Source organism: Nothobranchius furzeri, chromosome 5 (assembly GCF_043380555.1).
Source record: "Nothobranchius furzeri strain GRZ-AD chromosome 5, NfurGRZ-RIMD1, whole genome shotgun sequence".
Classification (NCBI taxonomy): domain Eukaryota; kingdom Metazoa; phylum Chordata; class Actinopteri; order Cyprinodontiformes; family Nothobranchiidae; genus Nothobranchius; species Nothobranchius furzeri.
In genome coordinates this window covers 12038076-12146223 of record NC_091745.1, presented here as the reverse complement: position 1 = coordinate 12146223, position 108148 = coordinate 12038076, and the positions used below count along the sequence as shown (strand labels likewise).

The window sequence follows — 108148 nt, the reverse complement described above, 5'->3', positions numbered from 1 at the left end:
CCCCTGCTACTTGGGCCTCAATATGTACTGCATGAACCTCCACTTTGGCCACATGGACCCTCACTTCTATTTCCCAGGCCTCCACCCCTGCTGCCTGGATCTCTACCAGGGCCTTCACCTCGGCCAGATGGACCTCCACTTCTGCCACATAGACTTCCACCTCTGCTTACTGGACCCCTACCTCTGTTACCTGGGCCTTCACCTCCGCTGCTCGGGCCTCTTTCTCGGTCAGCTTGGTCTTCGCCTCTGCTCCCCAGGCCTCCACCTTTGCAACCTGGGCCCCTGACTTGGCTGGGCGGGCCTCAACCTCTGCCACCCGGGCCTCCACCTCCGCCGCCCGGACCTCTACCTTTGCCGCCTGGGCCTCTGATTCGGTCAGCTGGGCATCCACCTCGGCTGCCCGGGCCTCCATCTGCATCGACAGGGCCAATGCTCCACCGGCTGAAATTTCGCGGCATTCACCCAACGCGATATGTGCTATGTCATCAGAGCACGATAACAACAAAGCCTAATAAAGGAGCACACAAGGAAGTAAAATATCAGTGTCTTGGAAAACGTGGAGTAGATTTCAGCCTTCTCCGCTCTCTTCCAAAATATAACATAATAAGCGAATTAAAAATAGAGCTCTTCAACACCCAGTCATTGGCAAATAAGAGTAGTCTAATCCTGGATCATATTAGTGACAAAAAATTAGATCTGATGTGCCTCATTGAGACCTGGCACAAACCAGATTCATATCTGTCACTAAATGAAGCCTGCCCACCAGGGTATACATATCTGGAAAAGGCTAGGACCAGCTGCCGTGGTGGGGGGCTAGCTGTTATCCATCGAAGATACTTAATTGTAATCCCCCTCCCAATACAAGAGCCCAGGGCCGGAGTGGGACACATTTTCAGCCCTGGAGTTTCAGACCCCAGACCGGCCCACTTAACGAATTATTATTAAAATCATGTTAGAACTTTATATGTATAGTCTATAAAAGCACACTACTCGGTAAAGCCTTGTAATTCAGTGCAAGAAAGAGTTGCTTTACAATGTAGGTTTATTTGAACATCAGTGCACATCTCCAACATTGTTCTTTACAACACATTCTCTAACAATATAACAATCTACATTCTGTTCAAACAGCTGTTCTGAGATTTTCAAATCTTTAAAATGAAATGACTCAGCACTCCCTTTCACACTTTTTCCAGTTTCCCTAGACTCACCTGCACACAATTAAAATAATCATCTGTAAAGCTTTAACACATTTGATATGGAAAACACATTTTTTGTAACCAATTAAAATATTTTCTATGGCAAAATATGCAGGCTTATTTCAATTTACTTTCATTCTAATAGCGATCTGTTGTGGGCTTTGTGCATTTACTAATAAAAATACATCAGGTCACTACTATTATTTGGACATTAAAATTATTATAATGAAACTGATGTTTGCACATGAGTTGGCTCACCTTCTATCCCAACAGGAGCAATACCCTCACTGCTGGCTCCTGGCTCTTCTTCTGACACTACATTGTGTGAAAATGGTCACAATTCAGCATTCATTTTCCTTTTTTACACGCATTCTGATCAATGCTGAATCATCTAGCATTTTAGAACACTTTCATATAGAGCCAGGATACTTTTCATCATATAAATTTTAATAATATTCAGTTCACTGACTCAATAAGTAATCCTACCTGTACATGCCCGCTCTGGAATGGTGGGTTTCTGCCTGGTGCTTATTAGGCCTACTGGATCTTGTGTTTGACTCTGAGGGGCTACAAGACAGTTTGGTGGCATCAGTCACACCATACTGTTAACTATATTACATAACGTTATGTCATGACGCCATATAATTCATTATTGATGCTTAATTAACTTGAATGGTGATTTGCAGCCGGTAAAGTTTAACATCTTGACTTGCCTTACCCGTTTTATCTTCATTTGAAGTTAAAGACCGCGAGCTTGTTTGAGAAAAAAAGGTGCTCATTTTTGCACATTTAGCTGCATCTGTTTCCAGCGCTTTCCTCTTTTTAATTCTTGCCTTCTCCGCGCCACCCTTGCTCTTTCTACTTTCCATCTTTCCGTCAACTGCGTGGTCACGTGGTGCGCACAGGCGCATACGGGGAAAAAAAAAAAAAAAAGAGCTGCAGCCTGCAGGTAGAGACAGCCGGGAGGAGCGTATGTGATCAGCCCGGCGGCCTCAGTGCCATGACTGAACACCGGCACCAAAAAATAAAAATAAAATGATAAAAAACAAAAACGAGAGCACCGGCCCAAACATCGCGCGGCCCACCGGGAATTCTCCAGACCCTCCCGATTAGCCACTCCGGGCCTGCAAGAGCCTAAAACTTTTGAATGTCTGCTCTTTAAATGCAGACCACAAAAAGAAGCAATTACCATGCTTCTAATCTATCGTCCTCCAAAACCACAACCTGGATTCATCTCTGAAATGCAAGATTTTCTTACATCACTCTGTGCAATGTCACATAACACACTTATCATGGGTGATTTTAATCTGCATGTAGATTGTCCTACAAACCGTTCTGCAGTTGAGTTTCTGGATGTACTAGATTGCTTACATCTTACTCAACATGTCACAGTTCCTACACACACAAAAGGTCATACCCTAGATTTGGTCATTACAGATACTCCCGCCATTACAAACTTACAGGTTTATGATTTGGGTGTGTCTGACCATAGTGTTGTCTCCATGGAACTGCCACTAAAAGACACATACAGTAAGCCAAAACGTCAGATCCATTTCAGAAATTTAAAAGCTATAGACCCTATCCGCTTTAATAAGGACATTCAGAATATTCTATCGGTAAAACATCACACGTCAGTAAACGAATCTGTTCACAGTTACAACCTAAACCTCCACAATATTCTTGAATCACATGCACCAATAAAAACAAGGTCAGTTACATTCTCCAGGTCAGCCCCATGGTATACAATAGAACTACGCAAAATGAAAACAAATGGCCGTGCCCTGGAGCGTCTGTTTACCTCCAAGGAGTTGCTTGTTCATAAACTGGCCTACCGGGACCATCAAAGAACATATTCTAGAGCCCTCACTGCTACCAGGTCAAAATATTTTTCACAGAAATTCGTAAACAGTGCTGGAAATTCAAAGCAGCTATTCTACACCATAAATTCACTGCTAAACCCTCCTACAAATCCACATACTGACACTAGCATAGATAAATGCAATAGGTTCATGGACTTTTTTACCAACAAGGTGGCATCAATCCGATCCTCCATCAGTCGTACAGTTCGGCATCCGTTTGACACCACCTTTCCACATACAATAAATACCTTTTCTGATTTCTCAGCAGCCACTCAGACAGAAGTGGAGCAAACAATAAAAAGCTTGAATACCTCAACCTGCCCCCTTGACCCTCTCCCGACACAACTTTCAAAATCAAATATTACAGTCGTCAGTCCATTCATCACTACAATTATAAACCAGTCATTACACTCAGGTCAGGTTCCCTCAGCCCTCAAAACTGCAATAATTCGTCCATATCTGAAAAAGCCCTCTCTAAACGCTGCTATCTTGACCAATTACAGACCCATTTCTAACATACCGTTCTTAGCTAAAATACTGGAAAAAACTGTAGCACACCAACTCCACAATCATCTCATTACTCATAATCTGTATGAAAAATTCCAGTCCGGTTTTCGTTCAGCCCACAGCACAGAAACTGCCCTGGTCCGTGTTATGAATGATTTACTTCTAACTGCGGATCAGGGCTCACCATCTCTTCTCCTCCTACTGGATCTGTCAGCGGCGTTTGACACTGTGGACCATACCATCTTACTAAATCGACTCCAGACTGTGGTTGGCCTTTCGGGAACCACACTACATTGGTTCCAGGAGTACCTTACGGGCAGAACGGAATTTGTAGCTTTAGGACAAAGTCAGTCATCCCCCCACACTGTAAATTGTGGAGTACCACAGGGGTCGGTTCTTGGGCCAACCCTTTTCTCCATCTACATGCTTCCACTTGGACAAATTTTCCATAAATACAAAATATCGTTTCACTGTTATGCAGACGACACTCAGTTATACATGAAAATGGACTCCACTACACCTAAAACTCTTCCATCTGTACTTCAGGTCTGCCTGGAGGAGATGAGGGCATGGATGGCCGCAAATTTTCTTCAACTAAATAGTAATAAAACTGAAGCTATCATTATCGGCACTCCACATCAAACACAGTCTCTCTCCCTTAGCAGTATTTCCATTTTCGGTCATGACATTCCCCTTTCCTCTACTGTAACAAATCTTGGTATCAGACTAGATTCAAATCTTACATTTGACACCCACATCCGTCATCTCTGCAAGGTCTCTTTTCTCCACCTCAAAAACATTGCTAAACTCCGTCCCTCTCTTTCCCTGCCAGATGCAGAGAAGTTGGTCCATGCATTTATCTCCTCCAGGTTGGACTATTGCAATGCCCTCCTCGTTGGGGCCCCCGGCAAGAGCATACAAAAACTCCAGCACATCCAGAACTCAGCTGCCCGGGTCCTGATGAGGAGACGCAAATACAAACATATCACTCCAGTTCTGAGATCACTTCATTGGCTGCCCATCCAATATCGAGTTCAGTACAAAATTGGCCTTCTTACTCACCAGTGCATCCATGGGACTGCTCCTGCCTATCTCAGTGAACTTCTCATCCCACACACTGCCACAAGAACCCTCCGATCTACCACCTCTTCACACCGCTTGCACCAACCACTGACTAAACTCTCCACTACGGGAGACAGGTCATTCAAGGCAGTGGCCCCTCAATTTTGGAATTCTCTCCCAGAATTTCTAAGGGCCACACAATCTGTGGAGCTTTTCAAAAAAGGCCTCAAGACCTTTTTGTTTAAACAGGCTTTCTAGTGCACAATGACTTATTGAGTGTTTTACTTTATTTTGTTGTTTTTACTTATTGTTTGTATCCACTGTAATGACTTTTTAGATGGGTTTTATCTATTTCTGGGGACTGTTTTTATTTTCCATGCTTGATAGTATCCTGAAATTTTAACTGTTTTTAACTAGCTGTGTACCTTATACCTGTCCCCTATACTCTGTAGCACTTTGAGATTACTTCTGTAATGTAAAGTGCATTATAAATAAAATTTATTATTATTATTATTAAATAAAATATTTTACTTTCTTTGCTTGCTCCCAAGGCCTCTCTCACCTGCAAATGGATCTGTTGTACAACCACAACAAACCAACCAGAGAGAATCTAGCGGTGAGTTCCTGACTCCCTGGCAGTTCCTTGTGCTCCTGGCAAAAGAGGATAAGAGGTTTCATGCTGGAGTACCGATTTTGCTCCACGGGTGGCCGGTCTGACCCATCACCCTCGCACCAAAGACAGAACTGCAGCAAAGAGAGCGCACCAAGCTAAAGACCAAAGGTGACGGATCATTTGCTCCTGTGGCCCCCAGCCTCTGGAACTCTCTCCCCACCTGAGATCAGTGGACTCTGTGGTCTCCTTTAAAACGCAGCTGAAACTCACCTGTTCAAGCTGGTTTATGAGTGACCTTCTCCACCTTTCCCGGGATCCACTGATACACTGAACTGACCTGTATTGGAGTGTTCACCATGTGAAGTGCCTTGAGACGACTCGTCGTGATTTGGTGCTATATAAATGTAGCAAAGGTGGATAAACGAGGGCCCGGGCGGGATTCGATCCCCAGACTCCCAGGTGAGAGTCATACGCTCTAACCAGTCAGCCAAAGGGACATCCCCTTGGCCAAGTAGCCAGGGCGCATGATCAATCGGGACACTGTGACAGGATGCTCTCACTGTCACATAAATAAACTCGAACTGAATAGATTTCCTTTCTTCCCATTTCTCTCTCCCTTTAGTTACATTTTGTTTAATCACAATTTATTTCTCTCATTTTAAACATATTCTTAATCATTTTTTAAAATCTTTTTCATACTTTAAATTTTTTTTGTTGTTTTGTGAAGCGCCTTGTGATTTTTATCATCAGAAGCGTTATATACAAGATCGTTTTCTTTCTCCGGCCACCTAGATCAGAGGCCCAAGCTGGTCCCAGCTGCGCTGCCTATTCCACTCCAGAGGTCTACTCCAGAGGTCCATCATCGGCTCCCTGAGGTTCTGTTGCCTCTTCTGGTCCCTGGGCTCCTTTGGGACTGTGTAGCCTTTGGACAAAGTGGTCTTTAGTTTTCTCTGTAGCTTTGTGTCCTGCCTTCCAGTCTGTTTGGGTTGTTTTTACTTCTTTCCCCCCTTTTTATTACTTCCTGTGTTGGGCATCTGGTGCTGCCCTTAAGAGAGGGGTACAGTCAGGTTCTGCAGCCCAGCCTCTGTTGTCTTGTCTCGCCTTATTAGTGTTGATAAGTAAGTCTCACCTGCCCCTTACCAGCTCACCTGTGTTGCCTGGTCCTCATTTAAACCCTGGTTGTCCTGTAAGGTGGGCTCGTCTGTGTTCTAATCTGTTGTTTGACCCACTCATTGCCAGTCCGTGCTTTAGAAATAGGATTTAACTTTCTTTGCTGCCTTCCATAGCCTCTCTCACCTGTGTATGGATACGCTGTACAACCGCAGCATAACCGCTAGTGTCTTCAGATGTTAAAGTGCCTATAAATTGGGGATTTTGCCCACCAAAGTTCTCTTAAGTGTTTCTTGCATCTTGACAACAGGCAATTTTGTTTGTTTTCTTGCCACCAACCACTCACGCATGCGCACAAAGACTTGCAGATTGTTTTAACCCGCTGTGAGGTACGGGCTGCAATCATGAGTGTTTGATTCCTGTCAGTTTTTCTTGTTTTCCTGCCTGAAACTCTGCAGGTTTCAATGAAATGAATGATTATCAGCTTTGAAGGCAGAGGAGATCATTCCGCAGTTAGAATAACGTGTGCTGGAGCAGGAACAAATCAAAACCATTACTTGTTAGTTAGCACAACACTATTTGTGTGTGTGCGCGCTAGGAGGCATGGCTTTCAGGACAGCCCTGAAAGCCAAAAGCATTTCATCTGCAAAAGTCACAGGAAATTACAATTTTCAATGTATCAATGAGCAACCTTTAATCGTATTTGTAATTTTTGGCTATGAAAAATTCGACCATTTTATCATTTAGTTGGTTTTCTCATACCAGTGTCAGCCACTAGGAGACAAGCTTTTAAAATGGTGCAGATTTACATTCAGGACAGCTGGCGAGAAGATTCAATGCAGGAAATCTAAACCTCAACGGTTTTAAGTTGGTTTTTCATCAAATTGTTTAATAACTGGTTATAAATGAGTCATTCACTCACGTTTATTTTTTATTCACAGAATGTCGCCCGTGATGTTTAGAGCCTTTTTTCAGCTGAGTTGTCAAGCCAGTGCACTGAAAAATGTCACATCTGTGCACTGACAAGTTAAGGAAAGTTGAATCCATAAATCTTTCAAATGCTGAAGCAGAGAAAACATCTAGAGAATGCAGGAACTACTAAAATTGGGTTAAGAACTGTCCAACACATTAAAAACTGGGAGGATAGTGGGGACCCGTATCTTCGAGGAAGAAAAGGGCAAGAACGAAATCCTGAAGGATCTTGATCAGCGATCAATTGAACATTCGGTGAAATCAGATAGAAGAAAAACAGCATCTCAGATATATGTTTAGCAGTTAAAAATGAGAGCATTTCCCCACGTACAACACAAATGGTAAATGGCTTGTATTTGATATAGCGCCTTCTAGTCCTGGAACCCCCCAAGGCGCTTTACAACACAATCATTCACCCATTCACACACTGGTGGGGATGAACTACTATGTAGCCACAGCTGCCCTGGGGCGCACTGACAGAGGCGAGGCTGCCGAGCACTGGCGCCACCGGTCCCTCCGACCACCACCAGCAGGCAATGTGTGTTAAGTGTCTTGCCCAAGGACACGACAGTGACAGACTGAGTGGGGCTCGAATCTGCAACCTTCCGATTACAGGGCGAGCGCTTAACTCCTGTGCCACTGTCGCCCCTAACAAAGGGAACTGGAGGGGCTGGGACTGGACAGCTGTGCAGCCATGAGAAAACCACTCATCAGTGAGGATAGCCAGAAAAAAAAGGCTTAAGTTTGTTAGGGAGTGTAAAGATTGGACTCTGGAGCAACAGAAGGACATGTGGTCTGAATCCAGATGGACCCTGTTCCAGAGTGATAGCGCATCAGGGTAAGAAGAGAGGCAGATGAAGTGATGTATCCATCATGCCTAGTGCCTACTGCTCAAGCCTTTGGAGGCAGTGCTATGATCTGGGGTTGCTGCAGTTGGTCAGGTCTAGGTTCAGCAACAGGATGTGCTCCAGGAATGAGGTCAGCTGACTAGCTTCATACATAAAATAATTGTCTTCCTTTACATTAATATCCTTACTTTTCATTCAGTAGAACTGTCAGTGTGGTTTTAAAGATCTTTTTTCCCACCTGCTGAGTTTCGACTGTAGGCTTCAGTCTTCCTCAGAGCTTCATCCAACTTTCTGCTGTCGTGTAAAATTACCTGATCTAAACCCGTGGATCGCTGCTGATGAGGGAAAAAAACAAAAGACTATGTGTCTTTATATACACTTTTATTGTCGGCACTTGACAGGTGGCACAGTCAGGCTGGACTAAAAGAAGCAGATTACTTCTTGGTCTCCTCCTCTTTGGACAGATTCTTGATAATCTCCTCCTTCTTGGCCTGGAGACGCTCTTCTCTGCGCTTACGAGCCTCCTTCGTCTTGGAGCGACGAGCTTCAGCCTGATCACTGCAGACAGGGCGAGACGATCAGTTTCATACAGCGTTGTGTCGCTTCTTCAATGTGATCAGACTTTAGAAACTTCAACAGCTGTTTTATCTTAAAGTTGTAGAATAAAATATAACGTAGCCCAAAAGGTTTCCAGTCGACAAGCATGAATATGATTAGAAACAAACAAAAATGTCTGACAATTACACGTCAAAGAGCCAGAAACAAACACTTCAGAGTGAGCACTTACGCCAGGAGCTTCTTGCGGGCCTTGTCTGCCTTCAGCTTGTGAATGTGCTCCATAAGGATACGCTTGTTCTTGAAGACGTTACCTTTGGCCTTCAGGTAGAGGCTGTGGTACCTGAGTAGGTGGAAAAAAAGAGAAATACGCTCCTAAATTACAAGGATACTCAAATGTTGTATTACTACATAACAGGAATATCACTAAACTAATTTTATAAGTTATAAAATGTACATTTAAAAAGACTAAAATGCAAATAAACTACTATCTAATATTCTTGGTTTTTACAATTACTAACAAATGGTCAAACCTACATGTGCCTGTCGATTTTCTTGGCCTCCCTGTAGCGACGCAGCAGACGACGCAGGATCCTCATGCGCCGCATCCAGCACAGCTTCTCTGGCATACGGGCATTAGCGGTACCCTTCCTCTTACCTGGAAACACAAGATGCACCATCAAACAAACGGACTGCATCCACTACCTCTCCCGCAAACAAAAGCTTTTACGCACCTGTTCCCATGTGCCTTCCCTTGCGGCGTGCCAGTGTGTTCTTGCGGCAGCGGGCCCTGGAGTGGACTGTAACTGGTTTACGAATGATCAGACCATCCTTCACCAGTTTACGGATCTGCTGACCTGAAATCAAAAGAAAACTAAGAGCAGATGGACTAAATGCACTCAGTTTCACAGATCAGTTGGGCAAACAATGTTCTAGCACGAGGACAAGCTCTTCAGCAACAGAAAAACATTGACAAGTTAACTTTAACTTGTTTAAAATAATTTGATTCCCAGGGTTTCTATGCAATTTGTTCTTCTGCAGCATGAGTTTAGAGTGCCTCCTATGATGCTAAATTTACAAAATGCAACTAGACTCCTTCAATCACTTTAAAAAGCACGTAAACATACAGAATAACAACTCCTGCCAAAGCTATTAGGCGTCCAGGCTGACTTCAGGTCACGGCATCAGTTAACTTATCTTTCACATGTATAATTATTTCTAATTAAACTCCACGTTTGATCAGACCAGTTAACAGAATCTAAACTTTCACAATAACACTGAACCGCCACAAAATCAACCCATGTTTCTAACACATTTTCCAAATTCAAGCATTGCGATGAGTTTAAGAGTTTGGGGACATTTTACACGTGTATGAACAGAACATATGTGCAAAACTACCATTTCTCTCCCTTGGCTTTTGAAAGTGTTGATCAATTTAAATCTGTTGTTTACGCCCCTTCAAAGCTTTGAAACCATGAGCTTCTATAGTTTAAAAAATATTATTCAAATGTATTAAATGTGTTTACTAGACTTTTGTCCTTCCCATCTGGGATATCCTGGTGTGATCAGAGACAGAAATCTGCTAACACGCCACCCGGGCACTTCCCTGCATCCCATGAAGTACAGGCGTTTGTAAAGACACTGGTGGTTTCAACATTACAGGCCATTATGGCGAGCAGCAAAGCTGTGACTCTCCTGTTAAATATTTAGTTTGAACACGTTTTCAAACAAACTCTTGGACAGAGACGACTACTGTGGACCACCCTATCGGTAACTGGTAGTCATCCACTGGTTACCAAACCACAGGACTAGTGAATGATCAGCTTACGGGAGTTGGCGTTAGCGATCTCGTTAGTCTCGTTGGGGTCCAGCCAGACCTTCTTCTTGCCGCAGCGCAGGACGCTGGAGGCCAGCCTCTTCTGGAGCCTGAGCATGCTGCCGAACGAAAAGAAACTCACTTATTATTATTCAAGGCTAGAACCCTGCTTATGAAATACAACAACAATAAACAGTGTGCGGTATTCGGAGATATTAAACCACTATAACAGTAACAATGGCTAGTAGATGTTAGCCGAGGAGCTAACATGGCCTCTCCGTCTGCTACATCGTGGTGCCGACAAACAATAATGCGAAGGATTTGGCTTTAAAATCGTGTTCAGTTTAGAAGATACTGATACATTTTAAACTCTAGTTTTTTAAACACAATTCTAAGTGATTATCTCTGTGTTTCCACTGTTAAATTGTGACTTTTATTTCGCCATCGTCAGTGATCCTACCTCATGGCTGCTACTTCAATAGGAAAAGGAAGGCTAGAGAGACTGTGCGGAAGCTACCATTTTCACAGGAGAATCCACCTTCAAGCAACACAAGTACTCAGATGAAATCATGAAAACCTCCACTATTGTTGCTTTCATAATTTAGCAGTACAAATAAATACTGAATTTTAACGAGTTGAGGGGTTTCATGTTCGCTAAAAAGAAAGCTTTTAGGAAGATTTTCAACATTTCGCTTGCCCCACCCCTAAAATAATGGTACCAACCAGTTATTTCGTGCTGCATTGTGGGTGAAGTGGTACGAGAAAAGTATTTTTATGTTTGAACACGAGAGGGCGGTGTTGAAACAATTTCAAAAAGATGGCTATTCTGTGACGATTGCTGTTTATTTATTTATTTTATTGGGGGGGGGGGGGACTTTTTCATTTACAAACAACATGAAATAAATTCCTTTGTTTGACATTTCCAAGGATCAGGTGCGAAGAATAACAAGAGACTTTGCATAGAAAGCAAAGAATATTTGTGAAAGAAATGACTAAACAAACAAAAAAAAAGAGACAAAGAGCTGTGTTTTCAAATCATACTTTTCAAAAAGATTAAGGAGTTTCATTGCGTGTTTACTTTTCATAAAGTTAAGGGCTTTGGAGAAAGAAATGCACTCGTTATGAAATGTATAGAATCTAGGCTTCAATTTTCCAAATCTTCATGAATTAGATTTAATGTAGGAATAGGGATGGCTCGTATTATAGAAGCTAATGAATTCTGATCAACTGTAATATTATATTTGTAACAGAAATTCTCATGGGTCATCACATGCCCATCTTTATCAGTCAAATGAATTAGGGCCCAAATATGTCCATCCAGTCCTTCTTATATAATGACTTATTTTTAATTGTAATATATCTATTGTTCCAAATCGGCGTGTTGTGTGGAGTGAAATTATGGTTGTATAAAAGTTTCCAATATAAAAGGACTTGCTGATGGAACCGGGATAATTTGATCGGAAGTTTTTTAATATTGAAATCGCATTTTAACAAAAGGTCAATGCCTCCAAACTTTTTGAAGATTTCCCCGGGATATGATACCAGAAGCTTTTATTGTTAAAGATGGATTTTAACCAGTTAATTTTCAGTGTTCCATCAATGATCTCAAAGTCAATAGCTTGTAGTCCACCATCTTTATATTCTTTGGTCATTTCTGCTCTCTTGATATAGTGCATTATTTTCTCCATATATAATCAAAGTTGATTTGGTTGATCTTTTTAATGGCTCTGTTAGGAATGGTCAGTGAATATGCTGGGTAGATACATCTAGATATGCTCTCCATTTTAGTGAGAAAAACACTCCCAAGTAAACTAATGTCTCTCAACAACCAGGAGTTCAGTTTAGTTTGACACTCTGCTATTGATCTCCATATATTCAAGTTTTCCCTTTCAGTTGGGTCTTTGGATATATGCATTCCTAAGTATTTTACCGTTGACTTAATAGGAATGTTATATGCTTCTATTAAATCAATTTGATGAACTGGCATTAACTCGCATTTTTTAAAATTAACCCTTTGATGTATAATGGTCACTACAGTGGACAGGTACTCAAAATTTTTATTTCTTCATTTTTGCTATTAAGCACAGCTGTTGAAGACTTTATTGCATGTGAGCCCCTCCATTTGGACTTCAGTAAGTCAAGCCACCATATTTCATGTTCAGAATGCACGTTGTCCACTGAGATGGACATGTAATAAGTTATTTGTAAATTAACAAAATGGTACAAAAAATATTTGCTAACATTTGTTTCATTCACACCTAAAGATGAATGTTACGTCCCAGGCTGTCTAGGGAGCCTGGGGTAACAATGAGGACGCATGTTCTCGTGGTAAACGTAACAAAACAACATTTATTTACATAAATATAAACTCAAAACACAGATTAACAAGACACATCAGCAGCGACGCAAAACGAGTAACAACTAAACTCTCATATTAACCAAATTAATACAAAAACACCACGAAAGACCATCACGATTTCCCTTTTACTGAGTGATGTCTTAATAAAAGCAAGCGAAGGGGTAAAGTATCCTTTACCCCTAAAAGGCGAACGGTTAAACACAGAGAGTTAAGCTCTCAAAGTTGTTACATAAAACTTAAAACCAAAAGCTGCTGAGGAGACAACAGACCAGAGAGAACCTCCCTGGCCTGCCGCTCCCTGAACTGAGGGCTGGCTGACTTTTATGCTGCTGGTCATCAGGATCAGCTGGGAGGATCTAACCGGGAGGCAATCTAGTGAGATTGGAGCCAGGTGCTGCATCTCCTCTCTCACACACACACAGGGAAAAACACAAATGGCTCTGAGCCATAACACTTCCCCTCTAAAAAGGATAATTAAGGTTTACACTTAATTATACTATATCACAATATCCCCCCCTACATACGGTGCCAGCCCACGCAACCCCTGGTTCTGAAATTCCCTTGGTGGAACAACAGCGGGAAGGTGACAAATCGGCGCTGGGTTGATGGTGCGGACTCGACCATGCCAAAAGTCCCACATCCACTGATCACGCAGGGTCCAGCCGAACTCTCGATGGTGATTCACTGTCTGCTCGCTCAGTTCCCCCAGACAGGATTCCATCAAAGTCTTTAACACAAAGAATAAGTCCACAGTGAGAAGATAACAATTCTGACCTCCTTGTTCCAGAGTTGTTAGGCAGGCTTCCACAGCAGGAGTGTTCCATCTGTGAAAGCGGGGGGGGGGGGGGGGGGGGGGGGAAGACAACGGAGCGACCACCTGGCCACTGGAGTAGCGTCCCAGTCAGACGTGCCATACCAAGTGGGTTCCTCTCACCCACTGAAGAGCGATTCCTCTGATGATCCATCCTTTAGATCCATCGTCCAGGGCACAACTGAAGAGTCACCTCCCCCCTTGCACACCATGCACCACCAAGGTGTTCAGAACAGAGCTGCTGTGAACTATTCCAAAAGCCAAATGTAAGTAATAACAGTAAGCCCGAGAACATGCGTCCAAGTAAGGTTTGGGATCAAAAATCCCGGACGAGCCCCCCGTTTGTTACGTCCCAGGCTGTCTAGGGAGCCTGGGGTAACAATGAGGACGCATGTTCTCGTGGTAAACGTAACAAAACAACATTTATTTACATAAATATAAACTCAAAACACAGATTAACAAGACACATCAGCAGCGACGCAAAACGAGTAACAACTAAACTCTCATATTAACCAAATTAATACAAAAACACCACGAAAGACCATCACGATTTCCCTTTTACTGAGTGATGTCTTAATAAAAGCAAGCGAAGGGGTAAAGTATCCTTTACCCCTAAAAGGCGAACGGTTAAACACAAAGAGTTAAGCTCTCAAAGTTGTTACATAAAACTTAAAACCAAAAGCTGCTGAGGAGACAACAGACCAGAGAGAACCTCCCTGGCCTGCCGCTCCCTGAACTGAGGGCTGGCTGACTTTTATGCTGCTGGTCATCAGGATCAGCTGGGAGGATCTAACCGGGAGGCAATCTAGTGAGATTGGAGCCAGGTGCTGCATCTCCTCTCTCACACACACACAGGGAAAAACACAAATGGCTCTGAGCCATAACAATGAATGAAAAAAATTGTTTAAAAAATCATGGTTGAAGATTTCATAATTCATGCATCAGAGGGTTAAGATTGAGTCCGGAGGCCTGGGAGAACACGTTAGTCTCTGTAAGATGTTTCATAAAAATAGTTGTGTCGTCTGCAAGTTGGCTAATGATTACAGGTAATCCCACAACATTCAAGGAAGTAATAGCTGAATTTTTAATAAAGATAGAAAGCATTTCTGTAGCAATTATAAAGAGAAAGGTAGAGATAGGGCACCCTTGTTTAACCCCTCTTTTAATATCAAATCGTGGTGACGTTCCATTTGTTAATGAAATAGAGCTATTTGCATTATCATACAGAGACTCAATGGTGGCACAGAATTTGTTTCTAAAGCCTAACTGTTTTAAACATTGAAAGATAAAGGGATGTTCAATAGAATCAAAGGCTTTATGAAAGTCGAGAAATAAAATAAAACCGTCATCATCAATTAAGTGACTATAGTCTAGGACAGACCTGGGCATTTTACGGCCCGCGGGCCACATCCGGCCCTTTGGTTGACTTTGACCGGCCCGCGTAAGGTTAATTGGAAATTACAAAATAAATGTATTTTCTCATTTTACCTCATGCATGGGCTAAGGCTGCATTGCTTTTATTTTGAAGTTGTATTTTACGTGCACAATGACGCAATACGTATAGCAACAAGTACCCGCGGTTGACATGGTGATTGTAGCCTGAGAAATGTCCGCTCATGCAAAAAAAAAAAAAAAAAAAGAAAGATGCCGAATGCAGGATTTTCAACAAAAATTGGACTGCTAAGTATTTTTTTTTACTGAAGTCGGAGGTAAAACCGTGTGTTTGGTTTGCGGGGAGGAGATTGCCGTGTTTAAGGACTACAATTTGAGTCGGCATTACGACAAGAAACACTCGGAAAAATACAAGAACTTGTCTGATGCTGAGAGGGCACGGACATCCGAAGCTTTGCTAGCAAAGTTGCAAAAGCAGCAAGGCTTTTTTACTAAGCTTCACACATCCAGGGATGCAGCAACCAGGACCAGCTTTGTGATATCCCACAAAATAGCTAAAAACAGCGAACCGTGACCAGGAGGATCGAGGACATTGCGGGGAACCTGGAGCTTCAGCTGCAACGTGAAGTGGCAAGTTTTGACTTTTTCTCATTAGACGGGAGCTGTGATGTCCGGGACACAGCCCAGCTGCTCGTATTTGTCCGGGGGATAACGGACTTCAAGCTCACAGAGGAGCGGGCAGCAATGCGGTCGATGAGAGGGACAACGACAGAGAGTGATCTTTTTAAGCCGGGCGTACACTGTGCGACTTTTTCACTTTTTTGAGCCGATTTTCCAGTCGTGCGAGAAGCCACGACATCGGGGCGAGTTTTGCGCCGAGCGGTCGTGTAGTGTACAGGGGGTTACGAGAGGCGATTAACACCACGTGACCAGCCGCTGATCAGCAGTCGTGAGGTCGCACTCTGGTGTGTTTAATATTTCGCTCGTCCCTCGTGAGGGTATCGCACTGTTGAAGCGGCGCTGCGAGCAGCTACGATCCAAAAAGTATCAGAACCACTCACGGCGCATGCGCGCGCAATCCTGCATCAACGCTTGTCGCTCGCTATTTCCCTAATAACACACGCTGTTCGTTTTTGTTTCTACACGTTTTTTTTACTCACAAAGATTGTCAAGAAAGTGTGTTTGTCGTGTTCATGTCAAATTAAACTGATCACAAAACACAGATTTACTTTCTTTATTTCGTTTTCCTCATCCAACCCCCATAAATCCCTGTGTGTCCTCCAGCAGCACTCCCGAAGGACAACAGGCAAAACAAGACAAAAAAGTCTAACGTGTTGAGTAAAAACTGCTATTTTTAGCACATTTTTAGGGCCGACATGTTGCTACCAGACGTACAGTGTGAGCAGTCAGGTCGCATGCGAGAACTGGGTCGTACAGTGTGAGCGCATGACTCGTGAGATCTGCTCTGCGGGGAAGTCGTACAGTTTGAGCTGAAGCTGAGTGCTGCGAGTGAAAAAGTCGCACAGTGTACGTCCGGCTTTACAGGGAAAAATGTCGGACTTTTGAAACGCATGCAAGATAAAGTGACAGAAATCGATGCAGATCAAAAATAGGTGTTTTTGCATTGTATTATACACCAACATGTGTTGTGCAAGTCAGTGCTAAAAATCAACCATGTTACTGATGTTGTTACTAAAATAATAAACTTCATCAGGGCGCGGGCGATGAATCACAGACAGTTTGTGGCTCTTGTGGAGGACTCCACACAGCTGTCAGATGGCTCAGCCTGGGGAAAGTGCTGAAGAGGGTTTGGGACTCGAAAGCAGAGATTCAGGATCTCTGCTGGATTTCTACTCTTCTCTTAAGGAGGATTTTCCAAACCTGAAGAGACATGCTCAGAAGATGTTGGTTCTCTTCAGCTCTACCTACATTTGTGAACAAACATTTTCAATGATGAAGTTTACAAAATCCAGGTAAAGATCCTCTCTCACTGATGATCATTTGTCAGCTGTGCTTCGCTTCTCCACCTCAGACATCCAACCTGACTTTGATGCACTCGTTAAAGCCCAGCAGAGACTAGATTTCTCTCACTGAATAAGAAAAAAATTGCTTAAAAACACAAAATAAGGTGTTTGGACCACAAATGTAGGCAACTAGCAGTGAACTGGGACACTTTTTTTAAACCTCTTTCTCAAGATCACAGTTCAGTGATTTTATTTTACAGACAATACTGTGTGTCTGTAGAATGCTAAGAACCTCTTTCCAACAATATTTGAAACTCAGAATGTGTTTTGGAGTGAATGTGACTGAAACTGTTAACTAATATAAGTCACAAATGTTTAACAAAAACCAAATGTGCACACTTTGTTTACCATTGCCTTGGGAAATTTGAATAAATCACATTTTTGTAAGCCAACCTCACTTTTTCCTTTTTGCTCATTTATAACATATAGTCTACTCTTACCAGCTTGAAGAAACAATGGTATTTACTGCTTTTTATAAGGAAATACCATTAATATTATGCATAATTGACTTCAGCCTTTTGGCCTGCGGCCCTCCACAATATTTTCTATTTCTCATGTGGTCCCATGGAAAAAATAATTGCCCACCCCTGGTCTAGGAGATCCATCACCAAACAAATGTTATTGTGAATAGATCTACCTTTCATAAAGCCAGATTGGGAGTCACTTATAATTGAGTTTAATTTGCTTTTTAATCTATTGGCATAGGCTAAGTTCACAATTTTATAATCAGTATTCAATAATGTTATGGGTCTAAGGTTATCTATAATTTTAGAGTCTTTACAGGGTTTTGGTATCAAAGTAATTAAGCCTTGTTTCATAGTGGGAGGAAAATATAAAGTATCAGTTGCTTCATTTAACGTAAGAATAAACGGATTTAACAGATCCCAAAAGTGTCGATAGAAATGAGATGTTAGGCCGTCACAACCGGGGGATTTATTTCAGGCTAAGTTTTTTACCACGCTGTCTGGTTCAAGCGTAGTGATATCAGCATCGCATAACTCTGCAAAATCATCATCTATACTTGGGATAAAGTTCTTAATATGGTCGAAGAAAAAGTTTGAATCAGTCACAGAGAAGGCAGCCGAGTATAATTTGCTGTAGAAAGAGGTCAATACTTTTGTAATTAAGGTTGGATCTGTACATATTTGGTTTTGAATTATCAAAGTTTCAATTGAATTTCTTTCTTGCCTTCTTTCTAATTGACAAAAATAAGCTGTGCTTTTTTCACCATCTTCGATCCAGTTAGCTCTGGATCTTATGTAAGCTCCTTCTGCTTTTTTTTTTAAACATACATTTCATCAAGCTTACCTTGTAGAGTGAATAATTTTTGTTTGTCACTTTCATTTGGTGATGCCTTATTACAATACATGTTAATTTCTTTAAATTAGATTAAGTTCTGTTAGTTTATTATTTTGTGAAATGATTTCCCAAAATTCAATTCAATTCAAAGATACTTTATTAATTCCAGAGGGAAATTAGAGTTTCAGTACACACAATTCTGAGATCAGACATACATAGGCAAAGACACATGACAAGAATTGATGACTGTGGTAATTTGCAACCCGAGTCACGCTGCCTTAATAGAGAACAGAGGGTTTACATGAGGACTGGTTCAGGTGGAGGGGAAAAAAGGCACTTCAGAGTTACCCTCCAGAGGGAGGGCAGCTTTGCTATGCAAAAAACACCTCAGACAGAAATGCAAAAAACTTCAGACACTACACAACATAAGTGTCCACTAGGTGCAGTGGTAGGGTTTGGGACTCTACACGTCAGCAGCAGCAGCCACGATAAGCAGCGCTCCTCACCTCAGTCTGGAAAGGGGTGGGAGGTCGTTGGGTTTAGAGGGCACAGTGACTGCTGGAATGATTCAGCGGCCTTCACAGCTCGCAGTCCCGCCCAGGCCGGGATAAAGAGACAGAGTTGCCATGGCGACGGCAGCATTCCACATTTCTTCTGAGGGGGAGTATTCGTTTCAGCCTCACAGGCTCAAGGGCACCAGATTCAGATAAGAAATTGTTTTTGGGCCAGACAGAGATTATTTCCTCTCTGTCTTAGAGTTCCGCTGGTCCTCAACCCCTCTAAATCCAGACAGAGATTATTTCCTCTCTGTCTTAGAGTTCCGCTGGTCCTCAACCCCTCTAAATCCAGACAGAGATTATTTCCTCTCTGTCTTAGAGTTCCGCTGGTCCTCAACCCCTCTAAATCCAATAATGGTGTAATTAATCTATCCCAATCCGTGCTGATTCGTCCACTCTCTCCTTGATCAAATCCACCTTCTGTGCCAGAGCCTGAATCTCAGCCAAAGTTCCAAGCTTACGACTCATCTCGACAATTATATGAGTTTGTGAGTTCACAGTGCAGTGTAATCCATCTCTGAGCTCCAGGAGTGAGCCAATATTCCTCGACAGCTCATTAATTTTTTGGTGTCTGGTAACCTCCTAGGCCAAAGAGCATGAAACCTGACACCAACACAATGAATATCCTGACGTCTTCAGAATCCTCTACAGAGAGCTGAAATAGGCAGATCAGGTTCCACTGTTTCCAGGACTCCATTATATGCCCAACTGGCTCTGTCCCAGAGGGGCACCCGGGAGCCCTTTCTCCCATTCTCATTGTTGAGAAAAATTTGTCCATCGCGTTGAGTGACCAGCTGACCAGGTCCATTTTTAATAATTTCCAGTTTCCAGAAATAATGTAGAAGTGCTGTGCTCCCAAAGATAGACAAAGAGCCTTGGAGATAAGATAGGGAGGAAAGGAGGAAAAAAGTGTCTCCACTCTCCAAGAGCCGGAAGAAGTAATGGATGGAGAATTCTCGAAATTTGAATTTGAGAAATTCCCACTTAAACACATAAGACCCTATAGTGTTATCAGCCATCACTTCAGTGATTAGAGATTTAATACCATCGCAGTATGCCTGAGAAATTTGTAATGCAGAATTGAATTTCCAGTAGCCTTTATTTCTGTGCCCACCACCAGGAGGCGTACATTTCAGCTTTATAACTGAGTGATCAGAGGAGCTGCTGACATGCAGCAGTCTGAGAAATGAGATATAACTGAAGCAGAAATTAACCAGAAGTCAATTCTAGATTTTAGGGTATTATTCGGTTTGAACCAGGAGTATTGTTTGAAATCAGGATTTGCCAGGCACCACGGATCTACTAAGTTATGATTGCTACAGAATTGAGATAAGGTGGAATTATGAGAACTATGTTGACACCTAGAAGGGTATCTATCCAAATGCTCATCATAAACCATGTTAAAATCTCCTCCAACGATAATATTTGCACTTGGGTAGGTTAGTTTTAGATTAGTGATATAATTACAAAGTTCTGTAAGTAAGTTTATTTTGAGCTGGATTGTTAAAGCCATAGATATTAGCAACAATACAATACTGGTGATCACTATCTAAAACACAGATTAGCCAGTGACCATTGATACTAGATTTAGAAGCCACTAATTTCCCAGGAGAGTTACAAAATAGAATGGCCACCCCAGTTGATTTGGTGGAGCCGTGATCAAAAAGGATTTTATCCCCCATTGATTAACCCAGAATTTTTCGTCCTCCTGTTGTGTGTTTCTTGTAATAAAATAATGTTAGCTTTCTCGCCCTTGCAAAATAAAAAAGAATAGATTTTCTCATAATGTCTCTTAAGCCCGTAGCATTCAAAGAAATTCAAAATAGATTAACATTCATTTTGAACTAGCAACTGCTAGAGAACAATAACTTCAAACGACTTTTAGAAAAGTCAGCAATGAAAAAAAAGGACATAAGGCTCAAAAAGGCACAAAAGGATATGTGAGGGTCATGTCCCTTCAATTTCTTGTATTATTTGACCATCCAAACCTTATTTAAATCTTTGTAGTCTTTAGACCGTGATTTTGTGACCATCAATGTAACCGTCTCCTCCTCTGTAGTACGCCGTTGTCCAGCCGCCCATGCTTGTTGTATCTTAGGCCACAGCGCCATCCGAGCCTCCCTGTCAGCTTTGCAGAGGTCTTCAATAAATCCAATTCTTTGCAAATGGAGGAATCCTTGGTCATCTTCCACAGCGCGTCACGGTGTATCCTTTGTGAGAACTGGACGATGACATGCCTGGTCCTGTTCTCCTCTCTTCTCCCTAGCTAATGAGCAGAATCCACAATGTGGTTGATGCTCGGAGCCCATTCAGGGGAGATCTTTTTCAGCAAGTTTGCAATCATTTCTTGTGTGTCTTTTCCTTCACCCCTTTGACTCTGAGGTTCCATCGGCGTTTGTACCTCTCTAACTCCAGGACTCCTTCCATTAGCATGGCGTTATCTTTTTTATTGACTGTTACCTCTCGCTCCATGGTTTGTAGCTGCGTTTTACAGTCTTTGATCTCTGTTGCGTTAAACTCCACCGCTTTAGCCATGCTAGCTAGCATATTTGAGTTGTGACTTATTTGCGTGCCGAGGTTCTACACTGAGCTTTTTTATCGCTTCAAGGATGGCCTTCGTACCTTCATCCAGTGGCGGCTTGTTACATCCCTGACAGGAGATGTTAAAATGTGAAGGAGGGGGTAACATAAGAAATACGACAGTGGTGTTTAAAATGGGTTTAATTGCGATAAAAGGTTCTAAAAACAAGAGCAAACAGATGGCGAGCATTATTAAAATAATGCAAAACGAAAAATTCACTATAAGGTTAACAGTTAAAAGACAAATTATCAACTATAGAGCTCCGGGAGTTGACGTCACTTTTCCCGGCATGCAACAGTTCAAATCGAAACGGCGCCATATTGGCATGCAGAAGCCGGCAGCTGGACTATTTGTTATTGTCAGAAAACTCAAACGGGAAATATGGTAGATTCCTGTTGTGCCCCAGGATGCAGAACAGACGCAGACGACATAAGGAATGAGCCATCTACAGGATTCCCCAAGATCCGGAGCGCCGCAAACGTTGGATCATTGTAATAAAACGCGCTAGTGACCGGGCTTAAATGAAGCTGTGGGATCCCGAGAGTAAAGGTTTTTACTTATGCAGCGACAGCTTCATATCAGGTACTTAACCCAACGTTTCCTCAACTGTGTGTGGTATTTATTTTAAATGCTTTTATTATGATTCTTAGTGGATTTCCTAAACTTATTTTGGCGTGGCTTTTTCTGTCTTATTACTCATAACAACAAGTAAACATCACGTAAAACGTTGCCTCGTGAGTTCTGCGTGCTGCCGTTTCCATGTTTTATGATCACAGCAATTAACCGGCTAAGCTGTATTTAATTTTTAAGCAATGGTTGATCAATTGTCAGATCACACACCGAGACTACTTACGTGTAAATCTGTTATTTGTCCGTCCATCCATCCATTTTCATCCGCGTATCCGGAGTCGGGTTGCGGGGGCAGTAGCGTGACTTCCCTCTCCCCAGCCGCCGGAGCCAGCTCCTCCGGGTAAATCCCAAGGGGTTCCCCGGTCAGGTCCAGTGTTGTGCCGGTAAGAAGCCCGCTCCGACAGCTTCTGGCGTCGGAGCGGGCAGTAGAGTCGAGAGTCCCAGACCTTCTCCCCAGCTCCTCCGGCCGGGGGAATCCCAAGGGGTTCCCCCGGCCAGGTCCGGTGTTGTGCCGGTAAGAAGTCTGCTCCGACATCTTCTGGCGTTTTTAAAAAGTATCCCAGGGGCACGGTAAGGGTTGGAGATGTTTAGTCTATTTAATTTCTGACTATATAAAACGATTTCTTCTGTTTTAAAGTGTGAAGTAAACTCCGACGAAGTAAAATCCAAGCGGATCCCGTTCATGTTCATGGTTACATCCGTGTTTGTTTACCTTTTTTGCATGCCAAAATGGCGTCCACTAACTGAGAGTCACGTGGGGTCCGGAGCTCTATATAAAACACCTGGTTAAAACTTTATTAAAAGTTTTACCTAAACTGAAGGTGTTTTAAAAAACACAACGACGTTGATAAAAGTCTAAAAACTAAATCCGAGTTAACCTTAAAACACAGTCAATACTAGGTGACATGCACAAAAGATCCATGTGGATCACTCAGAGTTAAAACTATAAGTTAAAACTCATCACAACGACAGGGTTAAACCAAACAAGACCTGGAGGACAGCAGAACCCCTGCACTGCTGCCTCCCAGACTGCTGAAGGCACAGCCTTTTTATCCTAGGTGTGGCTCATCAGGAGGATTCAGTTCAGCTGTGCTCCTCAGCAGCCTGGAAGAGAGGAGGAGGGGCGGTGTCCAGTCAATCACCAGAGCTGGGTGATCCTGGCTGCTTTTTCCCTCTTCAGGCTGGCAGCCGTGACACGGCTCCAGAAATTTTTTTCTGCAGGTGCTATGAAGGAGCTAGTCTTTTTATTGAGGGTGCTATGAAGGAAGTGGTCATGCTTACCTATTGTTCTCTAAAATACCTTCAACACTAGCAGATACACATGCGTGCACAAAACCTCCACAACACCTGAACATATGAACAATCGCTGAATTTTCCATGAAATCATAAACACATACAGCCACACAGAAAACCATCTATAGTGTTGCAAGGTTAGCTAACGTTAGCGTTAGCATTTCCAGTGGAAAAACCCTCGACCGCTGCGGCGGTTGAGGGTTGACTCTCTTCATCCAGATCCGTAGGTTTTTGTGGGTCTGAGATCACTTCCAAACATTCATTCATTTCTGACTGAACCCGTGGAAATTTGGGCAACAAAAACCGATCCATTTTACCACTAGCTCTACCTTTCACTCGTTCACAGGTGGAAAATGAGGTCAAAGGTTAACATCAATTTCCTGTTTTGGTTTAAGTCTTTACTATCTGTATGATTATTTACTGATTATTTTTGTTTTGTATGTTAACTATTATCACATCCACACGTTAAATTAAAATTTAATTGTAAAAAAGAAAAATTAATATTTACTTGGGGGTGCTATGACTAATCCAGGGGTAGCTATAGGGTTAGGGTTAGGGTTAACCCTAACCCTAACCCTAACCCTTCAACAAAAAGATAGAAGTAAATAAATAAAATAAAGGTCTTTTATGAGATCTTCAAGAATAATACTAACAGTTGAGAGTAATTATTATAGCTTAATTAGTGTGCTTGCTTGTTTTTTTTCTGTTACAGGTATTAATAGATTGTAATTTCTAATATGCAGTGTGCCCAGCAGAGGATGTACTTTCTGCGGCAGTTGAAAAAGGCCAAGCTGCCGACCCAGATGATGTTGCAGTTTTACACGGCCATCATTGAGTCCATCCTCACTTCCTCCATCGCTGTGTGGTACGCTGGAGCCACAGTGAGGGACAAACATAGACTGCAGCGCATTGTGCGCTCTGCTGAGAAGGTTATTGGCTGCAGCCTTCCATCTCTCCAGGACCTGTATGTCTCCAGAACTCGGGGGCGTGCAGGTCAGATAGCAGCTGACCCTTCTCACCCGGGTCACAGACTTTTTGAGCCGCTTCCCTCAGGCAGGAGGTTACGGTCCATCTGGACCAGAACCTCCCGCCATAAGAACAGCTTCTTTCCAACTGCCGTTAGACTTTTGAATAGATTATAAACACACAACCATGCTCGTCTTCTGTACTCGACACAAAGTCACGTTATCTGCCATGTTACCATTACCTGCCTTTTTTAAAGCTGAAAGTTTTATTCTAGTTTTTTTAATTATATTTTATTCTATTTCATTCTATTTTTAATCTTATTATTCATGTCATATGTAGCACATTAGTACCGAAGCAAGTTCCTAGTTTGTGAATTGTTTGTTCACTGACAATGGCAATAAACCTGATTCTGATTCTAAATGTAAAATTTTCAGAAATACCTCACTGTATCTCCAGCAGCACATGCATTTAACATTTGTATGTAATTTATACTTTGTGTGGAATAGAAGTGTTTGTTTATCAAATATGTCACCATTTTCAAAATGCCTTTTTTTCCCTATGTGTTATTATCCATCTATCTATTCTGGGTGCGTTTTCTGTAAAACACATAGTTGTGTGGAAAAAGAAGGGGAAAACAGAAAATCAGTGACAGATTGCTGAAACAGTGAGAAAAGCAGAAACGTCTTCACACAATCTCAATCCAGAGTGATTCAGTGTTAATTTCAGCCATTACAATGTGTGAAAGTCAGCTAACAAAAAACATTACATTAAAGGTATTGCGTCCAGCTCAACAACAGTGTCCGAAACGTGCAGCTCTGCAGAGTCAGAAATCAAAGAACTTCAACAACTATTTAAAACGTTAAAAGAGAGTAAAAATAAAACCTGGTTTCATGTCTTTGAGTGTCCTCTATTAAGAGGTGGAAGGGGAAGCAGTGTGTTGGTGTAGCAGGAGGGTACTTATGAAGACTCTTGCAAAAATAACCACCTGATACATTGCCATTTGACCAGCTACCAATTATGGATGCTATTGCTGAATCCTCGACCCCCAGAGCAGCATCCGGTCACCATGGCGATGCTGCACAGTTACAGTGTGGGTGCGTAAGGACCTCTTGTGTGACTTTTTTTTTACCTCATATAATCCAGAATTGAATCATTCTTGCCTGACAAAGCGTTCAACAGTGATGTCTCATCCATCAAGAGAAATGAACAGATTTCAAGAGACTGCTGGTTTAATGCTGACATAACGTAGGCCCAGGAGGACAGTTCCTTATGAACATCACTGATATGGTTTCGTTCTGTTAGAAGTTTAAGCTACAAATTACTGTACTAACACACGGACAAAAGATTTAAAACATCCAACAGATTCTTCCACATGAAATTCAGTACTGTTCAAGGATCCATATGTCTTCAATAAAACTGAAAGCAATTCATTGGCTGACATTCCTTCATGAATGTATATTTGATCAAAAGCATTACTTTAAATAAGTACTGAACTATTACTTCATGAAAGGCACCACAGATTCAGCCTAAAAGTTAAATATCAGCCTTCTAATTGTTTAAGCCTAGATAAAATGTTTATTTTGATGAATGAAGTAAAAAAGATCAAAGTCTTGGGCTGCGTGGTGGCGCAGTTGTTAGCACTGTTACCTCACAGCATGGAGGTTGCCAGTTCAAAACCCAGCTGTGGTCTTGCTGCGTGGAGTTGCATGTTCTCCCCATGCGAGGGTTTCCTCTTGGAGGTCAGGTTAACAAGTGTATGTCACTTTGGATGAAAACATCTGCCAAATAAATAAACATAAAATGAATGTGAATGTTACTGCTACTGCCAGTGGCTCATTAAGGTCACCATGGTAACTAAAGCCTCAGCTGGGTTCGGGATGGCGCAGAGTGGGTTATTGAGGACCAGCGTATATACTGGTATTGGTCTGCAAGTTCAGGCGATGGTCTCCATTGCAGTTTGGGCTCTCACGTCGGCAGGCGGGATTAAACTACTCATCCACAGTTTTATAAATGAATTTTGTGCAACTATCAGTATTTTTATGCTGCAGTAAATAGTCTTCAGAGCTAAAGACAAAAAAGAAATGCTTACCATTAGGCTCCACAAGCCACTAACCCTAACCCTATGGAGAGGGTGCTCGCTGCAGAACCACAAAGGCGGAGCTGCACCAGAAGGTGGAGCTGCACCAGAGTCAGCCCCGCCCATTCATGTAAACTCAGCCTAGCCCACTGACTTCCGTTTTTGTTTTTCAACTTTATCGCAAACTAACCTGACCCACATGAATTAAGGCTGTTACTAGTTTACAGTCGTTAATGCTGTGTTCTATGCTCCAATTAAACAAGATAAATATAACTTGCTACATGACAAAGCCTGAATATATCTCGAAATAAAAAGGTTTCTTTCAGCGAATATCTGCCCACAGCCGCTCTAACAAAACTGTGATACAACAGCATGTAATACTGATGATTGGGTTCTGGTAGTCCAGTGGCAAGATCATAAGAACTGAATTTAGCTTTCCTCTCCCCTGATGCTGGTTCGATTCTCAGTGGGGTCGTCAGCAATCCATTTATCCAGCTGAAACATTTAATTTGTTTATATTTTAGTTGTAATGTTTATTTTCAGCAAAATATTTATGTCTCTAAAAGTTCTTTGAATTTGGTCGTTCTTAAACAGCATTTTAGTTGAAACTCTGCTCACAAATGGACTCACACTGGCTAAATAAACCAATAAATAAATAAATAAACACATTAGTCATTATATGTTAAACGGTATACCAGTAAATTGTGGTAAACATGGTACTGGCAAGTGCAGCTAGAAATGAAGAAAAGGGGTTGTAAATTACCTACTACTTCCGCTACTGGGAGGCAAACCTGCGCAAAACTGCGTGTCAACCTGACTCCATAACCACTTCACCACTACATCTGATGAAAAGTAGGTGGCGTTACATTTGATTGTGCTACCCAGTGTGTCTTTGGAGCTGGAATGTATGGTTTTTTGGCAGTGTCTCAATAGAAGTCATTTCAGAAATAATTTGTCAGAAAATTCACAGAATATCCAGATTTGAGAACCAAGACCAGACCCGCTTCGGGGGAGGAGACCAAATTGAAGCTGAGATGGGAGGAAAATGCATGAATGAGGCCAAAAATGGCTTTGGCGCGTTTCTTATGAGGAAATGACAATATAACATGGTAAAAAGTTCCAAAAGTTAGATTTTTAATTATATGGAACCTTTACAAAAACTGTTCAATTAACTCCGTCCTCAATCTTGCATTTTTTAGCTATAACACCCTCTTTGGTTCCAGAATGTTATCAAGTCTGACAACTGGAAGGAATTGGACTGACTCTGATGGAATGGGCGGGGCTGACTCTGGTGCAGCTCCGCCTTTGTGGTTCTGCAGCGAGCACCCACTTGACCCTATGGCCATACTGCTCCACACATTTGTGGGCCTACAACAAATGGGTACCAAAAATTCCCGTGATTGGTCCAGGTCAGTTGTCTGGACCAGTTTTGCAATGAGGAAAGAAAGTTTAGCGAGCCAACCCTCCCCGTTCCAGGCCAAAAAGATCGGTGAAAATAAGACACAGATAAATATGACATCTGTGTTTCTCACTCAGTCACAGCAATCGTAATGAGAGTCAGATGGAAAGTCAGTAAAACTTGCTGTCATGTTGAACGGATTATTAAACCGTGAGCAGCAGAAGGCCCTTTGGATCAGACAGCAGAATATTTATGTTTCTACAATGTTTTTATACAGTCTTGACCAAAAGTTTATGACCACTTGTAAAACGTCCAAAAAATCCTATTTTGGTGGTTGGATCCGAAAGGTAGAACTTCAACGAGAAGAAGAAATAGGAGCGAGACTAAGCAATTTCTGAGCCGCAGTTTATTGAAAACAACGTGTAACCTGAAGCGGGCTGTTTTACAGCGTCATTTTCTATAAATCGCTGCTGAGAAAGTGTTTTGTTTGCATTTATGAACTAGCAAAAATCATTAACGGAATGCTCCAAGAAAGAAACCACATTTGGAAAAGGAATGAAATTACACAAGAAGGAGAGGGTACAACATGGATTTAGTCCAAAACCACTAGAAAATATATGTTAAAGGTGATGCTGTAAACCAGAGATGGTCAGCACTGACTCACACCACTCACCTACTTTAGGCTACAACAGAGAGAGATGAGACGGTGAGCAAACAAGCGGAGAACCGCCTGAAAGGCCATTTTTCTTCTAGAATATTACGTTTTCTGCAGGAAAGTCATAGGGACTCGTATTACACCCAGAAGATGATTTGCTGTTTCCCTTTCAAAGAGTAAAAACTTGGTGCAAAAGCTTCCTCCCACTGGTTTACTGGAAAAATGCTCTGGAGCAGCAGAGGGTGATGTGGTGGGTGTTCGGGCCAAACCAGCAACTCTGAGATCGACATCATGGACAAACATCTCGATGACAAGCGTCAGAGTTATTGAAAAATAGCTCCTCTGGGTTTAACTGGTCAATCTCACCTTGTTGGTGTTGGGAGTTAATGAATGACCCGAATCAGACTCAGTGGAGTCAGTTTAACACATTAGACACATGTAGAAAATGTTTTTAAATTGAAATAACATTCAGATAAAGATTTACTGGAATTAATAATGAAAATTTTTGTGTGAAGTTAAAATCAACACATTTTCTGTTACAGGAACTAAACAGTGAAAGTTGCCATTTAAAAAAATTGATACAAATAAAAAAGTACAGAAGAGGACTAGGCCGAGGATACCCTCGTCGGCTGAGTGAGCTGCGGTCAGAGCGTTGGCCGTTGAAATGATGAAACAGTGCTCCCATATGTAAAATCCTTCCTAGTTATAACTCTAGTTCAGCTCAGCATGATTTAGAAGACATCTTCAGGGTCACGGCTCCCAGAGCTGAATTAAATAAATGGACTACACTAGGCAGGCTGCATTTTTTGAGTGTGAACTTATTGTTTGTTATGCTATTTGAACATTAATAAAATTATTTGAAAAATAATTAATAAAACCAGCAACACTTACCAAGGAAACCATTTAGCATGCTCCACTCCGGGATAATCTTCAACCTTCCAGCATCACAGGGCCTCAGTCACAGCAGAAACACGTCTAAAGAAATGTTCCTTGGTTGAGCTTCGGTTTATGTCTCCAGATTTCCTCTGTGATGCAGAGAAATATCCAATATTTTGAGAGGGATGGTTTAGTGCAAAGTACTCACGCATCCTGTCATCAGTTTGGTACCACTGCAGGATCAGATGAAGCTTGTTAACACCCTTTCTGGGTCTAGAGGCTCCTGCTGCAAAACTACATTGGGCTCACTTCTGGCTGGCTGCTGTTCTTCCAGTTCGTCCTTCTGTGACGGCGTTAGCGCAACAGCGTCTTACGCCGCATTTCCCGCCACATCTTCGGGTCGTGTCTCCTCCGGGTCTGGCTCGGGCCCGGCCTTTGGCTCTGCTGACCTATCGCAGGTTCACAGCTGTCGGCCGGCTGCCCGAGCAGCTCGACAGAAACTTCTGTAAAGCTCCCCGCTGTCTCGTCTTTTGTTCCTCTTCATTTTTTTTCTTTTTACATTTTGACGCACCTGAAAGCATCGTGAAAGTTAGCCTACTCAAAAACTCCTGCTAGCTTTGTTGTGTCCCGCTCTGACTCTGACCGCTTCACCGACGCCCTTAATTAGGTGGCGCCCAAGTTGTAAGCTACAGTCATGGGCTGGCGTTAATGTGACGTAGCTAATGTAACGGTCTATGTTCAAGATAAACATTGTCACTATTTTTAGTTAATTAAAAAATATTGAAATAAACTGTAGATATGAGTCCTATCTACAAATTCTATCATAGGACATTTGTACATTTTATTTTTGATTTATTTATTTTTAATTTTGTCCCTCTGTCTGGGCCCCATCCAGCCAATCAGGCCCTAGGCACGTGCCTACTTTGCCTTTGCGTTAATCCGGCTCTGACGGCTCCACCATTATTTATGACTGTTCTTTGTGGCCAAACGGCAGGAAATGCCTTTTATGCTTATGTATGTATGTATATATACATATATATATATATATATATATATATATATATATATATATATATATATATATATATATATATATATTCTAGCTATTATTAGGAAAAGTGAATATACAGATTAGTACAGTTCTGCTCAGTTTAATGTGAAAGGAAACTAAATTAAAGTTCAGCATGAATTCTGTTACCTTAAAATATTTTACGCAATTATTGTTCTCAAACTGAATCATTTTTAAAAATTAAAAATGGGAAAACACAAAATTCATGAAAGGTAAAGCTGAAATGAATCTTTACACGTGTTTGTCTCTGGTGTGACGTCAACACTCCTACTCTGGGGTCAACCTTAGGTCACAAATGGAGCAGGGTCTCTGGGTAGTCTCACTCAGCCTCTTCAGACTCTGATCCAGGAGAAAACTAAGGACAGGCTGAGATGGTTCCTTCTGTTTTACAGGCAGCCCCGCGGGACTCTGGGGAGGTCTGAACACCTCCAGCCTGTCATGGAGCTCTGCTGCGGTCTCATCACTCATCACCGTAAAGGTGGGGTCTCTTCACTGGGGCGTGGACCTCGGCTTCCAGCTGGAGGCTGATGAGCGCACACAGGAACAGAGAGGGCGTCAAGAGGGATGAAAAACACAAGCACGGCAGTAGTTGGAGGATGTTGCCTTCAAAATAAAAGCACACTCTGCTTCTCAAGGTGCTTGTTTGGATCTGGATTTTCAGTCTCAAATGTCTCTTTGGGTAGCTCGTTATTAACATTCATTCACCCTCATTGTAATTCTGTCCATGATGCTGTGTAATAAGTTTTATTCGATTTCCACGTATTAAAGATTGATAAACATGGCAAAAAACAAACAAAAAAAACATGCAGGGCAACTGGGAACACTGTGGTTTGAATTTTGGTGTAGAATTTTCATCATTGTAATAATAATAATAATAATAATAATAATAATAATAATAATAATAATAATAATAATAATAATAATAATAATAATAATTATTATTATTATTATTATTATTATTATTATATTAAAAACTCTTATTCTGTAACCGGAAACGCTCTTGCGTCGGTGCGGAGCCCTCCCAGCCTGTCGGTACTTGGTGACAGTAGCTGAAGGCTGGAGGAAGGCAGCTGTTGCCATTATTTAACCAACCAGCTCAGAAACATCAGCGGCTTTTCCTCCTTCCCTAGACGAGAAATAAAAAGATAAAGTAAGTAAAATAAAAAAGATGCGACTATCAGCACCGTCATAAATTAACAAGACTGAAAGAGATTCCTCGAAACTGAAATCAAATGGTACAGAAAAGTAATAGTATGTCCAGGACGCCTTCGACCCCCAACCAGGAGATCCCCATGGGCATGATCGACCACCATCCACAGGTAAGAACCACAGAGACATGTCACCTATCGCCTCTTTTCACTGTTTACACGTTGATGATGCTCCATTCCGGAGATTAACAGGTTGTTCTTCGGTCTGCTGCTTGTGCGCGCGCGTTACAGCTGCGCTTTTATTTTCTAATAGAGAAATGGGGTTTGTTGTTTTATAGTCGATCATTTTGTACGTAGGAAACAGCAAGTCTGTTGGCGCTTTAAGCACAAATGAAACGCCTGTTGTCTAACACAAATTAACCGGAATGTACCACGTAGACGTCCAACGAGTTGTTGATCTGAGTAAATGATTAAAATCCTTTAGGCTACACATCTGATCGGCATGGTAAGCATTTAGGGAATTACTGTAATCTGCAACTGTTTAAAGATAATTAATGAGGATTCTTGTCTGTATGTTTTACTGAAGCATGCACTAAACTTAACTAGCCAAAATAAATAATAAACAGGAGGTGTATTAATAAAAATGTGAGTAATAATAATAATGATGAAGATAGTAAAAGAAACACTTAACTGAGAAAGTAAAACTGCTGAAAAAGTGGGCAAAATTTATATTAAAACTAATTTGGATATATATATATATATATATATATATATATATATATACACACACATATGTATATATATATGTATATATGTATATATATGTTATGTATATATACATATATATATATATATATATATATATATATATATATATATATATATATATATATATATATATATACACACATATATATATGTGTATATGTGGGCGACGGTGGCACAGGAGTTAAGTGCTCGCCCCGCAATCGGAAGGTTGCAGGTTTGAGCCCCGCTCAGTCTGTCGCTGTCATTGTGTCCTTGGGCAAGACACTTAACCCACCTTGCCTGCTGGTGGTGGTCGGAGAGACCGGTGGCGCCAGTGCTCGGCAGCCTCGCCTCTGTCAGTGCGCCCCAGGGCAGCTGTGGCTACATTGTAGCTCATCCCCACCAGTGTGTGAATGTGTGTGTGAATGGGTGAATGACTGATTGCGTTGGAAAGCGCCTTGGGGGGTTCCAGGACTCTAGAAGGCGCTATATCAAATACAGGCCATTTACCATTTACCATATATATATATATATATATATATATACGTGTGTATATATACATATATATATGTATATATATGTATATATATGTATATGTATATATATATATATATATGTATATATATGTATGTATATATATATATATACATATATATATATATATATATATATATATATATATATGTATATGTATATATACACACGTATATATATATATATATATATATATATATATATATATATATATATATATATATATATATATGTATGTATGTATGTATGTATATATTATAGCCCAGTTTGCCCATTAAAGTATACACCAAATCATCCTGTTTTTTCTATTTTTATTTGCCATGCTTTAATGACACTGGTCTGTTGAAAGGTTCATTGAAGCGCTGATGGTTTGGTTGTTAAACAGTGGGCATGTTTAGTCATGACTCTTTAAAGTGATGTTTTTTAAATTAAGATGAAAATATCTAGAACAAACACACCCACACTGAGATCAGTCATTGTGTCTCTAGAGAAGAAAAACCAGCTCATCACAGACAACCAGCGTTTTAAACCATGCCAAGTCCTGCTCTCTCCTCTTTACTCCCACTCTTCCCAGCTCCCTCTCATCCCTCAGCTTCTTCCACATCTTCTGTGAGTGTCCCGCTCACTCTCGCCATCTCACCTCTTCATGTCTGCTTTTAGAAATCAGATCTTTTATCAGCTGAGAGGGAGCAGTGAGAAACAGATGGACGACCTCCTGGTGCAGGCAGCGTGGCTTTCTGAGTGTTTTTATGTGTGTATGACACCTCCCATCAGTCACACAGCTCTCATGTTGACGTGCAAAAAGTTACACTGTTTTTATGCATTTATAACTACGACAAACAGAGAAAATAAAACTAGAACATCTGGAAAGAGATGATGTGAGAAATAGAAATGACTTGTGGGTGGAGAACTTGCTTGAATTCAGAACTGGGCGTGTCTCAGATTAAAGATCCTGTCTGCTGACCGCAATCAGATTGCAGGTGAATCTCTGAGCAGAATGACAGAGGATTCTCCTGTAAAAGCAGAAAAATTCCTTGTCAGTGTTTTACCACCTCATCATGCAGCCTCTTTAATTATGCACTTATCTGAGAGGATGTTTACCAACAGGAAGCCTCCACACCCTTTCTCCGCCCTTTCCTGACAGGAATCAGAGATCCTTCCTTAAGGCTGATTCATACTGACATTGCTCCAGCATGTCGGATCTGTTGGATCGCCATGATGTGGCGTCGTATGGGCGATCCAACAGTGTTGGGTCGTGTTGGAATGTCGGTTGGAGTCGAGCTCTATTTTCTAAACATCGGACAGCGGCGTTGTATGCATGGGCGTCTGTTATTGGTCAGCCAAACAACCCAACGTCATTTCCGGCACGACGTAGCTTACCTTAAAAAATGTAAACAGCACGAGTGTTTACACAGTCCTGAAGACTCGTTCTCGCTGTGCTCTTTCTAATAATAGTTGTTGTGTCACGCTGTGAGTTGGGGGAGGTTAGGACCCAAGATGCAGACACAGGATGACACAAGGCAGGAGTAGTGAAAACGTAAAAAATCCTTTATTTAGGGGTAAATTCAAAGGGCTGGAAGCCAAAAACCAAAAATCCAAAAAAACCAAGAGTCAAAACCCTGGGAACATCCAAAAACACAAGAGACCTAGAGAACGTCAAAATACCTAGAGAGGGGATGAGCAAACGCTGACACAAACAATGGACCAACAACCACACTGAAGGTTATATCAAGGGCTAGGTGAGTAGGGAATTGTGCACAGGTGAGACCAATAAACAAAGGAAGAGCACAACGAAGCAGGGGAGGAAACCAGACCTAAAAATGGGGAAGGGCGCAAAATGAACTAGAGGGAGAAAACAGACTAGATAAAACACTTAACAGAAGACTAATGATAAAAGGTGTCTAAGGAAAAACGTAAGGGAAACCTAGAGAGCCTGGAGGGGGTTGGGGAGACACCGGGACGCTGAAACCTGGGGGGAACACCTAAGGGGAAAAAACCTGGAGTGGTCTGGGGAACACAAGGAGGCACATGAGGAGGGATGCAGACAAGGAGACACATGAGGGAGACGCAGGACGCAGACCATAACATGTTGTTCTTCTAGCTCAAGCAGCTCCTGCTTCGCTCTGTGTCGCCCATCTTTTCGCGTCGCAAATAGTAAATACCGTAAATCCTCTAATATTAGCCTGTATTTAATTAACTGCTGGGTATCATATTTTGGTCGGAGTCGGCGGAGGTGAATAATGGCCGTGTTTTTATTGTGGCCGGGTGGAATGTGGAAACAAGCAAGTACGGGGGCGGCTGTGTTATCCGTTTCACTTTTGATTTGCCAGTGATAGACCGCGAGGGTAACTTTAACCGTGCGGAGACGAAGAGGAGGCGAAAATTTAATATCAAGTTCAAAGAGAACGTGCTGATTATGCTGCAGAACACTCTGGGGAGCAGTAGCAGGGGTTGTATGAACTAGTCACTAGTCGACTTCACCGCTCTATAGTGACTTTTTATGCCTGTCATCGACTAGTCGCTGTCACGTGATAATGACCGGCAAGATGCAGTCCACGGAAAAGACAGCAGCCTGCTGTCAGCAGGTGACAAGCTCCTGCGCGTCGGGAGGCAACGCGCTGTACCAGAGCGTCGGTACTGAGACCCGCCGTAAAACGGACATTTAACCAAATTGTGACGTTTACCCTCTTGCAATTTAACCTTCCCCTCACCCCCATCCTAACCTTAACCAGCTTGCGCATGCAATGCTCTGATTGTTGACGCGCTCCACACATCTGCGTCCTGAGCACGGCCACAGTAACATTATCAAATCAGGTGTCACCACCTCAAAAACTAATTTAACACGCGATCATTCATGTCGGCTCATTTCCTTTGATGTTTTCTGTCTTTTATTCTTTTACTTGTGTCTGATGCGTTTCGCTGCTGCGGACCGGGGCGCATCACCTGTTTTGTCCTCGGTGACGCACCGATCACTGATGTGGCCGGGAGCACTCCGCTGCTTTTGCGGTCGGTAGATCTTTTAGAACTGCAGTTCAAAGGTAACTCATGAGGTGAATATATATGAACCCAGGTAGCAGTTTTTCTTTAGGATTGAGAGGAGATGCAGGAAGATAATAAACAGATACAGGACAGAAAAATAGTCAAATAAAAACAAGTTAGTTTTTGTACCTGCTGGTTGCAACAAACAGACACCATTGAAGGTCATCAGAAGTGAGGAACAGAAAATGAAATAATTATTTTAATGTTTAGAGCAGCAGGAACTCCGAGAGGCTGCAGGTGCATCAGTGAGTTTGCGGCCGCTGCGCAGGGGGAGGGGGGAGAGGGCTGAAGCAGAAACTACCGTTGTTAAAAGAAATGTGTTTAACTTTGAAAATGTGGGCACAATTTTAATTGTCAAAAACTCCAGCGAACCATTAGTTCATTTTGCTCAAATAGAAATTGAGGCCTGCCTCTGGTCCTCCTTCCAATAAAGGCCTGGAGCTTGATGAGCTTGAGTCAAATACAGGCCCGGGCCTGTATTAGAGGATTTACGGTAGTAGTAGGGCAGACACGTCACTTCAAGAGTATGCACACCTGCATAGGACAGCGCCCTCTGTTGTTTTGGTGGAGAATTTCTTCAAAACTCAGGCCAATAAGTTAGGAATGCGCCTCCTGCTGTCCTGGTGGATAATTTCTTTGCAACAGTCGGGCCAGTCTGAATACAGAGTTGATTCTACGCTGCAGCAGTGGCGGAGGTGGGGGGGGGGGGGGGGGGGGTGAGGGGGCAAATGTGCCTTTGCTTAAGCATGAATCAGGCTTTACTCGTCCGTTCACTCTCCATATATTGTCTTATTTGTTTGTTTATTCTAGATTGAGTCCTTAAAGGTTTGTTTAGCTGTGACATCTCATCTAACATCCATCTATCCATCCATTCATTTTCTTTCGCTTATCTGAAGTCGGGTCGCGGAGGCAGCAGCCTAAGCAGAGAGGCCCAGACTTCCCTCTCTCCAGCCACTTGGACCAGCTCCTCCAGGGAATCCTAAGGCGTTCCCTGGCCAGCCGAGAGACCTAGTCCCTCCAGCGTGTCCTTGGTCTTCCTTTAGGTCTCCTCCCGGTTGGACGTGCCCGGAAAACCTCACCAAGGAGGCGTCCAGATGTCCAAACCGCCTCAACTGGCTTCTCTTGATATGGAGGAACAACTGGTCTACCCGAGCCCCTCCCGGATGACTGAACGTCTCACCCTTTCTCTAAGGGAGAGTCCAGATATCCTGCAGAGAAAATTAAAACTGGAGATCACAGTCTGATGAAGCCAGTAGGACCACATCGGTCGGTACAGTTTTCCTAACAGCCCGTATTAAGGGGCCTGGTACCCCATACTCCCAGAGTACCCCCCACAGGGCTCCCCCGAGGGACGCGGTTGAACACTTTCTCCAAATCTACAAACACACGTAGATTGGTTGGGAGAAGTCCAACGCACCCTCCAGGACCCCCCCCCCAACCTGGTCCAGTGTTCCACGGCTAGGACGAAAACCACATTGCTCCTCCTGAATCCAAGATTTGACAATCCGACAGGCCCTTCTCTCCAGAACCCCTGAATGGACCTTACCAGGGAGGCTCAGAAGTGAGATCCCCCTGTATTTGGAACACACCCTGCGGTCTACCTTTTGGACCACCACCCTGGTCTGCCAGTCCAGTGGAACATCTAACATTGCCATTGTCAATATATTTGGTGACAATGCATCATCTCCAGCTGGATTATCTGTTTATAAATATAATTTATCTGTGTGATCTAAATCTTTTCTTATTGGCTCATTTGTTTAGTTTGAACCTTAATTATTCAGCTTTTGGTTGTTAAAGTTTCTGTTGTTTCTAAAGTAGCTGCAGCATATCAGCTGATTTGGAGATTTGTGAACAAAAACAATGGCTGAATGTTTATGTATTGGGTTTCTTATGATACTTTTACTTTGTTGGTTTCATAGTAGACCTGTGTCTGATTTCTAGAGTATGTCATTGCTAATTGAAATGACCAGTGAAGTTCTTCATTTTTTCAAATGATCCTACCATTATGCACTTTTACCTTAGGACAAGGGGAACTATATCTGCTTTTATTTATGCAAAAATATTTTGGAGAATGATTTTCAACCAGATTTAATGTTAACCAGATAAAAACTAATGAGATGTTTTTCAAAAGTGACCTAGCTAAGAAGGCTTCAGCATGTGTTATTTTACTAACAACACCGTCAGGACAACAAAGCTGAAAACCTGCAATATAATGAAACAACTAATAATTATTTTACATATAGATAACAACCCTAGAGCAAGACTGAAGATGTTAAATTATCAGTGACAAAACATATGATCAACAAAACATTCATTAATGAAAGAATAAAAGCATTACAAATGTATGATTTAGTGCAAACGCTGAGGTAAATAAGGCTTTTCAGTGGGCCTAACGCTGGTGTGGGGACTCTGCTGTAGGTCAAAAACGGTTCTTAACATTTTGAGATGGTGTTGAGATGATCTCCAAAAATCCTAATTCCTAAAAATTGATGAAAAAGCTAATACATTTCTTTAAGAAGTCCCAAATGAGCAGAAGCTGCTTTATTTAGCTTTTTATCATTGCCAGTGTAACGTTGTGGGTCAGACGCGTTGACAACTGTTGGATTAGAGAACAAGTGGAGCTGAGAAATCTAATAATAATAAAACAGTTGCATGCACTGGTGAAAAGCAACAATTCACAAAACAAAGTGGTGGTGGAAAATGACCTGGATGTCTGCTGCCGTTATTTAAACAGGAGTCCCCCCCCCCCCCCCCCCCCCCACCCCGTTGTTTGTGCTGGAAATCTGACACTTTTTTCCATTTTCACTGGCAAACAAAACAACAGCTAAAATGAAGGATTCATATTTTTGTTCTCTTGACTACAAACTCCAGCATCAGTCAATGTGGATGAAGTCAAATATCAGCAAAATGCTGTTTGTTAAAGTTTAATCAGACAGCTTAAAACCTCTGCAAATAGACGTGTTTTGCAGTCTAACTGAAACAGACACTGTTTCAGTATTCTATGCTTTACATGTTTTCATCTTGTGTTTCTTTAAAAATGTTTAAAAATCCCTGTGTTCTACAGTATTTCTGTCTGTCTGTCTGTTGCTCGTCTTCGTCCTGCTGCAGGAGGCTTGAGCCAGATTAAGAATTACAGAAAACTGCACAACAGATGTGCTTGTCTTTCATCTGTCCACGCTGGAAACCCCTTGGCCGAGCGTGTCTTTGAGTTTGCACCAGTTGGTGTAGCAGGTCGTGTTTGTTTTAAGGACAGCGTGACTGCCTCATTCATGTGCTCGTTCAACATCATGTGTCAGTGATAAACTCCTGAGCAGGGGATCATTTTTATGGCTGTGGCTGTTAATCTGTCACTATCTAATCTGCTATTCTGAGAGCAGCATCAAAGAGACGTTAGTTAGGGGAGTTTCTAGGCTGATTGTTGACATCTTCATGCACGCAAGTAGGAGTTGACCGCTTTGCTGTTAGAAAGCACATGCAACAAGTTGTGTAATAAAATGAGTTCTCGGGGTGAGTAATAATCCAAACAGGGTTTAGGAATGCGCCTGTGAGGAGGAGAAGATAGGAAGGATGCATTACGAATGCTAAAAGCGTTGCTCACTGTTTAGCTTCCTGGGTTTTTAATGTGTCAGATCTGTGCATGAGTCGCAGTAGGTGCAGGGGACTTTTGTAAACATGATAAAATATACATTAGTCGGGCGTTGTGACATGTAACGCAGCAGCTGTTTTGTTCACAGTGTTGTTGGAAAATAAGGGGGCATCTGGATTTGAACCAGAGACCTCTTGATCTGCAGTCAAATGCTCTACCACTGAGCTATACCCCCACATGAAAAAAGGAATGTCTTTGGTCGTTGTGTTTATTCTTCACCAGCTATTTTCTCTTCGTGTTTAAACAGCCAATCTCCTGATTATCAACAAATTTCATTAGTCTGCGTGCGTAACCATGACGATGTGGACCCAGCCCCGATAGGCCATTCGCCTGAGGTCTGCCAATCCGATTACAGCATCAGAGTTTGCATCAAACCATAAAAAATGAGGAGTAAAGGAGGATCCTAATGAACGCTCTGGGCACACTGTCTTTGGCGGACTTCCTCTGTGGTCTGGGACTCTTGCCTCCTTATTTCCAACTCATTCTGACTCCCTGATCATCTTCAGAAGCATTTACAAACACTTCCAAATGTTATTGACTGTCAAGATCACCAGAAAAGCAAGTTTTTAAATAAAATATCACTCAATATTTTCTCTGTTTCACTCCCTGTTTTTCCAAACCCTCCCACCCCGCTCACCTCCAACTTTCCAGGGAAAGTACGCCAAGAGGAAGAGCCGATTTAAGCGCTCCGATGGAAGCACCTCCTCCGATACCACCTCCAACAGCTTCGTCCGACAGGTAATCTTCTTCCCTGACTGTTATTCCGGGCACCAGACTTCACTTGATTCAATGAAGAGCAGTGTAGTTTAATTGAAGTGAGCGTGCTCAGTGCCACGATGTCAGTGGGTTTTTGTCATTTTTAGACATAACAGGTTACTTTTATGTCATTTTTTACAGTATTTTAAGACCCATCAGTCATTAATTTTCAGAACTTCTTTCAGTTTTTACTCATGAAGTCCAAATATGGTCAAGGGCCTGTATTTATATAGCTCCTTACCCCTCTGTCCCCAAGCCACTTTACAAAACATCGGTCATCCACCCATGCACACACACATTTACACACTAATGGTGATGAGCCGTGTAGCTACAGCTGCTCTGGGGTGCACTGACAGATACAGGTAAGGCTGCCGTAAACAGGCACCACCGGTCCCTTTGACCTCCACCAGCAGGCAAGGCAGGTTAAGTGTCTTGCCCAAGGACACAATGATTGTGACAGAATGAATGGGTCATGAACCTGCAACCCTCCAGTTACAGGGCAAACTCTTAACTCTTCTGCCTTCACCTGAAAAAGATTTTATTTTATTAATTTTGTGACCTCGATGGACATCACCTGCAGTTTTCATCTGGAGTCTTTCAACACATTCAGACTTAGAGAGTTTCTATACAATGTATATTTTAAGATTTTAGATAAAACCTTTTATATTTTTAATTCAGATATTTAAGTGACCTAAAACTGCATTATTTGGTTCTTTTTTTTAACACAGAAAAGGGTTGTTTTACCATCTTTTTTTCTGAAGTTACGACTACTCCTGCAGTCTTCTTCAGAGCTCGCCTCCATTTATTCGTGGGCAGCAGAGGACGGTGTCACCCTCTGCTGCCCGCGCTCTCCTCGCCGATGAAGTCTGGTGAAACTATGGAACCCCAAAAATACACAAACAGAACACTCCACTTAGACCTACAGTAGACTGCATAGGTACACCGACATACTATATGGCAAAAGAAATCAACTAAATCATCAGGGGTCTCATTTATCATACATTGCGTAGAATCCTTACTAAAACCGTACTTAAGCTCAGCAAAAAAAAAAAAGTACTTACGCCAAGTAGGTTTGTGATCTATCAAACATGGAGTACGCACAGCTGCACGCAATCTCCGCTTCATAAATCTGAGACTATTTCAGCTGCTTTTTAGTCACATCCCGCCCTCACCACGCCCACTTAATGCCATAAATAGTCAATGCAAAGTGCCTTGTGGATCACATGCACATACATAAGCCGGCTGTTGCAGCATTTCGATCACGACCGCAGATCAAGGAAACGCTATTTCACAAGCAGAAGTTGAGGTACCTGTGGGTGAGGTGGAGAAATGAAAGGAAGTGCTTTTGCAAAACAAATAAGAGAAAATCCACAGAGTGGCACAGCGTTGCTGAAGCCGTCAATGCTGAGTTTTTTAGAGAGATCTGTGGCGGATATAAAAAAATGATCCAATCAGGATTCGATCCCCAGCAGTGGCGGCTGGCCACTAGGGGGTGATAGGGCGCCGCCTCCCCCAGTTTTCCCCAGTGTTTTTAATTTTTATTTTAAAAATTAAATAAATAAATTTAACAAAAGTCACATATTCTAAGTTAATTGCGTGTTTTGTAACAAAAACAAATCATATATATCTATATCTAGATCATTGGTGAGAAGCTCCCTTTTCATGAAGGACTTAGAACAAAAAGCCATAGCCACTGCCCCCCCCCCCCCCCCCCCACACACACACACACTGTGTGTGTGTGGGGGGCAATTGCTGAATAATATTACGAAAGCCCTGCGTAGCTGACGTACTAGAAATCTTATCAAAAGGACAAGCAGAGACACTAACAGGACACCTGAACAACATAGGCGACACAGACGACATAAAATGTACAAATGATGAAGAAATAAAAGGCAGCATAACATTTATAGACCTGAAAATAAGCAGACTAAAAGACGGGCTACTGAATATAAACACACACAGACCAATATTTATTATGGACATCGGAACATCCTACTATACATAAAATGCCAGTGATCAGAACATTGTATCACCGAGCGAACATAACAGAAGAATGAGACCGTAAACAAGAAAACCAACATATACAAAATGATTTAAAGACCTGCGGATACCCGACATGAGCAATAAACAACAACAAACAACAACAGAAAGAAAAGAACAACCCAAACAAATAAACTGAAATCCTGAAAAACAAGAGACCAGTGATGACTCTTCCTTGCATTAAATGCATTACAGAAAAAATAAGAGCAACAATGAGAAAACACAACATAAACACACCAACAAAACACACACAACAGTTAGAAACAGAACAGTACACCAAAAGGTGAAGATATCAGCAGGACATAAGTGTGTAGTCATATACGAAACCCCATGCAGACTCTACAATAAAACATATGTAGGAGAAACCGGACGCCAACTCAACACACGAACAATAGAACATAGAAAGGTGTGTGAGAACGAAACAAGTGGAAGACACACAAGAGCAGCGAAACAAGAAGCAGAAAGTACAATAAAGAAATCAGCCGTAACAGACCACTGAGGAAAACCATACAATGGACTGGGACAACACAAGGATCATAAACACCAAACAACAAAAATACAAAAGATGGACAAAGGAAGCTATAGAGATACGGAGACGTGGACACACAACCATGAACAGAGACGATGGAGTCTACACATTGGATGGGAATGTGTCATCGGGGAAGAGAGAGCGAATAAACTAGTGACGTGTCAGTAGCGAACTAACCGGCTCTAAGTGAACTCTAAGTGAAGCGGCTCTATGAAGTGAACGAAGGGAGCCGGCTCGTCACTGGGAGCCCCCTCCCCCCCCCCACCGCTCGGGTACAGGATTGGCTCGGGGTCCTTCGACTGCCGATGACGTCACATCACTGCAAATCTACTCGGCTTTCACACACACGTTTTGGAAAGACATCAGCAGTTTTATCAATAAATTCTTGTTTGTTAACACCTGAATGTTTTCTTTATAATTGTAATTTGTTAATAAAACACCATATTATCTTTGTTTTGTAAAGAATGTGAAACTGCATAAAACCAACATCATACTGACAAAAACTAGAACAATTCTTATATGTGAAGCCATATCTGTTTGTATTAATGTGGAGTTTGTCTGTATATTTCCTTAGTTGTTATCTAAATACATTCTTTGGTTCAAAATATTGCTTGGTGTCTTTCAATAAAGTTCTTATATTTTATTTTGCCCCATTTCATCAACATCAAGAGCTTTTGAGGGTCACCGTTTATCATTTGCTTATATTTTACATTTCCTTTGGAAATTCACACATATTTTCTCCAAAAAGTGTTGATTTTTGGACTACAGGACTACAACAGCTAAGACTACGACCGCAAATTTGTCCTGACCAATCAAAATCATAACGTGATAACGTCACTTCCGTAAGCTTCATGTTCAGCCAATCGACTACTTTGACGTCATCGGTAGTCGAAGGACCTCGAGCCGATAATGCACCGAGACCAGAATTCCCATCACAAGAATAAACGGAAAAGGAAGTGATGCCGCCAACAGCGGCGAGCTCTGAAGATGACTGCAGAAGTGATCAAAACATCAGCAAAAAAGATGGTAAAACAGCTCGTTTTCTGCGTTAAAAAATACCCAAGTAATGAAGTTAAAAGAAACCCACAGTGTACATAGAAAAGAAACCTAAAACGGATTTTTATTTTTTAGAAATTCTACCTTTTATATCAGTTATTACATTTTATAATGTTCATATTTTAGTATTATATTTTGTTTTTATGTATTTCAGTAAAACCAACTTTTGGTTGAACTTCACACTTAGTACATCTGTAATAACTTATCTCTATAACTTATAAGACATGTCTATACACTCCCCAGTATTTAGACTTTAAATTTATACATTAATACTGAATATTAATAAGTTCAATTGAACATGAGTTCATATTTTTAAATATATTAAAGAACTAATATTTATTTTAAAATTTGGCTACTTGCCAAAAATATTGAAAATGTGGTTGATTTGGCATCTTGTTTTGCTCAATAATCCACCATGTCAATAATTAATACCAGCAGGAAACAAGGAAACTTTAATCTGATGCTTCTGCAGTTTCCATAGTTACCATAAGTAGTCTTCTGCATATAGAAGGGGCTGTGGGCCCAGAGCTGAAGCACAGCAGAGAGGGAGGGGAGGGGCTACCAGTATTTTTATTTCATTCTTCAGGTAAAGTTTACTTATTGTATTAAGATAATTTGATTTCTGATAAAACATCTCAAAACCAATTCTGTAAGCATGCTCAAGTCTGGTCCATTTATTATTATTATTATTATTATTATTATTATTATTATTATTGTTGTTGTTGTTATTATAATAATAATACATTTTATTTGAAGCACCTTTGTAAAAACTCAAGGCACAGTAAAAGGAAATAAAAACACACTTAAAAACATTTAAGTGTAATTATAACAAACATAAAAACAAACTAGACTATAATATTGGATCATGATTTGTTTTTCATACTCATGTTTGCTGATAATTGAGTATTTTATTGTTAGATTGAGTTCAAGACCTCCCAGTCTCCCTGTACTTACAATATTTATCTCTCTGGTCGAGTTTCTAGGTTGCTTTTTCATCTGCAATGATGGCATTCTCTTTTTTCACTGTTATTATCAAGTCATTCACTGTCTACAATTTAGATAATCTGAGTGCCAAAAACCCCTTTATTTTCTTGTCTATAAACTAGACACATCTTCCTCTCTGCCCACTGTCTGGACGCAGTGAGATGGCATCACCAGTAACAGCAGTGAAGCAGCTGTGATACAGATTCCATCGATGCTAGACATCATTCCTCAGTCATTAGCCCACTGTAATCCCCTCTGACCTTGCTCCTTCTTGGCATGTGCATGTATTGTCTCCTTTAATCGGAAATTCTGAAAATAGTTTGTCCTTTAGATGGTAGGCTTCAAACATCACATTGCATTCCTTGTATTCAACATTTCCTAAAGCCAAGTTGTGTCACAGCTGAACGATCGTCACCACCCCACATGTTCGGCCTGACCTCTTCATTTGAGGAAACGACGTGCTCAAATATGACATTTATCCGTGTGGTTCTGGCGTTGCTTTAGAAAAAAAAAATTAAATCTTATCTCTGTTGGTGAACACAGGGAGCTGAAGTCTCCCATGGTTTCTAAAGGTTAGCTGCGTTCTCGCCTGCACATATTGCCCTTCTCACCGCCTTGTCCTTCATTAACCCACAGTGGAGATGAGCCACGTGCACTTTCAGCAAACAGGATTTATAACTCTCACTCGGTGCGAGGACCACTAGCTATGTTCTTTTGTCAATGCACAACATTTTGCAAATTAATACCTGCAGAGTGAAACCCCAGGATCAGTGTTCTTCTACTAAAAACACAAAGAAGCCCTGTATAGATTTTTGTAAATATAGCCTATACTAGCGGAGCGATGACTGAAAGCACAGCCCTGTATAGGCTTAGCAGTCTCACACACACCCACGCAAGCACACGCTCATTATTTTTGCACACACACACACACTCGGACACACAAATGCACAAGACTCATAATCAACCAACGGCAGAGCCGGCTGGTACACTCGGCCTGGTTTCCATAGCAACCAGGCTACTGAATCTTCCCCTGTGTGCAAGCATGGTGGGATGGATAGACGAAGCAGAGGATGTTTCGATGGGCTTGTGTTTGCTCATGTGCTCGTGTGTCGGCGTGAGTGGGTGTGGCTTACGTCTTTGTGCCTCATTAGTTTGTGTGTCAAGTTCAACAAAAACACGCTCCGTCTATTGGTGTGCAAAAAAATAAATAAAACGTCCGAGGCCGTCTGCTGCTGCTGTTTGACCAAATCAGAATGTTTCCTGGTGCTCAGACTAGACGTTAGGAAGCTGTTAATGAAAAAAACAACCAGTAATGAAGAGTTCAGATTTGATCTCACAGAAGACAGACAACAGGCAGAATGTAAAGGAAATTGACCGATTCAATTCATTAATACAGATTCCAGCAAGACAACCCAACATTTTAAATAGTTTTAAGCATGATGCTGCAGGTAAATCAAGACGGATTAAGATGATACACTTAGTTATTCTACAAAAATGATCCTAATAACAACTTAAAGACAGTTTCTCTTTGCAAGTCACCCAGCCTTTCCACTGGCTGCTTAAGCGGCGGGTAACAAGGTGTGCTTTTCCCGAAAACTCCCTTTCTACCAGAAGCGTTTCAGATGTCAAACGGCAGCAAAAGTATTCCACACAGCTGCAACCCCGAAATCTCGAAATCACCAGAACGTTTCTAGACCATGCGTGATTTTGAAAGTTCACGATAACAAGCAAAGAGAATGGCGGCATTTATCCAAACACCGTAAATCCTCTAATATTAGCCTGTATTCAATTAACTGCCGGGTATCATATTTTGGCCGGTGTCGGAGTCGGCGGAGGTGAATAATGGCTGGTATTTTATTGTGGCCGGGTGGAATGTGGTAACAAGCAAGTACTACGGGGGAGGGGGGGGGGGGGGGTTGTGTCATCGTCTCACTTTTGATTTGCCAGTGATGGACCGCGAGGGTAACTTTAACCGTGCGGAGACGAAGAGGCGTCGAAAATTTGAAATCAAGTTCAAAGAGAACGTGCTGATTATGCTGCAGAACACTCTGGGGAGCAGTAGCAGGGGTTGTATGAACTAGTCACTAGTCGACTTCACCGCTCTATAGTGACTTTTTATGCCTGTCATCGACTAGTCGCTGTCACGTGATAATGACCGGCAAGATGCAGTCCTCGGAAAAGACAGCAGCCTGCTGTCAGCAGGTGACAAGCTCCTGCGCGTCGGGAGGCAACGCGCTGTGCCAGAGCGTCGGTACTGACACGCGATCGTTCATGTCGGCTCATTTCCTTTAATGTTTTCTGTCTTTTATTTGCGCCTGATGTGTTTCTCTGCTGTGGAGCAGGGCACACCTTGTCCTCCGGTGACGCACCGATCACTGATGCAGCCACCAAGCATGGAGCACTCCACTGTTTTTGCGGTCGGTAGATCTTTTAGAACTGCAGTCCAAAGGTAACTCATGAGGTGAATATATATGAACCCAGGTAGCAGTTTCTCTTTAGGATTGAGAGGAGATGCAGGAAGATAATAAACAGGCAGGACAGAAAAATAGTCAAATAAAAACAAGTTAGTTTTTGTACCTGGTGATTGCAACAAGCAGACACCATTGAAGGTAATCAGAAGTAAGGAACAGAAAATTAAATAATTATTTTAATGTTTAGAGCAGCAGGAACTCCGAGAGGCTGCAGGCGCATCAGTGAGTTTGCGGCCGCTGAGCAGGGGGAGGGGGGAGAGGGCTGAAGCAGAAACTACCGTTGTTAAAAGAAATGTGTTTAACTTTGAAAATGTGAGCGCTATTTTAATTGTCAAAAACTCCAGCGAACCATCAGTTCATTTTGCTCAAATAGAAATAGAGCCCTGCCTCTACTTCTGGTCCTCCTTCCAATAAAGGCCTGGAGCTCGATGAGCTTGAGTCAAATACAGACCCGGGCCTGTATTAGAGGATTTACAGGATTTAGGTTTGTGGTCTATTTTCTATTCTATTCTATTTTCTGTTCTGTTTACCTCGGCTGCAGAGATTTCACAGGAAACGGCATACTTTATTTACTAGTTAAGCAAATGAAATCTGCACTTTTATTGGAAAGTTTCCAAATGTTTTACACTGCTTTCTGTTTGAATTCCTGTCTGGTTCGATCGGAACTGTTGAGGCTGACACGTTCGGGCAGCGTAGCTCATAAAATCTGGACTCAGCGTAAGCAACGTGTACCTATGTTTTTGGGACACTTCCTAAACATAACATTTTGCGGTCGGTGGAAACGCACCTGTTCACTATACAGCTGCTAATTGTTGTTTACTATGTTATGTGATGCTTTTGCGTCTAGTGGAAAGGCCCGATCTCAATGAAATTTCCATCACATGGATCTAGTTTCTTAAATTACCTCTGATCAGTTATTAGCTACCAGGTCCTAGGACTCATGTTTGCATTCAAAACTGCTTTACTTCAAAGCATAAATTCAACACACATGGAAACATTCCACAGAGGTTCTGGTCCATATTGATATGACATCATCACACAGTATCTACGATGTGAATCTCCCGTTCTAATCGAGATCTGGAGACTGTGGAGGCTGTTGGAGTCCCAGTAGATCAGCAGTTCATGAAATATCAACAATCATGTCACATTCAAAGTCTACACCCTCTTTCTCCTCAATTTTGATCCTCAGTTTAAACTTCAGCAAGTCATTTTCACTCTAGATGTCTTAAGTGCAGTGCGTTTTGCCATGTGATTGGTGTTAACAAGTAACGGCTTGTGCCAGCAATGGGCTATTGTACGTTTCATCGTAATATATATATATATATATATATATATATATATATATATATATATATATATATATATATATATATATATAAAAGGCGCACTTAGGCTGCATAGTGAAGTGTTCACAAGGCATTGAAGGAGTTTTCCTTTTTCCTTACATGAAATTACCAATTAATTAAAACATATTATTGTTTTTTTTTTTGTAGATTATAATGCAACCAGTAACAGTTTTCATATGTCTGTTTTGCAGCTCTGGACAAAGTTTATTTAGTTTTTCATTGTCCAACAGCATGCAGAGACAGTCTGAAAGACGACAGTAGATCCTACCTCATGACTGAGCTCGGTCTACATATTAACTAGGGATGTGAATCTTAGAGCAACTCACGATTTGATTCAATTCCGATTCTTGGGGTGCCGATTCTATTCAGAATCGATTCTCGATTCTCAATTTGAATCGATTCACAATCAGTATTAACAAAGAGTGTCAGCTCCAGGATGAACTACTTTGTTGTACAAGTTAGTTAAAGCTATGGGACATTTTTATTTGACTTTAAACTGGTCATGCTCCAAAAATGCAAATTTACAATGTAAAATAAAGTGATTCTAAAACCGTAAACAGAACCAATCTTTTAACCAAAAGGCCACATTTATTTTTGCTTACCTTGTAAAATATAACAAATCTGTAGTTACCTAACAGTAGCTTTGAAAGTAATACGGTCAAATACTTTTTAAGTATGCGTAGAAACAAGTTACATGAGTAATCCTGAGTACTCATTTATCAACTTGGAAAATAAATATGAGAATATCTCAAATTTCTGAGTATGGAAAAAATGACATTCAAGTGCCCTCTTATCAGCAGATTCAAACATAAATCATCTCAATTTATGGGACCACAAAAGTAAACGGAGTACTGACTCTCCTAACAAAGATCAAAAAAGTGCATCTCAAACTTGTAACATGCCAAATATTTGAGTTCTTGGAATCGATTCTGAACCTTTGTGAATCGATTCTGAATTTTTATAAATAAGAATCTCGATTCAGGCTTGAATCGATTTTTTCAGCACCTCTAATATTCACATGTATAGGATTACTTACCAGGCTAACAAAGTCCATGACTTTTCTGAAAAATATTTCTGGACCCACATTTAAAGATTACTATCAGAAACCATGATTGGTTTAAGGCCCTGGACATTTATGGACAAATGCTGGCTTATTTTTTATCGATGAAATTTGATTTGATCCAAGATTCAGTCTGAGCTTCTCATTCTGCTGTACTAGTTGGCCTGTTGAATCTGAAGCTCCTTTTCCAACTAACTGTGTTGTCACCAGCTGCTAACACATTGAAGGAAATGGTGGGCAATCAGAATCTCCTGTCCCTATTTGAGAGGTCGCCCTCTAGTGGACAGAGTAGTTTTAAAGCAGCTATTGCTCCTGTGGCCAAAACTCTGCTTGTATAAAATACTCTTTTTGGCTACTTAGTGTCCTATTCCCATTTGGTGATCTACTTTTTAGCTTGCATTCTACTGCATTTCTGTGCATATTAGAGTTTGACCAGTTATTTTGGTTTATTTGGAACAGAAACATCAAAATAGCCGTTCAAAGGCACCAGTCATCTACTAGTTGCTTCAAACTGCTACACTCAGTTCGCTGAGCCGCACGTCCTTGTTTTGCCCCTTTTGCACTGAAACACAGACTCGTCCCTTTTCATCTGGAGGATAGACAAAGAGATGTTAGGATGAATGAGATCAGAGGCCATGGAGGAATGGAACAGAAAGAAAGAGGTGAGGGGGCTTTCCTGGGTACTGCCCAGTTCTCTCTCTCACGTCAGCTGAGGCATTGAATGGCTGACGTCTGCATACCAAACCTCCTTCTGGGTCTCAGTGCCTTCACGTCCATGTTTCTGCCCAGCCAGGGCTAAATATATTTACCCAGATTGCAAATGTAGCACAAGTCCTGCAACCTGACCCCCAGCCAGCTTCAGCTCCCTTCCTTTACACAAGGTTCACGTTCCTCTGGGTTGTGGAGGTGGGTGTGTGAACGGATTGGAGGTTAAGAGAGCGGTCCCCTAGAGGACTCTTTTTCTGGCTTCCTTTCTTATCACACACAAACACACACTCATGCACTTGTTAAACTAACATCGGAGATCTCAGGCACACACACACTCCGTCGGTGGAGCCTGGCATTGCCCCCTTGGTTTGCCGTGGTGAGACGAGCGAGGCAAACGAGGCATGGAGAGGACCGAGAGGATTCAGAGGCCTGTGATGGTAAGAAGGATCTGAACTGGAATCACCTGCTGGATATCTGTCTTTGCTTTTTCTTTTTTTTTTCCATGGAAAGATTTTAAAAGTTCAGTAGACAATTGTCCTTTGAAATTTGAAGTAGGAATTTTCCGTCATGTCCTGGTAGTGTTTTTCCTCCCGTCTTCTGTGCCTTTCCATTTTGGGCCGGGCCACAGCTGCTGGAAAGGCGCTGTGTTTTTAATTAGAACTTCCAGTCCCAGTAGCTGCTCGGTGTGCACTGTCCAGTAACCATTTCAGGGGGATAGTTTCACTGCTGTTGGGATTTAGAAACACTAGAAAACTGTAGCTTCTCGTCGAACTTTAGGATTATCTTTATTCTGATCATTATTATTATTCCACACACATCGATGTTATTGCTGCTTATTAACTAAATTAGTCATTTAAACAGAACTGAATAATAAATCATTGGTAACACTTTACAGTAAGGGTCCCAATATTAGCGTTACTGTATAAGCATTAATTAACAAAGATCCCTTTATTAACATTCCCAGTATTGTTAAACATTAACCCTCCCAGGCTCAAAATAAGTTTTGATAAAAGGACGAACAACTAAGTCCTTCAGGTGTACTTCTGAGTTTAAAAATGCTAATAAAATACGTGTGTGGAGTAAACAGGTAGGCGTGTAGTTTCTCTGGAGATAGGGGCGGTACATTCCTGAATCACTGGAAACAAGAGGTAACTTTGTGTTAAAGTAAGACCTTACCAACAGATGGCCATTAGGGTCAAAAATCTCTGAGAGCTCAATTTTCGAATAAGTATTTCATCAGATCGTTCAACCTCCAGCAAAATAACAAGCACACCAGACTCCCGGTCATCAGTGGCAACGAGCAGAAAGAAAAATGTATAAGACAACATTAGTTATGAATGGCAAACATTTTGTAAACGTTTGTTACAAATCAGTAAATGCGTTTTGTCCTCACGGGCTCCCGTAGAAGCACACATCACGGCCACATCAGAGATTTAGACCCGCTCCCATGTATTTTACACCTGATTTTTATGGTTATGTGTTACAAAAACGACAATATTCTTCAACAACACTTTGATGGATTGATTGGGGGTGGGGGTGGGGTGTGTGCTTAGTAATTCTTTTTCTAATGGTAACATTAATGCTAAGCAGTTGGCGGCACAGTGGTTAGAGTTGTTGCCTTGCAGCAAGAAGGTCCTGGGTTCGCTTCCCAGCCTGGGATCTTTCTGCATGGAGTTTGCATGTTCTCCCTGTGCATGCGTGGGTTCTCTCCGGGTCCGGCTTCCTCCCACAGTCCAAAAACATGACTGTTAGGTTGATTGGTCTGTCTAAATTCTCCTTAGGTGTGTGTGTGTGTGTGTGTGTGTGTGTGTGTGTGTGTGTGTGTGTGTGTGTGTGTGTGTGTGTGTGTGTGTGTGTGATTGTTTGTCCTGTGTGTCTCTGTGTTGCCCTGCGATGGACTGGCTCTCTGTCCAGGGTGTACCCCGCCTGATTGCCCATTAACTGCTGGAGATAGGCACCAGCACAATGGATGGATGGAAGTTAAGCAGTTGTTAATACTTTACTTAATAGTGTATTAATGCTTAATAATGCACCAATTAACGTTAATAAAGGGACCCTTATTTACAAGTTTTACCAAATAATTTTATGCATCACCATTTATTTAGAGCAGAGAGTTGCACACACCGATGTGTGTCGTCACATTTGATGAGTGAGAACGCATACGCGTTTCCACAATTTCATCATTTGTTTGATAAATACTTTAAACAGTCAAAGATTTATTTTGTTGGATCTCCAAAAAGTTTCTTAAAATATGGCTCTTGGACAAGAGATGAAAGAATTTCAAGAAAAAGTGTTGGTAGGTGTAAAATAATATGTAAAAATATTTCTGTTGTTCTTTGTAGTGATTCCGTTTATTAAGTCAAATAGTGATTTGATGGATTTTGTTTTAAACCAATCTTTTTAGCCGAGGGAAGGTTCTGTTCAGCTTTGTTTGTAATTTTCTAATTTTATGTGTTTTATGATCTTTAAAGCACTTTGTGATCATTTGTATGAAGTGTTCCGCAGTCAAAGCCTGATAAACGCCGATTGATGCCAGTTAAATCTGACATGATCAGATTTCAGCACAATTGAAAACATATTCACTTCTGTCATTAAAAAACCTTTTCAATAAATAAAACCAACATTTTTTATGAATGAAAACATTTTACTTGACAACAGAAGCAGGCTTTTATGGACCCTAACACTATGACCACCCAGCTGATAATTGAGCAGACCTTTCTGTATACTCCCGTTGTGTTTTTGTTGATTTGTAGTTTCCACGTTATCAGAAGAAGGTTACTTAAGACCTACAGGATGGTCCTAAACTCGCTGAAACTCATCTTGCTTGATTAGTTTGAGATTTAAAGGGGCATTATAGAAGTTTGAAAGTCAAAACATGTATAGAAATAGTACATTTCTTCTTCATACATTCTCCTGCAATGCCCTGGTCATGTAGAATGAGCCCTGGCATTTTTACTGTGATTGCCTGTTTTTCTGTAAAATCACAGAAAAAGAGAGATGCTCGGGTCGAGCAGGCTGCTTCATGCGCGTTCACGCTCAGGCATCGCCCGTAGCATTTGCTATCAGTAGCTTTAGCAGCAGAGAGAGAGGTAGTGCCAACTCAGCGACTTTGTCGCTGTTCCTAACGCCTAGTGATGAACCTAGCTACATTTCTGAGGACCCTTAGCTACTTTCTTCTAGATATTTCCTGCAAATTGGCAACAAAATAGCCATTTTCGCTCCGAACCGTTCTTTGAACGTTGTTTTAGCTGTCATCGTGGATATAAAAGTTACAGATAAAATTACACCATTGGTGCTATAGCTCATCTGGTAAGACGTTGGACTCTTGTGCAGAGGGACTCAAGTTCAAATCTTGATGTGAAAATGGTTCTTTTAGACTTTCTTTTTTACATTGGTGGTATATTTTTTTACAGTAAGACACCCAAATTTTTATTTGAGACTTGCCGAACGGCATTGAATTCACAGATAAAAAAGATGTGGGTTCAACTTTCATTTTGGAACAATTTTTCAAGCAAGGGAAGGGAATGATCTGAGCATGCAGGAGGACTGACCCAAGAGAAAGGTACAGAACCAAATTAATTAATTAGCTGCGTGTTCTCCTGTCCTCTGTCCTCCGGGCCACACACACACACACACGGGACTGTCTCAGCTGTTATTTTCGTTAAGGAGTGTGCACGTACAGCATGCGCGCCTCGTGCACGAGCCTACTATTGAAGCTGCCGTTACGCTTTTGGCCTGAGGGGGCAATCGTGAGCATAAAAATTCAAAACTCCGTAAAGTCCCTTTAAAGAATTTAAAAGGTCACATCAATACCTTGAAGTTTGCTGAACCATTTTGTGAAATGAGGTATTTTTTGCCAACTCCGGGTCGGGAGAGAGGTCCTACCTCAAGTGGAGGAGTATCAAGTATCTCGGGGTCTTGTTCACGAGTGAGGGTAGGAGGGATCGGGAGATCGACAGACGGATTGGTTCAGCATCTGCAGTGATGCGGACGCTGAGCCGATCCGTCATGGTGAAGAGGGAGCTGAGCCAGAAAGCCAGGCTCTCGATTTACCGGTCAATCTACGTCCCAATCCTCACCTATGGTCATGAGCTTTGGGTAATGACCGAAAGAACGAGATCGTGGATACAAGCGGCCAAAATGAGTTTCCTCCGTAGGGTGGCCGGGCTCTGCCTTAGAGATAGGGTGTGGAGCTCGGACATTCGGGAGGGACTCGGAGTAGAACCGCTGCTCCTCCGGATCGAAAGGAGTCAGTTAAGGTGGTTTGGGCATCTGGTCAGGATGCCTCCTGGACGCCTCCCTGGGGAGGTGTTTCGGGCATGTCCTGCCGGCAGGAGGCCCCCGGGTCGACCCAGGACACGCTGGAGAGGTTACATCTCCAATCTGGTCCGGGAACGCCTTGGGGTCCTGCCAGAGGAGCTGGTGGAGGTGGCTGGGGAGAAGACGGTCTGGAGCTCCATAGTTGGTATGCTGTTCCCACGACCCGGACCCGGATAAACGGAGGAAGATGGCGACGACAAAGTATTTCTTGCTGAAAAATGAGCTCCTAAAGTTCATTCTACTGTTTTCCCCTAAAAGCTCACTGATTTATGCCACAACACGATAAATACAACTTGTGATTTAACAGACTAAACCATCTTCTTACATTGGTCTGTTGTCCAGTTTTGGTGCTGTGACAGCGCTGCTGTCCCTGGTTTTGTTTGTAGACATGAGCTCTGGGACTGATTGTGACACCTTTTCTGAATCAACATGAGCTACTGACTCTTGTGGCTGAATGCCTCCCCTTCATGAAGCCAGTTTGGCCGGGGTGTATTATGAAATGGTTAAGCTTCTCTATTTTTTAGTGAAAGCTTTACATTTTGAGATCAACATTAATAAGGGATATGGGACGATAGATAGTAGGAACTACAGGGTCGTTGCCTGGTCTTAACAGGAGACTAATGTTGGCTGAATTTGGCTGTAGCCAGCCATTTTCTTCAATTTCTCTCATCAATCTGAAGAACGTTAAAGCCAGAATGATCCAGATTTCTTTGTACAATTGTACTGGAAACCCATCCGGACCTGGAGCCCTCTCATTGGGCATGGTTTTAAAGGTTTTAAGTGGAGAGTCCAGGGCCGTTGCTTGGCTATGCGTACAGAAAATACACTTATCTGTAATTTAAAGCTGTTATAGCAAATCTACAGAACAAGCTAGGTTTTGAATGCAAACATGGTCACAAACACTCACCCCTCCCCTTGGGTATCTTCCCTTAGACGCTGCAGCTGGAAACGGAAACACCTGCGATGCAGGAGGAAACGAGTTCACGCTAAACACCAGTCGCAGTTTTCTAGGTTCAAACATCTTTTGTTGTCCGTGACTTCAAATGGTGTTTTTCTTTCTGGGACTCTGGTAGTTTGTTATAAAGATGAAGGGGTAGCAGCCAGCTGTTTCTCCTTCTCTGATGTTACTGAACGGAGAACCTTTCACACCAGTGGTGTTCTGTTGTTCTGCTTGTGCATTATGAGTGGAGAAGTGCAGCAGTTCAACAAGGCCGACAACCGGATGGTACAATAGTTGCTTTCTATCCGAAACGTGTTATTGGTAGATGTTTTTAGAAAAATGTGAGAACCACTTTATAAATTATTTTTGTAATTTTTTTTATCTCCACAATAGCTACCTATTGTTAGAACGTGTTAAGAGGCATGAAAAAATGTTTTAAGCTAATTTGGTTTCTAAATTTGCAATAACAGCTTTAAGTTACAGATAACTGTATTTTCAATTTTTAACCCTAAATTGCCTTTAATAAAAAAAGTTATTGACGTACGCTTCTCTGTAACCGAATTCAAGCCAATAAATTCTGCATGTCTCTGAAAATATAATTCGTCTAACAAATTCATAAGTATTTTGTCATTTGAAATATTCAGGTCTGATTGAATTGTAGTTGTTAATGTGTGTCCTCTGATTTATAAAATCAGGGGTTTCTGTTCAGTCTGGTCATTTCCACACTATCCAGCTGGTTACCATGACACTGTGATGGATAAAAAGCGAAAAGGCCATTTATGGCCACCAGCCAAGAGGCTCAGATGAAAAATGTGTCCCCTGTACACATGGCTATCCTGTCAGACCCACATCTCCTGTTTCCACATTTATTGCAGCTTTTATTTTGCTCCTTTTGCCTCAAACTGCATTGACCTCACTCTGTATTTGCTGTAAACGTTCACCCGTCTGATTGATTGTCTTAGCATTCTGAGAAGCCGTGTCCCTCGTCCTTGCTAAAGTGTGTTGACTACCCGTGAAAAATCTCCAGATGTAGAAAAAAGGAAATTTAATCTTCACACATTTCCTTCTTTTTTTAAAATTTCACATCATGAGATGTCATAAGTGTGAAGATATTTTTATCTGTTATAATTATCAAGGTGGAGGGCTGCGGTATGTGTTAGCTCTCTGATGATAATCGCTTCTTACTCAGACGTTGTGATTTCTTACACCTGCTGCGATGTTCTGGTTGACTTTGGCAGAAGCAGATTAAAATCTTTAAACTCTGCCCCGTTGTCTGTTCCAAATACGAGAAGACACCGTAGTAATGATGCTTCTAAAGATAATCAAATAGATAATTGATCACTGAAACACCATCGTAATAAGTACTTTTTTAGTCCTGTAGAAACAAGTGAGCTTCTCTTATATCAGCTCCTCCTTTCTTTTTTATTTTTATTTTTTCTTGCTACAGTTTTAAAGCTGTTATAGCAAATCTACAGAACAAGCTAGGTTTTGAACACAAACACGGTCACGGAACACTCACCCCTCTCCTCCAGTATCTTCTCTGGATCTGCTTCCACTAGAACCTGAAACCCACAGAGCCAGAGGAAACGACATGGTACTAAACATCAGTCACTGTTTTTTTTAGGTCTAAACATTTTTTGTTGACCGTGGCTTCAAATGGTGTTTTACTTTTTGGGACTCTAGTTGTTAAAGTTGAAGTGGTGGCAGCCAGTATCATTGAGTGGAGAACCTCTCACACCAGTGGGAAGTGTGGCGGTTTGGCGAGACCGCCAACCGGATGGTCAGATGCTTTCGGTCTGAAACATGTGATTGGCGGAATTTTTCAGACAAATTCGTGAGAAGCATTTTTTACATTTTTTCTTTTTACATTAAAGGTTGAATATGGAACACGGCAGCCACAATCTGGTGAACTCTGTTGTTCACAAGTGGTATTGCAACAACAGGACTAATTTTCAAGCTCTTGGGATGTTGGTTCACAGCTGACATGTTCCAGCACCATGTTAAGAGACAAATTGTACAGGATAAGGATTAATTTCTACTAATAAGTTTATTTTACAACAGTATTTACCATTAGAACATCTTCTGGGCCAAGAATTAGCTGCTTGACTTGTCTAGTCAGAACGTTGTAATGCAATGGTTCCCTCTAGTGGCCGGTAGATGTAAACATAAACCCAGTGTTGTTCCCGACTAAATAAAGTTTAGATTTTTGTTGTAAAATATAGCTTTTAATAGAGAAACTGTTCATTCATTATGCACACCTCTAAATGCCCCGTGGAGGTTCTTTTGTTTTTTTAGATAACATTTTATTAAAATGTTCCATATTCTAATTGTTCTCATTTCTAAGTCATCCCGTGTAAGGTCAGCGTTGGTCTCCAGAATCTGACTTTGGCTCTTCTCACCATGCTTCACTTCTGTTTATCAGAGGTATTTCTTCTGCCACTTAGAGCCTTAACTTGTACTGTTCCTGTGGTCTTCCATTTCCTCATTAAGTTCCTAACTGTGGAAACAGACAGCTGAAATCTCGGAGACAGCTTTCTGTATCCTTCCCCTCAACCATGATGGTGAACCGTCTTTGTTTTCATCTCATGTGAGAGTGGTTTTCAGACCCCATGTTGCTTCCCTTCAGAGAATATTCAAAGAGGAGGCAAACTTACAAGCGGCCCTCTTAAATACTCTTTCTCATAATTGGATTCACCTGTGTATGGAGGTCAAGGGTCACTGAGCTTAACAAACCAATTTTGAGTTCATCCCAGGCAGCACACATAGGTGGGCCCTATTGAATATATATGGGCAAGCAGTATGGGTCCCACAAGGGTTTGCCCAGAAGATCTTTGCCCACATAGATTTAAACAGGCCCTGCTTAGGTTTTCAGAGGGTTTTGAATCTTTGTGGGCAAAGCCATGTGGGGCCACCGAGGAAACTGCAGACAAATCCTGGTGGGACCCATACAGCTTGCCCACATATGTTCCATGGGGTCGCAGCTATGTGTGCTGGCTGGGCAGTAATTAGTTCTAAAGGTTTTGGAATCAATAAAATGACAACAGCGCCCAGATGTATGCACCTGGCTAATTTTGTTTAAAGAATTATTACACTTTCTGCAAATCCTATAACTTTGCTTCACTCCTCAAATATCACTGTGTGTGTCTCCTATATGATATATTTAACTGATGTTTGTTATCATAGGAACCAACGATTTTTTCAGGAGAATGATGAAGACCAACAAGGCTGCACAAACTTTGGCATCCCACTGTGCCAGTTAAGAGCTAGGGATGCATGTTAAGCCTAATTTATACTTCTCCATCATCTCCACCAAGGAGAGACACGCACGTACGGACGGAGACAATTTGCCCTCATACTTCTCCATCTTCTGGGGAGTGTTGCTAAGCAATTCCCCAGCAGGACAACAAAGGGTGTAGCGCTGTTCAGTGGTATCCTGTCATGTATTAGGTCCAAGGTAGTACATTTACGGGGAACAAAATGTTCATATTTTTAGAGTTTTTCCACGAAGTATTCTTCAAGCTTCTCCGTGCTTGCCGCTAGGTACCCTCACATCTCTTAATGTTTTTGAGGGCACAATGGCGGCGCTGTAGATGACAGCAGTGTCCTGACCAATCACAAGCTTGCGTTCTCCGTCTTGACGGATGGATGTTTAGAAAAGAGAGCTCGACTCTGTTCGTCCTTGCGAGTCTTAATGCAAGAATTTAAATTATTTATCTAGATGTGGCTCATATCTTATCATTCACAATATTACCAGTAATTATTTCTTGTTCAGAGAAAAAATGCATCAGGTTAAGCTAAATTCATGATGTATTTGCATCCACTACACAAAGGATTACACTCCAGGTTTATTTGCCCTGCTGCTCTCTGTTTCTGTTTCCTGATTACACGGGGGAGGGGTTTGGTCTGTCTCTACACAAACCAGATTAGCAGAACTCCAGTCGGCAGTCATCGTGAAAAGGCTTGCTGAAACATGAACAAATGTCCCCAAATGTCTGATGTCAATGTCTGATAAAAAAGCCACAACAACGGCTATGTTTCCTGGGGGCTCTCAGGAAGGTCATCCTGCCATAAAAACCGCTGGTGTGGTTTCATCACTGCTCCATAGAGAGTGTCCTGACCAACAGCATCATGGTGTGGTACAGCAGCAGCTCTGCAGCTGACAGGAAGGCCTTGCAGAGGGTAATCAAAACTGCAGAGAAGATAACAAACACACACCTGCCTGCCCTGGACGACATCTTCACCACTCGCTGCCTTCGAAAAACCACAAACATCCTGAAGGACTCAACCCACCCTGCTAATCATCTCTTCCAACTTCTGTCTGGCAAACAAAACAAGACAATAAAAGCACGCGCCACCAGGCTGTTAAACAGCTTTTATGCTGGAGCCATCACTGAACTGAATGTTGCTGCTAGGAGGTCACACTAACAGTGAACCTGCTGGACAATTAGTGCACGACAGCACCTTTACATTTATCTAGTTCATCCTGATACCTCAACATGTTTATATTTAGATTATGTTTACTTTATATTTCCCTTCATAGTTTAGACTTGTCATATATTACCATGGTAATGACTGTGTGTGTGACTGAGCACGCGTGTGTGTTCGTGTGTGCGTGAGGCAGAAAGAGCGTGTGTTTGACATCTGTTTTAGCCTTTATTGTTTTATTTTACTCATATTTTACTACCTTGTTACGTGAGCTGTCTTTAATGAGCACAAAGTCAATTTTGTTGTCCACCCATAAAATGAGAATGAAAATGATCTTGTAAAGGGTTTTCTGGAGACCCGGAATTCAGCCACATAAAGAAGTTAAATATATAAAAAGATACTTTATTAAAGGAGTAAGGGTTTGGGCATGAGCTGGGTCTCTGCAGCTAAGTACTGTTGGAGGGGTCAGTGTAGAGGGAAAAATGTGGCAGAGGCAGAGACAGGGGGAAACGTTGGTTTGGATTGGAGAGTTCCCAGGATGTTCCTTAGACAGAAAACTCTCCCTCCTCTTCTGTCTGTGAATATGTCTCTTCTTCTGTGACACAGACAAATGTTATTATCCACAAATACTCAGTCCATAGGCAGGGTTCAGAAACAGGCAAAGGTCATCAACAGAGAGGCAGAAGCAGGCATACTTAACAGGAGGAGCAGACTAGGATCAGAAGCCGTGGTTCAAAACGGGGTCGGAGTCCAGAGGTCAGAAAAGCAGTCAAATCCTTTAAGGGCTAGGCAGAGACAATCCAGGAATGTGAATGTGGTGCAGGGCTTGGTAGATCAGAACGATGAATTGCTGGAATGCTGAGACAAAAGGCTACAGACAATCTGGCAGAGAAGCAGAGATCACTGAGGGTTTAAATAGAGGAAAGAACAGGTGTGCTCCATGAAGTAATCAGGCAGAACTCAGGTGAACTAGATGATGCTGATTAGTGCAGGAAGGGCAACCAACATGACAGGCAGAATATGAGGAACATGAATCATTACAGTACCCCGTCCTCGAGGTCCGGCACCCGACGGACCACCCGGCTGGTCAGGATGAGCAGAATGGAACTCCCAGAGGAGAGACTTATCCAGCATGTGGCGGGTAGGGACCCAAGAGCGTTCCTCTGGACCATAACCCTCCCAGTCCACAAGGTAGTGCAACACCCAGCCCCATCGCCGGGACCGCAGAATGCGACGAACAGCGTAGACAGGGCCCCCAGAAACAAACCGGGCGGGTGGAGGGGGCCTGGAGGAGGGCACCAGATGGGATGTAGACACAGGCTTGATATGAGACACATGAAAGGTGGGACAGACCCGCAGGGTGCTGGGGAGACAGAGGCGAACTGCAACAGGATTAACCACCTTGGAGACAGAAAAAAGGCCAACAAAGCGGGGAGCCAGTTTACGATTGTCGACCCTCAGAGGAAGGTCCTTGGTGGACAACCAGACCTTCTGTCCCACCCGGTACACAGGCGCAGGGGTCCTCCTCCTGTTAGCGGATCTGGAATAGACAGCAGAGGTCTCAAGTATGACCCGCACTTGTATATGACCCGTACTTGTATAGCGCCTGATGGTGATGAGCTACGATGTAGCCACAGCTGCCCTGGGGCGCACTGACAGAGGCGAGGCTGCCGAGCACAGGTGCCACCGGTCCCTCCGACCACCAACAGCAGGGAAGGTGGGTTAAGTGTCTTGCCCAAGGACACAACAGCAGAATTCTCTGTCCGGAGCCGGGATCGAACCTGCAACCTTCCGATTACTGGACAACCCGCTCAACCTGTTGAGCTACTGCTGCCCCATAGCGCCTGGCTGGCGAGTCATCAAACCCGCTAACATCTGAGGGCTGCAGCATGAGCAGACGGGACCTTGGCAGGAAGTTCTTAGAGCATAAACACAGAGGGTTGGTTACCATATACTGTATAAAAGGGAGACAAACCAGTGGCACTTGAGGGGAGGTAGTTGAGATCATACTCCACCCAAGGAAGGTTATGAGACCACTTGGAGGGGTCCTGTTCACAGAGCATACAGAGCTTTGTCTCCACCTCCTGGTTGATGCGTTCAGTTAGGCCATCAGACGGGATGAAAACCAGAGGAAAGACTGACCTGAATGCCGAGCTGGTTGCAGAATGCCTTCCAGAAACGAGAAACGAATTGAGGACCTCTGTCGGACACTGTATCAGTTGGGAGTCCATGCAGACGGAAGACCTCCCGAGCCAAGACCTCCCCAAGGTCCTCGGAAGACGGCAACTTGACTAGAGGGACCAAATGGGTCATCTTGGAAAAACGATCAACAATGGTTAGAAGTACAGTATAAGTGTTAGAAACAGGCAGACCCGTGATGAAGTCCATGGAAATGTGAGACCAAGGGTGATGTGGGAAAGGCAATGGGCACAGGTAGCCAGCGGGGTTTTGACAGGAGGACTTAGCCTGACAGCAAGTCCTGCATGCTGAGATGAACTCCTAGACGTCCCGGGACAAGGTCCCCCACAGAAGTGACTCCAAACCACTGACAAAGTCTTACTGATCTCTGGTTGGCAACAAAGGAGAGAGGAGTGACACCTCGGAAACCAGGTGGTCCGGGACAAAGAGGAGGCCCTTAGGGCAGTCTGTGGGGACCGGATGCTGTTGATGGGTAGCCCTTATCCTCTCCTCAATATCTAGGTGAGTGACCACCAATCGCACACTGTCAAGTAGGATGTAGTCTCCCCTTTCAGCAACTTGCTCCTCCGCCGAGTCCTCGTAGAGCTGGGAAAGGGCATCTGGCTTGACGTTCTTGGTCCCTGGTCTGTTGGACAAGGTGAAATTAAATCTTGAAAAGAACAAAGCCCAACTGGCTTTCCTGGGGTTTATGCTCTTGGAAATGGTGATGTACTGGAGATTCTTGTGGTCAGTCCAAACAAGGAATGGCTCCTTGGCACCCTCTAACCAGTGTCTCCATTCCTCTAGCGCCTGCTTGAGTGCCAGTAGTTCCCAATCCCCTACATCATAGTAGCGTTCAGCAGCACACAAGCTTCTGGAAAAGAAAGCACAGGGGTGAATCAACCCATCAACACATCTTTGGGTGAGGACGGCATCTACACCCCCATCCACTTCAACAATGAACTGACGGGAAGGGTCAGGAGAGCACAGAATGGGTGCAGAGACAAACGGGTCCTTTAGGTGTGAGAAAGCCTGGTTTGCTGGTTGATTCCAGACAAAATTGATCCTTGATGATGTGAGGGCATGGAGGGGGGCAGCTATAGAACTGTAACCCCTGATAAAACGTCGAAAAAAATTGGCAAAACTGAGGAACCTTTGAAGCTGATTCCGGTTCTGAGGAATTGGCCATTCCTTGACTGATGCCACCTTGGAAGGGTCCATGGATACTTGATTGGGGGCAATGACAAAACCGAGAAAGGAAGTGGAGGGCTGATGAAACTCACTTTTCTCTGCTTTAACATACAGATGGTTTTGTAGGAGACGGAGCAGAACCAAGCGGACATGATCACGATGGGATGAGAGGTCCTTGGAGAAAATGAGGATATCATCCAAGTATACGAACACGTAATGACCATTCATGTCCCTCAGAACGTCATTGACAAATCCCTGGAACACGGTGGGGGCATTTGTGAGACCAAAGGGCATAACAAGGTACTCATAGTGTCCAGTGGGGGTATTGAAGGCCGTCTTCCATTCGTCAACCTCTTAGATCCGGATTAGGTGATAAGCATTTCTGAGGTCGAGTTTGGTGAACACACTGGAACCCTGTAGTTGTTCAAAAGCAGTGTTGATGAGTGGAAGGGGATAACGGTTCTTTACTGTGATTTCATTGATTTGATTTCATTTCATTTATTTATTTAAGGACCGTGCGCATTAATAAACATTTCTGTAAATGTGGCAGTGTTAGCCAGCAGGCTAATTTTCAACTGTAGTCCAGTGGCAAGATGTTATACTAAGCACGATGGCTAAGGAGAAGAAAGAAAGAACGAAAAAAAAAGAAAAAATAGATTAAATGAGCACAGTAACTAATTAATATACAACAATAAATCATAATGCCATTAAACTTTCATTAAAACATTCCACACAAAAAATAAAGATAAAATAGAAAAAATAAATAATTCCTATACCCATACAATTCATTAGAGGATCAAAAGTAAGCATATATCAATTTGCAGTATCTATCATACATACTATAGATTACAAAATAATTAGTCTAAAAACAAACATGCAATGATTATGAAAGGTGTTCACATTTTTGTGTGCTTAAAAGCCAGTTATTAAAACTGAGTTGAAATGTACGATGTGAAGTGGAGTTTCTAATGTCTAATGGTATGTGATTCCACATTTTAGAGGCTCTCACAGAAAAGCATAACTGTCCAACAGAACTAGACCTATGAGGAACTACACAGTCCCCTCTTAGTGCAAGCCTTATGGTTCTGCTGCAAAGTGGTGGGGTAGCCTTCCCATTGATAATCTGAAAGATTAAACATGCATCACTGTGTTTTAAAATATTTTCCCAACTAAGTAGATTATATTTGGTAAGGACACTACAGTGATGATAGAGGTTGGATTTTTTTGTCTAAGACTTTAAGTGCCTGTTTGTGAAGTGATAGGATAGGTCTTAATGTTGTACCACACACCTGGGTCCAGCTTGTAATACAATATGTTAGATGAGGGAATATCATAGTGTTCATGTATAGCATAGCTACAGGTGTTCTCAAGCAGATTCTTATATACCTAAAGTTTGCTGGATTATATTTGGTAATTTGCACTAATGTTCTCACTTGATGTTTAAATGATAACATATTGTCAATAATAATGCCTAGATATTTAAATCGTGTAACTGTTTGAATGACCTCCCCAGACACACACACAGTGGGTTCACAGTTGGATGAAATGTTCCTTTTGCTAAAAAACATGCAAACTGTCTTTTTTACATTGAGATACAGCTGTGAGCAAGTGAGCCATATCTGTACATGTACAATAGTATCACTGAGCTTAGCAGCAGCTTGGGCTTTAGTTTTTGCGTGAACATATATGACTGTCATCAGCATACATCTGCACCTCACACCCAGTGCACACTGATGGCAGGTCATTTATGTAGATACTGAACAGAATAGGGCCCAAGACAGATCCCTGGGGTACACCCAGCTCGTTCCTTAATGGTGTTGATGTCTCACCAAAAAACTCTCACACACTGAGCTCTGTTTGCTACGTAAGATCTCATCCAGTCTATAACACTGGTTGAGAAGTTAAAACAAGACAACTTCTGGATGAGTATGTCATGATTGACAATGTCAAAAGATCTTTTCAAGTCAAAAAAGATGGCTCCAACTATGCTTCCTTTGTACAATTTAGACTTTATGTTTTCCACAAAGAAAATCTCCTATAGTCTATACAAGGCCTCAGGGACCCATCCTTTTTCCCCACAAAGAAAAAGCCTGCACCAGCGGGGGATGAAGAGGGAGGGATTCCTCAATGTACTTGGTCATGGCTTGAGTTTCACAGCCTGAAAGGGAGTGCAAATGTCCCCTCGGGGGAAAAGAGCCAGGCAGTAAGTCAATGGCACAGTCAAGGGTCTGTGGGGGGGAAGGGGGGAGGCTCTACGTTAATTAAATACCCCCTTGAGGTCATGGTACTCTGTGGGAACCTTGGGTCAGAGAATGCTTCTTGAATCTCTGCTGTAATGTGTTCATGGTTTCAGCAGAAAAAAGGCAGGAGGAATGACAGCCTGTAGACCAACCGAGGACCTCCCCTTTGTTCCAGTCAATATTAGGGTTGTGCATCCTTAACCAGGAAGCCCCCAGTATGATGGGAATGTTAAGGGAATTGATTATTAGGAAGGAAATATAGTCATGATGATTACCTCCAGCGGTGACTTTGACAGGAACTGTTTCTTGGGTCACTCTGTGTAGGACATGACCATCTATAGCTAGCACATCCTGAGTCCTAGAAGTGGGTAACATCTCAATGTTCAAAGCTTTAGCAAGTTCAATGTCCATGAATTCTGTGTCAGCCCCCGAGTCAACGAAGGCGGACCCCTGCTTTACATGACCGTTAATATGGATCTGAATAGAGACCATTGGAGGGGTTTTGCTCCCTCCTTAAATCTCCTTTCGCTCTCTTGGGGGCTCAGGCGGGCTTGGCCGATCTGCATGGGTTCCGAAACATTGGTACTCACAGTAGGGGTCATCGACGATTGAGATGGGAGTTCAGAGCTGGGCCGCAAGCGAGGCGTCTGATGTGAACGACCGCTCTCCAGCTGTCGGTCGTGAAGCCTTAAATCAATCCTGGTAGCTAGGAGTTCCAGTTCTGCCAGGTCCCTGGGTGTGTCACGAGTAGCGAGCTCATCCTTGATTTCCTCAGTCAATCCTTGATAGAAGGCGTCACAGAGAGCCTCATCTTTCCAGTTACTGTCAACAGACAAGGTGTGAAAATCGATTATATACTCTGCCACACGCTTCTTGCCTTGCTTCAAAGACAACAGGCCTCGGGCCGCCTCCCTCCCGGGTAGAACAGGATCAAAAACTCTGATGAGTTCTGCGGCAAAATCCTTGAAACAATTACAGATCAGTGAGTTCCTCTGCCACTCTGCCATCCCCCATTTCTTGGCTTTGTCAGACAGTAAAGAAATAACAAAGGCAACCTTGGCACATTCAGTTGGAAAACAGGAGGGTTGCAATTCAAAATGTATTTCACATTGGGTGATAAATGATCTGCACTGGCCTTGCTCACCCTTAAACACTTCAGGAAGGGTCAGGCGTGGCTCCCTGAGGGGTGAGATGTGGCGTTGGGGGGCTGCAGTAGAAGTTGAAGTCTTAGGTGTGGTAACAGATGAAGAATCGCCCAACATGGTCAACATTTGCTGCATGTTGGCCTCGAGTTTAGTTATTGCCGCTTCAACCTTTGTTTGCCATTCCTGAGGGGGTGACGTGTCCATACCGGCCAGATTGTTCGGTAAAGGGTTTTCTGGAGACCCGGAATTCAGCCACACATAGAAGTTAAATATATAAAAAGATACTTTATTAAAAGAGTAAGGGTTTGGGCATGAGCTGGGTCTCTGCAGCTAAGTACTGTTGGAGGGGTTAGTGTAGAGGGAAAATGTGGCAGAGGCAGAGACGGGGGAAACGTTGGTTTGGATTGGAGAGTTCCCAGGATGTTTCTTAGACAGAAAACTCTCCCTCCTCTTCTTTCTGTGAATATGTCTCTTCTTCTGTGACACAGACAAATGTTATTATCCACAAATACTCAGTCCATAGGCAGGGTTCAGAAACAGGCAAAGATAATCAACAGAGAGGCAGAAGCAGGCATACTTAACAGGAGGAGCAGACTAGGATCAGAAGCCATGGTTCAAAACGGGGTCGGAGTCCAGAGGTCAGAGAAGCAGTCAAACCCTTTCAGGGCTAGGCAGAGACAATCCAGGAACGTGAACGTGGTGCAGGGCTTGGTAGATCAGAACGATGAATTGCTGGAATGCTGAGACAAAAGGCTACAGACAATCTGGCAGAGAAGCAGAGATCACTGAGGGTTTAAATAGAGGAAAGAACAGGTGTGCTCCAAGTAATCAGGCAGAACTCAGGTGAACTAGATGATGCTGATTTGTGCAGGAAGGGCAACCAACATGACAGGCAGAATATGAGGAACATGAATCATTATAGATCTTGAATCGTGAATCAAAGTTCAACGCAAAGCATTAACCCACAGGTTTCCTGATCGAGCAGATGTGTGAGAACACATGTAATGACAGGGCAAGCTAGCTGTTAGCACTAGCGGCTTGACCAGTTATATCGATATAAAGTCATTTTGTTTCTTGTTAGAAATTATATCGACATTTAAAAAAATATCAATATATTGCCCAGCCCTAATCTGACTCCTAGTTCTCATACATCTGCTGTTTGTTTTAGGTGTACTGTTAATTCTCTATCCTGTCTGACTCGTAGTTTACGGTCAGGGCATGAGATACACAGGTGTGTGGTCACCATCGTGAGCCACTTCAGGTTTCCATGGTGACCCCAATGACCCAGAGGCAGCTGGTTTAACGTTGTCTTCATTCTAATTTCCTTTAAACTTCTTTTAACAATTTAATTAGGGATTTGGGGTTCACCCATCATTATTTCTTCAGAAATGTTTCAGCTGACTTTTGATTCTAACAAGGTGCAAATATTCATTACAGTGGTTACAAAAAGGAGAAAATGTCCTTGATTAGCCTTCTAATTCTGAGTGAATGTTATACAGAAAAAATTCTGCTTTACAGTATTAATTGTATAAGTTTTAACATTCCCCATTAAAATCACCATGATGCCATAATGTCTTGTTGGATGCAACTGTTGCCACTCAGATCTGTGTTGCCTCACAGCTGTAGCTCACACAGTGTGAGGAAAATGTTTTATCGATCACCTGTTGAAATGCTTTCATGCAGCTTCCCCGTGGATTATTTCCTTTTGTGTATTTACAATCGATTCTTGTATCCCTGCTCCCCTCGCAGCCCTCACTGGCTGCCTGGCTGTAACCAGCTGCAGCGACGGTTACTATGACACTGCTGGGGTCTCTGCTGTAGCTCGGCCAATTGGAGTGCAGCTCAGCCATCAGCTGACCTGTAGCTATTTTGATCTGGAACTGTATGTGAAGTGAAGCAAGCAGCTAAATTAGAGACACAACTTAATGACATCAGAGAAGAACTGAAAAGGGGTTGATCATTATTCACTCTAAGAGGTTCTCCTGATGTGTTTCATGGGAAACGACCTTTCAGACTACTACTACTGTCTTTTTTCTCCTCATTCACCAAGTATTGACTTTTTTATCACCCTTGGTTACTTTTTCCTGGTTGTGTGTGATTTTAATCAAATAAATGAACGACTCAAGAGGGCAGAAACCCAGATCTGGCCCTCTTTCTTCCTCCTCATTGGTTATTTCTGCATCACTGACATGAACTGATTCTGATGTTGTTTCAGGTTATATTCATTTCCTTCTCTAAAAGTGTCCCGGTGGGTTTCCTATCATCCTTTTCTCAGTCTGAGCTCCCTACTGGGATGCACCTGTGGTCTTTACAGGGTGACTCAGAGCCTCTTAGTGGAGGCTGCGGTTATCGTCCTCATTACATGCTGCGTGACACTCACAGCGCCGTTCCTCCTACTTAAGTCAGAAGCTGGCGCGCCGCTTTGACTGTTTGAGTAAATGAAACAGGAAGTGGGGATAGATTGTGGATGCCCGAGGATGCGATGAGTAGACCGCGGTCACCTCGGTAACAGGGAGTGTCTCTACATTCATTTTGCCGTTGCCAAGTCACAGCGAGCCTCGGTGCAACAGGTGCCAGAGCCAGAATCAACATCAGTGTTGTTTCATTTCAAATCAAGCACAGACACATGAGTAAAACACGGGTACAGACAAAGATGCTTCATCCATGACAGCTTTTCATCTGATTTCTTATGAGCTCTGGACTTGAGTCCTGAATATTATTTGTGTTAAAATAATTTCCCCATTAATAGGTTTTTGATTGTGACGACTTGGACAGTGAATGTTCAGCTACGAAACAATATTCTAAAGGACAATTACGGGTATTTAGACTCTATTCTACTGTATTAGGGAGAAGGGACACCTGTGATGCTGCTGTGGTCATTTTTATTTATATAGCACTTTCAACACCGCATTACAACTGACCTCAGTGCTAAACATTAGCAAAGAGATAGATAAAAGTAAGAAAACAGACACAGGTTAAAACAGTTAGATAAAATACCACCAATGACATATGGTATTCAAAATAGGCACAAGGGCATAAAGTAAGTAAATGAAAAAGGCATTCTACTAGAAAAAAGGAAGGAATAAAATAAAAGAGGGTGTTCCAAAACACAGTTATGGATTAAAAGCCTGAGAAAAATAATGTGTTTAAAAATGCCAAGGGAGGACGTCCTATCTAACCTAGAGGGGAAGTGGTTTCCAGAGCTTCGGGGCATACGAGGGTTGATATTGGTGATGGAGCTCAGCCAGACATGTCTGGGCAAGGCCCTTTAGAGATTTAAAAACAAAACAGGATCATCTTAAAATAGATCCTAAAAGGAATAGGCAAGCAATAAATAAAGTGTAAGAAAAGGTGATAGGGTAATATGTTCCTGTCTATTGGTTCTAGTCCAGAACTAGTCGAGAATCATGCCGCCATGTTCTAAACAAGCTGAAGGCGTGAGAGAGATGCTTTACTGATCCTGTAAAGACATGAGTTTGAGTAATCCAGCTGGCATTTAATAAAGGCATTGACGACTGATTCAAGCTGGCGTGCACAGACTTAAGTTTAGAAATCTATCAAAGCTGGAAAAAGCAGGATTTCACTGCAGAGTTTACCTGAGATGTGACTTGAGGTAAGTAAGTAAATTTTATTTTTATAGCACTTATCACAGACATAGAATCACAAAGTGCTTCACATAGATCAAAACAAAATAAAACATAAAGTCATAAAATCATTGAGGAGAGGGAGAATATCACTCAGTTTGATATCCACAAACACTTAGCGATCTGAAGAGTAAGATGAAGAATGACTAGTCGCTGTCACGTGATAATGACCGACAAGATGCAGTCCTCAGAAAAGACAGCAGGTGATGAGCCCCTGCGCATCAGGAGGCAACGCGCTGTGCCAGAGCGTTGGTACTGACACCCACCGTAAAACGGACATTTAACCAATTTGTGACCTTTACCCTCTTGCAATTTAACCTTCCCCTCACCCCCATCCTAACCTTAACCAGCTTGCGCATTCACTGATGCGGCCGGCGAGCAGCGCGCACTCCGCTGCTTTTGCGGTCGGTAGATCTCTTAGAACTGCAGTTCAAAGGTAACTCATGAGGTGAATATATATTAACCCAGGTAGCAGTTTTTCTTTAGGATGGAGAGGAGATGCAGGAAGATAATAAACAGGAAATAAAAATAGTCAAATAAAAACAAGTTAGTTTTTGTACCTGGTGGTTGCAACAAACAGACACCATTGAAGGTAATCAGAAGTGAGGAACAGAAAATGAAATAATTATTTTAATGTTTAGAGCAGCAGGAACTCTGAGGGCAGGGGCGGCGTTAGGCCCGGCTACTTGGGCTGAAGCCCCGGATCTTTCATGGAAAGCCCCGGATCTAAATCGCGGAAGTAACATGCAGTACCAAAGTCCACCAGAGAGGGAGCAGCTGGCAGTAGTTTGTACACAGCCTGCCTGAGCCTCCACCACTGAAGAAGAAGCCCTTCAGCAGCCGGCTTCTTCTACACTCTCTGCCTGAAACGCATGAGTGAAGATGGACATAAGGATGTTTTTTTAGACAAAAAGTACCGCGACAGAACCCCAGCTTTGATGAGACTGGTGTTGACTCGGGTTTGTGAGTCTTATTTGAAAATATTTGTTGTGCTGCTGGTTTGCCTAAAGTTAGCTCATCAGGTAAAGTTGTTGGGGAAAGAAAGGGAATATTTACTATCATCTCACACTAAACACTAACAGGAACAATACTCTGACCTGAAAATGCTTAATATGTAGCTTCAGATTAAAAATTATGTGGTACAAGACATATATATATGATGTTGACTAGTGCGTGTCACGTGTGTGCACGTGCGTGTGTTAAGCCCCGGATCTTCTTCAGTCCTAAATCCGCCCCTGTCTGAGAGGCTGCAGGCGCATCAGTGAGTTTGCGGCCATCGGGCAGGGGGAGGGGGGAAGAGGGCTGAAGCGGAGCAGTATAAATGCAGAAACTACCGTTGTTAAAAGAGATGTGTTTAACTTTGAAAATGTGGGCGCAATTTTAATTGTCAAAAACTCCAGCGAAAACCCCCCCCCCCCCCCCCCCCCCCGGTGCTGATTCAGGTGTATGACGTCATCAATGACTAGTCAAAGTCGACTCGATTTTCATTACTTGACTGTCGACTTTAAAAGATTTACTTCATGCAGCCCCTAGTACTTTCTAAAGATATCGCCCAAAGGCAGGATATAAATAAATGGAAGACAGTAACGGCCCGAAGATGGAACCTTGAGGGACTCCCCAAGGAAGGGGAACTGATGGAGATGAACAGTCGTTCAGCATAACACCAAGAATCCTGTGGTGAAAGCAGGACTGGATCAAGTTTAGGGCTGATCCTGTAATTCCGGTCTTTTGCTCTAATCAGGATGTGATGATCAGCTGTATCGAAAGGTGGCAGATAAGTAGAGAAATACAACTCTGTAGCCAGCAGAGTGTCATTACAACCCTTCCGGTCTCCAATGCATATGTGAAAGCCAGGTTCAGAGAAACAGTTTTTACTTGTTCTTTTTGAAATTTGAGAGGTCATATGAATGTGAGTATTACATGCAAACTGAACTTGAAAATAGACTTCTACCCACAAGTCTTGATTGTCTGCTGATTGAAACACTAGGATTTGAAACGCCTGACAGATCTACATCACACTGTAAATTTGCATACATGGAGTCATCCATCTCTGCTTGTGGCGAGGAAGGTGGGCGGGATGCATGTGATTTAGCATTCAGGAGCCAGAAGAGCACGACTCGGCTAACAAAAGCTAACCATTAGCATTAGCAACTCCACCACACATCAAAGCTCCTTCAGGCTTGTGTTATTTGTGGAGATAAAACATCAGCTCTGCAAAGCAAACAGAGTCAGTGGTAGAGTCATGTTGCTAAGACTCCAAATCGTGCCGCTGCTGCTCATCTCTGTTCCAGCTAACTTTTACTTCCTAAAATAGGAGCACTAGAGCATTTTACCATAGTGAACGACTCACAAGGCATTCATTTATACCAGAGACCACTGCAGATTCCTAAAAAAAAAAGTGCACGAAGGCATTAACGTGTGCATCAAATAAACACAATGTTGAGATTGAAACCGGTATTAAATGTGTCAACCTAAAAGGAAAGTTTTAGCATTTTATAAATATTATCCCAAACATTATCAGAAATCACAGCAGACTACCTGACGTCGTGTCAAATTCAATTTTACTCCATTTTTTTCTTCTAAATCTCGACTGCTTTTGTCACGACAGAGTTTAGTGTGCACATTTGTGCACGTATCATTTACAGTCATATTTTGACGTAGAGTTTCTTTTCTGTGTTTGTGTTGCTGCGAGATCGTTTCTAGTGATGCAAATCATTTACTTCAGAAAATAACAGCAATTCTAAAGCTTTAATGCATTAACCCCTTCAGATGGCGGCAATGGGCCAGAACCTTTTCAGAAACAAATCTTCATCATTTCGTTTCATGCTCGGCTATGATTCATAGAGGATGTGGGTGCACTTTTTAAATTTTGAAAACAGATTGTAATATTTTCATGTTCCTGTTACTGATGCGTCAGATCTGACACAAATGCCGGAGTGTTTGTTATCCTTGTGCCTGCGTGCGATGTCTGACTGCACACGGAGTGGGGAACTTTCAGTCAGCATTGCATATGGTTGATGCCATCTTTGTGCATTCTCACAACTATTTAACAGCCTACACCGAGTGACTCACTTCTTCGGCCTGGCACATTCAGCTGTCCGCATTCTTGTCAGTGCCTCCTACAGAGCGCCGTGCTGGCAGCCCATCAACTAAAAGTAAAACAGAAAAATAACTAGAACAGGAGAAAAAGTGGGATTATTATATAAATTGAGCACTTGAACGCTGGGCTGACTGGTGCCGCAGGCTCGCAGGACGTGCAGCTTTTTTATTGTGGCATGGGTGTCTGAATCAGGGTCAGCAGGAGAGAGTCGAGTTACTGTGCATGAGTGGGGAATGTACTGGAAACTTTAGCCACTTCATGAGAATTTTATATCCTCGCTGATATAATAAACAGTTCTCCGTCCGTGTCCGTACTTGACACGCCCACACATCAACTCCATTGTGCTTTTGCATGAGGATTTAAAAGCTCATTTACGCTGCCGCTGCAGCAAATGTCAGTTACTTGTTATGCATCATTTCCACCTCAGGTTACATGGAGTCAGCTTGCATGCAACAGAAAGGGCCCCTTTATGTTTTCTGTAGGTTACCTTTCCAGAGGTAGAACTGTACGCTCAGGTCCAGGATTCATGTTTGAAGCACAGGAGGGAGGATTAAGGACCAAAGATGAACAAACGGGTGATTTGGTGGAACCTGAATGCATGCTTGTGAGTTATTTTAGTCAGACTGCTCAAGTTTTTTTTTTTTGTTTGCAGAGACTTTGCTCTTTTGAATTCACTAATCTTTTTGAATTAAATGCACATTTCAGGGCTCTGCAGACTCGTACACGAGCCGGCCGTCGGACTCAGACGTGTCCCTGGAGGAGGATCCTGAGGCTCTGAGGAAGGAGGCCGACAGACAGGCTCTCGCCACCCTCGAGAAGGCAAAGGTCAGACATAAACAACCAGCACTGTGCATAAGTTTTAAACCATTCACAGTGTCCTTTGTAGTCGTTTGAACTCACGTTAATAAGCTTATTCTGTTTTCTTTGGGTGCTTTTTCATGAAACATGAATAAATGCTCTAATTGATCTGAAATGTGTTTCTGGGCACACCAGATTCAGCACACTAATATCTGCTTCCGCCATCATGCCTTCAGACCAAACCAGTGGCATTTGCTGTGCGCACAAACGTGGGTTACAACCCGGGGCCCAGTGATGATGTTCCTGTGCAGGGCATGGCCATCTCCTTTGAAGCCAAAGACTTTCTGCACATTAAAGAGGTTTGAACATCTCCCATGTTTCCACCCGAGCACAGAGTTGTGTTTGTATCAGAGAGCCATATCTGTGACTGTCAGAGCAGCCTGGATGGCGTTTAGAGGAGGATGTCAGGAGCTTCAGCTTGCAACGATGGTGGGTGGAAGGCCAATGAGGTTTTTAGGTTTTGCCGCATTTTTCCTGCACAGCCGTCTTCATCTGAACCATATCCGGCCCTGAGTGGGCGTCGGAGCAACAAACGCTGCAGTGCAGTCTGAAAACGTTGATCCAAGTTTTTGGGAAAAGAGGACATAGCAGTAGGTAAATGAAGGCCTAACCACAAATCTTCTGCAGGTCTTCTAGAGAGTGTACCTACCTCATGCTGCTCTGCTTCTTCTGGCTTCCATGGCTTTGCAAGAACCTTTTGGGGTTAGCGCCTGCACATCATTGCCAGACAAGACTGCTGTGTTTTTTTAAACAACACATATATCAGAAAAAAGACGCTCAGCCCTGCTTCGTTAAACATGTATGTTTAACAAAGTCATTCATCATGAAGATTAAATTCTTCTTCTTTCCCTATCTTGTTGTTTTAAACAGAGGTTATGTTTACGAGTGCAGACAGCAGCTTCTCTCCCAAACGTTAAAGCTGCAGTTTAGGAAACTATATTCAACCCATATATTCAGTGAATTTATAAATAACTAAATTCTGAGCTTCATTAAAAACTGCAGCACAACCGTCGCTGATGTGCTGGTGTTAACAATAGAAAGAGAAAAGGTAGCTAAGCGTAGTTATTAACAGGAATGTTTGATGATTTGGTCATAAATAAAGAAGTATGGTGATTTTGTTGATACTGATACATCTTTATCTTTAATATGTATAATAAAAAAATTGAAGGTTTACAAGTAAACACACAACTTAAACAGTTCAAAAATGGGTACAGGCAGAAGCATCACCCCAACCCCCCAAACCAATTGAAACGTAAACAATGTTTTAGAATAGCATACCAATACCATCATTTATACGCCATTATTGAAATTTATGAGGATAAATACATTTGTTTACCTCTATGAATTAAATGTTACTTATTTGGTTTTGGTCAAACATCATATAATTGTATAGATTTTAATTGGCTATGAAAGTGATCTGTAGTCACATCATTTCTTGATTTCTACCTAAACATTGATTTCAATCCAGTTATTGAAAAAAAGAGTTTCTTGATATTATGAAACATAAAATCTTTGTAAAAACCCGTTCCTGGAGGGATAGACGTGTCAGCCAACATCGCTTGGTTCACATCTGGAAAACCATAGATGTACGTTTGCACTTCCAACAAGTTAGCATTTATGTTGTTGCTATGGTTACGTAGCACCTCCACACAAAGTAGCCAGATGTGAGTGTTGATCAGTACTACTGTGTCCTGGTTTAAGTGAAGACTGAGACTGATGTGTAACAATGGAAATGGTAAAACACATGTTGGTGTTTTGGCCGTTTGCTGAGTGCAGAAGTACAACAACGACTGGTGGATCGGGCGTCTGGTGAAGGAGGGATGTGAGGTGGGCTTCATCCCCAGCCCGGTCAAATTGGAGAACACCCGTCAGATGCAGGAGCAGAGAATGAGACAGAACCGGCTTAGCTCCAGGTGAGGATCTGGATCTGTAGTATCAACAGCACAAGCAGGTCACGTATGAATCACTATGACTCCACCAGGCATCGATACACAACCTCAAATAGACAGAATCAAATCTGTGAGTCACATCATTCCTCTGAGCAGCTTCAGAACCCTGCTGTCCTTTATCTGAAACTCTGTTTGTTGGTTTGGATTAATTTTTATATATATTTTTTTTAATTAAAGAATTTCACTCAACATGACGTGTTACTTTTAGCATCATTAGTTCCTGATTTTGTCGTTAACAGTAAATCTGGAGGAAGTTCTAGTCTGGACGTTGCCACGGGAACCCGCAGGCCTACTCCACCTGGAACAGGTGAGGTCTCAGAGCATCCATTGAGCTTCTGAGTGTGCAGACATTAAGAGAGAGGAGTTGGATGTCGGATGTTTAATCGAATGTATCTCAGTGGGTTTCTGTGTGAAGGGAAGGAAGTCTTAGGAGGTCTGCCGTTAGCGCTCAGAACGGGACTAAAATAGAGATGAGAATGGACCGTGCTCATTAAAGTTGCTAAGTATGTCTGGCTTGTGTGAGTGTGCATCACTGGAATGACAAAGAGCCACACACCGGAAATAAAAATAAGAATCATAAACAACTGGGGCAAAAATACAATAATAAAGCTACTGAACCAGGAGTCTGCAACCTTTGTGGCTGAACAATGTCATTTTCACCATAAATCCTACAAAACAGCATTTAATACAGAGCCACAAAGTCAACTTGAGCTGAGATCACAGTTATCTATTCATATGAACTACAGTTTATATTGTGTTGTGACATTTTTGTTCTTTTTATTCATGCAGAAAAGAAACAAAAATACACGTGTACACAAGAAAGACACTTTCTTGTGTCAAACTCATTGTTTTAGTTCTTCACATATTTGTATAAAATGATTCAAACAACTCAGATAACAAAGCATTAAAGTTATGATCGCGAGAACTGTCAGGAGAAGTTTTTTAGTGTTGGTTTGTGGAGTCAAACTGTGGAATTGTCTGAGGATGGAACCAAAGCTTTGTCTAAACATGAGCCAACCCTTGGACACATTGGGGTGAGGTTTAATTAGATTTTTCTTCTCCTCACTCTATTTCAAGCGTTTATGACTAAGAACTTTTCTTACTGTGTCAACTGTTTTAAGTCAAATTTACACTTATTTGTATAGATACTGTGTTTTATTAGCCTGGCAAGCGATCCTATATATGTAATAAATAGTCCGGCCATGACCCATTGATGACTTTCAGTCGTGGGGCAGGATCTATAGTTGTCTTTTAAACTGTCTCTGCATGCTGTTACTGTACACAACGAACAACAAGACATGCTCACCGGATTTTGGTCAAGAGAGCAGTTCGCCACACACTGTTACACAAGATGCAAATACGTAGATTTTTAAAATAAACCGAAGTACCTCTATCTGCTCTTGATTCAAAGAAAGGACCAAATCTGAATAGTCCAAAGATGGTGCCGAAGCCGTTTCAGACCAGCGATCACTATCTTTGTTTTGCTCTGCTGTACTAACATCCCAGCCACCTGACCGATAGAGCGCTGTGATTGGCCACCCATCAGACTGGCCGGGCCCAGGGGAGGTTCCAGTGCAGCGTGGCTAGACCAACACGCAGAGCAAAGTCATTTAGATTTAGCAACTGATGGTCTAGATTTTTAGGCTAATGTTTTATTCTGTTGCATTTGTTTTGTTGCATTTGTTTTGTAAAAGGCACACTACTGGCTCGACATAAATAAATAATAATACGTGATAAAATTAAAATGAAAATAGACCACACATTGCAGGCTTTAACCCTTTAGCCACCACACAAACAAAGAAGCGCTGAAATATTTTTCTCTTTATTATAAAAGTAATGACAGTTATTAAAAAGTCTAACAGAGGACCTTAAACCAAGTAAAAACACCAATAATTATAAAAGGCAATTCAAAATACACATTTGAAATAAATGTGAACACGAACAACTGCTGTTTAATCCAAGACAGTCAGTTCTGTAAAACAAAACAACGTTATTGTCCGTTTCACATGTTCCTCTGCTGAACACCTAATATTGATTTTAAATTATACAAACAGGAAAAAAAAATTATATATATATATATATATATATATATATATATATAATAATAAAAACCTCAAAAGAAAGCTTGTTAGTGCATTGTTGCAGATCCCAATGCTGAAAAGGCTTGAGTATAATAGTGTGTCTTCAAGTTTGACTTAAAAACCTGCAATGATGGTGCCTGTCTAATATTCATTGGTAGTTTATTCCAGAGCATAGGTGCCAAAACAGCAAATGCACGATCTTCTCGTGATCCACACCTAGCACAAGGAACCACCAACATGTCACGCTCAGCTGAGCGACGTGTGTGTGAAGGCACGTATCTTTGTATTAATGCTGACAGGTGAACGGGTGCAGTTCCATGTACAGTCCTGTGAGCAAGAGTAAGAATTTTAAACTTAACTCTAAACTTTACAGGTGTCGGTACAGGATCGGCTCGGCGTCCTTCGACTACCGATGACGTCAAAGTAGTTGATTGGCTGAACATGAAGCTTACGGAAGTGACGTTATCACGTTATGATTTAGATTGGTCAGAACAAATTTGCGGTCGTAGTCTTAGCAGTTGTAGTCCTGCAGTCTAAAAATCAACACTTTTTGGAGAAAATATGTTTGAATTTCTAAACGAAATGTAAAATATAAGCAAATGATAAACGGTGACCCTCAAAAGCTCTTGATGTTGATGAAATGGGGCAAAATAAAATATAAGAACTTTATTGAAAGACACCAAGCAATATTTTGAACCAAAGAATGTATTTAGATAACAACTAAGGAAATATACAGACGAACTCCACATTAATACAAACAGATATGGCTTCACATATAAGTACTGTTCTATTTTTTGTCAGTCTGATGTTGGTTTTATGCAGTTTCACATTGTTTACAAAACAAAGATAATATGGTGTTTTATTAACAAATTACAATTATAAAGAAAACATTCAGGTGTTAACAAACAAGAATTTATTAACAAAACTGCTGATGTCTTTCCAAAACGTGTGTGTGAAAGCCGAGTAGATTTGCAGTGATGTGACGTCATCAGCGGGCGCTGGACCTCGAGCCGATCCTGTACCGACACCGGCAACCAGTGAAGTGCCGCCAACACTGGCGTGATGTGTTCCCTGCCTCTTGTGCCCATAAGAAACCTGGCCGTTGAGTTCTGATCCAGCTGAAGATGTGATGCTGCGTTCTGTCTCAGACTGGCATACAAAGCATTACTGTAATCAATCCTAGACGGGACAAAAGCATGAAGGTGGTCACGGCTCAGCACAGACTTCCTCCGAGCTAAGCGCCGCAGAACAGTTACGCACCACCATGTTGATTTGTGCATCAAATTTAACACCTGGGTTGGTTACAATTGATCTTTCATAGCTTGCTACTTGTCGCTTAATAATTTCCAAAAGATGTTCAAAATACCAACATTTGCTACAGCTGACTGACTGATATGCATGCGTGGGTTTTCTCCGGGTACTCCAGTTTCCCCCCAGAGATCACAACATGCCCTATAGGTAAAAAAAAAATGTAAGTCGCTTTGGGTGAAAGCGTTTGCTAAGCACATAAACATAAACATATGTTAGGAAACGTTAATCTGCTGTGGCTCTGACTGTCAGAAGGTTACATACACACGTAAACAAGTGAAGCTATGTAAATGTATTTGAGTAAAACCTTAAGCTGTGTTATGTCACTAATGCAGGTTGTAAAATGATGCCAAACTGAATCTACAGTATATCTATAATAATCGTGACAACTACACATTTTACATGAAAAATGTTTTGGTCAAGGCTACAAGGAGCCAGTTCAGAGGTGTGGACGTGCCACAGGTTGCAGACCCTGTGTAAAGTTGTTTAACACTGCTGGTTGGTCTTAAGATGCTGATATTCACCTGCCCCAGGTGAATTACTGCAGTTTTACTAGGGGTCAAAGGTCATTTTCTAGGATTGTTTTAATGATCAGTTAAATGAAATCCATCATCACCCAGCTTGATTTAGTTCTTTCTGACCCGTTGTGTTCTGCGGCTCCTCCTCTTTTCTGTCACAACTACACTTTAAGTTCAGTTTCGTTCACACTCGGTTCTACTTCACCTCCGACGCTGTCACACCTGCCATGTGTTCTTCCTCATGATGATCTGTTTTCCTTTTTAAACACCTGTGTTTTTTCTGGTAGTCATTTCTTGCCTCCTTGTTCCAGCTTTCCTGTTTTTACTTTATCTTTCTTTCAATTGACCTCTTCCTGCTGTCTCTTCTGTTCTGTGTCTCTACACCAAATGTCCACCGTCCCATCACCAGCTCACGTGGACATGTCCACAGGGTCTTTTGACGCTGACCCACTTGACCTGGATGCTGAGGAGCCCCCTGAGTCCCAGGGTGACCCTCGCTCCCCCAAGAGCATGTCAGGCAGCGTAATATCCCCCCAGGCCAACGCCCACCGACTGCCCTTCTTTAAGAAGGTAACGCCAGGGGCCTGGAACACCCAGTTTACCTCACCAGCCTTGCTCCTCCTCCACCCTGAACATGACCTCTCACCTGTGGTCAGGTGTAATGTTCCCTTCCTTTCCTCACTAACTGCTCACAACCTAACCCCCCTGCACCTACATTAGCTCCTGAACTTAACCCTTTTGGCCCTGGAGGGCTCCTTTTCATGGTAAGATGTTTGTGTGTGAGCTGAAACAGCTGGCAGTAGCGTCGCACTAACTGAGTTTGACTGAAATGGCTGAAACCTCAGCTCTTCTCACGTGTTTCCACTAATCCAAACCCGTCAATAACTAAACACGCTTTTGTGTTTCTGCTCTTTTTGTCTCGTTTGGCTTTTGTGTGGAATGGAACTGTAGGTGGTCCAGCTAAACAGAAACAAAAGTCGGTGAGTGTTTGTTCTACTAACCTCATGTTCTGTACCCTCCATTGTCTCATGTCATCCTGGTTGTTGAAGCTTGTGCGCTCAGCATTTTATGCCTCCAAATTCAAACTCAAGCAAACATTTCCAATGCACACACCCACCTGTTTCACAGCTGTTTGTGCACAGATTCAGGTGCAGATTTGTCCCAGACCCTGTTTGCAGCTGTAACGCATCAGGACACGCTTTCATTTTCATTTATAACGCCCAGTTTCAGCCTGCGATCTCTGCTTTAGGCTTCTCAGCACGACTCATGCTCATTAAATGCTATCATGAGGTTATTTTAGGAGCAAGAGTTATGGACAACATTTACATCGCTGCAATTCATCGTCCTCTGTTCAAGTGCTTTTGTGTAAATTTAGTCATGGAAGCTTTTAATCGGGTAGAAAAACCACTGAGCAGAATGAGTCAGTTGCAATTTTATAGTTTAAAAAAACAGGAAAGCCTCGAGTAGAAGATTAAATACGTACCGTGTGTTTTCATTATTTCACCACCTCTTGTTATTAGAAAAGATAAAAGGAAAGAAGCACACCGATCAGCTAGAATGCTGTTACCGCTGACATGTAAAAGGAGTAGAAATCAATAAGGGGTCATAATGTTATGCTTTAATCATAGACTTTAATAACACGTCCACCTTGTTTTGTTTTTTCAAAATAATTCCTTTAAAAGTGCAGAAGTAGAGTCGAACTCATCTTCACACAATACTGGTGCTTTTTCAGCATCAGGTAACAAATTCCAGCTAGAAATATTGGGGGGGGGGGGGGTCATTTAAACATGCACTGGCATAGTAAGAACTATGTGAAAACTCATCTGAGGTGTATTTTGTTTTATTTTTTTAGTCAGTAAAATATCCTAACAGTTTACATAAAAGCAGATAGAAAATGTGTTCTGCAGCCAGCCACTAGAGGGCCTCTTGGTTTAGCTTATCTTCAGCTTCCACGTGACTCTGCTGCTTCTAATTGTTTGTGTTGACGATTTTGACCAATATAAAGCACCATGGACGTCACTAGGATTGAGATATAGGGGGGGCTTAGCCCCAGGAGCTTGACCTCAAACGTTTTTTGTCACACCCTGCAAAAACTTTGTCAATTAATTCATTATCTGAAGAACATTTAACAAAACCTATTATTTTATCACTTTCTTTTCCTTTCCTACTTTTGTGCATTTTCTCTCTTCTTTTTATAAATAATAACACTTAATCAGTTCATTAGTGGGGTCTATGTTGAAGAAAGATTTTATGTAAGTCCATTAAAAATTAGATATGTTATATTTCCAAATAAAGCTATTCATTTCAGTCTACTGCACTTAACAGGGGGAAATGTTGTAGTCATTTATTTGTTTAATTACAACTTGTTTAATTATAAATGTTACTGAAATGTGACAATAAAGAACAAATGAATAATTGTAAAACTTTTTTTCTGCCAAATGAGTGTGCAGTTGACAGTTTTAATATATGAATAACACTGCTATGATATGGAATAAAGGAGTGTGTAATTAACTATTACAAGACAAAATAACAGTATATATAAAAATATCCAGCAAGTAGTAGAACTTATAATACAGAAAGTCAACTATACAGATACAACTTGACATAAGGTTGCAGGCCAGATGATAATTATAGTTTTTTTTTTTTTTTCAATGTCTCTTACCTGTTCACTCCTAAATAGAAAACTGTTCAATTTTGCTTGGGAACTTTGTGCTCAGGTAAATGCTCATAACGGTGCGCTCGCCCCTGTTTTCTCTGTAGATCACTGACCTTGACCATGCAGATCTCCTCAGCATCAACCACCTGGTCTCTCTCCTGTTCCTCACTCACTCTCTTAAAAAATCTTCGTATATCCATCTAGCCAACACATTGAAAAACATTTTCAATTTCTAATGCCAAGACAAATGCTACTATGCCATTTAGTTTTCACTCACAATAATTGAAACAGCCATTGGTGGATAGATGGGACAGAATATGGACAACTGTTAGCCTAATATAGCCTATGCTTGGTTGCTCATGATGATGGCATTTTCCATAACATCACATCGAGCTGCCAAAATTTATGTTAAAGTTAGATGAGTACAATATCTCCTTTCTTTACCATAGGTAAACATAGGAAATATTAAGCAACTAACAACCCACATGGAAAGAATTCATATAAACATATAGGTTTTAATATATGTTTTGATATAGCTTTTGAATATATGTGACATATATAAAACTGGCTGTTTATTATAGATACATATATGTACCTATAATATAATATATATATATATATATATATTATAGAAAAAATATATAATATAGAAAAACGGTCAATAATATACATTCGGCCAGATTCTGATTCAGGTTTTTAGTGTGGAGTGATTTTTGTGCCACCAACTGGAGTGTGCAGTGATAAATCTGCAAGAGCACAATGTCGTATGCAGCCCTCTCTCTGCATGCTCAACTCCGTCTCTGCCTGCACAAATCTCCCTGTTGTTGCTCAATTTGCAATTTACAAAGCAATGTAGCCTCTCCGTCAGCCAATCAGAGAGCTCTCCATTATGCAATCAAAGCATGTCCAGGAAATACTGGCAGGAAAATTGCACTTTTTTCAGATAAAGAGGACTTTATATAATTATATTTAATTGGGTTGATTAACCCTCCTCTTTTCCTGGGACATTTCCACTGTTCACTTCCTTTTACACATCAAGGGATCATTTATGTCTAACTAAACAGAGAAGAAACACTTTATATGTTGAAATTGAAAGTCATTTTTAACTGAAAAGAGTGCAATTTAACAGTTTTAGGAATAGGCAATGTGTCTTTTCTGGAAGTCAAATATGGTCACCCTAATCATGACACATGAATTACAACAAATTATTTTGCAGGCAGTGGATGGTGACTGGTAGCTAACCAGCAGCAGAAAGCAGTTCAATAAGCTGTTAAATGGGTGTTTTTCTGTAAAGCAGTGTTTCCTGGACATGCTTTGATTGGATAAAACAGAGCTGTCTGTGATTGACTGGTGGAGAGGCTACTTGTTGAGGAGAGCAGGGAGAGATTTGCATGTGCAGAATTGATCCCATAGAGAGGGTTGCAGCTGCTGCACACAAGCGCAGAGCAGGTTCTGTTTGTGCAGACTCATTACTGTACTCTCAAGTTGGTGGCACTAAGTCACTCAATGAAATGGCTGGCTGGTTAATCATGTCACTTCAGGGGAGTTTTCCGACCATTTTACTTGACATCAAAGCTTTTCATTATGGTTTGCGGCATGTAAACATGCTAGCGGAGTTAGCATTAGCATGTCGGTGCGGTAGCATTTTCCACTCTCGTCTGAACTATAACCTTGAAATGTTAACGGTATGCTGCTGTTGCTATCTTACCCTAATGTGATGTTGAGTGACTTACATGAGCGCTGAGCAGGGTTTGCTCATCGATATATAGGTTTTTCTGTATCGACCCGCCCCCTGACTTGTCAACAAAGCTGCGGGCTTAAGGAAGTGGAGGAAGTTCTTTCTTGATACTTCCTGTGTGCGACGGTGTAGTTCTATATTCATTAATTATTATTTCTGTTTCAGACTAAAAAACTCATGTACCAACTACACGTGTCGTGATTGTGTTCAGCATGTAGATGTGAACAAATAAAAAAAAGTTAACTGAAAAAAATAAAATAAACCAAAATGTTAGGGGGGCTTGTGATTATTTTAGGGGGGCTGAAGCCCCCCCTAAAACGGACCTAACGATGTCAGCGTAAAGCACCTACATTTCACTTCATTGAAAGAATCAAAAGAAATTCAGTAAACGATCATTAATCATTTTTCTTCACATTAATGTGTCCATGTTATGTTCCGTAGTTTCCTCCCTTTAATTGTATTTTTGGCTGCTTGAATACAAATGAGGTGAAACCAGCTCAGCTGTATGTGATATGATGTTAAAACAATTTCTAAAGCTGACGAGATGTTCATCGTACAGAAGTCATTCCTGCGTGAACGATGAGTTTAAAGTTGTTTTGGAGCTGTTTAGATAGTCTTTGTGTGTGGGTATTCTGTTTAAGCCTCTGTTTAGGTTCTGTTAAATTATTTGTTATTTTAAAAAAACTCTTTGTTTAGTTTTTTATTGTTAAGCAAAAATAAAAAACTCCTGAAGATATTTGATATTTTCTGAGTGAACATTGAAAACGTGTTTTTAGGGCTTCAGACACCAGTTATTTTTATTAGGATTAAGTTTCTTTATTATCTTTAGCGTAGTCAGATTTTCTTTTGACATTTAAAAGGTGATCTAGGTGTTTCTTCAGGCTCCCTGAAGTTTTTTTTCAGCTATATTTTTAGCTGTTTTCTCAGCAAGTTTCACTCAGGGAAAAAAAAAAACATTTTCAGTCATTAATCATTCTCCCACATTGTATTTTAGCCAAGTCACTTAACTCTGATTTCTGATCATTCTGACATAAAAACGCTCCTAAGCTTAAGGGATAGGCCAGTGTTGACAAATTACACACAAGTTAGCAACAAAACCAAGCACATCCTTTAACTGAGTGATTATATACTGTACCGAGCAGCGAATCTCTCACACAATAAAAATTAAATAAAAGAGTATAGAAGACATACAATTTAGACTCAGACACCAGACCCAGAGGTAAAATTTTTAAGGGCCTGTGAGAAGCTAAACTTGTGTAGACCAACCAACCGAGTGACTCACCAAAAGTGAAGTGAAGGGTTCCAGTCCTGTCTGAGTACTTATGTCGATAATGAGGGAAGAACACAAATGAAAGTCTGGCTAAGGTGTTGCCTCAATTAAGAAAATAATTATAGGAGAACCAGAACAGTCCAACAAGAAGATAGATAGCTGGAATGTTTAAAAATTCTGGCAGAGCTGGTTTATGTACCGGGTACAAGACTGCTCCCACCAGAAGTATAGGATCTCTAAGGTACAAATAATGAGAGGATCAACAAATTCACACAGCTGAGGATACAAGGACAGGATACCAATCCAATGGCAAGCCTTTGTACCCCTAAAGGTACTTGGGTGGGTGCAGGTCCAGTGTAAGGTCTTTGATGAATTTGTTCCTGTTTCTTAAAGACACGCCTCGCTTTCTATGAGCCCTTCTCAGCCTGAAATAGCTCTGTACAGCGTGGTTTGAGTCCGCTCACCTGAGGGTAGTTTTGTTTCCATGCCAGCTCCATGACAGAAAGTGAGTGTACCCCTCAAGGGCGTGGGGGGAGGAGCACTCGCTTATTGTCAGACTGAACCAGGAAATGGCTGAAGGCATTGAAGCAGAAAACACCAAAGCAACCAGTGGCTCCGCCCCTTAGCCAATCAGCAACCAGAGACACAATGCCTACCCGACTGCCTTGCCAGGTATCTCAATGGAGCAGGGACTAAAAATTGGGGGGGAAAGTATTGGGAAAATACCGAACCGTGCCTGTGGAAACTGTGATCAGGCTGAGCTGCACCGTTCCGAGTTACTCTGAGTAGTGCTTCCTTATATAGAGTAGAGTAGAGTAGAGTAGAGTAGAGTAGAGTAGAGTAGAGCAGAGCAGAGCAGAGGTTTATTTAAACAGGGACAGTGTCCAGTTTAACATTAAACACAAAGGAAAGATGTATTGTACCAGGTTATAGCAAAGATGCTAATTCCCACCTGGTCAGGTTGATGTTTCAATCATAAAACTAAAAGGAGTGTTAACGTGTCATTTATAAAACATTATCATTTACGTACATTTAATTCAAATCAAAAACATGACGCCCAACAGATTCACACACACACTCATCACAGAATAATTAACCGAGTGTATGCTCTTGTTTTTGTAAGAAGCATTTTTTTTAGTTCTACATGTAAATGAGTTAAAAGTCGTACACTTTAGAATCTCTGATGGCAGTGTATTCCATTAATCCATCGCAACCATTGAGGAAGCTGGTCTGCCACACGGCCAAAAGCCGTTCTACGTTTGGAAGGCTGCATTTCCCTCTAATGGTGGATCAGGATGAACGGTAGTGATGCCTCTTGGGTTCCTTGTTTTACATTACTGTTTTCTACTTTTCCAATAGACCGTCAATGTCAACGATTGGAAAAGCAGCAAATGTCCACGACAAAATCTTTTAAAGAGCTTCGTAACGTCTGGAGAACCTCTGGTCGAGGCCATTTAAAATGATTGTAAAAATTATGACGGCTTGTTAAAAAAAATATTCCAAAAAGAAACTTTTCCTTAAATCTTTAGCACAGTGCTACTGAATATATAAATATAGCTATAATTCCGTTTGTACATCTTATCGACAACTCCCATCCAACAGCAGGGAAAGAGGGAAGTGTGAAACATGACGTTTGTGTTGAGAGCAGAAGCACGGTCACGAGAGCTCTCCTGACACACCGGCGTCTGCTTTAATTATGAGCACTTTAATTATGCCAGACTGCAGACTCAGAATAGAGGCCAATGCTCCCAGTTAAAAATCACAGTCTTCTTCTGAGCACTGACACACACACACACACACACACACACACACACACACGCACACGATAAAACAAATGAACTCAGAAACCCTTAGAGGGATTTATGCATGAGTGTACCTTCGTGAAGCCGTGCCGAGCGCTAACATGGTTACATCTTTCCTGGCTCAGATGGAGCATGTCCCCCCCTATGACGTGGTCCCCTCCATGAGACCCATCATTCTTGTTGGACCCTCACTGAAAGGCTATGAGGTAAGAATTAAAAATGAACAGTATGTGCTAATCGTAGGCTAATGTCTCTTTTTTTTAATGGAAATAATATGGTTCTGTTATCTTACCAGGTTACAGACATGATGCAGAAAGCACTATTTGATTTTCTGAAACACAAGTTTGAGGGCAGGTAGGACCTCAGCATCATTAAATGATCTGTGATTAATTGGCTCTGGTCTTTATTACTTATGTATCTGGGTTGCAGGATATCCATCACACGTGTGACGGCGGACATCTCTCTGGCCAAACGTTCAGTCCTCAATAACCCCAGCAAACACACCATCATTGAGCGCTCCAGTACCCGCTCAAGCCTGGGTGAGACGGTTACTATGGTTACCAGAACAAGCTATTCAAACGAGACTAGACAGAAGTTAGGGCCTTGTTTTGTTTAGGTTTTTTTTTCTATAGGAGTTACAATTTCTGTTCATTGTGTTTTGTTGCTGAACATCTTTCACTATCTGTGTTTCATCTTTATTGCTTTAAAGGCTTTCTGTTCATTTAGATGGATAGACTCAGCTTCAGTTTTAGTTTTGGGGAATTTTCTCTAGAAATTCTCAGATTTACCCCAGAAATAAAAGCAACATGTCTTTAAATTGGGTTTTAGGGCAGCATCAAACTGTTTTATAGCCTTTGGGCATCATAGAGTCTCAACATCAGACCACTAAAGCCACGCTCACACTGCTGGTCTTAAAGCTGGATGTTTTGCTGAAATCCAGTTCTCTGAGTGGTTGTTTACATTTGAAGAGAAATGCAGCAGCCCTCTGACTCCGGTTTGACCCAGTTTGCAGCATGCTGTGTTTACAGAAGTAAACAGTAACAGCTGGATCCCTGTGGCCAGGGAACACCTTGTGGTCTTCCAGGTGGAACTGTGGACAATGTCTCTGGAGAGTATCTGTGACTTTAAATATGTGGAGTAAAATATTCCAGCTAAACACATCAATTTTAACTGGAACGATTGGATGTTTATGATGAAAGGGAGTAAACAGGTGTAAAACAAAAAGGCCCTGGCTCCAACTGCTCTGATTAAAGTGTTCGCAGGACACCTGCAGCAGAGAGGAGAGGCAGTTTAAAAGGACAGAATTTCCTCCTCTTTTGACCAACTGAAGGACTTCCTGAACATATTTATACGATACAAATTAGGGATGCAACGATACCACTTTTTTCCAAACCGGTACGATACCGATACTTGGGTCTGAGTACTCGCCGATACCGATTACCAATACCGATACTTCTACCACACAAAAAAATGCACTGATTTGGAATACAGATTTTATTTTCTTCTCTGCTTTCAACAGGAAAAGACTGTGAGGTAGATGAAAAGTAAAATATATGAATGGAAATCATCACAAAACTAAAATATGTATTAGGCGAACAGAAATGACAAGTTACAGTGAAGCCATTTTCAAGCAACTGCATTGGTATCGGTTAACTTTTACCGATACCGATACTGGTATTTGTATCGGTGCCGATACCGATAACCAGTATCGTATCGGTGCATCCCTAATACAAACAGACACCGGATGTACTTCCACCATCTATGTACCTGATCAAAAAGCTTTTATACCAGCTCTGAATGAGTCTGATCTGGCACCCTCTCTTTTTTTTCATCCTGTCTTTCCTGCCCTTTACCCATCCTCCCCCTGCTCTCCCACCACCCATCCTCCTCCTCTTCCTCTGTCTTTTGATTCAGACGTACTGGGTACGTATGCTCTCCTTGGAATAGAACAATGAAACCTCTCTCCCTGCTTCTTTCTTTTTCTTCTAACTGTATTCATCATCTGCTCATACATCGCTCGTCTGCCTGTCTGCTTGCCTGTCAGTTTCTCTGTTCCTCATATATTTCTGTGACAGCCCGAGGTCGGTAACAAGAAGAGAAGGAGTGAAGCAAGCCCAAGCAGGAAGAGAGGGCAGGAGAGTGGCTGGAAGCCGCTCTGAAAGCGTTACCCATAACGAACCGCCGTAAAGCTGTTGAGGAAGGATTTGCCTCCTTACAGATTTCTTTCGGTTTTGCTTTTTTTGTCGTTTAAGCGTTTTTCTGATGAATTTAAAAAAGTGTAATACTAGACAAAGATAACCTGAGTAAAAACAAATGATACTTTTTTAATGGTTTATTATTAAGGTTTATTAAATGGTCATTTAGTAAAGGGAACAACACTATCCAAGCAAGCTTAGCCTGTGCGGAAAAAGTAATTGGTACCCCCACCCCTCACCATGGTAAATCAACGTGGTAATTAACAGAGGTGGAAAGAGTACTAAAATTTCCTACTTAAGTATGAGTACCAATACTTTGATAAATTTGTACTCAAGTACAAGTAAAAGTACTTGCCTAAATTTTTACTCAAGTAAAAGGAAAAAAGTATCATAAATAAAATGTACTCAAAGTAAAAGTTACTTAGTTACATTTTTGTCAGCGTAAGAATGGCTACATCTAAGTAGTGCAAAATCACAACGCCAGATCACTATTTGCTCGTACACACACACACACACACACACACACTAGGGGTCGACTTCACTTCTCTGTAGTGACTTTTTATGCCTGTCATCGACTAGTCGCTGTCACGTGATAATGACTCCTCGGAAAAGACAGCAGGTGAAGAGCTCCTGTGCGTCGGGAGGCAACGCGCTGTGCCAAAGCGTCGGTACTGACACCCGCCGTAAGACGGACATTTAACCAAATTGTGACGTTTACCCTCTTGCAATTTAACCTTCCCCTCACCCCCATCCTAACCTTAACCAGCTTGCGCATGCAAAGCTCTGATTGTTGGCGCGCTCCAGACATCTGCGTCCTGAGCACGGCCACAGTAACATTATCGAATCAGGTGTCGCCACCTCAAAAACTAATTTAACACGCGATTGTTCATGTCGGCTCATTTTCTTTTATGTTTTCTGTCTTTTATTCATTTATTTGTGCCTGATGCTTTTCGCTGCTGTGGATCGGGGCGCATCACCTGTTTATTACTTATCAGTAATCTATTATCTGCCTCACTGATGCGACCGGCGAGAACTCCGCTGTTTTTGCGGTCGGTAGATCTTTTAGAACTGCAGTTCACAGGTAACGCATAAGGTGAATATATATGAAGGCAGGTAGCAGTTTTTCTTTAGGATTGAGAGGAGATGCAGGACGATAATAAACAGACAGGACAGAAAAATTGTCAAATAAAAACAAGTTAGTTTTTGTACCTGGTGGTTGCAACAAACAGACACCATTGAAGGTAATCAGAAGTGAGGAACAAAGCAGCAGGAACTCTGAGAGGCTGCAGGCGCATCAGTGAGTTTGCGGCCACTGTGCGGGGGGAGGGGGGAGGGGGCTGAAGCAGAAACTACCGTTGTTAAAAGAAATGTGTTTAACTTTGAAAATGTGGGCGCAATTTTAATTGTCAAAAACTCCAGCGAACCTACCGACCCCCCCCCCCCCCCCCCCCCCACACACACACACACACACACACACACACACCCGCTTCAGGTGTATGACGTAAGATAAGATAAGATAAGATGACCTTTATTAGTCCCACAAGTGGGAAATTTGTTTCGTTTACAGCCAAGCAAAGTAAAAGTAAAAGTTATGCTGAAGAGGGAGAAAAACATTAAAATACAATACAATAAAACCGACCGCAATGTGATAAAATAAAATCAATACAATAGACAGTTTATACCTTAAGAATGGGTTAAAAAGTAATAAATAATAACCATACTAGATACAGCTAGAAATACAGAGTACACTTCAACCGACAGATTTGTTGTAAAGTCTGACAGCAGTGGGGAGGAAAGACCTACGGAATCTCTCTGTCCCACACCTTGGGTGCCGCAGTCTCCCACTAAAAGAGCTGCTCATAGCTGTCAAAGTTACCTGCATGGGATGAGAGATATTATCCAACATGGATGACAGTTTAGCTGTCATTCTCCTGTCACTCACCACCTCCACAGGGTCCAGGGGGCATCCTAGAACAGAACTGGCCCTGCGGATCAGTCTGTTCAGCCTCTTCCTATCCCCCGCAGAGATGCTGCTGCCCCAGCAGACCACACCATAAAAGATGGCCGAGGCCACAACAGAGTCATAAAAGGTCTTCAGGAGAGGGCCCACTACTCCAAATGACCTCAGTCTCCGTAGTAGGTACAGCCTACTCTGCCCTTTTCTATACAGGGCATCTGAATTATGAGTCCAGTCCAGTTTATTGTTCAGATGGACCCCAAGGTACCTGTAACTGTCCACAGTCTCAATGTCCATGCCCTGTATGCTCAGTGGTTGAAGCGAGGAATGCGTATGCCTACGAAAGTCTATCACCAGCTCCTTAGTTTTGCTGGCATTAATCTGTAGATAGTTCAGCTGGCACCAGTCCACAAAGTCCTGAGTCAGTCTCCTGTACTCCTTGTCATCCCCATCCTTGATGAGACCCACAATCGCAGAGTCATCCGAGAACTTCTGCAAGAAGCACTGATTTGAGTTATAGGAGAAGTCTGCAGTATAGATTGTAAAAAGGAACGGAGCCAGAACCGTTCCCTGGGGGGCCCCCGTGCTGCAGATGACACTCTTCATCAACAATTAGTCAATTAGTCAAAGTCGACTCGATTTTCATTACTTGACTGTCGACTTTTAAAAAATTAAGTCATGCAGCCCCTAACACACACACACACACACACACACAGCAGTATTTTAGAGTCATTTGAATGACTAGTTAAACTACACTGAACTGCTTTTGTAATTATTGAATCTCTTATTCTGGAGTAAAACAAAGAAACAAGCTAAATCATCACATATCTATGGCATCAAGGAGCATCTTCTGAGTTCAAACACAGGGATGGAGCACAATGTTTATACCTGAACAGTATCAGGTTGTTTTAACTCACAGAGGCCTGCAGGTCTTCTGTTTTATGAGCAAAGTGCTGATATCTGCTTGTTATGAGCGCTAAACGTTATTTTGCCGCTGCCGTGCGGAGCGGTAGGGAAACACATTTCAAATGTCTTTACACGTCTTTACAGTAAGTATACAAAAAAATTTAATATGTAATGGGAAACAGGCTTCAACGTAAGTGGTTGTTTTCCGCTTGGTCCTAGTGCTCAACCAGTGTCTATATAAAATTACGTAATGTTGTTTTTGGACGGTAAACCCCCCCCCCACCCCAAAACTACGTCTATGACTACCAGACATGCGTAGGTAACAAATCACTTCAGCAGAGGCTGTGTGACAACATGAAGCTGGTTAAACGACCTCTAAAAGCAACACATTGTGCCTCATTCTAAATTGAGAACAACCCAGAAAGACATCTGGGCTCTGCAGGCCTTAGTTAGTTCAGGTTAAGCTCACGCTTCAACATTAAGAAAGAGACAACTTCAACACAAGAGGGCAAGATCCAGGAACAAAACTGCTGACTTAACAGAACACAAAGACCCATCTGACATTTACTAAAAATATTTGAATGATCCCCAAAACCTTTGAGAAAATATTCTAAATCATTTTGCTTTAGCTAGTCTGTCTGGAGTTCTGGGCTAGAAGAAATGTGTAAGGGGACACTGTATTTTGTGTTCTGACTCCTCTACCTTCAAATATTCCCCAGAGATCTAACTCATAAAGTCCTAAATAATAAGTTAATCTCAGAGTTTTTTGGTTAGGTTCACATAAACTTCACCTGCCGTTTCTTTGAAAGAGTTGAAGTTGATGTTTCTTATCAGCATGCAGAAGCCCCGCTTGGCTTCGGGTTTTAGTTCATTACTTCTCAGCCCTCTGGAGGCTGCAGAAATGTGTGCAAGCAGCATCGCTCTGCAGATTGCTTTCCTTCCTCTATCTCCCACCACTGTTGGATTGGCAGCACACACACACACACGTTGAGCTTTAACCAGGCAGGCGAGGTGCCTTCTGGTTTCCAGTTTAAGTCCCTCCCCTTCAACAGGCTGAAAAAAATGTCAAAAGGCTGACTGCTTAGGCTGATGTCGAGGAACGATGAAAACAAAACACCACAACCATCCATAGAGTTGAATGGCTCACACGGTAGAATAATTCCTGTTACTAGTGCTAACAGAAACTGATGCGCCATATATATTTTTGTTTTTATAGTCTCTGTTTTAATGGTTTTACTGTAAGCTAGCAAAAGCATCACAGGCAACTCATTACTAAGTGCTGCCTTTCATCAGTTTTATTTACACAATCTAAAAGAACACCTGAACCGTCTGAAGGTGGCCGCTGAATGAGGATGCTGCAGTGTTCCATTTAGCTTTGCATAAATGGAACTTAATCTGTGGTCCAATCGGATTTGTGTGCTCGGAAATGTTTATGTGCATTTTTGTGTTTCTAAAACATTGAACATGCATGAGTGACTACTAACATGTTGGTTGCTGTGCACAAGGTGGAGGATTTTCGGCTTCTTGAGGAGTGGAGTAGAGCTCTCATACTTTTCTGTTTTGTTGTATTTATGTGTTCTGTCTGCTTCCTGGGCCTTCAGCCGAGGTGCAGAGTGAGATCGAGCGTATCTTTGAGCTGGCCCGCACCCTCCAGCTCGTTGCTTTGGATGCAGACACCATCAACCACCCATCTCAGCTGGCTAAGACCTCCCTTGCTCCCATTATTGTCTATATCAAAATAGCCTCACCCAAGGTAAGAATACAGATAATAGATTACTGATAGATTACTGATAAGTAATAAACATTATTATATTTAAAGCTCTTTTTCTGAGCTTTTTTTACACCCAAGAATTGAATCATTTTTCTGTCTTTATTTTTTTCCTGAATTAAATGATTTCAGATAATTAAAGAAAACAAAAAATGCCATGTGCTTTAGACGGTAAATGAGTGTGCAAGTAAACCCTGTATCATTTATGGCTTTTCTAGTACAAGCCCAAACCTAAAAAAAAATCATTAAGAAAATTAGTTAAACTTTTATAAATTTAAAGTAGGGGTGGGATTGAATTAAAAATGTATATAATTAATTAGAAGCTTTGTAATGAATTAATCTTGATTAATCACAATTTAATGGTTCAAAACAGTTTGTGCCCAAGCAATTTGTTTATATTAAATAAAAAAGTTAGTGAGGCACAGATGACACACCCACACTTTGAACAGTATATTTCTGAAACCTCGAGGTCTATTTGATTACTCATTATAAAGGTAACCATTGTGGGATTTGTTGGGATGTGTACATATTAGTAAATGTACTATTGATAAAGTATATGGACGTAGAACATTGTAAATTGTAATTGTTGGATACTGAACTGAACACTAGGTAGCAGCAGAGCACCGCTAATATATATAAAGGTGTAGTGTAGAGTTCAGGGGAAGTTCTGCTGACATTTCCGAGATTAATGCTGTGTGTATGCTTGTCCTTCCTGCTGTTCTTCCTTCTGTAATAGTTCATAAAAGTTTGTATGGATAAAGTTACTGCCTGCCTGCTTTCAGCCAATTACAAAACATAAACCAGTTGATTTTCTTTTCTTCCTTTTCTGTTTATAAAGTGTGATTTGTCATAATTAATTTAATTGTAGTTTTAGTTGTGTCTGGAGCCCATAAAAAAGGTTGTATGGTCCTGTAGCCCAGGTTCTGTAGTTTTGTTAGAGATGCAGCATGATGATATTTATTGATATATTGGGTGTACATTTTATGCTAGACTTTTCCTCCCATTTGGGCTCAATGCGGTGAATTTTTAATGCTTATTTTTTCTAATTAATTAATTGTAATTAATGTAATAAATTTCAACCGCTAATTTAAAGATATATTTTTTGAAAATTATACAAGGACGGTGTTTATCCCCGTTCTTTAACAGAGTCTAACGTACTCGAGCATTCATGTTCATCACTTCTCTTGTTTTCAAAGGAAATGTACTATGCTTGTCATGTCAAATACTCCAGTTTTATTCCCTTTACTTAGAAGCTAAACACATTCTTGGTTCACATGAATATAAATCTAAATATTTAAATTACAAATGCAAGAATAATAATAAATAATATCAGTAATAAAGAACAGGAAAAGAAAATCTGAAAACCAAATGAATTTCAAAAAGTCCTAAATCTTGCACAATTTGATGCATTTTAGCTTTTATTCTTTTTACTGTTAGTAATTCATTTTTTTGATTGTGCAGGTTCTCCAAAGGCTCATAAAGTCCAGAGGGAAATCCCAGGCCAAACATTTAAACGTGCAGATGGTTGCAGCAGACAAGCTGGCTCAGTGCCCACCTGTGGGTTCTGCTTTAGAACAAAAAGTTATTCGCTTAAATTCATACATTTGGCTTCAAATGAACTAGTGTGGTTGCTTTGTGTGATGTAGGAACTGTTTGACATCATCCTGGATGAGAACCAGCTGGAAGATGCATGTGAACATCTGGCTGATTACCTGGAAGCCTACTGGAAGGCAACACACCCACCCAGCAGCAACCCTCCCAACCCCCTGCTGAACCGCACCATGGCCACGGCGGCCCTGGCCGCCTCCCCTGAGCCTGTCTCCAACCTGCAGGTACAGGTGCTCACCTCTCTGCGCAGAAACATGGATCTGTGGCCTGACATGGACGGTGCTGTAGCCAGAGAGGGAAGAGAGGAAGAACACGCTCTCTGAAGTCCATCTGCCCACTCCGGCGACTTGACCCAAACTCAGCAGCTCTTTAGACATCAAGGAAGAGCGCAGTAACTTCCTGTTTATGCTGTAAATGTTTTTATTTAAGAAAAGCACAGGACCGATAAGTATTTAAAAACACATTTTACTTAACAATCAAATGTGCTAAAAAGAAGCTAATTCTCACACACGAACAGCTAGTTTAGAAAACGAGTTTCCCTTTTTTAAAACTGTGAACTGAACTCGAAGCACTGGACGCTGCCCCCGAGGCCCCGTCCATTTCACCGCAGTCACGAGTAAAAAAAATATTTGCTGCCCTCCTCTCGTTATCTCAGTGGCCTCGTTTCTTTAGCGCTTTTTCTTCTTTGAGAGGAGAATCCAGTTTGCTATCCTCCTCCGCGTTGCCATGGTACCGCCCCCTGAAAACAGCAAGTCATATCTGCCTCTTCAGATAGAAGGGCTTAGATTGGTGGATGCCTTTTCTAACACTCTAACCAGTCAAATTAGATGAGTAACAGCCTTAGACTAATCAGGTTTGTTGCTCCCTCCTAATCACTGCCGGTAACTCATTAACAATAATGAGCTTTAGACGGTTAAATAGATTTATGACAATGAGAGCATGGCTCTCAAGCAATGATGATGTTGCACCAAATGGATGTCTACCATTTTTATACTGTCAGAGAGGCAAAGTCATTAAAAAATGAAGGATTAAACTCTGTTTTACTTTAAATTAGTCCGTCCCCCCCCCCCCCCCCCCCCCCCCCCCAAATTCATGTCATCAGATTAAGATGACGGGCTCCAGAGATGGGCAAATGTCATTTGGATAGTTTTTTATTAGCTTTGTCAGCCAGCAGATGGCAGTGTTGTAACGGTAGATATTCTGTGATTGAATGAAAGTTTGGGTTTGCTTTTGCTTTTATGGTTTTAGGATAATCCGTTCAAAGAAATAATATTATGGTTTTTGCACATGCCTGTGTATGGAGTATTGTGTGTATGCACTGTATAAACTCTGAGTGGTCGAGTAGCAAATTTAACATGTGTTTGTTTGCATCTGCTGACTAACTACTCACAGTTTGGTCTGCTGTTTGCTTCCCTGCATGGTTTTTCTTTGGCATGGGTGTGACTGGCTGCAGGGTTCATACCTGGTGCACGGTGAGCAGAAGCGCGAAGGGGTTCCGGCAGAGAGCGGTGGGAGCAGCACTCTCCACGACTACCACACAGAGCTGGGAGGAAAGCCACACCAGCAGCAAATGTACCTGCGCTCGTCTCGTGGTCAGCTGAGAGGGGGGAGTGGGAGAGGCCTGTCGCGGCAAGACACCTTCGACTCTGAGACCCAGGGCAGCCGGGACTCGGCCTACACCGAGGCCGGCGACTCCTGCATGGACATTGAGACTGACCCTTACGAAGAGCCTGAACCGTACCGGGGGAGTGGGGGCAGCCGCCTCCACCTGGCGCAGCATCACGGGCGACAAGCCTCCTGGGAGGACGAAGGTGCCGAGCCAGACCAGGAGAACCTGAACCACCCCTCCACGCCTAGCCAAATGCAGCCGCACGGTCGGGCCAAGCTGAGGGAGCGTTACTGCCAGGACCCCGTGGACACGGGTTCCCACGTGTCCCGCAACAAGAACCAAGATGACTGGGCCAAGGACGTGTACATCCACTGAATGCTGATCTCATCCCAGAGCAGCTGCCGACTGATGACAGCGAGAGAATAGAAAGGGAAGGCTGTTTGGTTCTGGTTTTAGGACACTAAAGACACTGGGTTTGGGGCCACGCCAGTCAGGCTAACTTCAACAGCCAGATGCCATTCTCATCAAGTTATTCTTGCAAATCAGTTTATTCATGTTTTTGAAGAAATGAATTAAATGTTAATTATGTTAATACTGCATGAATATCATGAATTTCTTTACTGACAGCACAAGGACAGGATATGCTATGGTCATAGATCTACGATTGCCATCTGTTCAACCCAGGCTCCCCTTTGGTTGTGAGGTGTGAAGGCTGACGGGGCTGTTTTCTGTCATGTCCGTCCTCTGCAGTCTTAAACAGGGTCTAATATTACTGTTCCACTGTACCGTGTCAGGGTTTCTCTTTATACTTCACTACTTTAGACTTCCAGGACTCCCACAGGGTTCCCGAAGTCGTGGAGCCTCTTGTCTTTACTCTTTCGTCGCCCAGACATTAAAAGTCTGGTAAAGCAGTTTCCAAATTTAAACAAACTTCATCCTCTCATCTCTCACAAATTAAAAAAATACACTCCAAAGATGTTTACTTCTTCCCTGACTTGGTTGGGATTCTGCAGACATATGAACCTGTCCTCCCATTCCTTCTTCATGGGTACAAGAGGACGCGGTCAGTATTCACCTGTGCTGCAGACTCGCAGCAGCACTCGGTTGTGTGAATGATGTGTCCTGCCTTAGTCTCTCCCACCTTAAGACACAATTATTTCCTGGAAAACTTCAATCACAAGTGCCGGAATGTCTCGCCAAGCCATGTCCACCACAGAGTGGGATGTCTTAAACTCTCGTTACACTCGTTTGTTTTCATACCACGTTTTTGTGTCTCTGTGTCTTGGCTACTCTGAAATGTAGCCTGCTGCTGTTTTGCGCAGATCTCTCATGTCCTTTTTCTTTGCACCAGCCTTATTGTCTGTTTTGAAGAGCTAATGGTGATATAGAAGTACATGTATGTGAGGTTAATCACTCCAAACTTCCACTTAAAATTGCTAGCTTGTCCGACAATAAATGCCACTCTCTTTTCACTCCTGATTTCCGACTGAATTAGTGTTGTTGGGTTTTTGTTTCTGTGAACATTTGCATTTTAAAATCTTCAGTTCTTGTTAGGTAGTAGGAGGAATATCGTGTGGGGGAGGGGGTAGGATCAGCTTTGGTCTGTACTCGGTTATCTAAAACGGAGGACCCACGAATGTCTTTGGTGGGCCAGTTCGGCCCGCCCTGTCTTCGCTGAATAAGTAAATATTTAATAATGATCAGTAAATAATGTTATTGTTGCGTTATCGCAATTGTTAAAATATGAAATAATATGTATCATTGGTGCCTGATTGTAGCTTCATTTTGCTTTTTCTGCCTTTCATTTTTAATCTGTGGATAAATTCATATTTTAATTAAAATTTTCAAAAGAAAATGTCACAGTTGTTTTTTCTTTTAACTGTCAAACAGAATTTCTGCTGTAGTGACTAGCAGGGAAGATTCTAGACTAACATTAGAGGGTGGGCAGGCTGGGGTGGGGATGGCTGCTCTGTTAGACAGAGACGCCACAAACATACCTTTAAGTATTTAAAATTTAGGGAGCAATTACAACAACATAATAACATCACTTCCATTATGGCCACTTTATTTACAAGCAGCTTTGCAGCTGCATTATCGGAGTTGTTAATCTCAGTGATGATGTGAAAATATTTGTCTAAGCGTCTGTTTTTGATTTCAGATAAAGGAATTCACATTCTTTTATTCCACGTCTACAACAAAAAATCTGTACCTGCTTCAGCTCTGCCCTCAGCAGGGGGGCCAAGCTTGCTTTCAGGGTGGCACTGGGCCACCCTGGACCCCCACCCCCAAACCGCCCCTGTGTGACTCTCAGGGTTTGAAATGTTTCTTTAATCTGGTGGAAAGTTTGGAAAATAGTGGCGAAAGCATTAACGTGTATTTATTATTCCGAAATCAACACAAAAATAAAACCAGAAACGTGACCCACACCCTGTGTTCTAAAAGGCCCAGATTAGTTCAACTTCCAGAGAAATATACTTTGTTATGTGGAACATTCCTCTCTATTTCATTTTCTGTTTAGCATTTATGAAACAAATAAACCTCCCAAACAGTAAACTGTTCACACACACCAGGTGTACGTTATGTGTAGAGGGGAAACATTAAAAGTCAGCATGTGCAGGAAGTGGTTTGTGCTTCTTGCACTGTTGGTTTCAAATTATCTATGACTTGATAATAATTTGCATGAGTGGCAACTTTTCAGTTGTTTTTGTCTGACGCGTTTGTGGGCCTTACTTCAGCACAACCAGTGCAACCAGATGGTATTCAATTTTCAATTCAATTTTATTTATATAGCACCAAATCACGACAAGAGTCGTCTCAAGGCACTTCACATAATAAACATTCCAATTCAGGTCAGTTCATTAAGCCAATCAGAAAAAATGTTTCCTATATAAGGAACCCAGCAAATTGCATCAAGTCACTGGCATATAGCGACAGTGGAGAGGAAAACTCCCTTTTAACAGGAAGAAACCTCCAGAGGATCCTGGCTCAGTATAAGCAGCCATCCACCACGACTCACTGGGGATCGAGAAGACAGAGCGCACACACACACACACACATGCACGCGCACGCACGCACACACCAAGCAATGTGTCTATGGTTACATTGTGATTTCTTAGTAAATATTCTATTTGGTGAGAGATGAACTTTATTGTATTTATCCTAGTGAATCTATAGTTAAATGGCTAAACTAGTAGCACATCCAACGTCAAGGAAAGCAAAAAGCCATTATCAGGAGAGGGAGAATGTTTAAGTGGTTAGCAGCAGTGTGCTGGACGATGGCCCCCTCCCCGAGGCCACCACAGCTCAGCAGAACATCATTGTAGCTTCTTCTGGGGAGAAAAACACTTAGAGAAAAAATAAAGTTAACAGCTGAAATTGCAGAAAATAATACAGTTAAAGAGCAGATTGTAGAAGAAAGTAGTAGAGTGTGAAAAGTGGTCAGTGTGTCCTCCAGCAGTCTAAGCCTATAGCAGCATAACTACAGAGATAACTCTGGATAACCTAGCCTTTTAGTTGGAGGCATGTTGGAGGCAGGGCAAGGGAGAACCGTCTTTACCGACTGTACACTCCACCTCCCTGTACTCCCCCACTTGTCCAGATCTAGGCTAACATCAGATTTTAACCATAGGCCCTATCAAATAAAAATGTTTTAAGCCTAGTCTTAAAAGTAGACAAGGTGTCTGCCTCACGGATTAAGGCTGGGAGCTAGTTCCGCAGGAGAGGAGCCTGATAACTAAAAGATCTGCCTCCCATCCTAATTTTAGATGTTCACCAAAATACTCAGAATAACAATCATTAGGGAACCCCTGCAAAGATTAAAGCAGATGTAATCAACTTAACAAATTTAATTGTTAAAATGGTTTGAGTTAAATAGCTGTTGTGGCTGCCCTCTGCCACCTAAACTGGATCACTTCTTGGTAACACTTGCACATTTTTAAGAGAGGCCTGTCAAAAGATTGGTCCAAATATGTTGGAGATCTAACAATAGATCTTCTTTCTCCACATGTAATCGCAAACATATGACTGTGTAACAGAGGAAATTCTGTTACAAGTGGCTATTTTTACATTTTTCACACCATGGGGTTAACTTAAATCCTAGCAGCAATGATTGACACGTCACACATGTCTTATTTTAAAAACTGTTTATTGGTTCCTCCTCCGACCGCTGTCCGGTCCAATTCACAGACTGTGTTGGACTTTCTTTATCTTCCTGCACCTCAGCTTGATGGGAACATTAATCTCTTCCTGACAAGGTCTTTATCCTCACTTTCAGCTGTCTCTGTTTGGAAACATACATCATAAGCACTTGTTTCAAATCATGAACCTGACTATAATCTTAGAACAATGAATGTCAACTGGCAGCCTGGGGACCACACCCGGCCCGCCAGACCTTTCCATCCCCCCCCCCCCCCCCCCCATTATTAGAATAGAGATAATGCGTGTTCTACTTTTTCTATGTCAATGAAGCAAACTGAAAAACAACCTTTAACCAGCAACGACCACAAACTCATCTCTCGTTCAGCATTTTTAAAAATTTAATCTGCAGTTCTTAGAATCTCCGTTTTGCACTTTCCACTGTAATAGTGCTTAACTGCGGTGTCTTGACAAAATTTGCTCCTGCAAGCAACACATGTACAGGAAAGCAATATTTACCCGATTGATAGGCAGAGTCAGCTGAAAGAATCACAGTTAAGGAAGGAAACAAACTGAATAAGTAAGATAAAGTTACATAAAATGCTTTCTTGGAGAAAAATAACAAAGGATTAAGCACTTTTTTTGGCAAATGCACTGTTAACCCATTAAGTAGAGCTTACAAACTCTTTTCTAATTGATGAATGGTTATTTGAGTGAGTGCAGTGGACTGCAATCAATACACTTGAACTCTTTTTTAATGAAATAGAAGTTTTGAGTTGAACGTTGCTACAGAGTTGGCATGCTTGAGAGAGCTGAACTGCTTCACAAATAGGAAGCCTAATATGTCACGGTCTTCCCCTAGTGGCTTGGGTTAGTAAAGGAAATGGGAAGGAAATGAACATCAACACTGACAAATGCTAAATAAATGAACAAAATAATTATTCTGGAAGGAAAATTGATATATCAAATATTAATAATTTTAGACTTATAATGATAACCTTTATTTTAGAAAGCCTCTTGCTCTCACCGTGTCTGCTGGAAATACTCTGCCTTGAACAAATCTAGATGAAGACAGTCCTAGAACATCCGTTTCTTTAAAGGTGTTTAAAATAGCTGATGTTTTTTCAGAGGAATGCCCCAAGAACGTTTTATGTTATCCTAACTGCGTTCAGTCAGGAGCAGTGTGGTATAAGCCTAACTGAAGGAATTCCTCCTGGTTTCTTTTTCCTGCGGCTGTGTTTTGGCTCTTTCACTGTTATATTCTTACAAAAAGAGTTACATCGGTTAGAATGTTAGTTTTAATGCTTTAGCAGCTGGTCTAAGACAAGTCCTTTATTTATTGACTTCTAAAGGCAAAGAGAACAAACGTGTTTAGTCGTCGGTTAGAAGTACAGTGTGTGACCGCTTTCTGAGGTTCTGTTGATTAAGTTTTTTTAACTATCTGGAAGAGGCTGTAGGTCACATTAAAATGATTTTCTAGGAAAAAAATTAAACTATTGAATAAAGGCTTTAACTAATCGATTAGTCGAGGTCATCGGATCCATATAAACACAATTCAGGGAAATACCAGAACTGTCCAATAAAAATCCAGGGGATTTCTTTAACTGCAAACATTTTCTTTCGGTTCGTGCATGGCAACGGTACAGGGACAATAAACTGTCTCACTTCCCTTTTCCATATTAGGTCACGAGATGTGCGTACCCTGTGACCAGCTCTGACGTCATGTGACAGACAGCCGCCCTGTTCCTGAAGATGCCTTCATGTCGAGCGGAGTAATACTACATGGATCTGTTTGGGCGTTTTTGTTGTTTACTAATTGTGTTTGGAAAAAAAATATTTATTTATTTATTTATTTATTTATTTTTGCACTTTCAATTTAAAAAGAACATGCGGCAGAGATCTGAATAAGGAAAGGGAAAATTAAAACTTAAATTGATAAAACGTCTACATGACACAGAATTCAAATGATAATTAGTAATACGTCTTTGAGGAGAGTTTGAGTAGTTTTGAATTTAATTAATTATTAATATTAATAGCAACTGAAACTTTTAAAAAAAGGGAAACCTACGGGATTTTTTCCCCAATTTGCACAAATTCCCAGTTCACACTTGTGTTGTCCATTATTGTTACATAAAAATGTACCATGGCTACAAAAAAGTTATTCTGCTGTGGCAACCATGAACGTGTAAACCTGGCAAGATATAAGCTTGTTAATGAACTTTAAATAATGTATCAAGAATGGAGTCTAATTGTTTGTAGGTTAGTTGTAAGAGGAAAAAATTACACATATAAAAATGCAAATTGGTTTATTTATAAATCACCTCACACATACATGGTGTTCCTAGCTTAGTCCTGAGGACCACTGTCCTGCGTGCTGTAGACCTTCAGATCCACGGCACGCATTTAACGCAAAGTTAATTTACTATCACAGCATGGTAAGTTTCAGATGACCCAAAACATTATGGTCCGTTCCGTTTAATTAGAAAATAAATAAAACGATCTTCGAGAATTTTGAATACCGGTTTGAATTATAGCATATCCCACGGTCCGTGAATGCACCACCTCAACGTGAACCACCGAGGAATTTCAGAAGCGCCTCCTCCTGACCGCACAGCCAAGTGGAAACGCAAACTGCTATAAACACCGAAACGGAGCAGGTTTCACACTTAGTTGTTGTCGGAAGCTGTAATTAGTCCTCTCCAGACGTCTGGCTCTTTTTTTTTTTTTTAGTTTGTTGTTGTTTTCTCTTCTTCACCTGTTGAACACCATGGGCTTGCTGTTGGCCAAGATGATGGCTGTGTTCGGAGACGCAGGTAAATCACATTCATCAGCTCCTGTGTATATAATATATATTTTTATTTATTTGAAAGTTTAAAGATGAACACACTATATAAAAACACATGAGTGACGTCAGGTTTAATCTCTTTACTGGAGGATTCTATAGTTCTCCAACATGTACCTGTCCTTATCTTATCTGCGTGCCTCATGACTGAATGTTGGAACTGGAACATTTATGCAACTCGTCACGTTTGTTAAGCAGCAGAGTTTAAATGAATTGTAGATGTTGACGTGTTTGACTTTTCCTGCAGAGCACAAAGTCGTCATTGTGGGTTTGGACAATGCTGGGAAGACTACCATCCTCTATCAGTTGTAAGTTATTGAACTTTTTATTTTCTTTTATTGGGTCCCAGGTTTTTGTTTTTTCTAAGTTCAAATCCCACCAACAGTCTGACCAAAGAGGCCGTCCACACATCGCCCACCATCGGCAGCAACGTGGAGGAGATCACAGTTCGCAACACTCACTTCATGGTTTGGGACATTGGAGGTCAGGAGAGTCTCAGAGCCAGCTGGTACTCCTACTACTGCAATACTGAGGTACAACTCGTCTTCTTTCACTGGGTCAAAAGGGAAAACATGAAGCTTCTCCATCCGGAGTAAAATATGAAAATGAAAGCATTACACTGACGGATGCACTGCACACAGTACCCTACCTGGGTTTTTAAAGCGTTAGCTAGTCTGTCACACATGCACATCCGTGTTGTAGCCCGCACTCATGCAGTATATTATGGTCTTTTCAGATTGTCATTCTGGTTGTGGACAGCACTGACCGTGAAAGACTGACTGTAACCAAAGAAGAGCTGCACAGAATGCTCGCACACGAGGTATTTAACACAGTAAAGTTCCTTGTGCATGTTGTTTTTGTTATGGAACAGTAAATGTTCCAAAATGTCAAATACGGCTGAATAAAAGCGTTGAATGCGTTGATAGTTGAGGGCGTGAAGAGGCTCAAAGGAAAGCTCAGTGAGGCGTGTAAGTCTTTGTCATTTCTGACTTGCTTGACGCAGAACTCCTTTGTTGTTCTGCAAGTTCATGTTTTGATATTCGAGACACACTCCCACTTTCAGGGAGTGACTCACTGTGTCACGAATGTAAAACGGGGTAAAATGAACGTGATGAGGACGTCTCGCTTTCGACTTTGTTAGTCAGCGTCCTTAAATGTTCCACTGAAGTTGCCCCCCCCCCCCCCCCCCGCCACCTCCGCCCCCCAGTGTTACTATTTAGGTATTTCCAGAGAAAATAAATTCCACCTATATAGCTGCTGGCCAAACACATTGATGAAGCATATTATTTTGTTTTGATCGTAGGACCTTAAAAATGCAGCCGTTCTGATTCTGGCTAATAAACAAGACATAAAGGGCTCCATGACAGCGGCTGAGATCTCCCAGTGCCTCACACTCGACTCCCTCACAACTCGCTCCTGGCATGTTCAAGCCTGCTGCGCCCTGACAGGAGAGGGGTGAGTACACACCTGGCATCTTTGTATGCTAATTTCACAGATCTCGTTCGGATGGTAAAACGCCTTCACCCTTAACAGTTAACGTCTATTTCACCTCCTTCTTTCTCTTCCTACAGGCTTCCTGCCAGTCTGGACTGGATGAGGTCTAAAGTCGTGGCAAACTAAAACACCTTCCAGGGATTTTACTTCCTCAACCTGAGCCAACACCTCCACCACAGAGGCGGCATTGTCATTATGATTTATAGTGTTTTTGGCCCAATTGATGACATCTGTGGCAGCGCCCAGCACACCTAGTTTGTGTGGGAGTCTACACTTTTCTCTCAGCCTCAGGGTGAAGAAACCTGGAAATTTTTAGGTTTCAGGATTGTTTTCTTTTGTCCAAGACCTGTTTCCTGACAAAGGTTTCCTCAATGCGTGTGGAGGTGCACAGTGATTGCGTAAAACCTCCTGCCTGACTAGAAATATTACATTCTGGTTTGTTCATAACAGTTCTCATTTTTCACTGGGATTTGTTTTTAAATTTAATTTATTTAGAGCAATAAAACATTAAGGAAAGTCAGATTCAGATAAACAAAATGAGCGGACTGTTAGCACTCAAGCACTTTTTTTTAATGTTTTGAGTTGGAAGTAATTAATTTAAAAAATCTTTCTCAATTAGATAACTTGAACCACTCACAACTCCTCATTTAACGCACCTAAATGTTTTAACTGTCTGGTTCTAAACAAGCATTTTAAAAAAAGTTTATGTTTACATAATAATTAAGAGCCTCATATAGCATCCTCTGTGTTCTCCCGACAGCCGCTGTCGAAAAATAAATCAAAAATCAATGTTTTATGTCATAGATTAACAGCGGTTTTATTCTGAAAATGTTTGATCATTTATTTATGATTTTTCTCTGAACAAAGTTATAGTATTTAGTCCATTACTAGAATTTCCTGACTGGGAAATGAAGCTTGCTGCTAAAGACATTGAGTCTTAAAATGTATATATAAATATATATATATATATATATATATATGTGAAATAAATATTTTTATTGTAAGCCTTTGTGTGCCTGTCTGTATTCTGACTGTCTGTTTAAATAGAAACAGGAAGGACAGATCTGAGATGTGCTGTTGTGATTGATTATGAAACTAAAATACAGACATATTCTAGCTCATATTTCTACATTTGATATAATACAAGCAGAATCCATTTCTTAATCAAACTGTGAAATAAATAATTAATTTTGATGGTCCAGGGGGCATCCGGATTTGAACCGGAGACCTCTTGATCTGCAGTCAAATGCTCTACCACTGAGCTATACCCCCGTGTGAAAAACACCGTCACAATTATGAATTATTTTTTGCTAATACTAGTTTTTTATAATCTTGTTGATTACGAACGTTTAATATAAATTCACAGTCGTAGCATGATATTGACGTCTACGTGGCAAAAATAGCCTTTTAACTTTATAAAATTGTTCCAACGGCATCCGTACCGAGCCCACGGACACCACAGACATCATGTACGTAGACGCGACTGGAGCTTGCGTGGCAGCGAGCCGCCACCTTGGGTGGGTTCTTAATCCCCCCCCCCCCCCCCCCCCGTGCATTTATTACTACTGAAGGTGCTTACCCGACTGAAAACACATTATATTATGATATTTAACAAAAACACTCATACGTTCTACGGTATAACATGATAATTACAAAAATATATAACAAAATAATAAAAATTC

The 108148-nt window shown here is 41.8% G+C and overlaps 3 protein-coding genes, 1 long non-coding RNA gene and 2 other non-coding genes across 10 annotated transcripts; 2 read left to right on the top strand and 4 right to left on the bottom strand.

Annotated features, from left to right (window-relative positions):
- Nucleotides 1-8531: 8531 nt before the first annotated feature.
- rpl19 (ribosomal protein L19) lies at nucleotides 8532-11178 on the bottom strand. Its single transcript, XM_015948860.3, has 6 exons — nucleotides 10999-11178; nucleotides 10551-10657; nucleotides 9457-9579; nucleotides 9260-9380; nucleotides 8955-9065; nucleotides 8532-8725 (listed from the first exon to the last, which is right to left on the bottom strand). Exons 1-6 carry the CDS (start codon nucleotides 11001-11003, stop codon nucleotides 8602-8604), a joined length of 591 nt encoding a protein of 196 aa, XP_015804346.1. The 5' UTR covers nucleotides 11004-11178; the 3' UTR covers nucleotides 8532-8601.
- A 20444-nt stretch (nucleotides 11179-31622) lies between these two features.
- On the top strand, nucleotides 31623-98622 carry cacnb1 (calcium channel, voltage-dependent, beta 1 subunit). Of its 5 annotated transcripts, XM_070551431.1 has the most exons (15): nucleotides 31623-31845; nucleotides 40292-40378; nucleotides 74479-74598; nucleotides 74808-74930; nucleotides 76408-76544; nucleotides 76820-76887; nucleotides 80897-81057; nucleotides 88079-88159; nucleotides 88249-88307; nucleotides 88383-88492; nucleotides 89868-89876; nucleotides 94613-94764; nucleotides 96241-96336; nucleotides 96426-96611; nucleotides 97841-98622. In XM_070551431.1, the coding sequence occupies exons 1-15, from the start codon at nucleotides 31759-31761 to the stop codon at nucleotides 98369-98371; spliced, it is 2007 nt and encodes a 668-aa protein (XP_070407532.1). In that variant the 5' UTR covers nucleotides 31623-31758; the 3' UTR covers nucleotides 98372-98622. The 5 variants fall into 5 exon arrangements, with proteins under 5 accessions (XP_070407532.1, XP_054596229.1, XP_054596227.1 ...); XM_054740254.2 differs by lacking the exons at nucleotides 80897-81057; nucleotides 89868-89876 and adding an exon at nucleotides 81439-81467; XM_054740252.2 differs by lacking the exon at nucleotides 89868-89876.
- On the bottom strand, nucleotides 39744-39815 carry trnac-gca (transfer RNA cysteine (anticodon GCA)). Its single transcript has one exon. It is a non-coding gene; the product is annotated as a tRNA-Cys (tRNA).
- Nucleotides 75745-84986, bottom strand: LOC129163287 (uncharacterized). The gene is made up of 3 exons (XR_008563147.2): nucleotides 84877-84986; nucleotides 83257-83343; nucleotides 75745-76558 (listed from the first exon to the last, which is right to left on the bottom strand). It is a non-coding gene; the product is annotated as an uncharacterized lncRNA (long non-coding RNA).
- A 6145-nt stretch (nucleotides 98623-104767) lies between the features above and the next one.
- arl5c (ADP-ribosylation factor-like 5C) lies at nucleotides 104768-106818 on the top strand. Its single transcript, XM_015948854.3, has 6 exons — nucleotides 104768-104943; nucleotides 105220-105280; nucleotides 105358-105505; nucleotides 105709-105792; nucleotides 106276-106427; nucleotides 106544-106818. Exons 1-6 carry the CDS (start codon nucleotides 104898-104900, stop codon nucleotides 106590-106592), a joined length of 540 nt encoding a protein of 179 aa, XP_015804340.1. The 5' UTR covers nucleotides 104768-104897; the 3' UTR covers nucleotides 106593-106818.
- An 848-nt stretch (nucleotides 106819-107666) lies between these two features.
- trnac-gca (transfer RNA cysteine (anticodon GCA)) lies at nucleotides 107667-107738 on the bottom strand. The gene has a single exon. It is a non-coding gene; the product is annotated as a tRNA-Cys (tRNA).
- Between the last annotated feature and the right edge of the window lie 410 nt (nucleotides 107739-108148).

Bases quoted from the DNA above. Each gene is read 5' to 3' on its own strand.
- rpl19 (XM_015948860.3), bottom strand. The intron at 9,580-10,550 runs GTAAGCTGATCA...TTTTGATTTCAG, and splicing joins GATCGCTAACGCCAACTCCC to GTCAGCAGATCCGTAAACTG. The intron at 9,381-9,456 runs GTGCGTAAAAGC...TTGTGTTTCCAG, and splicing joins GGGAAGGCACATGGGAACAG to GTAAGAGGAAGGGTACCGCT.
- cacnb1 (XM_070551431.1), top strand. From the start codon at position 31,759: ATGGTACAGAAAAGTAATAGTATGTCCAGGACGCCTTCGACCCCCAAC. The intron at 81,058-88,078 runs GTAACGCCAGGG...TTCCTGGCTCAG, and splicing joins GACTGCCCTTCTTTAAGAAG to ATGGAGCATGTCCCCCCCTA. The intron at 96,612-97,840 runs GTACAGGTGCTC...GACTGGCTGCAG, and splicing joins AGCCTGTCTCCAACCTGCAG to GGTTCATACCTGGTGCACGG.
- arl5c (XM_015948854.3), top strand. From the start codon at position 104,898: ATGGGCTTGCTGTTGGCCAAGATGATGGCTGTGTTCGGAGACGCAG. The intron at 104,944-105,219 runs GTAAATCACATT...CTTTTCCTGCAG, and splicing joins GGCTGTGTTCGGAGACGCAG to AGCACAAAGTCGTCATTGTG. The intron at 105,506-105,708 runs GTACAACTCGTC...TGGTCTTTTCAG, and splicing joins CCTACTACTGCAATACTGAG to ATTGTCATTCTGGTTGTGGA.